At 42.8% G+C, this 123,442-nt stretch overlaps 1 protein-coding gene across 1 annotated transcript; it reads right to left on the bottom strand.

Moving 5' to 3' along the window:
* Positions 1–5,516: 5,516 nt before the first annotated feature.
* Positions 5,517–115,233, bottom strand: spata6 (spermatogenesis associated 6). The gene is made up of 13 exons (XM_067990250.1): positions 115,069–115,233; positions 108,079–108,216; positions 95,552–95,600; positions 95,401–95,442; positions 89,617–89,741; positions 51,126–51,206; positions 45,102–45,386; positions 41,869–41,977; positions 37,192–37,238; positions 34,066–34,247; positions 10,202–10,301; positions 6,546–6,631; positions 5,517–5,772 (listed from the first exon to the last, which is right to left on the bottom strand). The coding sequence occupies exons 1-13, from the start codon at positions 115,114–115,116 to the stop codon at positions 5,613–5,615; spliced, it is 1,452 nt and encodes a 483-aa protein (XP_067846351.1). The 5' UTR covers positions 115,117–115,233; the 3' UTR covers positions 5,517–5,612.
* Between the last annotated feature and the right edge of the window lie 8,209 nt (positions 115,234–123,442).

Genomic DNA, 123,442 nt, shown 5'->3' with positions numbered 1-123,442 from the left:
TAGTAAAGAATGAAATCAGAGCAATAGTGAGAAAGGATATTGGCTCAGAAAATCAAGATGTAGAATCAGTCTGGGTGGTGTTAAGAAGCACCAAGGGGCAGAAAACACTGGTGGGAGTTGTCTATAGGCCTCCAAACAGTAGTGGTAATGTAGGGGATGGCATCAAACAGGAAATTAGAGATGCATGTAACAAGGGTACTACAGTAATCACGGATGACTTTAATCTATATATAGACTGGCCAAATCAAATTAGCAATAATACTGTGGAGGATGAATTCCTGGAGTGTGTATGAGATGGTTTTTCAGACCAGTACGTTGAGGAGCCAACTAGGGAACTAGGAATCCTAGATTGGGTATTGCGTAATGAGAAGGGGTTAATTAATAATCTTGTTGTGTGGGGTCCTTTAGGGAAGAGTGACCATAACATAATAGAATTCTTCATTAAGATGGAAAGTGAAGTAGTCCAATCCGAAACTAGGGTCCTATATCTAAACAAAGGGAAACTACTAAGGTATGAGGAGTGAGTTGGCTATGATAGATTGGGGAGCTTCATTAAAATGCATGACGGTGAATAGGCAATGGCTAACATTTAAGGAACGAATGCATGAATTGCAACAGTTATACATTCCTTTCTGGCGCAAAAACACAAAAGGAAAAGCGGCCCAACCATGGCTAACAAAAGAAATTAAGGATAGTATTAGATCCAAAGAGGAGTCATATAAAGTTGCCAGAAAAAGTTGCAAGCCTGAGGATTGGGAGCAGTTTAGAATTCAAAATAAAAGGACCAAGAGATTGATTAAGAGGGGAAAATTAGAGTATGAAAGTAAACTTGCAAGGAACATAAAAGTGGACTATAAAAGTATGTAAAAAGAAAAAGATTAGTGAAGACAAATGTCCCTTAGAGTCAGAAACGGGAGAATTTATCATGGGGAACAAGGAAATGGCAGAGTAATTGAACAAATACTTTGGTTCCATCTTCACGGAAGAGGACACAAATAACTTCCCAGAAATGCTAGGGAACCAAGGGTCTAGTGAGAAGGAAGAATTAAAGGAATTAGTATTAGTAAAAAAAAATAGTGCTGGAGAAATTAATGGGACTGAAAGACGATAAATCCCCAGGGCCTGATAATATGCATCCCAGAGTACTAAAAGAGGTAGCCATGGAAATAGTGAATGCATTGGTTGTCATCTTCCAAAATTCGATAGATTATGGAACAATTCCTACAGATTGGAGGGTGGCAAATGTAACCCCACTATTTAAAAAAGGAGGGAGAGAAAACAGGGGACTACAGACCGGTTAGCCTAACATCAGTAGTAGGGAAAATGCTGGAGTTTATTATAAAGGATGTGATAACAGGACACTTAGAAAATATCAACGGGATTAGACAAAGTCAACATGGATTTCTGAAAGGGAAATGGTGTTTGAAACCTACTGGAGTTTTTTGAGGATGTAACTTGTAGAATAGATAAGGGAGAACCAGTGGATGTGGTATATTTGGATTTTCAGAAGGCCTTTGATAAAGTCCCACATAAGAGGTTAGTGTGCAAAATTGAAGCATATGGGATTGGTGGTAATATGCTGGCATGGATTGAAAATTGGTTAACAGACAGGAAACAGAGCGTAGGAATAAATGGGTCTTTTTCGGGGTGGCAGGCGGTGACTAGTGGGTTACTGCAGGGATCAGTGCTTGGGCCCCAGCTATTCACAATATATATGAATAATTTGGATGAGGGAACCAAATGTTATATTTCCAAGTTTGCTGACGACACAAAACTAGGTAGGATTGTGAGTTGTGAGGAGGATGCAAAGAGGTTTCAAGGTGATTTAGACAAGTTGAGTGAGTGGGCAAATACATGGCAGATGCAGTATAATGTGAATAAATGTGAAGTTATCCACTTCGGAAGGAAAAACAGAAAGGCAGAGTATTATTTTAACGATGATAGATTGGGAAATGTTGATGTACAAAGGCACCTGGGTATCCTTGTATACTAGTCACTGAAAGCAAACATGCAGGTGCAGCAAGCAGTTAGGAAGGCAAATGGTATGTTGGTCTTCATTGCAAGAGGATTTGAGTACAGGAGCAAGGATGTCTTACTGCAGTTATACAAGGCCTTGGTGAGACCACAGCTGGGGTATTGTGTGCAGTTTTGGTCTCCTTACCTAAGAAAGGATATACTTGCCATAGAGGGAGTGCAGCGGAGGTTCACCAGACTGATTCCTGGGATGGCAGGACTGTCGTATGAGGAGAGATTGGGTCAACTAGGCCTGTATTCATTCCAGTTTAGAAGAATGAGAGGGGATCTCATTGAAATGTATAAAATTCTGACAGGGCTAGACAGACTGGATGCAGGGAGGATGTTTCCCCTGTCTGGGGGGTCCAGAACGAGCGGTCACAGTCTCAGGATACAGGGTAGGACATTTAGGACTGAGATGGGTAGAAATTTCTTCACTCAGAGGGTGGTGAACCTGTGGAATTCCCTACCACAGAAGGCTGTGGAGGCCAAGTCATTGAATATATTTAGGAAGGAGATAGATTGATTTCTAGACACAAAAGGCATCAAGGGGTATGGGGAGAGAGCAGGAATATGGTATTGAGATAGAGGATCATCCATGATCATATTGAATGGCAGAGCAGGCTCAAAGGGCCAAATGGCCTACTCCTGCTCCTATTTTCTATGTTTCTATGAACATAAAAATGGGCATGATTCAGCGTAAACAAGTGGGATCCAAGGAAGACACCAAACTCACACCATATTTTCCTTCTTTAAGTATGAAAATTGAAGTTTTTAATGTTACACATGCTATAAAAATGCATTAAAAGAAATGGAAAATACAGTGCTGGTTTCAGTGTGAATACATTTTTAAAAAAATGCTCAAAAAATTGCAATAAAACACCAGGAAAATGACTTTGTTTCTTGATGCACCTGAAAATCTGGTCGTAATTTTAAGAAAGCTTCTGAGCAATAGCAATTGCCGGAAACTCGTATATAAGGCTCTGTTAACATGGGGGCGGTGCCAGTTTTATGGGCAGAAATGCCTTCAGGTGGAGGGATCGATAGACGGCTGTAAAAGATCAAGGAGATTTAGGCTTATTGTCCAAACGTCCACATTCTTTTAGGCTGCATAATTGATTTGCAGCCCAGTTACGTGTGTCTCTGGGCGCAAATATGGAGGAAATTCAAGTAAAATTGCCCTCTTATTAAACAAAGCGTAATCATCCTCTGTTATTAAACATAATGCAATCATCCTGTTATTAAACATAACACAACCATATTATAAACATAGCACAATCACCCTTCTGATATTAAAATAATCACTACCTTGTTTTTACAGGTCTTTCTAGTATTTTACTGACTGGCCCCAAAACTGTTGCAGAGAAGTCTCTGCTGATAGTAGCGTGCTGTAGGGGTTGACCTGTGTCTCAGTGTCTTGTGAGGGTACCCTTCAATCAGACCTGAGAATCAGCCAATCGGAATTAGATTGCTATATTTTCAAACAATGACTGAATTTATTTTTCACTACACTAATCTGGAAAATGGATTTGATCTCATCAGAATTAATCTGCAGTAGTGTTGTACTGTCATCATTGCTGATTTTTAATGGATTCCCTATATCATGTAGTTTTGGAGAAGTATTTACTTTTTCTGCCAAAAGTAAACTGACAGCCTAACAGGGCAGTTATACTGCACACATCAGTTTAACCATTCTGGTGTGGAAGTACGGAATCAGGCAAAGCATAGCTTTCAACAGCTGGTGACATTTTTAAAGTTAGAAAAAAGCTATTAGCTCTTTTTTAACAATAAAAACCAACGGTAAATTTTAAGGCAGTTCTTTGGACAACCTGAAAAGTTTCAAAATTCTATTCTGTCTCTATGAAGCCAAAGTGAAGTGAGACCACCTCTGTAGGTTTCATCATTATAGAAAATTCAAATCACTTCTGTTTTTTTGCTGAGAAACTTCTTGCATAGTGCAATGAGAAAACTAATTCCCACCAATGCAGGACACGCTGTATAAAATCCCTAATGGACTAATTCCTTTAACCAGATGAGATCTCTCATACAAATAGATTAATAAAAATGTAAATTAGTTAAATTAACAAAATTAATTATTCTGCTGATTTGCATAAAAATAAATTACAGTTGCATATAGGTGTTCTGACATTTAGAGCTTACAAAAACATTAAAAGAAAAAGTGAAATGTACAGAGGGTCTGCCAATGTAATTCAACAGCTCCTCTAAAGTTGAACTATCTGCATCTAAATGTATATTTTCTTAATCAGATTCCAGTGTTCAACACTTCTCAGTAAAAGCTGGTCCTCACTGTGGCATTGTTTCATAAATCAGTCACATTTTGGCACAATAATGATAATTTTATCTTGGTTTAAAATAAATCGGGGTAGAATTTTCATGGGGGTTCCCCGATCTGCTGCCATAACTTCGGCAGAAGATTGGTGGAATCTCCAGCGAAATAGCAAAAATGGTTGTTTCCGCTGTTTCTCCAGGGTTTCTGCAAAAGTTACAATGGACAATTGAGACAATCCACGTGGAAGTTACTGGCAAAGATGTATTTCTACAAACACAACAAAAAAAATTTAGCAGTTTAATAATATTTGTTGCGTTTGGGAATCATTCGTCTGACTCCAAATTATTTTCACACAAAGTTGTGTTTTTCATGAAAAAGGTGTGAGGACTTAAGGAACAAAACTAGTAGTTAGAGACAGCCACTATCTAAATTTGAACAACTACAAGGGGTTATAATATATTGTGCAACAAACTGCCTAAACTGTAACTGTTAATAAGATTATATACTTTTTTTTGGAATTCTAAAATGATTTAAATATGGATACAAAATGCTTAGTATACTACAACAGACTGGGAATCTTTGATGAGAGTTGAAATTTTCTGTGAACCAGGACTGCATAAAAGCATACTGCTGTCCTTCACCTACACTGCATGTGACATTTAGCATAGCTAACCAATATGAAGCGCTATATTTTTCAATGGATATCATTTTGACTTCAATCAGAGATTAGTGGCACAATGTTCATTTTTCAGATACAGCCTTTCATCCTAACATTGACTTAGTATTGGTCTAACCGAACGTGCATAGCTCAAGCAAGTTTAGTTATCCAACAACAGTTTCTTAAACTCTCCAAGTCTTAACCCATCATACTTTTTTTACTACAAAAATACTTTAGTACAAAATCTGAGCATGTCAATGTTTTTCTTGCTATTTCTAAAGCTAATTTGGTGGGGTCCCTTTATATTGGCTGCAAAATTTAAAATATTTTAACAAGAACTTTAATTATCCTGGTAATGTCTGGTTAAATGTCCCACTTCTAACACAAGTTAAGTTGTAAAGTAGAATATATTTGCAAAATCAATAGGGAAACTGCTGACAGTCTCATTTTTTCTTGATTATATCAGAAACCATAGCTAATCATGATTATTATGGACATTAATTCTTGTTACAGGTGGAAAACATATTAAAAATACAATTAATTATTGACCATCATATATGAATCGTAATACAACATAAACAGGTTGGAAAAAAAAGCCCTAAACCTGTAGGAACACAGTAATAGGCTTAAATATACTGGTCTATGTAATCTTTATGTACTATCTGCAGCTTTCTTGTACATATTTCTGTAGATCTTTTCTAGACTTTCTTCAAAGATTGCCCTGTGAGGCTTCCCTCTATAAACAGCAGCACGATTTGACCAATAATCACCATCACCCAGATGTACAGAAGCATTGTGCTGGAGTGTTGAACTGTATGGACAGAAAGAAGACCAGATTGTACATCTGTGCTACTAATTTAATTAAGCTTACAACTTATCTATTTTTAAAACAGTTAATGAACTCACTTCAGAAATTGATAACTTGTTACAAAGTAAGCAAAATATTTTAAAAGGAAAATTTATAAAACCTGCATATACTATTTTCATAGGTGACAATGCTTTCAATTTCAAAAGCTAGAATATCATAATGTGTTAGGTTGGATACTAAATAAGTTAGGGTGTATCCCTCAGGGGAAAAAAGAGAATCAATGCAAGACCTAGGCCACAGAGGCAAAATGAGGAGGTGAAAACTAATCCAAAAGCCAAGCAGAAAAAGAACTAAATGCCAGAAATTTCCTCGTGGGGTTTTCCAATCGGCCGCTGTAATTTGGGCTTCCACCATAGTTATGGTGGCCGATTAGGAGAACCCCGGAGGACTTTATGGGCGAAAAAGTAGAAACAAAATTTGATAGAGGGATATGAGTATCATGAGATATAGTATTTCACTGACACTGGAACTGGCCAAATGGACCGCAATGATCTTTTCTGAACCGTTGCATTTGTATACCACGAGGAATTGGAGTTATATGAAACTCAGTTGAGGATAACTAAAATTAATATCAGCAGATATAAAGCAACAATAATAAGGCAGACTGTAGATAGCAGGATGAGGGAAACAAACTTAGAAACTGTCAGAAGTGCCTCCACACCCAAGAGTTTCAAAATAGGCCTCAAAGTGTTTTGAATATGAAAATCCTTCTGTACCTGATACGCTCTGTAGTATCACACAATGAATCAATAGATGAGGCAGATCTTCTGCCTGAATGATAATCCACTTCAGCAGAAGAATCCTAGAACACGAAGCAACCGTGAAGAAAACTGATAATGGTCAACAATTCTAGTTCACTATTTTAGCCAACAAAGAAAGACATGTCAACAGTACTCCTAGAAGTCCAAAGCTTCATGCTAGAGTTATAAGTAATTAGCTGACTTCATGTTCCCAGTGAGAAACCACAACTACCAAGAGCACATATCAGAAATGCCAGCGCATGCTATGCACAATTTTATGTTACACTGGAATTTCCAATATTGCCGAGAGTGCAAAGTCAGAAAATTACACCTATCGACATTGTAGAATCATAGTTCAAATACCAGCCTTAACTATCAAGATGATAACATTTTGAAATTTCTCTCCTTCCCATTTGGGGGCCCAGTAACTGCATCACTTATAGTTAGACACAGAGTAAAAGTTCCCTCTATTCTGTCTCAACAATCTAGCTTAGCTCAAGTATCAGCTTGGCTTTGTGGAAGTACTTTCACCTCTGAGTCAGAAGATTGTGGGTTCAAGCCTCACTTCAGGGTTTAAGGACATAATCTAGATTGATAATTCAGTTCAGTATTAAGGGTGTGCTGCATTGTGAGAGGTGGCAACCTTTGATGAGATGTTAAACCCAGGCCCTGTCTGCTTGTTCAGGTGGATATAAAAGATCTTATGACACTATTCAAAGGAGCCCAGGGACTTCTCCAAGTGTCCTGGCCAATATTTATCCCTCCAATGCTTACCGTTTGTGGGGCCATGCTGTGCATAAATTGGCTACCCCATTTGCCTACAAAACAACATTGATGACACTTCAAAAGTAATTAATTCACTGTAATGCTTTAAAGTTATTTATTCAGCTGTTTTTTTAAAAGGATTTAATTCACACAGATTTTTCTGAAGGGGCGATTTTAACCCTACCCGGTGGAAACCGGGGCGGGCGGGCAGTTAAAATCAATCGGGTGACTTACCAATTGACGTCTGAAGCCGGCAGGTCCTTCTTTAAATATGCAGATCGGGGTTTGATGATGTCATCGGGCCCCGACTGCAATTTTAACTGTGATCTGAGCAAGGAAACGGTTGTGACTTTACCACCAGGTGAAGACAGCGGAAGGAGGATCCAGGACCAGAAGAGGCCCAAACAGGTACGTTTTTTTTACTTTCCTTGTGGTGCCAGGAGGAACAAGAGTGCACTAAGTAGTGTAAAACGGTCCTTGGCACCAGTAAATGCTAATGTGTTCAGCAACAACCAACTGGCCATGGCTGGATTTCTTAGCTTACTGTGCTTGTCTAATGTGCTCTGACTTAAGCAGGAAACACAATGTAGCCATTTCTTTTGAATACATTTCTTAAACCAGAAGCAAAATGGGCAAGTTGCAGTATTATGTCTAGGCAACAAACATTTTATGGAACAACTGGGCTCATCAGTGATTGCGATGGGCATATCGCATTTTGGACAGTATTTATAGCCTTAGGCAATTGTTGGAGCAAACTTGCCTACACAACTATAGGTAGGTAGACTTAGTTATTGTCGACGAGCACACGGTATTGCCGCAGCTCAGCTGGGGAACACTCTCTGAGCCAAGTATAAAATTACAATTTGTGTCTCTGCCCTTATATGCTAATATTCTGGTTTGTTTTTGCATGCTTTATTTGCCCTCTATATGGCTGCCGGTTTTGGGCAGAAAACTGGCCAGGGGCATGCAGATGAGGCCTGGGAGTTAAAATCACCCAGGCCTCACGATGCCAAGATCAGGACGGTTTGCTGCCCACCACCGTCCCTGCCCACCCGATTCCCATCCTGAGTTAAAATTGGGGCTTATGGTCCTAACCATTTCAACAACAGTAATTTGCATTTATATGGTGACTTTAACAGTAAAGCGTCCGTCCCAAGGCACTTCACAGATCCGTAATCAGACAAAAATGGACACTGAGCCAAAAGAGATATTAAAAGTCGTCACCAAAAGCTGGCCACCAATCATTTATAAGTAGAGTCGTTGTCCATCAAGTTTTGTATTAGAATCTTGAGCGGCTATCTGGAAATTTCAGAGGTAAACTGGATGCTGACAATCTGGATCTTAAAATTAAAGTCCATTTTTCTACATATGGACTGTGTCTTATGACTTGGAGGCATTAATTATTGAGGTTTGGAATAGCAAAGAGATTTCAGCAAAGCAAATGTCAGAACTCAGGCTATGATATTACCTTCTGCCCTATCCTCATTCCACCCAGTATCCAGCCTTGGATGACATAAGGTGAGCTTATCTGTGGGAAATGGAGAGGCGGAGGGGTTTAAGGACGGAATTTCAGAACGTGGGGCCTACGCGGCTGAAGGTATGGCCGTCAATGCAGGAGCGAAGGAGTGCATAAGAGCCCAGAGTCAGAGGAACGGAGAGTTTTGGGGGAGTTAGAATCATACAGCACAGGAGGTTATTCGGCCCATCGTGCTTATGCCAGTTCTTTGAAAGAGCTATCCAATTAGTCTCACTCCCCTGCTTTGTCCCCAAAGCCCTGCAAATTTTTCTTTTTCAATCATATAGAGTTGTAGGGCCCTCTGGCCTCCCTCCACCACATCCTCTATCATCACTTTTGACAATAAATGTGAAGAACTGTCTGTGCCTGCTCCATCTCTATCCCTCCACGCCTCTCCCTGGCCTCACCGGATTCTCCCCAACCTCCCCCAAGCCCTCTTTAAATTTTGTCCATGATACCTACCACCTGCTCCCTTGGTTGCCTCCTATTCTTGCTCCTAATCACCCAATTTCACCTCCTCAGCTCAATGCTCACCAATATCATTAACCTGACTCACTCCTTCAGTACTTTCTTTATTTCCTTCAAAACTCCTGTCACCAACCTCATCCTCAAAAACTCACCCGCAAATCCCTTCCTTCTCTCTAACTGCCATCCTATCTCCAACCTTCCTTTTCTTTCCAAAGTCCTGGAAAGTTTGTTGTCTTGTAACAGTGGTCCTACAACCCCCATTTGGGATCCTCCAATTTGGCTGCTGGCTCACTCAAAACACTGAGATTGCAGAGTCAAAGTCACAAATGACATCCTATGCAACTGTATCCATGGTTTGTTGGGGGAGAAATTCGGGAGTGCCCATAATTACCCAGCGCACAAATGGTGAAGTCTGAGGAAACCCAGATGTTGGGCCTTGGACCTCATTAGGCTGAAGACGGCGCTGCAGGGGGAGATCACGCAGGTAAGTACTGCAAGTTCGGGACCCACATGTAAGTGATCGGGCCTTGGGAGATTTAGGGAGGTGACAGTCAAGCCAAGGTGCTCTCAGACATATCTTTGTAGCCAATTACAGAAATGAATTGACAAAGGTCTGAAAGCAGACCTGCTTGTCTTCGTAGCCAGTGTATGGGCATTGGGAAGGGGGAATATGGAAGCAACAACAATGAAATGTGAAGAACTAATATATAAAAATTGTTTTTTTTAAATGAGAACTATTACTGAACATACAAAGTGGATCTCAGACATTCATGACTATACTCAATATAAGCATTCTGGAATTCAAGATATTAGGTTCAGTTTACTGGTAGGTTTTCAGTCTAAGTTTTTAATACTATATAAATCAAATTATTGCAGTACTTACAAATTTTAGCCTTTGTCTTGCACTGTTTGTCTTCAAAACTTTTATTACTCGCTGATGGATCTCCTCCCATTTTGTTGGTGTAGAGGGATCTGGATGAAATCTAAATTACACAAAGAAATATGGATGATTTATATATCACTAGTGACAAGAGCAAATCTCATAAAAATGCCTTCATGTTGATAGAGATGGCTGTCAAAATCATTCAAAAAAGTCAAAATGGATGAGGAAGAACTAAACACAGGTGTGTAAAATGCAACCGTAAAGGAAAAAGCCCCAGTTTTTTTTAAAAGATAGCATTATGTTTGCACTGATCTATATGTGATCTTGTATAGAAAAGAAAAGGATTTAAGCTGGTGCTGTAGAAAAAAAAAATAACCCCGTTTTCTGAAAAGAAAAAGAAAAATATGCTTGTATCTCAATGTAAGAGTGGATTATGCACTAATACTATACACTTGGCTCTGATATTCTGATAATGGCAAAAATGGGCTTGAGTTGGTCCATGGCACAGCTGGACCTGCACTGGCAGCTCAGGGGAGAGGCCGGACTGAGTTTTCCAACGGGAATACCTCCTCCTAATTTGAATAGGGTACTGGCACATGAAAGACTAGTTCAGAGCATTTGGTCTGTAGCAAACATGACTGAGCAATGGAAAATACAATCAGGCAGCAGCTCCTAAAGGGCTGCAGCTTGCCATTAAAGGGCAAGTTGTGGTTGTGACAGAAAAGTTCCTTAATTATTCACAATGGTACAGCAGAGGCATGTTGGTAGCACTGTTATTTTTGATGCTGAAGGGTAGGAGGTTTGTTGCAGGAGGTGCACCGAAGAAGGATGCCCCTAATTGGAGCTGAAGGTCACCCTCCAGTAAAAGCTTAGGTAGAAGCTGCTTGGAAGAAAGCTTCTGATTGAGTGAATGGTATTAGCCAGCTCTCTTATACCTGGCTCAAATGAGGATGAAGATTGATGATATCAGGGGGAAGGTGAAGGTAACTGTACTCAATTTTGCTTGCATTTCTTGCACAGTCCAACAACCAGGCATAAATTTAAGTTGGAAATTGCCACACCTTTTATGGAGGTAGCATTTGAAGCATCAATGCCCTTTTAAAAACACTCTTTCATTGTCCCTAAACAGCATGGCACATCTTTTTTGAACATGGTGATGGCAGCAAACAGGTGCTCCTCAGCTGTAATGGGGTTTCTCAGTGGGGTCAACAGCCATTAATGCACAAAATACCCCTATTCTTCTAAGGGGTATCCACCAAGTGTTTCCTTTCTTTATTTTGGACATTGTGGGCTGCTGCACGATGAAGGTCTTATGGCTGCTTCCCATCGTCTCTGGTATGTTCAGGCAAGTTCTTAAAATGCAGATCGTGGAGTTGCGACAGGTGAAGAAAAAATTCCTCTCATGAGGCATTCCTGAAGTCTTCCTTTTCTGAAACACTGGCACCACAAAGGAAAATTCTTATCCTCACCACTTTGTATGGTATCATTGAAATGTCAGCAGCAACCAAGAATTATGAAGGAAAGCACTGGCAGGAAAAAAGAACAAAAAATGCAAAAATGGCGCACTATCCAGAAAAAACAACTAATGCATGGAGTAAAGCGCAACAACATTTAAACAAAAATACTAAAAAAACTCTTGGCATAACAACTGTGCAACATTATAGTACCTCTAGGATGGCTACTTGAGTAGGCCAGACACCAGGGGCCCGAATTTAGCAGGCCTGCGGGTTCCCAGCGGGTGGTCCTCCGGGAGCGTGGTCAACACGCTCGGCGAAATTAGTGGGTTGCCCACGCGATCGTAGCAGGCAACCCACTAATAGGAATCAATTACCTGCTCCTCCGGGGTCCACGGCGCTGGCCTGCGCGTCGGTCGGGCTGCGCATGCGCAGTACGATCTGTCAGCTGGAGGCTCTCTAGTTAAAGGGGCAGTCCTCCACTGACAGATGCTGCAACCAATGGAACAAATTGCAGCATGGAGCAGCCCAGGGGGAAGGCTGCTCCCAGTTTAATGATGCCTCACCCCAGGTATCATCAGATGGGGTGAGGAGGAGGGGGAGGACACAGATCTTCCCCCCGGCGGGCGGGAGGAAGCGGCCTGCCTCTGCCACCAAGAAGGACTGGCTCGAGGTGGCAGAGGGGGTCACCTGCGCCACCAACATATCGCCCACCTGCATACAGTGCAGGAGGCGCTGCAATGACCGCAGTAGGTCAGCCGCAGTGAGAACACGAAGTCTTTCCCCTACACTCCGTCTGCCACAACACTGCCCCCACCCCACATCTCCTTCGGCACCGCCAACACTATTCTGTCACATCACCCTTCATACCCATTCACACCCCATCCTCATCTTACCTCCACCTACTCACCTCGCCAGTACTCACCCTGCCACTAACACGCAACCCACTCCTCATACAATCTCATTGCTCCATCCCATACTCACCCTCTCGTGCATCTCCCTCACGGCCAGCCTCACTCAACCTGCCACCACCTGTGCTGCAGCCACAGGGCATGCATCACATATGTGCAGTAGACAGCGTAAGGCAAACGTCTCGTCAGCATGAAGGGGGTGCACAAGGGTGTCTGAGGGTTTGTCATGGGTGTTACCCATATTGAATTTCAGAGCAACAAACAGCACACATTATATTGACACCACCACTGCCATGTCTCCGCGAATCCTGTCCGTTGTGTCCAATAATGCCCGCTCCTGAGTATCACTATGAGGACCCACCACTGATGCCACCCATCGTGTTACTGCAGAGTAGGTGCAGGTGTATTTGCAGGGCTCGTCCGTGCAGACGACTGAGAGACATCGGCGGTGTAGCCGGCTGCACCCTGGAAGGATGCGGAGGAGAAGGTGTGGAGGGCAGTGGTGACTTTGCCAGCGACAGGTAAGCAGTTGGTGCTGGGGCCAGCCAGGAGCAGCTCGGCATGAAAGAGGCTGCAGATCTCCACGACTACATGTCGAGCGAATCTGCGCCTCCCTGTGCACTGCTGCTCGGAGAGGTCCGGGGAGCTGCGCCTCGGTCTGTGGACCCTGTGGCGAGGGTAATGCCCTCTGCGACGCGTCTCTCTCTGGGGTAGCCCTCCCTCCTGCTGTGCAGGTGGGCGTGCAACAACACCGTGTTGGGGGGATCCACGTCTCTGCGGCGGACGGCGTGGACTGCGAGGCTGCTGGTGCTGGTCATGCTCTTCGTCCTCCGAGGGTCTCCACACACCACCCAACTGGCAGGTGTTGGTCTGAGGGGTTGTGCAGGGTAGGTGTGTGGTTCCTCGGACTGGGGCTGCGGTTTCGTGTCGGTCTGTCCTCTGGCTTGGCGGGGGGTGGTGGAGGGCAGGGGTTGCCCTATGTGACGCGGTGGCCTCCTGCGTGGGTGAGGGCTCTCCCCCGTGGAGCGCACCTTGGCACCTGCCACAGGCTGCTGGCTGCAACACGCCTGGTTGGAGGGAGACTGTTTCCCCCAGTGTGGGAAACTCACTGCCTTGAACCTAAAATCCCACACTTCCTCTTTTGACAGCTGCTTCAGCTCATTAACTGACCACAACGAGCAAGGTAAGTACTCTCAAGTGGAACCCCGCTGGCTTTAATTGCCTGCGGGATTCCCACCAGCGGGGCTTGCGCGCGCAGCCCCGCACGTCAGCGCGGTACCCGGAAGTGGCCGGGATTTCGTCGCGATCCGGTCACGTGACCGGAGATCGGGATTTTCGGGGCCACCCCGCTGGGAACCCGCCGGAAACACGCTCCTAAAATCGAGCCCCAGGATTCCCGATGTGCCCAGTTTATACAGGTGAGCTGCGTGCTGTGGGTGAAGCCTTGTCCAAAGTTGGAAAAATTGGCATGGGATAGGATTTAAATAATTATTCAATTTAAATATACGCTGGTAGCACAGACTTATTTTTGGCTCCAAATTGCATATTGGAAAATTTGGTGAGCTGTGAATTGGTAACGAGAGGTCAGGTGCCCGATTTCCCGATGTGTGCCATCTGCCAGCGAGGCACCTAGACCACCAACCGATTTTGAAAAATCATTGAGCTTTAGAGCCAATTAAATTACAAGATGAACAAAAACTTCTCCTTTGAACTGTCAAACAGCGTGACTTTGTATTTGTAAAAAAATGTTCTTTTTTCATTAATTTGTTCTCTCCATTTAGTACACATGACAATGAGTGGGTTATTCCTTGGTGGGGAATGGTGTCGTAGGTATTGAATGTTGCAACGTGGGGGGGAAGCCAGTCTGGTCTAAGTTGCAAAACTTTTAAATTTTATTTGAAATTGCTCCCCTGCTGGTCTGCTGCACTCCTAACAGCATTCAATCTCTTGGATCAATTGGTGTTTGGATACAGCACTGCGTGGCCCACTTACAGTCCTTGTATGGCAAGTACGTCTGCTTCACTCGGAAACGGCTCCTGCCCCTTTGCTCCTGTTGCACTGAAATTACACTTGTCCTGTCCAGGTGCCAAATCTTCATGTGAGAGCTTAGAAAATAAGTGTCGGCAGGCTATTCACCTCAGGAATGCATCACAAACAAGCCCTCAATGCTCTATTCTCCCAATATCCACACATACACAAATAAACACAAACACATCCAGCAGGCATCAGTAGAAACCCTGGAAGATTTCCTCTCCATCAGCTCTCTCTCCAGACAGCTATCGACTGAGAATGTGTGTGTGAATGTTGAGTGAAGACAGAATCAGGCTCAATCCACCAGTATGAATTGCCTGCTAAAACACTGTCCAGGTTCCTTGGCAACTACATCTGCTTCATGCATTCTGCCACTCCGCTCCCTTTGCCCTGAAACCACATCCCACAAAATCCAGGAATTTTGGGGATGCGCGTTTCAAACTTGCTGCAAGAAAAACTTAAGTAAGTCTAGAAAGATAATGGAATCTTCACTCAAAGATGTAATAGAAAAATATCTAGAAAACAAAAATATAACTAAGAATAGTCAACGCGGTTTTCAGAAGGGAAAGTCATGCCTGACCAATCTTAATGAATTCTTTGAAGAGGTAACAGAAATAGTAGACAAGGGTAATGCAGTAGATGTAATATATGTAACATGGACAAAAGAGCTGAATTCCAGAGGTGAGGTGAGAGTGACTGCCCTTGATATCAAGGCAGCATTTGACCGAATGTGGCTCCAAGGAGCCCTAGTAAAATTGAAGTCAATGGGAATCAGGGGGAAAACTCTCCAGTGGCTGGAGTCATACCTGGCACAAAGGAAGATGGTAGTGGTTGTTGGAGGCCAATCATCTCAGCCCCAGGACATTGCTGCAGGAGTTCCTCAGGGCAGTGTCCTAGGTCCAACCATCTTCAGCTGCTTCATCAATGACCTTCCCTCCATCATAAGGTCAGAAATGGGGATGTTCGCTGATGATTGCACAGTGTTCGGTTCCATTCGCAACCCCTCAGATAATGAAACAGTCCAAGCCCGCATGCAGCAAGACCTGGACAACATCCAGGCTTGGGCTGATAATTGGCAAGTAACATTCGCGCCAGACAAGTGCCAGGCAATGACCATCTCCAACAAGAGAGAGTCTAACCACCTCCCCTTGACATTCAACGGCATTACCATCGCCGAATCCCCCATCATCAACATCCTGGGCGTCACCATTGACCAGAAACTTGACTGGAGCAGCCACATAAATACTGTGGCTACAAGAGCAGGTCAGAGGCTGGGTATTCTGCAGCGAGTGACTCACCTCCTGATTCCCCAAAGCCTTTTCACCATCTACAAGGCACAAGTCAGGAGTGTGATGGAATACTCTCCACTTGCCTGGATGAGTACAGCTCCAACAACACTCAAGAAGCTCAACACCATCCAGGACAAAGCAGCCTGCTTGATTGGTACCCCATCCACCACCCTAAACATTCTCTCCCTTCACCACCGGCGCACCGTGGCTGCAGTGTGTACCATCTACAGGATGCACTGCAGAAACTCACCAAGGCTTCTTCGACAGCACCTCCCAAACCCGCCACCTCTACCACCTAGAAGTACAAGGGCAGCAGGCACATGGGAACACCACCACCTGCACATTCCCCTCCAAGTCACACACTATCCCGACTTGGAAATATATCGCCGTTCCTTCATCGTCGCTGGGTCAAAATCCTGGAACTCCCTACTTAACAGCACTGTGGGAGAACCTTCACCACATGGACTGCAGCGGTTCAAGAAGGCGGCTCACCACCACCTTCTCAAGGGCAATTAGGGATGGGCAATAAATGCTGGCCTCGCCAGTGAGGCCCACATCCCATGAATGAATTTTAAAAAATTGGAATTTTAAAAGGCCTTCGATGAGGTACCGCATTGTAGACTCATGATTAAGGTCAGAGCAGGTGGAGTCAGGGGACATGTAGCAGAATGGATAGCAAGTTGGCTACAAAACAGAAAAGAGAGTAGGGATTAAGGGTAGCTACTCAGACTGGCAAAAGGTGGGAAGTGGTGTTCCACAGAGATCGGTGCTGGGACCACTGTTGTTCAAAATTTACATTAATGATTTAGATTTGGGAATTGCAAGTACAATTTCAAAATTTGGGGATGACACCAAATTGGGGGGTGTAGTTAATATAAAGAAGGAATGCGTCAAAATGCAAGAGGACATTGATAAACGTGCAGAATGAGCGTGTAATTGGCAAATGAGTTTCAATATGGATAAGTGTGATGTGGTGCATTTTGGTAGGAACAATAAGGAGGCCACATACTGCTTGTGTACTGAGAGTCTGAATGGGATAGAGGAGCAAAGAGATCTAGGGGTACAGATAAACAAATCACTAAAAGTGGCGACGCAGGTTAATAAGGCCATAAAAATGGTAAATCAAGCACTGGGGTTCATTTCTCGAGGGATAGAATTAAAAAGCAGAGAAGTTATGTTAAACTTGTATAGAACCTTGGTTAGACCACACTTGGAGTACTGTGCACAGTTCTGGTCTCCATACTATAGAAAGGATATAGAGGCATTTGAGAGGGTGCAAAAAATATTCATAAGGATGATACCAGAACTGAAAGGATATACTTATCAGGAAAGGTTGGGCAGGCTGAGCTCTTTTCTCTAGAAAATATAAGGCTGGGGGTGACTTGACAGAGTTCTTTAAGATAATGAAAGAGTTTGATAGGGTAGATGTAGAGAAAATGTTTCCGCTTGTGGGGGAGTCCAAAATTAGAGGTCATGAATATAAAATAGTTGCTAATAAATCCAATAGGGAATCCAGGAGAAAGTTCTTTACCCAAAGAGAGGTAAGAATGTGGAAAGCACTACCACAAGAAGTAGCTGAGGCAAATAGCATAGATACATTTAAGGGGAAGCTAGATAAGCACGCACATGAGAAAGAAAGGAATAGAAGGATATGCTGAAAGGGTTAGATGAAGTAGGGATGGAGGAGGCTTGTTTGGAGCAAAAATGCTGGCATAGACCAGTTGGGCTGAATGGCCTGTTTCTGTGCTGTTGTTTCTATGTAACTCGATGTAGACACCAGTGTCAGTTTTCATTTCTAAGACTGTGTTTTGATTTTCTTGAGAGAAAAAATTCTTGAAGTAAGATATCATTAAGCAAGTTATTTTGGCAGCACATTGCGTTCAACTTCAGAAATGTTGCCGATGAAAGGGTTCCAATACATCTTGACATGTCTATGAAACAATTTTCCTCTCATTTTTAAATTAAAATGATAATTTCCCAATAAATCAGGAGGTTTACTCAATGTATTGACAGGAAGTAATTTGTATGTTCCTGCCAATGTCAATAATGACCAATAGGCAGTGGTTGTGTCTTTAGCAGACCGGGAAAGAGGAGAAAAAATATTTTTTTAGGAAGCACACCCAGTGAAAGTCTTGACTGTTAACACTTAAGGTTGATTACACAGCCTCAGTTCTGACTGGTACACCAGTGATGGCATTTGTTAAAGAATATTCTCAACAATAATGTTAGTCTTTAACACTTGGCTGCGAGGCAGATTCAAAACTGCTTTTGTTTAGCTGCACACTGCAAGAAACCCCCTATTCAATTCAATTCCTAAAAATCATACTGATTACATGCAATATATAATAAAATTAAATATATTTTAATAGCACACCTAATTTACTGCATTAATGATAGTGTAACACTTTGGACAATCAAATTATTCTTTTTAGGTAAACTTTACTCTTTAGTCAGGCATAATATGAAAAAATTATATTTTCCTATCCTCAGCTTTGTGAAAGGCATAGCTGCTTACTTTGATAATAATAAAAAGGGATTTTTTTTTTCGCCCTGACCTGAATGCACTTGGTTGGTTGTAAACATCTCTCACGGAGTACCCCATAGGATGCATTGTCAGTGTATTGCAATGAAATCTCAACTACTGCTAACAAAAAGCTCCAGCTAGAAATTAAACATTAATGATTAGATGTCAGAAATGTTTCCTGTATCCAAGAGTTGTTAGACCAACAAGCACGGAACCAATATTTTACTGGAAGTAAATGTTAATGGTATTTGTTGAAAGCAAAAGTATCTGAAAAACTAGTCAAGCCCTTTGTATGAACTTCTGATGTGTGCAAATCCCTGTTGTATTAAGGGTCCTCCATGTCCAATAACATATAGTCAACCCTCAAGTCTCCACAGGAAACTATGGACTTCCCTTCTTTTATTTGACAAATAGAGAATGATGGTTCGGCCATTTGCCATTTCTGTCCACTAGTCTGCGCTATTGTATAAAGCAAACACACTGCAACTTTGTTTCTTGCAAGTTAAGATTTTCAAAGTCAACACGACATTTAGGATAGATCTAGGATTGCCAACCCTCCCAGATTGTCCAGGAGTCTTCCGGAATCAACAATTAATCTCCAGGGCACTGCTGCTGGAAACCTGGGAGAAAATGCGGAAGGAGAGTTTGCGGTTTGTGCATGCAGGACTTCTTGTGCAACAGCTTCAAGTTCTACTGCCAAACCCTTCCTGCACATAGTGTCGTGAAGGAGAACTCATGAAAGGCTGCAGTCAGCTGAGCGTAGCGGTCAACAATGGGGAAATGCTTTGTGCGGCACGAGTTTGGAACAAGCCCAAAACCGGACAAGAGGTGAGATGGATTCAAAAAATATATTAAGCCAAAAATAAAGGACTGGTTTAAACATATTTTAAGACCAGAATTAACTTCAAACTATATTTCTTAACATAGATGTGTTGTATTACATAGAATTACATAGAATGTACAGCACAGAAACAGGCCATTCGGCCCAACAGGTCCATGCAGGTGTTTATGCTCCAACAAACTTCCCTCCTCCTTCCTTCACCTAACCCTATCTGCATATCCTTCTATTCCTTTCTCCCTCATGTGTTCATCTAGCTTCCCCTTAAATGCATCTATGCTAGTCGCCTCAACTACTCCATGTGGTAGTGAGTTCCACATTCTAACCACTCTCTGGGTAAAGAAGTTTCTCCTGAATTCCCTATTGAATTTATTAGTGACTATCTTATAGTTATGGCCCCTGGTTCTGGTCTCTCCCGCAAGTGGAAACATCTTCTGTATGTCTACCCTATCAAATCCTTTCATAATTTTAAAGACGTCTATCAGGTCACCCCTCAGTATTCTCTTTTCTAGAGAAAAGAGCCCCAGCCGGCTCAATCTTTCCTGATAGGTATAACTTCTCAGTTCTGGTATCATCCTAATAAATCTTTTTTTGCACCTTCTCCTGTGCCTCCATATCCTTTTTATAATATAGTGACCAGAGCTGTTCACAGTACTCCAAGTATGATCTAACCAAGGTTCTATACAAGTTTAACTTAGCTTCTCTGCTTTTCAATTCTATCCCCCTAGAAATGAACCCCAGTGGTTGGTTTGCTTTTTTTAAGGCCTTATTAATCTACATCGCTACTTTTAGTGATTTGTGTATCTGTACCCCCACATCCCTCTGCTCCTCTGCCCCTTAGACTCTTATTATCCAATTGAAATCAATTTGCCAATTACACACCCATTCTGCAAGTTTATTAATGTCTTCCTGTACTTTGTAGCAGTCCTCCTCAGTATTAACGATACTGCCCAATTTGGTGTTGGCCACAAATTTTGAAATTGTACTTCCGATTCCCAAATCTAAATTGTTTATGTAAATACATAAATAGAATAAATTGTACAAATAGAATACAAAAAATACATGCATAACCACTGAACTGCACTATTCTATAATTTATTTTCCATTAAAAACACTTGATAAAACTAGGAATCTTCAACAAGTATTTGTTTAGCTTAAACAAGCTTCATTTGAAATAAAATTCACTCGACATGACACCTTTGTATTTCAATAATTGTGCAAATATCAACATGTACAAAAATGAATCAAAGTGCATAGGAGATAAAACTGGACAAATTATGATTTGTTTTTTGCTAAATAAACTGCTATAAAATCTATTATATAACTCACAACTTCTAAATTTAGAAAAATACTTGGACTGATGCAACTCCTAGATTTTCCAAAAGAACAAGCCTAAGAATGTGGGTGCACCATACAAACCTTGCCTTTGCAATAGATAAGGTGGTTACAAAAAAAAACAGAATACATGACAGTCTACTTTTACACAAAATGGCTATCCTTTAACTATTGTATTTATTTCTAAAAATATTGTTATGCGCAAACAAAGACACTCAACTACAGGGGACCCAACCTTTACAAGGTAAATGCAAAAACATTTGCAAACTGTGGGCAAATGTCTAGTGATAAAATGTCACCTGATTTATGTCACATGATCAAACCTCCAGGAATACATTCAACCAGAGTTGGCAACCAGGGTTAGATCATCCTACAGACTTGTATAAAAGGTGTTCAAATATCTGAAGCTGTATTTCCTCTTGAAGCTTTCAAATCTTTTCATTCAATGTGTACTAGTTGCTCAGTATAATAATTTGAATTTAAAACATATCCATAATCCAATATAAATATTCTTTTTTAAACATGTTAAGCTGCAAGAATATTTAAACATGCTTTCGACATTTAGTCAGTAGAGATCATAAATCACTATTCTTTTTCAGGGCTTTTTTTAGAATTTATATTTCACTCTTATTTATCTAATTTTCTACCGTGAGATGGACCTAGGGATATAGAGATCCACTGCCATCAATAGCAACATTCGGCTCCCTGCTGACATAAGTATCTATACAGTATTGAGCTAAGAGTATGTGTGCTTTCCTCCTGCTCATCTGAGTGACGGGAGGGATAAGGAAAGATACCCTGGATTTTGTGTGATGTCTCATAAAATGGCCAAGCCAAGCGCGAACATTACTCCTGTATGTAGCTGCCAGATTGAAATATCAGCAGATGATAAAATAAAATACAAACTCATAGGGATTTAAAACAAACACCTTCAGTGCAATGTCACCAGACCACTTTGTCAGATATACTGACAGCTGTAAAAATATATGGCAACATCTAACCTGAACTTTTGGCACAATGGATTAGAACATGTTGCTTTCATTTTTAGGCCAGGCCTAGATAACAGAATCTCAGCAGACTCTGTTCAAATTTTAGTGGATTATATTAGTATAATCAATCAAAAGCAGAAATTGTTCAAAGCTCTGCACTAAATTATAATTTTCACTCATAGTGGTTATAAGGATGGCTGGTATGGAAATTCAAACAGACACTCTGGCATAGGAGGAGAGCTTTTCAGTGTTTCTTGAAAATGGAGTTAAAATAGATAGTTAGGGGAGTGCAGAAGGAGCCAATCTACACTATACCTGACCTAGGAATATCTGACAATGACACTCAGTATAATACTAATCTCAAAGCCATCATAGATAAGCTTGTGAAGAACACACCCTGGGCTACATTTTCTTCTTCACCACATAGGCGGTATCTGGCTAAGCAGATTGCATTCCCATTATAGAACCTACCTAATGGAATGAAAATCGGGCGGGCTCTAACAAGTGGATGATCCAATCTGCTAGATTACAGTCCATGCAGTGTCACTGAAAATTTAAACCCCCAATGTTTGTAATGAGTGTCAGACAATGGATCGAATTTCCAATGCCTCTTTCATAAATCTCAACACATGTGCATACTCTCCTATAATCTTCCCATTAACAGGGGATGAAGAAACTCTAGAGGCTTGAGGCAAACAGTGGAGGTAAAGCAGCATTGTGGGGCATCACATTATGTCTCTAAACTGATTCCTCAGGCACCATAGACCAAACATTTTCCTAATAGCACTATATACCTTCAATGTGGAGGATTTTCAAGATGCTAACAATTTACAACTAAGAAACCTTCACTTATTCTTTTATAACCCGAACCACAGTTGCTGCAATGCACTGGTTCTGACTATTCACGCAGAGGAGTGGATCTGGCCTCTGACCAACACCAAGAGCTCAACTAAAACTCAGTTCTAGAAGATCCAAGAACCAAGCTTTCTTCAACAATTATGGGGGTTATTGGAGGTACTGCTGTCACATCTGTAGAGTTTGAGACTCAAAGCATGGAGGAAGGAATACATAAAGGGACAAAGCCCTTTCTTGAGGAATCAGAAACTGCCATGGATTGCATTTCAATGGCATTGAGTAACTGTAGTTATTTTGTAGTTATGAAGCAAAAATATGTATAGGAATTGCATCCAAGAAATATCACATACACATTTACACTATCATTTACTCCCTATAAAAATTCATACTTTTACATTGTTCTTTTCCAAAGAAATAACATCCTTTTCCTTGATGGGCCCCTGCCAAAAATAATAAACAAACAAATAAATAAGGCTCAAGTTAAAACTGTATACCATGCCCTCAATACTGTCAAAGTCCACATTTGTAAATCAATGCAGAACTGTTGATTTTATGAAACACGAGGGTGAAAATCACATAGCTTTAATTGTGTATTTGTAAACTGTCCTAGGAAATGGATGATTCTCTCTAAACTATAGTTTGCTGTGGTTGCAATGTTGATCAAATCATATAAGAGGCAAAGAATTTTGAAACAGAAAAAAAATCTGGTGGTTACGCATTGTGGCCTTAGCAATAATTTTCATTTATCTTCGAGTGACAAATACTGGTATTTTTAATTGGTTTTTGATAAATATCATCTCATGTACAGTGGAAACACTGTGCACCAAGCAAGAAAAGCAGGTCAGTCAAATGATTCCCTGGATTCATCTGAGCAACATCTGGCCAAAACCGAAACATACTGACCCACACAAGAACTGAATCAATAACAATTTCTTGCAAAAGAAATGTAATTTCAAAATGTATGATCATGTAATCAATATGGGAGCTGCAAAACAGGTCACCGATCAATTTAAAAAAGAATAACATTTTTGACCCATGGAATCAGAATCTTATATTGTGTTACTTTTTACTGAAAACATATGGCTTGAATACCTCACTTTTTATTTCAGAGCCATTAATATTAGAGCAGGATGCTGCTCAAATTCTTATTTTTAATTGCAGACATATAAGCCCTGAAATTGAGTGAATGCCAGTTAGCACTTATGTGCTGTCCATTTTGCGGATGCTCCAATATTGTCAGTCGGGTTTTGAGCACTACAGTGCTCCAGACATGCGTTACAATGATTCAGTTTCTTATCGCTCGCCGGATACCTGAACAACTGAGCAGACCTTATCACAAAGCCAATACATCAAACACGCATTAACTCATATAAAATCAGCATTGCTACAGTGGCTGCAGTTTGTGATGTCAAATTTTTGAAACACTGTAGGGATTATATTCAGTGCTCCAGTAGCACTGCATATTGCAGAGAAGTATCAGCAAGATTAGGAAAAGGTTGTCCATGGTGTCAAGTGGCACAAAAGGCATACCAACAGATCCCACTGCTACGCAACACAGTGGGTCTACCGTACTAGGCAGAGCTATATGACAGAGATGCTGAGATTTAACAGGGAGACTGTGGCATTGCTGTTCCATCTCCTTCAGGAAGACGACCAGGCCATATCTAATATGTGCACAGCAAAGCATTGCCAGTGGCTGTCAAAGTAATCTCGATCTTCAAATTTTATGGATCTGGTTTCTTCTAGGCTAGCACTGGGGACATTGTTTCATTATCCAGTTTGCCATCCACAGGTATCAAAGAGGTCACTGATGCATTAGTCAGCAGGGCCAATAACTTAATGACTTTCATCACTGACCAACAACACCAATATGAGAAGTTAATACAATTCTACAGAACTGCTGGCTTTCCCAGAGCACAGGGGTCATTGATTATACCCATTCAGGCGAATCTGTACAATGCTGTGCCCTATAAGAACCAAAAGGAATTATATTCTCTCAATGTCTAGCGATGTAGAACATACAAATAGTACAAGGGTTACAGACGTTGATTTCTATTACTTTCTATTAATGCTGAGTATAATGATATTAAGTGACATTCAAATGTTCATTATATTAAATACTACTGCCATATTTTTTATAATTGTAAATTATTTTCTATATTTTTCCTCTTTTCTTCACCTTTCCCTTTCTGTGCCAGTCACATTCTATGATAAGTTCCTACATAATGATTTTCCAATTTCAGCTATTTTGTCAAGGGCAGTGAAGACCCGGGGAATTCCAATGCATCTCTGAAAACTCATGCATTACCACTTGCTAATATAGTTTGCTGGTATCTGGCCCATTTTGTTTTCCCTTTTAGTTTTTTCTTTTCTCTTCCCAGTTCGACAAATGCTAGCAGCCCAAGTGGCTAATCTTCACGCGTGAGCCTATTCCCAAGAATGTTCAAGATTTCAACGCTGCTTCCATATCTGAAAGGCTCAACTAGCACCTCTCTCACAATCCTGAATCAGGTACAAGAAAAGCCTGCCACTGGACTCTTTCTCTCCTCTAGCCTCCAACCTCTCTCTCGGTCACAAATGTTCTTGCATTTCTCTATTTCATCAATACTAGTATGGTCAGTAGCCCTCTGAACTTTCCTATCTTGTTCTTTCCAAGTTCAAAATAAATCATCCTCTTCCTGCATCCTCACAGTGTTGAAATCAATACTCAAGAGTACTGTCTTCTACTCTAATTTATTCTTTATCCTGACCTCAAAATTGTTCAACTACTTACCTCCCTCCGTCTTCCCTTCCTTCGACAACCTTCTTGCTTTTAAAATCAATAGTGTTTCCTGATTTTCTTCATCTCTTAGTCCTTTCAACCATGGTAGAATTAAGCACTATTGGCTTTGGTCCGCAATTAGAACAGACAGTGAATATCAGCAGGCTATTTGACTGCAGGGGCAGTCTTCACCCAACATCCATACATGCACCCCTTCCAGCAAGATTCATTGGATAGCGATCAAGAGCAAAAACCCTGGATGATGATCTTTTCTCTTCATTGGCAATGGAAAGCTGAAACCAATGATAGTGCCCCCATTACTGTCCATGCTGAGATCGCCTACCCAAGCACAGAGTAGGGTACGGTAATGTAGTAATGTTACGTTACTAGACTAGTAATCCAGAGGCCTGGAATAATAATCTAGAGAACGTGAGTACAAATCTCACCAGGGCAGTTTGAGAATTTGAATTCAATTTTTTTTAAAATCTGGAAATAAAGAGCTGATATCAGTAAAAGTGACCATAAAGCTATTGGATTGTTATAAAAACTCGACTGGTTCACTAATGTTTTCCTTTAGGGAAGGAAACCTGCCATTCTTACCCAGTCTGGCCTATATGTGATTCTGGACCCACACCAATGTGTTTTACTCTTAACTGCCCTCTGAAGTGTTCTAGCAAGCCACACAGTTGTATCAAACGAGGGACAAGCTAGGCAATAATTGCTGGCATTGCCAGCAACAGCCACATCCTGAGAATGAAAGAAGATGAAGGATCAAAGCTGAGACCAACAGGTGTGCATGGCTTTGTACCAATCTGTGTTGTGAATTGAGCCATGGGGAAATTATATATATATATATCATATATCTATATTAAAAATCTTGAGTATGTATGCACTTCACTTCCTGTTGTCATTATTTTTGTTACACTATTATCATAGAATAATAGAGTGGCTACAGCACAGAAGGAGGCCATTCGGCCCTTCAAGACCATGTCGGCTCTTTGTAAGAGCAATCCAGTTAGTTCCGTTCCCCTGCTCTTTCCCCGTAGCCCTACAATTTTTTTCCCTTCAAGTATTTATCCAATTCCTTTTTGAAAGCCATGATTGAATCTGCTTCCACCACCCTTTCAGGCAGCACATTCCAGATCATAACTACTCGCTGAGTAAAAATGTTTTTCCTCATGTCGCCTTTGGTTCTTTTGCCAATCACCTTAAATCTGTCTCCTCTGGTTCTTGATCCTTCCACCAATGGGCACAGTTTCTCTTTATTTACTTTATCTAAACCCTTCATGATTTTGAACACTTCAATCAAATCTCCTCTTAACCTTCTCTGCTCTGCTCTAAGGAGAACAACCCCAGCTTCTCCAGTTTATCCACGTAACTGATTCCTGGAATTATCCTAGTAAATCTTTTCTGCACCCTCTCAAAGGCCTTTACATCCTTCCTAAAGTGCAGTGCCCAGAATTACATAAGAACATAAGAAATAGGAGCAGGAGTAGGCCATATGGTCCCTTGAGCCTGCTCTGTCATTCAATAAGATCATGGCTGATCTCCAACCTCAACTCCACTTTCCTGCCTGATCCCCATATCCCTCGATTCCCTTAGAGTCCAAAAATCTATCAATTTCAGTCTTGAATATAATCAATGACTGAGCATCCACAGCCTTCTGGGGTAGAGAATTCCAAATACTCACGACCTTCTGAGTGAAGAAATTCCTCCTCATCTCAGTCCTAAATGTCAGGCCCCTTATCCTGAGACTATGTCCCCTAATTCTAGACTCTCCAGCTAGGGAAAACATCCTTTCAGCATCTACTATGTCAAGCCCGCTTAGAATCTTATATGTCTCAATGAGATCATCCCTTATTCTTCTAAACTCCAGAGATTATAGGCCCATTCGACTCAACCTCTCATAGGACAATCATCTCATCCCAAGAATCAATCTAGTGAACCTTTGTTGCACCCCCTCTAAGGCAAGTACTTCCCTCCTTAGGTAAGGAGACCAAAACTGCACACAGTACTCCAAGTGTGGTCTCACCAAAGCCCTGTAAAATTACAGCAAGACTTCTTTACTCTTGTACCCCAACCCCCTTGCAATAAAGGCCAACATACCATATGCCTTCCTAATTGCTTGCTGTACCTGTATGTTAACTTCCTATGTTTCGTGTGCAAGGGCACCCAAGTCCCTCTGAACAACAACATTTAATAGTTTCTCACCATTTAAAAAATATTCCGTTTTTCTATTTTTCCGACCTCACATTTCCCCACATTATACTCCATTTGCCACCTTCTTGCCCATTCGCTTAATCTGTCTATATCCCTTTGCAGACTCTTTGCGTCCTCCTCACAGCTTACTTTCTCACCTAGCTTTGATCATCAGCAAACTTGGATACATTACACTCAGTCCCTTCATCTAAGTAATTAATATAGATTGTAAATAGCTGAGGCCCAAGTACCGATCCCTGCGGCACCCCACTAGTTACAACCTGCTAACCCGAAAATGACCCGTTTATTCCTACTCTTTGTTTTCTGTCCGTTAACCAATCTTCAATCCATGCTAATATATTACCCCAATCTCATCTTGTGTAACAACCTCTTATGTGGCACCTTATCGAATGCCTTTTGAAAATCCAAATATACTACATCCACTGGTTCCCCCTTATCTACCCTGCTAGTTACACCCTCAAAAAACTCTAATAGATTTGTTAAACACGATTTCCCTTTCCTAAAACCACGTTGACTCTGCCTGATCATATCATGATTTTTAAAGTGCCCTGTTACTACATCCTTAATAACAGATTCTAGCAGTTTCCCTACTACCGATATCAGGTTAACTGGCCTATAGTTCCCTGTTTTTTCTCTCTCCCTCCTTTCTTGAATACATTTGCTACCTTCCAATCCAGGGGGACCATTCTAGAATCTAGGGAATTCTGAAAGATCAAAACCAATGCATCCACTATCTCTGCAGCCACCTCTTTTAAAAACCTAGGATGTAGGCCTTCAGGTCCAGGGAATTTGTCAGCTTTTTGTCCCATTAATTTCTCCAGCACTTTTTCTTTACTACTCTTAATTAATTCAAGTTCCTCCCTTTCATTAGGCCCTTGGTTCCCCACTATTTCCAGTATTTTTTGTGCCTTCTACTGTGAAGACAGGTGTAAAATATTTGTTTAATGTCTCTGCCATTTCCTTATTCCCCATTATAATTTCTCCTGTCTCTGCCTCTAAGGGACCCACCTTTACTTTTGTTAATCTCTTCCTTTTTACATACTTGTAGAAGCTATTACAATCTATGTTTATATTTCTTGCTAGTTTACTCTCATATTCAATTTTATCCCTCTTCATCAATTTCTTGGGTTATCCTTTGCTGATTTCTAAAACCCTCCCAATCCTCAGGCTTACTACTCTTTTTGGCAACATTATATGCCTCTTCTTTTGATCTAATACTATCCTTAACTTCTCTAGTTAGCCACGGTTGGATCACTTTTCCTGTGGAGTTTTTATTCTTTAATGGAATGTATATTCGTTGGGAATTATGAAACATTTCTTTAAATGTTCGCCATTGCTTATCTACCATCATATCTTTTATTCTAATTTCCCAATCTACCTTAGCCAACTTGCCCCTCATACCTACATAATTGGCCTTGTTTAAATTTAAGACCTTAGTTTTGGACTTAATTAGATCAATCTCAAAATCAATATGAAATTCTATAATATTATCGCTCTTCTCCAGAGGATCCTTTATTATAAGATTACTAATTAATTCTGTCAAATTACACAATACTAGATCTAAAATAGCCTGTTGCTTAGTTGGTTCCTCGACATATTGTCCTAGAAAACCGTCTCGGATGCATTCCATGAACTCGTCCTCCAAACAACTTTTGCCAATTTGATTTGCCCAGTCTAAATGAAGATTAAAGTCCCCCATTATTATTGCATTACCCTTGTTACATGTTCCTTTAATTTCCTGATTTATGGTCTGTCCAACACTATAACTATTGTTAGGGGGCCTGTAAACTACTCCCACCAGTGTTTTCTGTCCTTTGTTATTTCTTAGCTCCACCCATACTGATTCTACCGCATGATTTTCTGAGCTAAGATCGTTTCTCACTCCTGTCTTTATCTCATTCTTTATTATCAGGGCTACCCCCACTCCTCTTCCATTTTACCTATCTTTTCTAAAAGTCAAGTACCCTGGAATATTTAATTCCCAACCTTGGTCACCCTGCAACTACGTCTCAGTAATGGCTACTGGGTCAAACCCATTTATCTCTATTTGTGCCATTAATTCATCTATCTTGTTACGAATGCTTCATGCATTCAGATACAGCACCTTTAATTTTAACTTTTTACTTTTTTTCCCTGATGTGACCTTAGTCACTAAAGCCCTATTACCTTAGTTAAACTCTCTGTCCCTTCCTGACAGACTCTGCTTGTTTTTACCCAAATCGCTACTCCTTGACTTTTCTTTTCAGACTGATAAAATTATCATTACCTGAACCCTCCCTCCCCCCTTATTAGCTTAAAGCCCTATCTATTGCCCTAGTTATTCGTTTTGCCAGGACACTGGTCCCAGCAAATGGAGCCCATCCCAACGGAACAGCTCCCTCCTTCCCCAGTAGTGGTGCCAGTGACCCATTAATTGAAACCCCTGCTTCCCACACCACTCTTTCAGCCACGCATTAACCATCTAATCTGTTCATCCCTATGCCAATTTGTGTGTGGCTCAGGTAGTAATCCAGAGATTATTACCTTTCAGGTTCTGCTTTTTAATTTGGTCCCTAGCTCCTCAAACTCCCTCAGTAGAACCTCATTCTCAGTTCTACCTATGTCGTTGGTTCCTACGTGGACCACGACAACTGGATCCTTCCCCTCATACTCCAAGTTCTTTTCCAGCCGCGAGGAGATGTCCTTCACCCTGGCACTGGGCAGACAACACAGCCTTCGGGACTCCCGATTGCGGCTGGAGAGAACAGTTTTTTTTATACATTCATGGGATGTGGGCGTCGCTGGCAAAGCCAGCATTATTGCCTATCCCTAATTGCCTTTGAAAATGTGTTGGTGAGCCGCCTTATTGAACCATGTGGTGAAGGTACTCCCACAGTGCTGTTAGGTAGGGGGTTCCAGGATTTTGACCCAACGACGATGAAGGAACAGCGATATATTTCCAAGTCAGGATGGTGTGTGATTTGGAGGGGAACGTGCAGGTGGTGGTGTTCCCATGCGCCTGCTGCCCTTGTCCTTCTAGGTGGTAGAGGTGGCGGGTTTGGGAGGTGCTGTCAAAGAAGCCTTAGCGAGTTGCTGCAGTGCATCTTGTAGATGGTACACACCGAAGCCATAGTGCGCCGCTTGGTGGGGGGAGTGGATGTTTAAGGTTGTGGATGGGATGCCAATCAAGCGGGCTGCTTTGTCCTGGACGGTGTCCAGCTTCTTGAGTGTTGTTGAAGTTGCACTCGTCGAGGCAAGTGGAGAGTATTCCATCATACTCCTGACTTGTGCCTTGTAGACGGTGGAAAGGCTTTAGGGAGCCAGGAGGTGAGTCACTTGCCTCGCAGAATACCCAGCCTCTGACCTGCTCTTGTGACCACAGTATTTATGTGGCTGATCCTGTTAAGTTTCTGGTCAATGGTGATCCCCAGGATGTTGATGTTGATCTATCCCCCTAACTAAACTGTCCCCTACCACATTCCTTTTGACTCCCCCCACTTGAATGGCCTCCTGTACCATGGTGCCGTGGTCAGTTTGCCCATCCTCCCTGCGGTCTTTGATCTCATCCATAAAGGTAGCAAGTACCTCGTACCTGTTGAACAAGGTCAAAGGCTGAGACTCCTCCATCACTGCATCCTGGGTCCCCATACCTGCCTGACTCACAGTCACATCCTCTTGTCCCTGACCACTGACCAAATCTAAACCACTACCTAACCTAAGGGGTGTGACTGCCTCCTGGATCAAAGTGTCCAGATAACTCTGCCCCTCCCTGATGCATTGCAATGTCTGCAGTTCGGACTCCAGATATGGGCCAAAGGCGGGTATATGGAGTTAGATCACAGATCAGCCATGATCTTATCAAATGGCGGAGCAGGCACGAGGGGCTGAATGGCCTACTCCTTTTCCTATGTTCCTAACCCTGAACCGAAGTTCCTCGAGCTGCAGACACTTACTGCAGATGTGGTTGCTCTGGATCGCACTGGTCTCCACAAACTCCCACATGCTGCAGTTATGACACACCACCTGCTCTGCCATCTCTATCTAACCTTGTTTTATTTATTTACTCGATATTTTTAGTTTTATTAACTACTTAGTTTATCTAGTTTAAGTTATTAATTTAATAAAGTAATAGCAAGTTATAGTTTCCTAGCTCTTAGTTTAATCCACTGCCCTAACTTAGAGAGCAAAACAAACAGTAATACTCACCACCAGTCACCTACCTGCTGTCCTGTGATGTCACTCTTACAAATTGGACACAATACTCCAGTTGTGGCCGAACCAGTGTTTTATAAAGGTTCAACATAACTTCCTTGCTTTTGTACTCTATGCTTCTATTTATAAAGTCCAGGAACCCATATGCTTTTTTAACCACTTTCTCAACCTCTCCTGCCATCTTCAAAGATTTATGAACATATACCCCCAGGTCCCTCTGTTCCTGCTCCCCCTTTAGAATTGTACTGTTTCATTTGTATTGCCCTCCTCATTCTTCCTGCCAAAATGTATCACTTCGCACTTCTCTGCGTTAAATTTCATCTGCTATGTGTCTGCCCATTCCACCAGCCTGTCTATGTCCTCTTGAAATCTATCACGATCCTCCTCACTGTTTACTACACTTCCAAGTTTTGTGTCATCTGTAAATTTTGAAATTGTGCCCTGTACAGCCAAGTCTAAGTCATTAATATATATCAAAAAAAGCAGTGGTCCTAGTACCGACCCCTGGAGAACACCACTGGATACCTTCCTCCAGTCCAAAAAACATCCATTCACCACTACTTTCTGTTTCCTGTCATTTAACCAATTTCGTATCCATGCTGCCACCGCCCCTTTTATTCCATGGGCTTCAATTTTGCTGACAAGCCTATTATGTGGCACTTTATCAAACTATTATGTCAATATTTAACACACAAATTCTCTATTTAAGCATTTATCATTCAATCTCCATATGTAAACAGTTGCCTGTCACTGTTTGTTGATGATCCAATTGAATCACTCAAAAAGCTTTTTCAAAAACAATCTCAATATCTGAAATGAATAATATCCAAAGGGTTGAAACAAAATAAGAAATTATAAAAATTACATATTTTACCATAACATAATTGAATTTACCTACTAAATTGTCTTTCATGTCTTTTAATACCTTCATTAAAATTTTTAATTTAAGACTTCAGCCTCTTTCAAAAATTTGCGATCCAATTGCATATTTTTTCCTCACAACGATTGTGCAGTAATTTGAGTTACATCTGCAAATTCTGAGCATGTGTAGTTAGCTACATTTTTCAGCATGCAATCTGTGTATCAACAGGAGTTGAAAGGTAGAAGGGTGTGTCTGCTCTGTCTGTGAGGATTTGAGATTGTTTATAGAGAATGGATTGCTATTGAAAATTCAATTTTAAAAAAATCTCCATTTTTGAGGCTAAATTTTTTTTGTATATAAAACCTTGGAAACTGCATAAATGGTGAACTTCTGAGCATTTTATGAGGTAGTTTTTATTTGTTTATAGAAATGTATTTTTATTAAAGACTATATAAGTTGGTAAACTCATATAGTTTATGAGTTTACCAACTATAAACTGTTGGTATAGTTGGTAAACTCATAAGTGCAATAAATTTTCCACTTCTGTAGTCTTGGTGCATACCAGGCATCCATATGATGGACATTTGGGGCTTGATTGTTCAACAGGGGCCAATGACAGTTTGGGTCTCATTCTCCTGAGCTGTTAGACTGTGTTACCAACAATACTGCCAGATTCTAATTACTACTAGTACTGCCAGACACTGCTTCATCCCCATGCTCCAAAACACTCTTCAAAATCCTGCCAGAAACAAGGATGCTCCTCCCTAGACTTCCCCTCCATGCCTAGATCCCAGCCCACTCCCAATCAGTGCTTACAAACCCCTCGACCATATTCATAGAACATCATCACCCAGAATTACCCCAATGCTTGCAGAATCTGAGATCTCCCTTCTCAATGCTCCCAGCTAACAGGATCCTTGACCCAGTAATCCCAGGACCTGCCCCAGTGTTCCTTGAGCTTCCTTCTCCAATGTTTCTCGAATCCTGGGAACCCAACCCCTTGGTGCTCCCAGATCATGGGACTCCCCCTCAAAATACTCTTAGGTCCTGAGACCCCATACCAGTACTGTCAGATCCCAGGCCCCCTTCTCAGTGCTCCCAGGACCCAGGTTCACCCCCAGCGCTGGTAAATCAGTGTCCCTAGTAATACAGTTTGGCATAACACCCCTATTCTTAAAAAACAAACCTCTGTGAGCAATACCTTATGACATCTGCTAATTTTATATATATATTAAATACAAAAGGTCTTCCTTTACTTTGAATTACACCATCAGGAAATGTTTCAAAGAATTACTGATGGTAATGGTGCAATGTTCAACCTACACAATCAAAATGGCAAGATTGCTGAAGCACCTTGGATTAATGACTATCTATTGTTACTAAATCAGCTTCTTCACATTAATGGTCTCAGTAAATGCTCCCGGTCACTTCCACTGATTAGGCTAGGATTTTCATTATATCTTATTACAATATATGGATTTTATCCAACAACCTTAAAAAAGAATTGAATTTACATTCACATATACACATGCTCGCGCACACAAACTAAACATCACTGGTCTTAAAGTATATATGGATTTGAAAAAAAAAGAATTAATAAATACCTTTCTCGAAGAGATAACCGCTTTAACACAGGGCTTTGTTTCTGGAAAGATGAGGGTGTTGAATAGACCATTAGAGTCGTGGCGGGAGAGAATTGTCTGCCAGCTGGTCCTGACATAATATGCTCATCTGTGTCTTCAAAAGAATCATCTAGAAGATCTTTCTCATGAGGTTTCTTGCTGATCTAGAAGATAATAAAACATCTGTAATTATTATCACTAGAAATACACAAAGGAAGCTTTGTCCTTGGCAAATAACAGTCTTTAGGAATTCAACTGTATCTAACTGTATCTTGGTCTGAAGGATGCTCCATGCTTTTCAAAAGGCAGAAACTGCAGTAAAACAGCTCTATTCTGCTAATTAACAAATTACCAATGGTCTGATTTGTGTTACTAAGTTATCAAATGTAGCTTTTGTATTTCTAATTCTTAACATGTTTTAGTAAACAACAATGTCTAAATAGTGGTACAATGAAGTTTGGTTCAGTATTTTTTGATTATACTGTATAATGCTCCTGTCATAAATCAACATATTCTCCCACCTACCATTAGCAGTGCCCTGGGAGATGTACTAGTATATAAATAAAAGTCTTGCACCTAATGTGTGTTTTTTAAATCCAATTCAGGCATTATGCATGCACATATGCAAATTTCAGTGTCACACTTGCACCCGATTAGCTTAGATTACATTTGTTGAACAAATTATAACTAGAGAGATAAGGAACACGCAAATCAAACACAAGGAAAGCAGATGGAAAAACTACCATCAAAGAACTACTAAGGAAATATGAAATAACAAATCAAGCACATGCAGTCAGAAAAATCTACCAATTTAAAACAAAAACAATCAGATCACTTCAAATACTTTTTGAAAATTTTTTCAACCACCATCTTGCTTTGTCCACTGCAGCTGAGAAAATACTACTAGAAATAAAGTTTTTTTTTAACATAAGTACATTAAAATTTACAAGAAAGTAATTATTGAATATCATTTTTGTTTTCAGTCAGAGGCCAGTGCTCCTCTGAGAAACTTGAGACTGGAGTTCATGGGGCTTCCCAGTTGTCAACTGAAAACTCTAATATACAGACTACAGCTCCCAACATGCACCTAGAGCTCCCAGAATTTTTTGATGACTAATTGTAGGAATAGCCATTCACAGAGTGCGAGGGCTAGCTGTATCTAAGCCCCATCCATCACCTGTATTCCAGTGCATCATGGAAAAACTACTGAAAACAAAAAACTCCAGGCAATCCATTTTAATAGCAGTGAAAGTAGCCAGGATTTGTTTTTTTTTAAATGTAAAAAATGAGAACTAAAGCAAAACATGATCTTTTCAATTTTCCTGAGCTAATTCTGCTTACAAAGGCAATGTAGGTTATTGTATTAAAGGGCTTGTGTATTTAACAAATGTAGCATGTTGCATGTGTGACAAACCAACATTAGCAAAAAAAAGAGATTAATATAAAGATCTGAATAAAAATCCTAAATTTATTCATGTTTATTGAAGCAAAATGTTTTTTTAACATTAAGTACTGTTGCAGATAGTTGATAAAGAAGATACAAATTAATTTAATCTATTTTTTAAGTTTCATTTATTTCTTGACCTTCAATACAAAAACTAACACACAGGAGCAGATGTACCGCAAAAGCTGCTCCCCCATATTACATGCAGAGATTGATTGATTTATGTAATTTTGATGTGTAAGGACAACGAACATATTATTCACCTGCAGTGAAAAAGAAAAATAATATTTTCCAGGAACCAAACACTTACTTCACTGGTGATTTCTTATAAACTTCTTTTCAAATCATTTTAGTGGAGACATGCACCCCTTCATCATTTCCACACCCAGTGTCCCTCCGCTCTCCCCCCAATTTCAAGAGTATTAGCTCTGACTCAGCATTAGCAACGCCATATGAGTTGCTAGTTTCCAAAAAAGTCCTCATTTACATTATTTTATTATGGGAATAAATTTTAAAAGGGGAGCTAAACTGCAGTGATGAAATCAGTCCCATCATTCTTTGATTTAAACTTTGTGACCAATTTTCATCTTCAGGCCTATGCCAGTTCTAATTTGATTTGCACTGCTTTAAGACCCACCTGAATCTGAAATACAAATAACACTCAATTCTCTGGTCTAAGCTTATTTGCATAATTATTCACAAACTTAGGTGGGTCTAGCAATGACACCAGTGGTAGAAGAAAACAGTGTGTAACTTATATTTAAAGGGTTGGGGACAATTAAAGGGGAGTTGCATAACGAGGGGCATAAAAATTCAGGAACCTTCTAAAGAGCCTTAAAGAGCATCTCAGCCTGTCAGCAGCATTTCCCAGGGATGAAAGACAGCAAACTAAAAAGTGGCAGACCGAGATGAAGGAAAAGGAAGCTATAGGTGCAGGCATGAGTCTGCAGACAAGTGATGGCACAGCCCAAGACCTGTCCTCCTCTTTGATGTTGAAGTAGTGCTGCATGAGATGATGGCGAGGAGGGCTGCCTCTGTATGCACCATCTCACAGGTCAGAATTGCAGCATACTGACATGATGGTGCTGCCAAATTTCAGGCCACAGCTGACTGTTACTGTCCCTGCAGATGTGCAAGCTCAGTGTTGCACAGCAGCTGCAGGTGTCCTTGCAGCAGCCTCTCTGCCGATCCAGGCGCTGGGAAGGCAGATTACCACATCATTCCCAGGTGGGTTTGCCAGGGCCCGCTGATATGTTTGGTGACTTCTTGTTTGCAAAATTATGCAGGAACCTCAAGGGTCTACAGAACATAAGCCAAGTGGCACAGGGTTCTAACAAAAGCTTAGTGTGTTGATGTCTGTTCAATGACTGATCCTTCTGACAATATTATCTTGATGACAGCAATGTCAACAGAGCGGCCTTTACACAGCAAGAAGCCATGAATAGAGTTGCCCTGTATCCTGTTTTTTGGCAGGAAAGGGGCAAATCAGGATATATACAGAATAATCAGACTCTAGGAATTGGAGAAAAGGAAACTGTGTAATGAAAGGTCCACTTTTACTATTTGGGTTTGCTTCCCCTTTAAATCAATATCATGTAACACCTACTACTAATTAAGTCCACAATTTTCAAGAGAAACTTTATATAACATTTTAATCAAAATACTTTTAATGAAGTCTTGCTGGGTCTGTAGCTGCCACGAAGTGAAGGATCTGAAAAGAATAAAACACACAAGACATAATGACTGACCCATCACACAAAAACCTAGCAACATAGCTCTTCCCAATAACTGTTAATTAAGCGTTATCTGAAAAAAAGTTCATTTCTAATGTTAAAAAATACCAGTAAAATTGCAAACTGCAAAACAAATAAAAATGATTATTAATGTGCACCTCAATACAATAGCACTTGAAAGCTGATTCCCTATTGGTGGTGGCCAGAAAATTCAGTGTCCGACCCTCCCAACTGATTTGGCGGATGCCCAATTTTCCACTGGGTGATTTGGGTACCAAAAATTGGCCATCACAGCTATGTGGAGGCTCTGAGGTCAATCTCTGAGGATGGGCGGTAACTGATAGATGTGACCGTTGAGTTTACAACTCTCCTTTGCGGGAACCTTATAGAAGCTTTCTCTTCATTGCAGCAACTAATGGAGTGAGTGGCAGCTTCATTGGATTTGCAGCAGAACTCCAGCTCCGAATCCACGGAAACACAGACTGCAACTCTGAAGGCATTAGGGGACTGGAAAGGGTGCAGCACACATAGCAGCTTCCAGTCACTGGCCATCGCTGTGTCTCAGGGCTTTCAGGATTTGATAACCAGCCCTCTAAACAATGGGGTTACAGATCCAGAGTCCAGTAGAATGGCAACAGCTGCAATCCACCTGCCTGATATTGCTGTCTCTCAGGACAGCAGCACGGGCCAGGCCTTCAGCCTTCCCCCTCAGAACATCACACCAGTGGAATGTGGGAGGCAAGCTTCAGAGATGCAGCAAGTGGTGGCTATACGCTAGGAGCAAGCTGCCATGAGATGAGGGCCATGAGCCTTTTGTAGACCATAAGAAGCCAACCACCTCTCGCAATCTTGGTCCTCGGGTACAAAAAAAAGACGTGTTGGCACCCAAGGGAAGCATGGTGTTAAGCAACAGTAGGTTGTTTGTGTCCACTTTGACAATCACTGCAATAAAATAGGGCCTGAATTTGCTGTAAAATTTGCGCCATAGTAATGACATATTAACGGTGTGCGCCATTGTTAGTACGTAAAAGTTCTAGGAAATAATGGAGTAAATGAGTTACACCATGAGTTGTGTTACGCCAGTTTGCTGGCACATTGGCACCGCTCCGCCATTAGCCTCACCAAATCCGATAAAAGTCTGTTCTCGCTGCTCAGTTCTCCATTGTATTCAATGGCGATTGCCAATTTGCTGCATTTATGCCATTATTCACGCCATAGCCAGTTACACTGGAATGTAACGGCATGGGTGACCTGGTGATGACGTGATTCATGGCCAACACATGACTCTCAGCCTGGTAGGCCAACAAAGGGACCATTAAAGCTGTGGCGCCTCACCCCAGCAGTCTGGAAATTGTTCTGAGTATCTTTTTTTCTAAATCTCTCATTTTTGTTAGTTTATTTTAGCCAGCTTTGTCATCCAGAGTGCTTTTAGTGTCTGACAGCAATTATTTTCAGGGCCCCCACCTATTTCTATGCATTAGGAAGGTGAAAGCATTGTGATTGCCTATCCACTGGTCATTCCCCTGTTCCTAATTATTATGGACGACCTGGTGGAAGAGCAGAGAGAGAAAGCATGACACTCAAGACAGCATGGCCAGAGACTGAACCAATCTCACTACTACCCCCCATACAGTGTGTCCAGGGAACGGATGTCATTTGAGGCACTGTAAGAGGAACTCTGCCTGCACAGACTGCGCTTCAGCAAGGAAGCAATTGGCCACCCAAGTGAGACCTAAAGGCCCGGTCCACCGCCCACAGGGCCTTGTCAACCCTCAATTTCTACAGCACCAATTCCTTCCGGTCAGACACTGGAGGCCTCTGTAATATCAGCCAAAGAGCTGTGAGAACCTGCATTTAACAGGTGACAGATGCTATTTTCCGCAGGACATCTGACTTAATTGAATATGACATGACCCCTGTGCAGCAGACAGAGGTCCATCAACTTCTACAGGATTGCTGGCTACACTAGGGTGCAGGGGGCTATTGATGGGACCCACATGTCACTGGAGGAACCTTCACTTTTATCAACAAAAAGAGTTATCACTCGCTAAACATGCTAATTGTCTGCGATGCCCAACTGAGGATTCTGCATGTAAACTCAGAGCATGGGGGAAGGAATCACAACGGGAATATGCAGACACTAGAGATTATTTTTCACAGCCTTTTAAGACATTTTTTAAAACTGTAATTAACTTTTTAAAAGTTGATTTAGGTTGATTTCAGAATTTGCAGCTCACTTACCTCCCAGTGCCACACCTCAATCTGACCTATGGCATCTGTTCTCAGCTATTTATAGTGTGATGTGGTTGGGCTGCACCATACACGTGGTTCCTGATGCGCCATAGGAACAGGAGTAGGCCATTCAGCTCCTCGAGTCTGTTCCTCCATTCAATGAGATCATGGCTGATCTGTATCCTAACTCCATCCACCTGCCATGGCTCCATGTCCCTTAATACCCTTGGGATCTCAGATTTAAAATTATTAACTGAGCTAGCATCTACTGCTTTTTGTGGGAGAGAGTTCCATACTTCTACCACCCATTGCGTGAAGATGTGTTTCTTAACTTCTCTCCTGAATGGCCTGGCACTGGTTTTAAGGTTATGTCCCCTTGACCTAGACTCCCCCACCCACTTACCTTACCTACGCTAGTATCAGCTGATCCTGGCAACTGCTGCAATTTATAAATCTCACCCAGAACGCATTAGGAGTGTAAAACCAGGAAAATGGGAACTCCTGCGTCATGGAACGACGTTTCAGAAAATTACGGCTCAAATATAGATTGATGTGAACGGAGAGCTGAAAAGTCCAAATAACGATACCGCTGCCAAACATGCCGTTCCAGCAAATTCAGGCCCATAATATAGTGCTTTGCTATTTATGGAGGTTAGAGTCATACAGGAAGAGTGCACTTATTTGGTGCTGATATCTTCATGTGGGGGCAAAGAGGGCTGATGTGTTGTCATGTTATAGTTTGAGTAGTAGATTGAAGGAATGGCCCTTTACTTGAAAGTGGGGGAGAAGAAGGTATGGCTGTGATGTCAAAGATAGACTGTATTCCACAGAAGAGAAGACTTCAGTGATGAGATGTGCTGTGATGACCCTAGCAATAAATGCTGACTGAGGCTCCTTTGCTCCATCCAATGCTGTTCCTCCTCCTCCTCCTCCACAATAATGCCATGCAAGAGTATGTCCATAGGGAATGCGACAGCCTCTACCTTGCAGTGAGAGTGTGAGGGAGGTTCTGAAAATCTGCCTGTGATCTCGTGCTGGTATCTCAGGTGTGGTTATGCAGAATGGGGAGAAAAATTGCTATTCAAAGTCTCCAGACTCTTCTGTATCAGAAACTGCTTCACCTACTCTAGTATCAGCTGATTCTGGCAACTGCTGTGCCTTATAAATCTCAGTCTAACTTATCCAGAGTGCATTAGGAATGTAAAACCAGGAAACTAGGAACTGCGCCACAGGCCCTTATTTTTACGTAAGCAAATGAATTCAGTCAGGACTCAGCGTCGGATCGCAGGAGGTTCACAAAGCACGAGGGAACTCGAGGGATGGATTTTAATGGCGGAAATTGGGCGGAAGCAGCTTCCTGCCTGAAAAAAATTTCCTGTGCCATTTGTACCACTAATACACCGAAAACAGCCAGGAAATTTACTCCCTGAGACTGACCTCAAGTAATTCGGCCACTTGAAGAAAAAGAACATATGCATTGTTTTACTCCCAGCTTCGATATCTAAACTATGCTTTACCAGAGCTAATATTTCTGTGTTGGTACAGTTTGTTATTCATATATTTTGGATACGCTTGTATCATTTTTTTTCAGAACACAAAATTCTGCATTACTGTTATATTGACTAGCAAAAATTAACCATACTGTGTGTTGCAACATCTTCTAGAATTGATCTATATTTTTGAGCCTCTAACATCTTCTATTCATTACTCTTCATTCTGAACTGTCAGTGTACCTGATAATGTACTCATTGTGACAAACCATTAACCATTTTTATTAGCTTCTAGTTTCCTGGGCTGTTGATGAGTTATCTCATCAGGCATTTGAGCTGCCACATGGTGATCTGATTTTCATGTCTAGTTCAACTTGATCACTCCAATGACACAATCAGGACAAACTGCACTGTTCGGCCAATAAGGTAAAATTTTAGCCAATCATGGTCTAATCAAAGCTACATGGGTACTAGATTGATGTGCATTGAATGATAGAGGTACAGCAAAATATGCAAGAATATTTAAAGTTAAAATAAATGATAACATAATGTATTTTTAAAATAACTATCCTAATAGGGAATTCAGGAGAAACTTCATTATGCAAGGAGTGGTAAGAACATGGAGCGCGATACCACAAGGAGTAGTTGAGGCAAATAGCATAGATGCATTTAAGGGGATGCTAGATAAGCACATGGGGGAGAAAGGAATAGAAGGGTATCCTGATAGGGTTAGGTGAAATAGGGAGGGAGTGTGAAGCATAAACACCGGCATAGACCAGTAGGGCCGAATGGCCTGTTTCTGTGCTATAGTTTCGATGTAATTCAATGTAAAGTAAAAGTTACGAAAAAAATCACCATGCAGAAAGTAGTAAACATTTGGCCCTACCATCATAAATTGGTGAACTCGGAGACCAACTCTTTTGAGAAATGGGTTTAGAAGAAAGGGAAGATGAGGCAATATACAAATCATCAGTCGGCAACAACTTCTGATCAACCTGAAAAATACAAAAAAACAGCTTACTTACATAAAAATACAGTAACTTTTTACTTCTAAACATTTACTCATGTATATTTTAATAAAAACGAACTACAGATATCATGTCTAATCTCACTGTTTTATCATACCCTCAGGACATCTCAAAGTGCCTTATAACCAATTAATTATTTTTGAAGTGCAGTCATAGTTTTATGTAGGAAAACACAGCACAAGATCCCACAAACTACAAATGAGTTGAATGACCAGTTAAGCTGTTTTGGTGGTATTGGCTGAGGGAGGAATGTTGGCCAGGACACTATAAAAACTCATCTTCAAATAGCTTCATGAGATCTTTTAAATCAAACTAGACGGGTAGATGGGTTCCCAGTTTCACATCTCATCTGAAAGATAGCATTTCCTACAATGCAGCACTTCCTCAGTAATTCACTGAAGTATCATCCTAGATTGTGTACTCAGTCCTGGAGTGGGGATTGAATCCACCATCTTCTGACTCAGAAGCGAGACTGCTGTATATTGTTTCCCAAGTGTTAGGCTTAATATACAGGCACATATTTCATTTCAGAATTCCAACATAAAGAGAAGCAAAATTATTTACAGCTGATGGGATTCCACTGAAATAGAGTCTGGCTACTGAATGTGCTACTGAATCTAGACTATGCAGTGTAGATGGTGATTTTTTTCATCTTAAATATCTTAAGCTACAGTTAAAATATTAAAGATAAAAAGAGCATCTTTACTTTTTTTTTCATCCCTTCTGCTGTATTTTTTTGTTTTTAAGGCTAAAATCTCTCAGTTTTTCTTCAGGGGACCTCTGCATGTCTTGTACCAACTGTGGTCAAAAAGAAGGGCAACTGCTCCTGGGGATCCACCCATTACATTATGAACTGTAGCTAGGAGGGCTGCGAGACCAGCTTGGGGACAATTTCTCTTCAAATGTTCTTTTTCACTTCCCTAAAGTTATATGGCTGAAATCAGGAACTCCATGGCATAGCAAAATCAAATCTACATCCCATCACTGTACATTGGTGCTCCTTCACCCTTTTCTCTGCACTTCTCCACCATCTCTATCTTAATGATGATTTCTACTACTGCCATTTTTCTTCCTACATCTTCCAAGAATGAAACTGAAAATGGCCAGAAGTATTTAGCCAGTCTTGAAAAATCAACAGCTCTTAATATTTAAGTCTTCTGCGGGGCCATTTCAAGCAACACTCCATTGAGAGAGTAGAAAAACACAATTTAAAGTTTGCTAAAGTTCCAGGCTTGTCCCAATCTAATTTATAACTGAAGAGCTCCCAATAAATGTTGCAGAGTTGAGAAAGGAGGTAAAGATTCAGAAAGGTACAGAATGGTCTCTTTCATCTGTTCCGTTCCTGTAAAAAAGAATCTTTCCTCCTATGTTTGAACACAATGCTACAGAGTGCAAAGTTTGAAATATAATGTACATTCCCTGGGATTGAAACAGCATGGTAGTTTCATTTATTAATACAAAGCATTAATGAATTTCTACCAATTTATATATTGACTCACACTAAATAATCAAGTTATGAGAACCAGCTTAGGGTAATTAGTTAGTTCCCTTTTGATTAAAGTGTTTGTGAAGTGAAGTTACAAAGAGAATATTGGGAAGAAATCACAAGCTAAGTTACGGTTAAAATTGAATTACTTTATCGTTGAGACCTGTGAATTAGTGGAATTGATTGCCACCAAGGGCAGTAAATGGAGAATTAGTTTGATCATTCAAACCAAAGTCGGTAGGTTCCCAGTTATGGGATAGGGTGAGATGGTAACAGAAGTGCTGGTCTAGAGTATAAATCCAAAATACAGATACACAGCTGAAATAAGATAAAGAAAAGAAAAGGTCAATTGCCGTTCCTCTGCTAGTTTTTAAAAGTGAAACTATCCAATCCCTTATATACACTCAAGTTCCATTGGTCTCGCTACATGGTTGAGATGGTGGGCAAGGTTTTCTGAGCCTGTTACTAGGTGTGTGACAGCAGCTGAAAAATGCTTCCTTTAATCTTTCACTTACCCCTGTGGGCAGACATTTGGCCTCTGTTCAACACCATTGCTGGCATAGAAATTTAACAGATCAGCAGGGGAGGAAATCAGATAGCTTATTATGTTCTAACATGGGTGAAACATTATAATGCAGTACTGCACATCATTAAATACAATTTTGTTCAAAAAAGAAACAAAACTAAGAAACAATGGTTCAGGAAGGAGGCAATACATTTAAAACTTTATTATTGTGGGCTTGAGTCACATTTAGGTTGAAAGTTAAATGGGAGGATATGAAATGACATACACCAAGTCCCAGCATCCATTATGCATAACTGCGGATACACAGTACATCTACAGAGTGCAAAATTATGTGTTTTAAAAAGCCACCTACTTCACCCCAAAACAAATAAAGTAGAACACCATTAAGTTAAATGTCTAGCAGTTTCAATTGCTCCTTACAATTCTTTACCAAAGAAATCAATCTGCAGTTTACAGACTCAAATAAATCAAATTATTTTTAAATGATCAAAAACAGAAAATGCTGGAAACACTCAGCAAGCCAGTCAGTATTTCCAGCATTTTCTGGTTTTGTTTCAGATTTTTACTTTTTTCTTTATAGAGACCATTTAAAAAATTTTTTTCAACAATCACGTTTTAACAAAAAATTGGTTTGCATATTTTCAAACTTTTTTTTAGCACTCAATTCACACCAATTATTTTGCATTGTTAACACAATTCATTAAACTACACTGCTGGAAAATAAAAGCAGTATTCTAGGGATTTTGATATTAATATGAAGAAACAGTTTAATCACTGTCCTAGCATATATTACTCCCCAAAAAGCTTAGCATAATAGTTGAAAAAGAAATATGAAAACAATTATAAATGCTAGACTGTGGACCCATGTATTAATCTTACAAGGAACTGAGTTTCACTTAAATTAACAAGCAAAATACTGCAGATGTTGGAAATCTGAAATAAAAACAGAAAATGCTGGTAACACTCAGCAGGTCAGGGAGCATCTATGGAAAGAGAAACATAGGGTTAACTTTTCAGGTTGATGACCTTTCATCAGAACCTTTTGTTCACTTAAATAAAGATTTTCTCTGGACACGTACATGTCTTACGACAAATGGAGGTTTGTTATCTGTTTCCTTTTTAAATTGATATGGTCCTAGGTTCAGGTGTGCGAGTCTCTGATTGGCATCCTCTGAGAGTGCTGCCATCCGTCTTTTGGTATACGGTGATGGTGACCGTGTCTGGGATGCTACAGTGGGCTGCTTGTAGCTTTTATCTTTGCTGAACTTTCTGGGGCATTCTGCAAGGCAAGTTTTTCTCTTTGATGATTTTGTCATGGATTTCCTGACTGGGGAGGATTGTAGTTCCAACTTCACATTATCCTCCTAAACAAAGAAGTTACAAAGAATTTTTTTCACAATGACATTAATAAATCATAGAAAGGTTACAGCGAGGAAGGAGGCCATTCAGCCCATCGAGTCCGTGCCGGCTCTAAGCAAGAGTAATCCAGCTAGTCCCACTCCCACGCCCTATCCCCATCAAAAATCAATCAGAAAGAACTTCACAAGCCATTATGGAGTATTATAAATCATAACACAGTCTTTACCATGAACAATGATCTTGGAAAAGAGAGGGAAATTTTAGAGCACACCCATTTTAGACTTCCACATAAAAATCAAGGCACATCACAGAAGCAAGGAAAATGCAATTTTAAACAGCAATAATTTTCTTCCGCCAGGCTAAACAAAACATGGAAAACTGTTAATTGCATTTGAAAAGAATCACTGCATAATTTGATAATAGCATTACATTGGTAGAAAAATAAAAATAAATAACCAAAAATGCTTTCACATTTCACTTCAAAGAATACAAATGAAACTTGATGGAAGTCCATTTCATCAAAAATAAAACCCCATTCAACAGGATATATTACAAATAGGTTATTGCACAATCAGTGCTTGTACACTTCACTCATATTTTCTTGGGCTCCCCTCCCTAGTGATTCGTGTTTAATATACAGCAACACAAGCACAGCGTCTGCAAGAAATTTTGTTTAATTTTTTTTAAAAACAGCGATAATTCCCCACCTCCTCTTGCAGTATGTTCCCTGGTCTCCCTCTCTTCTGCACGTCATTTCTCCAGGAAAAGAGAATAAAGAATTGCAGGTGGCATGAAGAGAGAACAGGAAAAAAGAATCAGGAATTAAAAAGGACAAGTTAGAGAGAAATGACTAATTTCCCACCTCTTCCTGTGGTTTGTTCACTAGGCTTCTTCAAACATGCATACCTTCCCCTGTACATGAGAATGCTGGCTACACAAGGTAAAGAAAGGCAAAACAAGAGAAGTAAAAACTAAAAGAAGGAGGAAGAAGAAGCATCATGTAAAGAATGAGGGAAAAGAGTCAAAGGACCCATTGGGGGAGAAAAAAGGAAGAAAAAAAAGAGGTACACAACTACCGTGATGTCACAATTAGGAGAGGTTGCCCAATTGTAGAGTGCTTCCCAAACTAATGGAAATTTCGTCGGAACTGTGCCATAACTTCACCGTATGTGTGGCAGAAACCCTGTACTGACTGTATTGCATGAGCGGAATTCTGTTACTTTATACTGGCCTAGAAATCCGACCGCGTAGTGGGTGTTTTTCTGGCACTATGTGGCCTTCTATGCCACCAACATGGCGAAAAGGAAGTGAATGCTCATTATGAGCCGGAAGAACCACTTGACAGTACTATTAACAATGCCTTCCATCACCTTTCTGATGATTAGGAGAAGGGTGATTTGTCTTGCTTATTGTGGACAAGACATGCCTCGACAAGATGCTAGTACTGTAGCTGTACTGGAACAGCTCAACTAGAGGTGCAGCTAATGCTCAAGCAAAGGTCATCAGCACCACAGCTGGGATGTCGGGACCCATAGCCTTTGCTGTGACAATGCAATCAACTGTTTCCTGAGGTCATGTGGAGTGAATTGAATTGGCTGAAGACTGGCATCTGTGATGTTGGGGACAGGAAAAGGCAGAGAAGGATCATCCACTTGCCAGTTCTGGCTGAAGATGGTTGCAAATGCTTCAGCCTTGTCTTTTGCACTCGCGTGCTGGGCTCCACCATTCTTGAGGATAGCGATGTTCATGGAGCCTAGCTCCTCCCATTAGTTGTTTAATTGTCCACCACCATTCACCACTGGATATGGCAGAGTTGCAGAGCTTTGACATGATCCGTTGGTTGTGGGATCGCTTATAGCATGCTGCTTTCACTGTTTAGCATGAGTCCTGTGTTGTAGCTCCACCCTTCTACACTCTTCATTGATCCAGGGTTGGTCACCTGGCTTGATGGTGATGGGGGAGTGAGGGATATGCCATCCATGAGGTTACAGATTGTGGTGGTATACAATTCTGCTGCTGCTATTGGCTCAGAGCACCTCATGGAAGCTCAGTTTTGAGCTGCTAGATCTGTTCTTAATCTATCCAACTTAGCACAGTGCCACATGACACAATGAAGGGTTCCCCTCAGTGTGAAGACAAGACTTGGTCTCCCTGAGGACTGTGCAGTGGTCACTCCTAACAATGCTGTCATGGCCAGACATATCAGACAGGTAGATTGGTGAGGACTGGGTCAAGTAGGTTATTCCCTCATGTTGGTTCTCTCACCAACTGCCGCAAGCCCAGTCTGACAGTTATGTCCTTCAGGACTTGGCCGATTCAGTCAGTGGTGGTACTACCGAGCTACTCTTGGTGAAGTCCCCCACCTAGAGTACATTCTCTGCCCTTGCTAGCCTCAGAGCTTCCTCCAAGTGGTGGTCAACATGGAGGAATACTAGGGCGGAAGGTTTCCTTGCCCATGTTTAACCTGAAGCCATTAGACTTTATGGGATCCAGAATCAATGTTGAGGACTCCCAGGGTCTTTTTACCACTGTGTCCCCACCAGTGGAACAGGACATACCCAGGGATGGTGATGGAGTCTGGTATGTTGGCTGATAGGTATGATTCTGTGAGTATGACTATATCAGACTATTGCTTTACTAGTCTATGGGACAGCTCTCCCAACTTTTGCACCAGTCCCCAGATATTAATGAGGAGGGTTTTGCAGAGTTGACTAAACTGGGTGTGTCTTTGTCGTGTTCTGATTCGATGCCGAGGTCGCAGCCAAGTGTTCTGTCCAGTTTGATTCTTCTTTTTCTTTCTAGCGGTTTGATACAATTCGGTGACTAGGCCACTTCTGAGGGCACTTGAGAGTCAACACACTGGTGTGGGACTAGAGTCACATACACGCCAGATTGGTTAAGTACATCAGGTTTCCTTCCCTAAAGGACATTTATGAATCAGTTGGGGTTTTATGACAAAAAACTGATACTTGCTTTTTTCTAGTTTTCAGACTTCCAGATTTATTTTTAATTGAATTCAAATTCTCATACCAATATGGTGAGATTTGAACTCACGATCTCTGGATTATTAGTCCAGTAACATAACCACTACGGTACCGTACCCGTAAAAAAATACAACTGCTTTGTTAGAGACGAAAACATTTGTTTTGAACTTAGTGTTTAATTATGATTCTGTCTAACATCCAAAATGTTTGAAACATATGTAGCCCATTTAATGGTTCTGCCCATGTATATCTGCCTCCCTGTTCCAAAAGGTTGGACACTTCTGCTCTAGGGTATCATGGGATCTCTTATTATCTCCCTGAATGTTCAAGGACTCAATTCCCCAATCAAACGATGGCAAAGTACTGATCTTTCTCTGCAGAGAGGGAACAGACATTGCTTTTCTCCAGGAATCACATTTGTCTCCATCACAGCATGAAAAGCTTAGTCAGAGACAGGTAAGCACTTCTTTACACATCCTTCATTCCTCTCCCAAACAACATGGGGAGTTGGGCAAAGTTGCCATCTGATTCACTCCCATTATGTTAGAGCAATCTCAGTGAATAAACAGGGCTGTTAATTTTTGACTTCTGCCTATTTGGCTATTGTGCCTATTTATTAAACATTTGTACTGTAAACATTGACTTATATTTTTATATCTTTTTTAAAACTCTAATCTTTCTATTCTTCTGGCCCTGAGTGGTGTCCTACTATAATTATAGATGGGGATGTCACTTATATTCTTAACCCTTGAGTGGATAAACTGCAACCTACCTTTCACCACTGATATAGCTTTCTTTTCGTGCTGCAGATGATAGAACCTGGCATTGGGTGATGTATGGCCCAACTTCATTACACCTTTTATCCTAATCTCCATATCATTTGCAATCGTCTCTCCTTTTAAATGATTGCACAAAAGGAGGGAGTGAATTGTGCCAGCCCCAGTATTTTCAGTTGACCCTTTCTCTGCTCCAGCCTGGACCTTGATGGTGCTCATGTTCAAGGAAGCTGTTCTTCCCCTCCTGTATTACTGCTTGCCCATTTTGTTTTTATTTCCTCACAAGCATGATGTCCTATTGATTCCCCCCTATTGATTCCCTAAAAATCATCTAAAGATTTTCTGGGAGGTAATAGGAGACCCCATGATATCCTAGAGCAGAGGTGTCATGGCTCAACTACCTCTTTCAATATCCGACTCCTTGTGGTTGCCCTAGCCTTTGTCCTTCTCAAGACGGTTTGGTTCATATAAATTTTTTACATTGTTCATTTGCTTAGTTTTGCATCAAGCTGCAAATTTGTACACAGGTTTGATAATGAAAGTAGCAGAAAGGATGGACTTGTCACGTGATTGAACATTCTGAGAACAAGCTGTCGTTCCCGGAGGGAGCTGCATTGCATGTGCTACCATTTAGAGAGCCTTCTGTTGAACTCTCCAGAGAGCTTAGCAGCATAAGACATGGATTCCCCTGGTGCACCAACAATTTAAAGCGCACCTAGATTGGCTCTCAGAGGTCAGACATGTAGTGTGTGGTGGAAAACCAGATAAGAATTCAGGAGATAATTGTCCTAAAGAGAAGAATATAAATAGATCCCAGATGCAGCTGAAATCTTTTAGGCAGGAAGCAACATAGATTACTTAACCAAGATTTCAGCTATGGCACAGCTTATGTGACCCGTATAAAACTGATTATACTTTTCCATCCTAAAACTATTTTGCTATTTATAGTAAAACCATTTGGGCAATTCAGAGTAAAATACAGATACTAACAGCTTGTATTGTTATAGTTGAGATTTGATGGGCCGGAAATTGCTCGTAAAGTAACGGTGAGCCTAACACCGTAATTAATGGGCAAATCGAAGAGCAAGTTCTATGCACATGCGTAGTCAAACGCAGAAATCCAGAACTTGCTCTTTCTGATTCCCTGCTGATCTGACAGCTTTGTACTAAAGAGATATCGCAAGATGGAATCAATGGACCAGCGTGAACGTGCTCTCCTGCCCAGCTGGAAACTAACTAATCACGCCAGAAAAAAGGTACACTGAGTTATATCAGGTCTGAACTAACTTTTAATGATGTGGTAAGTATTAAAGACTGCCAAACAACCTCTCTGACACTGAAAATTAACTTTTAAAAACATGGAGTCTCATTACTCCGTATTTTAATAGTTTTTGGATATTTAATTTCTTTTAAATTTTAAAGTTTTCATTTTTTTACTTTTTCTTTCTGTCTCTTTTATCTCAGTCTTTTAATCTTACCCTCTCTTTGGTTTGTTTTCTCTATCTGATTTTATAGTGCATTTACTAATCTTGTCTGACACTTCCTGGTTCTTACTCTGCACGGTTTATGAATGAGATTCACTGCCTGGTTCTCAAAGCCTGGCTTGCTTCAAGCTGATTGGTGGAGGGGACACAGAGGTCCTTTCCTCCTCTCACCACTCAGAAAAGTCCCGGAAACGACCGCTGCATTTCTTGCAGATCTCGATTAAAGCAAATCAGCGCCCAGAAGCCCACAAAAAGTTTGTGGGTAAGTTAGTTACTTACGAGCGGCGGGCGACATGTGTTCGCCGTTCAGTGCAATTTCCAGCCCATTGTACATTTTATAAGAAATACTGAATCAAAATGTTCTTAAAAGTACTCAATTTTCAGCAAAAAATGTACAAACCTCAGTCAAATTTCTTTTCCAAATTGAACCTGTAATGCACGTGGTGATATTGAATCTAAGAGGCCTATTTTTCCTGCTATACAATCAATGCAATGCTCACCTCATATTCTATTTGTGTAAGGTGGAGCTGACATTCTTTGATTATTGAAGTTGTAGAGAATTCCAGCCTGGGGGCTATGCCCTGAAGGAAAAAAGATCAAATGATATCAGAGACCAGAATTTCTCTCTCTCACACACTCGCACAAAAAAATAAAAACATAGGAATATCATAACATCTCTTATTACTCTCACTGCACTGATCTACTTTTTTCATAGTTCCCAAATGCAGACAATCATACAGTCACCTTAACTCAGTTTGTAACATCCTGAGCCTGAGTCAGACGGTCAAGGTTTCAAGCCCCATTCTAGTACTTGAGTAAATACATTAGACCGACACTGCAGTGCAATGCTGAGGGAGGGACTGTTGCATTGTCAGAGGTGTCGTCTTTTGAATGAGACATTAAACCAAGGTTCCGTCTGCTAATTAAGGTAAACTAAAAGATCCCACGGCAGTATTTAAAGAGCAGAGTGTTCTCCCAATATCCCAGCCAACATTCCTCCCTCTAACCAACACCACCAAATACAGATTAAACGGCTATTTTATCTCATTTGCTGTTTTGGCGCCTTGCTGTGCGAAACTTGGCTGCCACATCTGCCGATATGATACAGTAACTACACTTCTTAAAGTAATAAGAACGAATTAGCGAAGGCTGAGCATCATTTTCCAATCCTCACTGGATACAGGCATGGTGCCAGAGGATTGGAGGACTGCTAACATTGTACTACCATTGTTTAAAAAGGGAGCGAGGGATAGACCAAGTAATTACAGGTTAGTCAGTCTAACATTGGTGGTGGGCAAATTATTGGAATCAATTCTGAGGGACAGGATAAACCATCACTTAGAAAGGCACAGAGTAATCAAGGACAATCAGCATGGATTTTTTAAGGGAAGGTCGTGTCTAACTAACTTGTTTGAATTTTTTAAGGTAGCAAGGAGGGTAGATGAGGGTAGTGCATTTGATGTAATCAACATGGATTTTAGCAAGGCTTTTGACAAGGTCCCACATGGCAGAGTGGCCAAAAAAGTACAAGCCCATGGGATCCAAAATTGGCTCAGTGGCAGGAAGCAAAGGGTAATGGTCAACAGGTGTTTTGTGACTGGAAGGATGTTTCCAGTGGGGTTCCACAGGGCTCAGTACTAGGTCTCTTGCTTTTTGTGATATATATTAATGATTTGGACTTAAATGTAGGGGCCATGATTAAGAAGTTTGCCGATGACACAAAATTTGGCCATGTGGTCGATAATGATGAGGAATGCTGTGAGGTAATATCAATGGACTGGTCAGGTGGGCAGAAAAGTGGCAAATGGAATTCAATCCTGAGAAATGTGGGGTAATGCACTTGGGGAGGACAAACAAGGCAAGGGAATACACAATAAATGGGAGCATACTGAGAGGTGTAGAGGAAGTAAGGGACCTTGGAGTGCATGTTCACAGATCCCTGAAGGTAGCGGGACAGGTAGATAAGGTGGTTAAGAGGGTATATGGAATACTTTCCTTTTTTAGCCAAGGCATGGAAAATAAAAGCAGGGAGGTTTTGCTGGAACTGTATAAAACACTAGTTGGGCCACAGCTAGAGGACTGCATACAGTTCTGGTCACCACATTACAGGAAATATGTGATTGCACTAGAGAGTGTACAGAGGAGATTTACGAGGATGTTGCCAGGACTGCAGAATTTTAGCTATGAGGAAAGATTGGATAGGCTGGGGTTGTTTTCCTTGGCAGAGGAGGCTGAGAGATGATTTAATTGAGGTGTACAAAATTATGAGGGGCCTAGATAGAGTGGATAGGAAGGACCTATTTCCCTTAGCAGAGAGGTCAATAACCAGGAAGCACAGATTTAAAGTGATTGGTAGAAGCATTAGAGGGGATCTGAGGGAAAAAAATTCAACTAGAGGGTGGTGGGGTCTGGAACTCACTGCCTGAAAGGGTGGTAGAGGCAGAAACCCTCAATTCATTTAAAAAGTACCTGGAAGTGCATCTGAAGTGCTGTAACCTACATGGCTACTGGAAAGTGGGATTAGGCGAACACGATGAGCCAAATGGCCTCCTTCTGTGCCGTAAATTTTCTATGATTCTATGATTTAAATTCATTGGACGTCAAACAGGTCGATATATCCTAGGAATATGATACGGTGCCATGTAAATGCAAGTTCTTTCTTTTCTATAGGAACAAGACTCGATGAGGGGTGAGGAATAAATATTTACAAACACAAAAACTATGGGGTTGAATTTCTGCAAGAGCTCTCCCAATCTTCTGCAATAACTTTGGCGGAAGATCTGTGGAAACCGTCTTTACGCTGTTTCTCCAAGGTTTCCGCAGATCTTCTGCTGAAGGTACAGCGGATGATCGGAAAGCCCACTGCAGAAATTCAACCCCTATGTCTCTAGGGTGATGACACCTTCCCCCTTACTGTAGTCTCCCCGCCTGGTTATACCTTCCATCACACGCTCCATCCAAACCACAGCGGTGGCAGTGTGGCCCTTATTACCAAATCTCACTTTGGTCTGTCTCCTACTCCTCTGACAACTTATCCTCCTTTGAGCATCTCACCTACTTCTATCCCTCTCAACTTTCCCTTAAAAACCTTGTTCTCTACTGCTCACCCAAACTTAAAGCCAAGTTTCTCATCGAGATATCCTGACTGCTTTTCCCATACCCATATTCACAGCCAACCCCTCGACATGCCTTCTCATATGACCTCTCAATTCCCATTGTCTCAATCACAGACAAGGCCATCTCAGATCCTTGTATGTCTCTCAACTTACAACCCCCTCCCCGCCCTACTTCCTCTGAGTTCGCCCCTGGAAAAAACTTTCCCCCAAGTCACTTACAACGGCACTTTCAAACTCCCAAATGTCTAGTCTTTGGCACTCCATTTGCCATGATACTTCTACAGCTACCGATCTGCTCAATTACACCCTTACCTCCATTCTTGATTCTCTCGTCCCCAGTAAAACCCTTAGTCTCTCCCAACCTGTTCGTTCCCTTTGGTACCACTGTCTTCGGCCCTCGCCATAAATTCCGTTCCTTACCCACTGATTCCTTCCCCCTTCCTGGCTACTGTCTCAGGTTGAACCAGACTGTTTGCAATGTTGGCATCCTATTTGACCCTGAGCTGAGCTTCTGACCCCTACTTCATCAAAACCGCCTACTTCTAGCTCCGTAATATCGGCCGTCCTCATCTCTGCCTCAGTCCATCTGCTGCTGAAACCCTCATCCAAGCTTTTGTTACCTCCAGACTCGACTATTCCAATGCTCTCCCATCTTCCACCCCCATAAACTTAAGGTCAGCAAAAACTCTGCTGCCCGAATCCTAACTGCACCAAATCCCTATCACCCATCTCCACTGTGCTCGTTGACCTACATTGGCTCTCGGTCCACCAACGCCTCGATTCTAAAATTCTCATTCTCATGTTCAAATCCCTCGCCCCTCCCCATCTCTGTAACCTCCTCCAGCCCTACAAACCTCCAAGAACTCTGCGTTCCTCCAATTCCAATCTCTATGCACTTCCTTCACCCCACCATTGGCGGTCGTGTCTTCAACTGTCTAGGCCTTAAGCTCTGGAATTCCATCCCTAAACCTTTCCACTTCTCTCTCCTCCTTTAAGACCCTCCTTAAAACCTACCTCTTTGACCAAGCTTTTGGTCACCTGTCCTAACGTCATCTTCTTTGGCCCAGTGTCAATTTTTGTCTGATTACACTCCTGTGAAGCATCTTGGGCCTTTTTACTATGTTAAAGGCACTATATAAATGCAAGTTGTTGTTGTATTGTGGCTACTAAATTATACCAGCATGAACAGTTGTCAATGATCATCTGGAAGTCAGAGGGCTCTAATATACTTTAATTTTATACTTTTCTCATAATCAGAATTTTTGCACCTTCAGGCCAGCCAATGCGCCAACCAAATCAGAGCCACAGTCTGTATTTTATGGAATCAGACAGTGGGAGGCCAGAGAGGAAGAAAACACAGAACTGCCTTGTGGATCCAAAGCAGTGGCCTTAAATTGTTGCATGGCGTGTGGGCTAGAGATGCTAAAAATTAACACGGGTTAACAAGGCAAGGTGAGAGAGTTACTGTGGAGTTACTATCCCTGAAATTCATGGTGGGCCGCTGGACCACTGGAAGTGGGGCAGGGAAAGGCATTTGCTTACCAATTGGCCCAGATCCTGACTCTGTCCAAAATCTCAGTGTCAGCATATTAACATTTTGTTTTCACTCAATTGCAGTGCCCATCCCAGCATGCCTGCAGTGTATCAGCTGAGCCAGCTGAAGTGTACAGAAGAAGGGCTGAAAGATCCCAAACTTAAACTTTCAGCTTCAAAAAGCGACAATTAATTGTCATACGGAAACAAATATACAAAAAAGTGATGGGTTTCGCTTTTGTCAGGATTTAATGCAGGTATACAGAGCAGAGGAGGCAACTGAGGTGGAACTGGTGGAATTTAGGACACCTAAATAATTAAAATGGTTAATGGAATGTTGGCCTTTATCTCCAGGGGGCTGGAATACAAAGGAGTGGAAGTTACGTTACAGTTATATAAAGCTCTAGTTAGTCCCCATTTAGAGTACTGCATTCAGTTCTGGGCACCATACCTTAGGATGCCTTGGAGGAGGTGCAATGCAGATTCACCAGAATGATATCTAGGCTAAAAAGGTTAAATTATGAGGACAGGTTGCACTGACCAGACTTGTATTCCCTTGGGTATAGAAGACTAAAGGGTGATCTAATTGAGGTGTTTATGATGATTAATGGATTTGTTAGGGTAAATAGAGAGAAACTATTTCCTCTGGTGGGGGAGTCCAGAACAAGGGTCATAGCCTTAAAATTAGAGCTAGGCTGTTCAGGATAGATGTCAGGAACCACGTCTTCACGCAAAGGGTAGTGGAAATCTGGAACTCCATCAAAAAGCTGCTGAGGCTAGGTCAATTGAAAATTTCAAAACTAACATTGATAGATTTTTGTTAGGCAAGGGTATCAAGGGTTACAGGTAAATGGAGTTAAGATACAGATCAGCCATGATCTAACTGAATGGAGGAATAGGTTCAAGGGGCTGATTGGCCTACTCCTGTTACTATGTTCCTAAAGTTATCCTGCCAATCCCACAACCTCCTCTAGTATCAGTCTGCAGCCAGTCACAATTCCTCATCATTTTCACTCCAAATTCCTCAACCAAACAGATTCTGTGACTTTCACGCTATAATGGCACAGGAATTGTTCACACCCTGTGCACAGGCAAGGCCATATGAGATCTACCAGAAGAACCAAGTGGAACAGCAGTTAGTCTGATAAAGACTATTAAATTCAGCCGCTAAGTTGCATACTTCAAATCTCCTTCCGTGGATGCGCAGGTTTAGCAGTGTTAAAAGGACAGAATCAGAAAATCATAGCTGAAATCCTCCAGAGAAAATGGAAGTTGAAATCCCCAATAAAGTTTGAAATTTGGTCAATTCAGCTGGTTCTGTTGTTGATTGCAATAGAGATGTTCCATCTATCCCTTTGCCCCCTCCAACCTAAATGCTGGGTTCATAAGCAGGTAACTTGCAGAGGGAAAAAAAAACAGCTGCATGCAAGATAGTTAGAAACATTCTGAAAGTGGCTTTATGGCTTCATATAAATATAAGCTTGTCCCGGTCCTTTAATTTGTTTCATGTAGCAGCTTAGACCCACTTTAACTAAACATTGCCTCTCACTAACACCACAGCACATCTGCATCCAAAAGATGAGCTCATGAGAGCACACTGCTACCCACTCTTAACGCAATGGTACAGCAAGACAGTCCACATTAGGGCAGCCTCTGTGCTCCTCTACTCAGTTATCTACATGGTGCTCCCTCAGCCATCGCTATCAAAGCACCTCGATTCTGAAGCATGAGACATTACTCTCCCAGTATGTTTAATTATACCAACAGACTAGTTGTATTATTGCATTCTTGCAAATGAAATATAAGGAAATATACAACAGCACCAATATATAAACCAATGCAAAATTTTGATTTTATTTTATTTGAAAAAAAATTGCACTTTCGTTTAAAGTTACAAGTAGATTCCCCTTTTTAGATAATACATTGAATTCCCCTTCTTTATTACAAAGAAATGAATCTCATCGCTGTAACTTAATTTTGTGACTTAAAACATAAAAAGGGCTAACAAACAAGGACATGTCAAAATGTTCAACTGCCTAAACAGCTGTCGGTCGTCAAGTTAAAAAATACATTTCCTTTCTACCTCAAGCAATTAATGAAGATAACCAGAAATGGCAGAACTAATGTGGATTGTGAGGTGGATGAACCATTCACATTTGCAATAATTGAATTATATTATATTCTTTTGCTGACAGTAAGATGTAATTTATTGAAAACTTCTGTAGCAAGTCTAATTATGCACACAGTCTCTGTTGTTTCCTTTGAATGGTATTAACCATATATTTGCTATGTAACTAATTTAATCACACTCTGAACATGTCATGTATACTTGGTTATTGGGATAAATGATGAACTGTCCACATGCTTTGTTAATGTAAATAATATTTTGCTGAAAGTCCCATCATCAACAAATAAATGTTTTTTTAAGTCCAAAGTAGATGCTCCAAAGAAATATACAAAAAAGCCTATAAAAGTAGACAAAACAGCTGTGTGAATTTAAAATAAATTAAAAGCAGCGTAACTAAACATTAAGCATATAATTTGATTTTTTACAAATCCGTTGTAGTCTACAACACAACTCAAAGGTAAATATAACAACTCAAGACAGTTATAGTCACCAATCACTATCTCTTATTTGTTTTTGACACTTTTATGTTGGTCGAGGTGAGGAATAATAGTTCTGGGATGACATAATTTTCCTCTGTTCGCTCTGCACTAGGAACACAGCTTGGAGTCACCAACATGTCTGCAGCTCTGAGCTGAAGCCTAAAAATTCTCATTCAATTGCCAGGGGATCCTTGAATCACACCAATGTATTAATCTATATATCATATTTTTAAAAATCTTACGTCTGTGCACACTTCCTGCCTGTAAAATCTTACTTCACATTGCCATTTTTGTTACACTTTAGTGTCAAACATTATAAATTCTTATTGGGTTTTGCCTCTGTCAAGTCATATATAGAATATGACTTTACACTAATTTTTAAGCTTGTTTTCACTTGGTTTGCAAAATTTTATTTATTACAGCAAGTATGTCTAGGCAAAATTAAGATTTTAAAAAAAATTAAAAGCAGTCTCATTGAACATGATATTACATATAAACAATTTGATTTTTCACAAATCTGTTGTAGTCTACAACATAACTGAGGGCTGAAGCACAGAGCAGGCATCGCAAACAGAGTGGATCGTGAACCGAGAGGGAACTTGAGAATTTGGTGAAAGTGGGAATTAGGTGTAGAGTGGGAAGGAAGTGCTAATTTTTTTTTAAAAAGCGAAAAAAAAACAGACCAAAAAGTAATTATCTATAAATAGATCGATAATTTAGTCGAGAGAAGTGGCGCAGGGCACCAGGGGAGGATCCCCATTCACTAAGAACAGAGAGAGTGACATCGCAGTGAACAGAGAGGAGGAGCTCTGAGAGACCTGAAATAACAGAGTAGGTTAATCGGGGTAAGTAAACAGTAAGTAAATTAATAATAATCGAGTATCTAAAGGAAGTTTAGAAAAAAAAGGTTTCTAAATATAACGGATGGGCAGCTGAGATCCATTGCCTACAATTCCTGCGCCATGTGGGAACTTCAGGATGCTTCATGTGTCTTGGAGGGTCACATGTGCAAGTAATGCCTCCAGTTGCTCAAGCTCAAGCTGAGGATTTCTGAGCTTGAGGGGCAGCTGGAGTCACAGCAAAGCATAAGGGAGGCTGAAGGTTTCCTGGATCGGACATTCCAGGAGGTGGTCACCCCGCAGCCACAGAGTGTTAAGTATAATAAGTGGGTGGCCATCCGAAAAGGTAGGAAGAGGCAGGCAGTGCAGGAATCTTCTGGGTGTGTGGCACTCTCAAATCAGCACTGAATATCATTGAGGGTGACGATAACTCGAAGGAGTACAGTCCTGAGCATGGCACCACGGGGCAAAGGACTGCACAGGGGGGCACAGTGAAGTGTAGAAATGCAGTAGTCATAGGGGATTCGATAGTCAGGTGGAAAGACAGGCATTTCTGTGACCGCCGACATGAGTCCCGCATGGTGTGTTGCCTCCCTGGTCTCAGGGTAAAGGATATGACGGAGAGGGTGCAGAACATTCTGCAGGGGGAAGGGGAGCAGCCAGAAGTTGTGGTCCTTGTGGGTACCAACGACATAGGAAAGAAAAGGGTTGAGGTCCTGTGGCCAAAGTTTCAGGAGCTAGGGAGAAAGTTAAAAAGCAGAACCTCAAGGGTAGTAATCTCTGGATTACTCCTAGTGCCAAGCACAAGTGAGTACAAAAATAGGAAGATAAGGCAGATTAATGTGTGGCTAGAGACATGTGCTTTGGAGGAGAGTTTAAACTAATTTGGCAGGGAGATGGGCACCAGGATGTAGCTTGAGAAAGGAGAAACAAGGTGCTCAAAGGATAGGAAGAGACTGATAGCACTAGAGTAAGAAATAGTACAATATTAGGTGGGATCAGACAAAGAGAGAATATGAGAAGGGTCTAAGATAGGTTTAGAGTGCATGTGTGTAAATGCACGAAGCCATCCAAAACGGTCCACCAACTAGTGGGAAGGAAATAGAGGAGCAAATTTGCAGGGAAATTACAGAGAGGTGCAAAAGCTATAGAGTAGCCCCATCCCCATAGCCTTGCAAATTTTTTCCTTTCAAGTACTTATCCAGTTCCCTTTTGAAGGCCATGATTGAATCTGCCTCCACCACTCCCGTGGGCATTGCATTCCATTCCAGATTCTAACCACTCGCTGTGAAAAAAAGTTTTTCCTCATATCACCTTTGGTTCTTTTGCCAATCATCTTAAACCTATGTCCTCTGGTTCTTGACCCTTCCACCAATGGGAACAGTTTCACTCAATCTATTCTGTCTAGACCCTTCATGATTTTGAATACCTCTATCAAATCTCAAAACTTAATTGGAGGAGGGACAATTTCAGTGGGTTGAGAATGGATCTGGCCTGGATAAATTGGAACCAAAGGTTGGCAGGTAAAACCGTAATCGAACAATGAGCTGCCTTTAAAGAGGAAATGGTTTGGGTACAGTCTAAGTACATTCCCACGAGGTGGAAGGGTAGGGCAACCAAAGCCAGAGCTCCCTGGATGATGAAAGAGATAGGGAGTAAGATGAATCAGAAAAAGGGGACATAAGACAGTTGTCAGGTTGTTAATACAAGTGAGAACCAGGCTGAATATAGAAAGTACAGAAGAGAAGTGAAAAAGGAAATAAGAGGAGCAAAGAGAGAGTTTGAGAATAGACTGGCGGCTAACATAAAAGGGAATCCAAAAGTCTTCTATAGGTATATAAAAAATAAATGGGTAGTAAGAGGAGGGGTGGGGCCAATTAGGGACCAAAAAGGAGATCTACGCATGGAGGCAGAGGGCATGGCTGAGGTACTAAAACGAGTCCTTTGCATCTGTCTTTACCAAGGAAGATGATGCTGCCAAAGTCACAGTAAAAGGAGGTAGTTGAGATACTGGATGGGCTAAAAATTGATAAAGAGGAGATACTCGAAAGGCTGGCTGTACTTAAAGTAGATAAGTCACCTGGTCCGGATGGGATGCATCCTAGGTTGTTGAGGAAAGTAAGGGTGGAAATTGCAGAGGTGCTGGCCATAATCTTGCAATCCTCCTTAGATATGGGGGTGGTGCCAGAGGAGTAGAGAATTGCAAATGTTACATTCTTGTTCAAGAAAGGGTGTAAGGATAAACCCGGCAACTACGGGCCAGTCAGTTTAACCTCGGCGGCAGGGAAGCTTTTGGAAACGATAATCCGGGACAAAATTAATAGTCACTTGGACAAGTGTGGATTAATAAAGGAAAACCAGCATGGATTTGTTAAAGGCAAATTGTGTTTAACTTGATTGAGTTTTTTGATGAGGGCAATGCGGTTGATGTTGTGGATATAGACTTTCAAAAGGCGTTTGATAGAGTACCGCAAAATGGCCAAATTGACAGCCTGGCCTGCAGCTGAGAGGGCAAACCAGCAACAGGAGGTCACAGCCGGGGACCCTTGGGAACAGTCCCCGGCAATCGGGAGGGTAGAAGGTCAGCAATTGGGGCTTGGGGGGGGCGGGGGAAGGTCGGCCATTGGAGCTTTTGTGGGGTGGGAGGGGTGCGGGAAGGGAGAGGCCGCAATTGGCAGTGGGGAGGCCTAAACCTTCCTTGAGGGGCCGGTGGGCGCACACCTGCTCCTCCTGGCCCACAAGGAGTGCTGAGAAAGGCACTTACCTTGTGGAGCCAGCAGCTCTCGCCTCCCTTTCACTGCCGGGTTTCCCAAACCCTGGGAAACCTGCGCATCAGCAGTGAATTTTAAATCGGGCTCCCAATTGCACTGTGGGAGCCTAATTTAAATATGTTAATGAAGTGTCCCGTCTCTCCACAGCGAGACACTCGGACGCCATGATACCCACTGCCGTAAAATAGGCGGTGGGCGCATGCGCGGCGTGTTGGGGACACGTTCGCCGTATTTAAGTTTTTAATCCCTACTCTCATCTGCCTGTTGTTGGGTTGGGGAGGGGGGTGGGTTTAGTATCGAGGCCCAGGTGTCTGAAATGGAAAATATTCCAATCTCCAGAATTAACATCCCTCACCTTGATGAGCACAAAAACGTATATGGAGAGAGTATGTTCAAATGAAATGGGGAACTTTTTTTCCTTTCTTTTATTTTGCTGGTCTCCTTTCCTGTAGGCATCAAATTCTTGGTGGTGCATGGTATCACAGCTGACTTCTGGTACCTCATCCACATAATCATTCTTAATATGTGAGCCGAAACAAACATTTTGCCAAGGGTATTCAGTGACTGAATGACGTTGTTTTCTTTGGAAGAGGAGGAGGCTGAGGGGAGATTTAATTGACGTGTATAAAATTATGAGGGGCCTAGATAGAGTGGATTGGAAGGACCTATTTCCCTTAGCAGAGGGGTCATTAACCAGAGGGCACAGATTTAAAGTAATTGGTAGAAGGATTAGAGGGGAGGTGAGGAGAAGTTTTTTCACCTCAATGGTGGTAGGGGTCTAGAACTCACTGCCTGGAAGGGTGGTAAGGCAGAAACCCTCATTGCATTTAAAAGGCACTTGGATGTGCAAATGAGGTGCCATAACCTACAAGGCTATGGACCAAGAGCTGGAAAGTGGGATTAGGCTGGATGGCTCTTTTTCAGCCGGCACAGACACAATGAGCCGAATGGCCTAAATTAGAAAGCAGAACCACAAAGGTGATAATCTCCGGATTATTACCTGAGCCACGAGCAAATTGGCACAGGGTCAATCAGATCAGAGAGATGAATGCATGGCTCAAAGATTGGTGTGGGAGAAGTGGGTTTTGATTCATGGGGCACTGGCACCAGTACTGGGGAAAGAGGGAGCTGTTCCGTTGGGATGGGCTGAACCATGCTGGGACCAGTGTTCTGGCAAACCGAATAACTAGGGCGGTAGAGAAGGCTTTAAACCAAACAGAGTGGGGGGGGGGGGCTTGGGTGGGCCGAAGTTTAGATTAATAAAAAGACAAGGAAGTAGTACAGGAAAGTGATGGGGGTAATGATAAACAGAGTGTATCAGGAAGGGACAGAGCGTACAAACATAAGAGTGCACTTTGGGGTAGGAAAGAATGGTAAAAAGACAAAATTAAAGGTTCTTTATCTGAATGCACGCAGCATTCGTAATAACATAGATGAATTGATGGCACAAATAGAAACAAATTGGTATGATCTCGTGGCCATTACAGAGATGTGGCTGCAAAGTGAACAAGGTTGGGAGCTAAATATTCGGGGTTATTTAACATTTCGGAAGGATAGGAAAAAAGGTAAAGGTGGTGGGGTAGCTCTGTTAATAAGCGATGAAATTGGTATGATAGTGAGAAATGATCTTGGCTCAGAAGATCAAGTTGTCGAATCAATTTAGGTGGAGGTAAGAAATAGCAAGGGAAAGAAATCACTGGTGGGAGTAGTATATAGGCCCCCTAACAGTAGCTACACTGTAGGGCAAAATATAAATCAGGAAATAAGGGGGGCTTGTAAAAATGGTAATGCAATAATCATGGGCGATTTTAACTTTCACATAGATTGGACAAATCAACTTGGCAAAAATAGTCCCGAGGAGGAATTCATAGAGTGTATTCGGGACTGTTTCTTAGGCCAATAAATCGGGGAACCAACCAGGGAACAGGCCATTTTGGATCTGGTAATGGGTAACGAAACAGGATTAATTAATGATCTCAAAGTAAAGGATCCCTTGGGAAGCAGTGATCCATAACATGATAGAATTTCACATCCAGTTTGAGAGCGAGGATCTTGGGTCTGAAACTACCATATTAAACTTAAATAAGGGCAATTATAAAGGAATGAGGGCGGAATTGGCTAAAGTGGACTGGGTAAACAGATTAGATGGTATGATGGTGGATAAGTAGTGGCAAATATTTAAAAATATATTTTATGACTCGCAACAAAAATATATCCCTGTGAGGAGGAAAACCAGCAAAGGATGACTAAAAGAATAATAGAGGGAGAAAATAAATTATGAGAGTAAACTAGGAAGAAATATAAAAACTGACAGTAAAAGCTTCTACAAGTATATAAAAAGGAAGAGGGTAGCTAAAGTAAACATTGGTCCCTTAGAGGATGAGACAGGGGAAATAATAATGGAAAACAAGGAAGTGGCAGAGGAATTGAACAGGTATTTTGTATCTGTCTTCACAGTAGACGACGCTAATAACATACCAATAATACAGAAAATCAAGGGGCAAAGGGGAGGAACTAAAAACAATCACTATCACTAGAGAAAACGTACTAGGTAAACTAATGGGTCTAAAGGCTGGCAAGTCCCCTGGACCTGATGGCTTGCATCCGAGAGTCTTAAAGGAAGTGGCTACAGAGATAGTGGATGCATTGGTTGTAATCTTCCAGAATTCACTAGATTCTGGAAAGGTCCCAGCGGATTGGAAAACCGCAAACGTAACACCCCTATTCAAGAAGGGAGTGAGACAGAAAGCAGGTAACTATAGACCAGTTAGCCTAACATCCGTCATTGGGAAAATGCAAGAATCCATTATTAAGGAAGTAGTAGCAAGACATTTGGAGACTCATAATACAATCAAGGAGAGTCAACATGGTTTTATGAAGGGGAAATCATGTTTGACAAATTTATTAGAGTTCTTTGAGGAAGTAATGGGCAGGGTGGATAAAGGGGAACCAATGGATGCAGTACATTTGGATTTCCAAAAGGCATTCGATAAGGTGCCACATAAAAGATTACTGCACAAGATAAGAGCTCATGGTGTTGGGGGTAATATACTGGCATGGATAGAGGATTGGCTAACTCACAGAAAACAAAGAGTCGGGATAAAAGGGTCATTTTCAAAATGGCAATCTGTAACTAGTGGGGTGCTGCAGGGCTCAGTGCTGGGGCCTCAACTATTTACAATATCTATCAATGACTTGGATGAAGGAACAGAGTGTCTTGTGGCCAAATTTGCTGATGATACAAAGATAGGTGGAAAAGCAAGTTGCGATGAGGACACAAAGTGTCTGCAAAGGTATATTGACAGGTTAAGCAAATGGGCAAAAATTTGGCAGATGGAATATAATGTGGGAAAATGTGAAGTCATCCACTTTGGGAGGAAAAATAAAGAAGCAAAATATTATTTGAATGGAGAAATACTACAAAATGCTGCGGTACAGAGGGATCTGGGTGTCCTCGTACATGAAACACAAAAAGTCAATATACAGGTGCAGCAGGTAATCCGGAAGGCAATCGGAATATTGGCCTTTATTCCGAGGGGGTTGGAGTATAAAAGCAGGGATGTCATGCTACAACTGTACAGGGTGCTGGTGAGACCACACCTGGAGTACTGCGTACAGTTCTGGTGCCCTTATTTAAGGAAGGACATACTTGCATTGGAGGCAGTTCAGAGAAGGTTCACCAGGTTGATTCCGGGTATGGGAGGGTTGTCTTATGAGGAAAAATTGAACAGGTTGGGTCTATACGGTTGTTTTTCGGACTGAAGGAAGGTATACAGTGGTGTTCCCCAGGGGTCTGTTCTAGGACCACTGCTTTTTTTGATATATATTAATGACTTGGACTTGGCTGTACAGGGCACAATTTCAAAATTTGCAGATGACACAAAACTTGGAAGTGCAGTAAACAGTGAGGAGGATAGTAATAGACTTCAAGAGGACATAGACAGACTGGTGGATTGGGCGGACACATAGCAGATGAAATTTAACGCACAGAAATGCGAAGTGATACATTTTGGCAGGAAGAAAAAGACAATATAAACTAAATGGTACAATTATAAAGAGGGTGCAGGAACAGAGAGACCTGGGGGTATATGTTCACAAATCTTTGAAGGTGGCAGGAGAGGTTGAGAAAGAGGTTAAAAAAGCATGGGCTTTATAAATAGAAGCATAGAGTACAAAAGCAAGGAAGTTATGTTGAACCTTTATAAAACACTGGTTCGGCCACAACTGGAGTATTGTGTCCAATTCTGGGCACCGAACTTTAGGAAGGATGTGAACGCCTTAGAGAGGGGGCAGAAAAGATTTACTAGAATGGTTCCAGGGATGAGGGACTTCAGTTACGTGGATAGATTGGAGAAGCTGAGGTTGTTCTCCTTAGAGCAGAGAAGGTTAAGAGATTTGATAGAAGTGGGTTCAAAATCATGAAGAGTTTAGACAAATAAAGAGAAACTGTTCCCATTGGCGGAAGAGTCGAGAACCAGATGACACAGATTTAAAGTGATAGGCAAAAGAACCAAAGGCGACATGAGGAAAATCTTTTTTATGCAGCGATTAGTTATGATCTGGAATGCGCTTCCTGAAAGGGTGGTGGAAGCAGATTTAATCGTGGCTATCAAAAAGGAATTTGCAAGGCTACAGGGAAAGAGCGGGGGAATGAGACTAACTGGATTGCTCTTACAAAGAGCCGGCTCAGGCTCAAAGGGTTGAATGGCCTCCTTCTGTGCTGTAACTATTCCACGATTCTAACTCAAACAACAACAACTTGCATTTATATGGTGCCTTTAACGTATTAAAACATCCCAAAGCGCTTCACAGGAGCGTTATTAAACAAAATTTGACACCGAGCCACATAGGCAATATTAGGACAGGTAAAGAGATAGGTTTTAAGGAGCGTCTTAAAGGAGGTGAGAGAGGTAAAGAGGAGGAGATTTAGGGAGAGAATGCCAGAGCTTAGGGACTATTGGTAGAGTGATGAAAATCGGGGGTTGCACAAGAGGCCAGAATTGGAGGAGCACAGAGATCTCGAAGGGTTGTAGGGCTGGAGGAGGTTACAGAGATAAGGATTGGCGAGGCTTTGAAGGGATTTGAAAACAAGGATAAGAATTTTTAAATCGAGGCGTTGCCAAACCGGGAGCCAATGTAGGTCAGTGAGCACAGGGATGATGGGTGAACGGGACTTGGTGCGAGTTAGGATACGGGCAGCAGAGTTTTGGGTGAGCTCAAGTTTATGAAGGGTGGAAGATGGGGGGGTGGGCCAGGAGAGCATTCGAATAGTCAAGTCTAGAGGTAATGAACGCATGGATGAGGGTTTTAGCAGCAGATGAGGTGTAACTAGCAACTCATGACAATTACATTAAATGTGCTCGCCAATTGCTGGCCTTTATTTGTTCTTTTTACAACTTTCTGTTGTTCGAGGTGAGGTATAAAAGTCCTGGGATGCAGTTTCCTCCTTCCGTTCTGCACAAACATCAGCATAGCATGGAAAGCATCGTTTAGTCATCACTTTGAGTCACAAACATACCTAGAATTCTGAGCTGAAGCCTGAAAAAACCACAACTTATTAATCTATACATCTTAACAAAAATCTTATGTCTGTTCCATTTCATGTCTACAACACCTTACTGCATGTCACGTTTTTAGAATCCTGCTAAATTTAGTGTGGCTTTGATACAGCTTAGAGCTCCTTCTCTACATTGCCCCTATAATGTACCTTGACTTCAAGTTCAGAAATTCACTCCTTATTGCACCCAGCACAATAATACTGTCCATGGACAGATTGAGTGGCAGATGGACACAACATAATTGTATCTCTTTTCTCACAAGGGTGGAGGACATCAACAGGAATGATCGACCCTTCATTAAAACAGATTTTGTATGTGATAAGAATTAGTATTTCTGTATAAGAAATGTGTTTCTTGTGTATTTTTGAATACCTGAAATTAATAAAGCAAAAGCATAATATAATATGGACTAAATCCAGTTATTCTTGCCATTTTCTTAGAAAGTGTATGTTCTTGTCAACAATCTGAATCCCATCGCATATTGAGATTTGACGAGTAATTTTATTCTTAAAATACAAACTGAAGTCTCTTTTTGTGTTCCTTTCCTCTAACGTCCATCATGAACAACATGCATCAGTTAAGCAGAGTAGAGATAACTATACAATTCTTCACAATTCCAAGTCAACCAGGAAATAGCAGGGAAGCACTAAAGTACTAAACCAGCTATTTCACTCAGCTTATGATAAATGTCAGGTTCATAACAAGCAGAATACAGAAACTGCTGAGGAGAACTGAAATAGGAAATAATAGGGACAAAAAGGGTGTATGAGAAAACATTAGCAGGTAACATAAAGAGGAAAATTAAAGTATTTTATAAACATATGAAGAATAATAGGATAGTTAAAGGAAGGGTGAGATGATTAGGGACCAAAAAGAAAATCTATTTGTGGTGGCAGAGGGCACAGCTGATGTACTAAATGAGTACTTTGCATCTGTCTTCACAAAAGAAGAGGATGCTGCCAATGCGGATAGGATAGGATAAAAATAGGATAGGATAAAAATAGATAAAGATATGGTTGTTAAAAGGCTGGCAGTGCTCAATGTAGAAAAGTCACCTAGTCCGGATGGAATGCGGATAAGGGTGCGAATAATGGAGGCGCTGGACACAATCTTTCAATCCTCCTTATATATGGGAGTGGTGCCAGAGGACAGGAAGGATGCAAATGTCGCACTCTTGTTCAAAAAAAGAGGATAAACCTGGTAACTACAGGCCAGTCAGCCTAATGTCGGTGGTGGGAAAACTTCTAGAGGCCATAAACCGGGACAAAATTAATTTTCACTTCGTTAATTAATGAAAACAGAAAATGTTGGAAATACTCAGCAAGACAGGCAGCATATGTAGAGAAAGAAACATAGTTAACGTTTCAGGTCAATGATCCTTCATCAGAACTGGAAGAAGTTGAAGATTAAAGAGTTTTTAAGCAAGTAAACAAGTACAGAGCCAGGGAAAGTGGGGGGGGGGGCGGTGGAGGAAGGGGAGGGGAGAAATGAACAAAGGGGAAGGTTTCTGATAGGGTGGAGGGCAGGAGTGATTAAATGACAAAAGGGATGATGCTGAAAGGCAAAGAGTGTGGTAATGGGACAAGTAAAGAAACAAAAAGATGGGTCTACAGAAGCTGTAAATGGCAACATCAAAACAAGATGTGTTTGGTTGTGGCGTTGCGCTGGAGGTGACGGAAATAGCAGAGGGTGATACATTGAATGTGGAGGCTGGTAGGTGGAAGGTGAGGACAAGGGGGACCCTATCATGGTTCTGGGAGGGAGGGGAAGGGGTGAAGGCAGAAGTGCGGGAAATAGGATGGACACGGTCGAGGGCCCTATCAACTTCAGTGGAGGGGAATCCTCGGTTGAGGAAAAAAGGTTGATGAAATTTTCCAGTTCGGGGCGAGAGCAGGAAATGGCACCGATACAGTCATCGGTGTACTGGAAAAAGAGGTGAGGGAGGGGACCTGAGTAGGACTGGAACAAAGAATGTTCCACGTACCCCACAAACAGGCAGGCATAGCTAGGACCCACACGGGTTCCCATAGCACCACCTTTTATTTGGAGGAAGTGAGTGGAGTCATAGAGAACTTGTTCAATGTAAGAACAAGTTCAGCCAGGCGGAGGATGGTGGTGGTGAATGGGCCTCCGTTCAAGGCGGAGGGCTCGCAGGCCATCCTAGTGGGGGATGGAGGTGTAGAGGGACTGGATGATCATGGTCAAAAGGAGATGGTTAGGGCCAGGCAATGGAAACTGTTAAAGTGGCGATGGGCGTCGGAAGAGTCGCAGATGTAGGTTGGAAGAGACTGGTCAAGGAGAGAGAAAATAGAACCAAGATAGGAACAAATAAGTTCACTAATGTCCTTTAGGGGAGGAAGCCTGCCATCCTTACCCGGTCTGGCCTGTATGTGACTCCAGACCCACAGCAATGTGGTTGATTCTTAATTGCCCTCTGAAATGGCCTCCGCAAGGTAGCGGTCTGTTTGCCACACAACAGCACCGCCCTTGTCAGCAAGTTTAATGACAAAGTCAGGGTTGGACCTGAAAGAACGGAGTGCTGCAGGCTCAGAAGGAGGTAGGTTAGAGTGAGTGAGGGGAGTAGAGAAATTGAGACAGCCGATGTCACTCTGGCAGTTCCGAATGAAAAGATCAAGAGAGGCTGAGAGGCCAGCGGGAGGGGTTCAGGTGGAACGAGAATTCTGAAGGCGAGTGAAAGGGTCCGCTGTGCGGGGGTGGGGGGGGATGACTCCTGGCCAAAGAAGTGGGCGCGGAGGTGAAGGAAGAACAGCTCAGCATCGTGTCGAGCTCGAAATTCATTGAGGTGGGGCCATAAGGGGATGAAGCTGAGGCCTTTGCTGAGGACTGATCGTTCGGGGTCAGAGAGGGGAAGGTCAGAGGGGAGAGTGAAAACACGACAAAGGGTGAGATTGGAGGGAGGGATGGGGTCAGAGGAAAGTGAAGGTGTCTAAGATTTGTTGAAGCTTGCGGTCCTTGACACCTGAGAGGAAGAAAAAAAGTTTTTTGTTAAAGCGCCGGATGAGGCGAAGGATGAAATGGAACTGCGGAACAGGACAACTCTGAAGTAGAGTGAGTCCGTGCTGCTGAAAAGAGATGTCGAGAGTGTGCGTGTGGTGGCGCATGGCGTTGAGCGTGGATCTCAGGAAGCGGTGAGAGCAGTGGTTCGAGAAACGCTGAATATCATGGAGACATCTGTAATCATGGGTGGATTCAAAACATGAAGGGTGAAATTTAAGTTGGAATCCACATGGAATAAGTCGGAGCCAGAGACAGTTGCTGAGGAAAGAGATGTGGCTGTGAAAGAAAGTTTTCGTAGAAACCTGATCAAACACAAGAAGGGAAACAGAAAGCAATGAAGGTGAACAAGGTAAAAGAGACAAACAGAAATCCTGTCAGAGAGAATTCAATTTAGTATACTGTATTCGCTGCTCACAGTGCAGTCTCCTCTACATTGGGGTGACCAAACACAGATTGGGCGATCGCTTTGGTGAACACCTCCGCTCAGTCTGCAAGTGTGACCCTGACCTGCCGGTTGCTTGCCATTTTAATTCCCCGTCCCACTCCCATTCTGACCTCTGTCCTCTTACGCTGTTCCAAAGAAGCTCAAGGAACAGCACCTCATCGTTCGATGAGGCACTTTACAACCTTCTGGACTCAACATTGATTTCAATAACTTCAGATCATAACCTCTGCACCCATTTTTTCAGACAACAGGTGCTGGTATTGGTTTTGATGTTGTCATTTACAGCTCCTCCAGACCCATCTTTTGTTTCTTTACTTGTCCCATTACCACCCTCCTTGCCTTTCAGCATCATCCCTTTTATCATTTAATCACTCCTGCCCTCCACCCTATCAGAGACCTTCCCTTTTATTCTTTCCTCCTGTCCCCTTCCTCCCCCCCACCCACTCCTTTCCCTCGCTCTGTACTTGCTTAAAAACTGTTTAATTTTCAACTTTTTCCAGTTCTGACGAAGGGTCATCGACCTAAAACGTTAACTCTGTTTTTTTCTCCACAGATGCTGCCTGACTTGCTGAGTATTTCCAGCATTTTCTGTTTTTATTTCAGATTTCCAGTATCTGCAGTATTTTGCTTTTGATCGGTTAACCAATGACAAACAACATGGATTTGTTAAAGGCAAGTCGTGCCTGACAAACTTGATTTGAGTTCATCGATGAAATAACGGAGAGGGTTGATGAAGGTTGTGCAGTTGATGTCATGCAACTGGACTTTGATAAAGTGCCACATAATAGACTTGTTAGCAAAATTAAAGCCCAGGGGATTAAAGGGGCAGGGACAGCATGGATACAATATTGGCTAAGAGGCAGAAAGCAGAGAATAGTGGTACACGGTTGATTATCAGACTGGAGGGCAGTATACAGTGATCTCCTCCAGAGGTCGGTATTGGGACCACTGCTCTTTTTGATATATATTAATGACCTAAACTTGGGTATAGGGGCACAATTTCAAAGTTTGCAGATGACAAACAACTTGGAAATATAGTAAACAGTGAAGAGGGTAGTAGCAAACTTCAGGAAGACATAACTGGTGAAATGGGCAGACACATGGCAGATGAAGTGTGAAGTGAGGCATTTTGGGAAGAAGAATGAGGAGAAGGAATATAAACTAAATGGTACAATTTTAAAGGGGATGCAGGAACATAGATACCTGGGGGTTCACATACACAAATCTTTGAAGGTGGCAGGATAAGTTGATAAGGCCATTAAAAATACATATGGGATCCTTGGCTTTATATATAGAGGCATAAGAGTATAAAAGCAAGGGAGTTATGCCAAATCACTATAAATAACTGGTTAGGCCTCAAGCTAGAGTATTGTGTCCAATTCTGGGCACCACACTTTAGGAAGGATGTCAAGGCCTTGGAGAGGGTATAGAGAATTATATCAAGGATGAGGGACTTCAGTTATTTGGAGAGACTAGAGAAGCTGGGATTGTGTTCCTTAGAGCAGAGAAGGTTAAGGGAAGATTTAAGAGGTGTTCAAAATTCTGAGGAGTTTTGATAAAATAAGGAGAAACAGTTTCCACAGGCAAGTGGTCACTAACCAGAGGACACAGATTTAACAAAAGTGGTATTAAAAAGTACAGAGGAGAGATAAAGAGAATTTTTTTACGCAGCAAGTTGTTATGATCTAGAATGCACTGCTGGAAAGGGTGGAGGAAGCTGATTCAACTGTAACTTTCAAAAGGGAATAGGATGTATACTTGAAAAGGAAAAATTTGCAGGGCTGTGGGGGGAAAAGCGGGGGAGTGGGAGTAATTGGATAGTTCTTTCAAAGAGCCAGCACAGGCTAACGTTGTACCATTGTTTAAAAAGGGAGAAAGGGATAGACCGAGTAATTACAGTCAGCCTACCCTTGGTGGTGGGCAAATTATTGGAAAGAATTCTGAGGGACAGTATTAATCGTCATTTAGGAAGGCATGGATTAATCAAGGAAAGTCAGCATGGATTTGTTAAGGGAAGATCGCATCTGACTAACTAGATTGAATTTTTTGAGGAGGTAGCCAGGAGGGTCAATGAGGGTAGTGCGTTTGATGTAGTCTACATGGATTTTAGCAAGGCTTTTGACAAGGTCCCACATGGCAGGCTGGTCAGAAAATTAAAAGCCCATGGGATCCTAGGGAAAGTGGCAAGTTGGATCCAAAATTGGCTCAGTGACAGGAAGCAAAGGGTAATGGTCGACGGGTGTTTTTGTGACTGGAAGGCTGTTTCCAGTGGGGTTCCGCAGGGCTCAGTTCTCGGTCCCTTGCTTTTTGTGCTATATATCAATGATTTAGACTTAAATGTAATGGGCATGATTAAGAAGTTTGCAGATGATACAAAAATTGGCCGTGTGGTTGATAGTGAGGAGGAAAGCTGTAGACTGCAGGAAGATATCAATGGACTGGTCAGGTAGGCAGAAAAATGGCAAATGGAATTTAATCCAGGGAAGTGTGAGGTAATCCATTTGGGGAGGGCAAACAAGGCAAGGGAACACAATAAATGGGAGGATACTGAGAGGTGTAGAGGAAGTGAGGGACCTTGGAGTGCATGTTCACAGATTCCTGAAAGTAGCAGGACAGGTAGATAAGGTGGTTAAGAACGCATACGGGATACTTTCCTTCATTAGTCGAGGCATAGAATATAAGAGCAGGAAGATTATGCTGAACTGAATAAAACACTAGTTAAGCCACAGCTAGAGGACTGCATACAGTTCTGGTCACGGCATTACAGGAAAGATGTGATCGCACTAGAGAGGGTACAGAGGAGATTTACGAGGATGTTGCCAGGACTGAAGAATTTTAGCCATGAGGAAAGATTGGATATGCTGAGGTTGTTTTCTTTGGAACAGAGGAGGCTGAGGGGAGATTTAATTGAGGTGTATAAAATTATGAGGGGCCCAGATAGAGTGAATAGGAAGGACCTATTTCCCTTAGCAGAGAGGTTAATAACCAGGGGGCATAGATTTGAAGTAATTGGTAGAAGAATTAGAGGGGAGTTGAGGAGAATTTTTTTCACCCAGAGGCTGGTGGGGATCTGGAACTCACTGCCTGAAAGGGTGGTAGAGGCAGAAACCCTCATCGTATTTAAAAAGTACTGGATAAGCACTTGAAGTCTGTAACCTGCAAGGTTACGGACCAAGAGCTGGAAAGTGGGATTAGGCTGGATAGCTCTTTCTCGGCCGGCACAGACACGATGGGCTGAATGGCCTCCTTCTGTGCCATAAATTTCTTTGATTCTACAATGGGCCAAATGGTCTCCTTCTGTGCTGTAATGTTCTATGATTTTACCAAGTGTAGACTAGAATATGGGGGATGAAATTGCTCTTCGCAATTTAGAGACCATTGGTGAAATTGCTGTTCGACATTAGTGCAAAATGGGTGCTAACGAATCTGCAGCCTGTATTATATCCCACCCAATTTTTTTTTCAGTGAAGTCATTTGAAAAAAAAATTGGGCAGGGTGTAAAATTGGCGCCAATTTGTTATGGCCTGTTTTGCATTACTGATGAACATCAATTTCACCCCCCAAAGTCTCTAAATACTGCGCTGACATCCATCGGGGTACTCACTTCTTGTAGTTTTCCCACGTCTGGGGCAGAATGGTTGAGTTCAGGCCCTAATCCAGACAGTCTCTGCGAGCAAAGTCTGGAGTGGCGTCTAGTGGGGGTACTTGCATCTGATGGGTTCGGGTGGCCCCCTCATTGTAAAGGGTAGGTGTGAGGCTCTTTAGCCTTGGTTGCGGCCCACCTAGGATAAGGTACTCTGAAGATAAAAACCATGAGGAAAGCAACAGGAAACCACCTTAGCCACTCTCCCCTCGTAAGTCAAGAATCAGACTTAAGTTAGCACCTGCCCTAGGGCAGAACACAACGGTTGGATGGACTATCAATTTCCTAAATGTAGGAAGTGAGTTGAAATATTGGTCTCTGCCAACATTTCAAACTGTACCCCAGCTACTGGCAAGATAAACTCAGAATTTCAGCACATATGGGAAGCATTTTAAATGGTAATATTAAACAGATCCTTATTAAATTCTTTGATAAAAACACTGCATGCATTAGGTACTAATTACTAGTACTTTTTTGAAAAAAATACCCACTGGCATCATCCCATTAGGAACAGGAGTAGGCCAATCAGCCCCTCGAGCCTGTTCTGCCGTTCAATCAGATCGTGGCGGATCTGTATCTCAACTCCATTTACCCATCTTTGCTCTATATCCCCTGATACCCTTGCCTAACAAAAATCTATCGATCTCAGTCTTGAAAATCTAATTGCCCTGGCATCCACAGCATTTTGGGAGAGTTTCAGATTTCTACTCCCTTGTTTGTGAAGAAGTTCTTCCTGATTTCACTCCTCAATGGCCTGGCTCTAATTTTCAAATTAAATCCCCTTGTTTAGGATTCCCCCACCAGAGGAAATAGTTTCTCTACCTACCCTATCGAATCCTTTTATCATTTTAAAAACCTCAATTAGATCACCCCTCAATCTTCTACACTCAAGGGAATACAAGCCTTGGTTATGCAACTTGTCCTCATGATTAAACCCTTTCAGCTCCAGTATCGTTCTTGTGAATCTGCGGTGTACCTCCTCCAAAGCCAATATGTCCCTCCTGATAGTGCCCAAAACTGAATGTAGTACTCCAGAAAGGTTCTGACCAAGGCTCTATACAACTGCATAACTTCCTCCCTTTTGTATTGAAATAAAGGCCAACATTCAATTCACCATTTTAATTGCTTTTTGTACCTGTCCACTAGCTTTTACTTATTTGTGTACACAGACACCCAAATCTTCTTGCATCTCCACAGTTCCTAGTTTCTCACCATTTAGAAAATAATCTGGTTTTACTTCTTGGATCCAAAGTGAATAACCTCACACTTCCCCACATTGATCTCCATTTGCCACAGTTTTGCCTACTCACTTAATCTGTCTATGTCCCTTTATAACTTCTTGCTCCCATCTGCACTACTTACCGTGCCTCTGACAGCTTCCATGCTGCGATGGAAGCACAGACAGCTGCCAACTTGGCCCTGGGAGCCAGCGTTGACAGGGGCTTCCAGAGCGTCACATCACTCCTGCACTCTGTTCTCAAGCAGAGCTGTAGGAGAATTAAAGCTCAGCCGCAATACAGTGGCACCTGCTGCCCTCTCTCGGAACAACAGCATTCCTATGCCCCGACCACCCACTCCACCAGTGCCCTTACCAGTGCTACACAGCCAGCTGGGCTAAACTGCCCTGGTACACGCTGAGATGCTGCAGTCTGTAGCTGGGCTCTCAAGGCCCAGAGCTGCTAGAGGTCACCCACCATGGCTATCTGAAGCGTCCTAAATGGAAGCTCAGCAGCATTCCACCTCCCAAGCTGTAGCCACTGGGGATACACTTCGTAGGAGCACTAGAATAGGTAAACGAGCACAGTAGACAGGCATTAACGGCTTGCACAAGGGTGATTCCTAATTCAGCAAGTTAACTGTTATACAAATATGAATTAAGTAAAGCTTTTTGTTCTGAATTTGGTATTGGTGTTAATATTTGTGGTCAAGTGAGGGCAAGACCCACATGACTGGACTGCAGGAAGGCAATCAGAATGTTATTGTGCGCACGCGCTGCCTACCATGTTGAATTGTTAGGCGCCTATTTTACACCTGTAAAACGGGTGATCTAATTTCTAAGCCACTGATGCATCCTGGGAAACTGTGCCCACTGTATATAATTAGACCTGCCTTCAGTTAACTGAGTCACACCTTTGGGCAAAAATATCAAGTCCAAACACATGCTATTGGGCTACGGCCTTCAAATATTAACTTTAATGAAAGTATTAAAAGACATAATAAACAATTCAATCAATAACATTTAATCATATTATTGTGCAATATGCAATATTTAGATTTTTTAAATTTTGCTTAAAACCTTATTTTGGACATTATAAACTTCAGTTACTGAAACAAATGGTGAGCATAGTTTTTTCAAAAAACATTTTAAATGACTCCATTGGTTCATTAGCAAACCATGCCAATGAAGTGTTGACATGTTCCTTTAGGGTTCTTTCATTAATAAATGTTGATATTAAAAAGTGTTATAGGAAGTAACGTTTGTGGACAGGAAGTGTCCACCATCCACAATATTTTCAATATATAGATAGATATATAATGTAGCACATAATATAACACTCCTGTCATAAAACAACATTTTTTCTGACCCTCTGTTTGCAATACCAGAAGAGATCCGCTAGTTTTTACATTTTTATGTTAACATAGAGCAAATTAGCCCATCAGCTCCCTGCGAACATTAAAATTCAACTAGAAATTGAATGCCAGAGGGCAGCACGAAGCTGGCAGTGTAATGCAGATCTGCCAACTCTGCTCAAGTCTCAAACCACTGCCTGTGGTATAACAACAACTGTACTATAGTTAACATGTTTATGCAGAAACACTACTATAGAGGATTGCATCAGTCATGCGGCACTGAATGAGTCATATTAATGCCCATCAATGCCTACCAAAGGCAAAAAAAGACATAGCGTTCAACATTTCAAAATATCATCAACTTCTCAAATTACTGAGCTAATCTTAGGTCACAGACATCAATAATATTGCCCTGGAACTGTGCTGGTGTTGATACAAGCACAATCATCTTAATGGCACAATTTGCAAAAACGTCAAAAACAATTTTCTAACACTTTTAAGCTGGCAGCCTACACTTAACCTACACTCACTTCAACAATATGTTTTCAATGTGCACTGAATAATCTCTCAAAATAACTGTTAGTAATTTGATGTTCAGATGAGATTGTTAAAAACACTTTGTTAAAAAAAACTCAGGGGCAGAAATTGGTTTTGCACCACAAACCAACGCGAAATGGGCAGCGCATCTGGAATATGTGCCCAAGGTCGGAGGCCCAAGTCTCACTCCAAATTGCCTGCAGATGCCAAATGATGCAGTTTCCCAAAATGAGGCCAAGCCAGGCCACTGCTAAGCCCTCTTAAGGGGAGGGGGGTGGCGCAGCTGGTGAATAGGAGAGGGCAAGCACAGACCAGCAGCAGCCTACAGCATTGCTATGGAACCAGGAGAACAGCTGCTCCTCCTGGCTCCACATTAAGGGAAGTAAAAACTAAAAAACTCACCTTTTCTTCAGTTTTTCCAGGTCTACCATGGCCTAAGGGGACTGCCGGAGGCTACTGAACAGCGCAGCGCATGCTCCGCCCAGTTTCTGCTGAATTTGGCAGCGGGGTGCTAAAACAGGTGCTAGGCTCCAGATTACCATTTTCAAGGGGCCTTGGCCTGTTTTAGGTGGGCGCCCCTGTCTCTCGAAAGTCGCCAATTTGGCAGTGAGTACACCTCTGGGAGAACGTGCCCAGAAATTGATTCCAATGTGAATTTTGCACCCAAAAAATGCAAAAAATAGGCACAATGGGGAACAAATTTTCCCCCTCAGTTTGTTTTCTGGAAAAAATTCCAATGCGATACAGTAACAAATATCAAACCAAATAACAAAACCATATTTTTAAAAAAGCAGCACAATACCTATCTTCTACTTTATTTATAAAGTACAGCATGACATGTTTGTTTCACAGAGTGTACTTTAGGATTCAGCTTTTAATGGTAGCTAAGAAGCTGTATGTTACTGGTTATTCATTTTGCTATTGAATAACAACTGTTGAAACTAAATTTGACAAATGCAAAATTTTGTTAAATTTGTGCACATTTTCCAGGTGTTGTATTCTACTAATTGATCTTGATAATTTTGCAGAGCCAATCAAACCAGAATTGAACTCTGTTGTATCATTAGTCACGGCATACAATCTGCACAGGAGTTTCTCCTAAGATTTTCTTGTCATTGAATCCATAATTGAGATGAAAGCTCTCTACACTCAGCCACTGTTCTGGGACCAAAGAAAGCATTGACACTGAGGCCTAGGAATTTTATAGCACCGCGCCCAAGGAATTTGATCGCACCGCGCCCAAGGAATTTGATCGCACCGTGCCCATTTTTCAGGCACTAAACGGGTGCATAAGCGTCCAATATGGCGGACAGGAAGTGCACACTGATTATGAGCGGGAAGTGCGCCACCTGCCATATTGGATCGGGCTGCTCCTTAGGCGTCCATGATGCATGCCAGAACTATTTGGAGCGACCCAATCCAATATAGCAGGATGAGAGGGCAGGGTGAGAGAGCACTAGGCTTTGCCCGCATGGCAGGCGGGAACAGAGTGCAGGAGTGGTGTGATGCTCTGGAAGCCCGTCAATAGTAGTCCCCAAGGCCATGATGGCAGCCCTTTGAACTTCCATGGCAGCAATGAGGTGTCAAGAGAGGCTCCATGACAGCGGGTGCCACTGTCGTGTTGATGGAGCTGACCGCTCGGTCCATGTTGGACCGAATGGTCTCCATGCTCTGCGCGAAGCCTTGACACAAGTTAGAGCTGGACTCCTGCATGCTCTGCGACATTGTGCGCAAGCTCGTTAGCAGGCTACCCAGTGCACCTAGCATTTGCCAGTATATGCCGATCAGCCCTCTTTAGTAGTGTGGGCTCTCAAAGTCAGCATCTGAGTCCTCTGCAGCATAGCTAGTATGCGATCGTCTCTCCCTCTGGCGAGCTGACACTTGTGGTGTCCTGTCCCCTTACCCTAATTCCTGTGCACTTGTGCCCAGTGATTCACCATGTGAAGATCCATTCTCTAAGGTTATACGTGGTGCCAGTATCTGAGCTGGTGCTTGCAAGGGTGAGATCGACCCTGCATCATCAGAAGGCCCGGCCTCCTTTTCCTGAAGTACAGAGGTATCTCCATATCTTCAGTGCCTGAAATGAAAGAGAGTGATGAGGGTTAGCATTTAGTGTGAAGGAAGAAGAGAGAGAGAAAGCATTTCCCTGGCTAGTAAAAGCATCTGCAGTTTGTCAAGGGGAAAAAGAGGATAAGATGTGAAGAAACCCTGTGCAACGTCTCCTCCAGCATTGCCAGTCCACATAGCTATGACTCTGCCCTTGCCCATGATGACCAGCATGCTTTTTTCGAGGGGGGAAGAGGGCGTGCTGGCAGATTTGGCCTTCTCCGCCGACAGGTACGTCAGGAGTTGTGGGCGACCTTCTCCTGTAAGAAAGAAGGGAGTGTGTTAGTGACAGTCTTGTGAGGTGTTTAGAGAATGTGCCTGTCATGATGGAATAGCTGTTATGTAGTGTCTCAGATGTGAGGTGTGGGGAAGAGAGGGTTGTAAAAGTGGTGAGTGTGTGAGTATGGGGAGAAGGAGGTAGAGTGAAGTGTGGTTCAGTAATTGTAGGAGAGTGAAGGGAAGCAGGGGAGGGCAGTATTGTGAGTAGGGAGGCTGGAGGTGGTGGAGGTGTGAGCAGAAAGTAAGAGAGCAGTACTGTTACCTTGACAACTCTGATGAGGTAATTGAACATATCGGCATTGCAGCCATGTCCTGGGACATAAGCTCCTGGCATTGACTTCCTCTGTGATGTCGTCCCACTGGTGGCGGGGTTGTTACCGGGAAGGCTTTCTGCTCCCTGGGAGGAAACAGGATCGCCCTCCTCCTTCCACCACCTGGACCAGGGCCTCCAAAGTAGCATCCAAGAACCTGGGGGCACAAGCTGCAGGTCTAGCAGCCATTTCTCTCTTTACAAGTGTTTCCCGGTGTCTGTAGCCAGACTGCACCTCCCCTTTAAGCGATGTTGGCTGCCTTTAAGTGGTGTTAGAGGTACCCAATTTCCTGTCCCCCCAAACAGGCATGCAACCAATGAATAGCTTGGGTACCACTGGCTGCACTCCTAACTCATTATAATAAGCTTGCAGCATGAATATTACGTGCTGTCTGGGACAACACAAACAGTGCATTGCCCAACCTGCCCCCTGCATGCCCGTTTTCCAGCGCAATCGAATTACTAGGCATGAGATTCAAATCCAAGATCAATACATGGAAGGTCATATTATTTTGTTGTGCACTTTAGGAGGATTAGCATACTTTGTTCTCATGGTGGACTATATCTGCAGTCTTCCAAAATCTAGGGTTTTAACGATTAACACATTCCAGTTGGCTGCTGATTATTCTTTACGATTGTACAATATTAAACATCAGAAATTGGAGCAAAGTTATTTTTCCAATGTTGTATGATGTTAAAAAACTCACACTTTCAAAGCGATGTTTAATATTCAGTTAATAGAACTGGTGAAGCTTTAAAGAAGGAAAGACTAAAGAGAGAACTTTCAGTCCTATTCCTTGAAGATGGAAGTTCCTAGGTACGAGGAGACACATTTAGTTTAAGACGCTATTTCCCTTCCTATGCAGACCGGCCACTTTGGACCTTTGCTCCCATCATGCTGTTTGGAGAACTGTTGGGTATTCAGCTGGTACTAAAATTTTGCAGCTTCAGCTTTTCAAACAGCCAACTCGAATACAAAGCAACAAGTCTCCATGGAAGGGAAATACTTTATTGAATCAAAGGTATCTCCTAACAACCAGAAGTGCTTCAATTTAAAAAAAAATTATCATGGTTATCTTTTCTTCTTTTTTATAAAGGAATATAGGAACATGAGTAGGCTATCTGGACCACCGAGCCTCTTCTGCCATTTTGTTTGCCATGGCAACTCAATTTTTAAAATCCAATTAACTATCCTTTCTCCATGTTCCTTAATAACCTTACTTCCCAGGTAAGCATGTAACTCCCTTTTAAACACCTCCATTTTTTGTTGTATTCCACTCAGCAAAGCAAAGTCAATTACTATTAAAAAGGATCACCAGATATAGAAACATAGATATAGAAACATAGAAAATAGGAGCAGGAGTAGGCCATTTGGCACGTCGAGCCTGCTCCGCCATTCAATATGATCATGGTGGATCCTCTATCTCAATACCATATTCCTGCTCTCTCCCCATACCCCTTGATGCCTTTTGTGTCTAGCAATCTATCTAGCTCCTTCTTAAATATATTCAGTGACTTGGTCTCCAACAGGCTTCTGCGGCAGAGAATTCCACAGGTTCACCACCCTCTGAGTGAAGAAATTTCTACCCATCTCAGTCCTAAATGTCCTATCTCGTATCCTGAGACTGTGAACCCTCGTTCTGGGCCCCCCAGCCAGGGGAAACATCTTCCCTGCATCCAGTCTGTCTAACCCTGTCAGAATTTTATACGTTTCAGTGAGATCCCCTCTTATTCTTCTAAACCCAAGTGAACACAGGCCGAGTCGACCCAATCTCTCCTCATACGACAGTCCTGCCATCCCAGGAATAAGTCTGGTGAACCTTCGCTGCACTCCCTCTATGGCAAGTATATCCTTTCTTAGGTAAGGAGACCAAAACTGCACACAATACTCCAGCTGTGGTCTCACCAAGGCCTTGTATAACTGCAGCAAGACTTCCTTGCTCCTGTGCTCAAATCCTCTTGCAATGAAGGCCAACATACCATTTGCCTCCCTAACTGCTTGCTGCACCTGCATGTTTGCTTTCAGTGACTGGTGTACAAGGACACCTAGGTCCCTTTGTACATCTACATTTCCCAATCTATCATTGTTTAAATAATACTCTGCCTTTCTGTTTTTCCTTCTGAAGTGGATAACTTCACATTTATCTATGTTATACTGCATCTGCCATGTATTTGCCCACTCACTCAACTTGTCTAAATCGCCTTGAAGCCTCTTTGCATCCTCCTCACAGCTCACAATCCCACCAAGTTTTGTGTCGTCAGCAAACTTGGAAATATAACATTTGGTTCCCTCATCCAAATATTTGATATATATTGTGAATAGCTGGGGCCCAAGCACTGATCCCTGCGGTATCCCACTATTCACTCACTGCCTGCCACCTCGAAAAAGACCCATTTATTCCTACTCTCTGTTTCCTGTCTGTTAACCAATTTTCAATCCATGCCAGTATATTACCCCCAATCCTGTGTGCTTTAATTTTGCACACGAACCTCTTATGTGGGACTTTATCAAAGGCCTTCTGAAAATCCAAATACATCACATCCATTGGTTCTCCCTTATCTATGCTACGAGTTACATCCTCAAAAAACTCCAGAAGGTTTGTCAAACACCATTTCCCTTTCAGAAATCCATGATGACTTTGTCTAATCCCGTTGATATTTTCTAAGTGTCCTGTTATCACATCCTTTATAATAAACTCCAGCATTTTCCCTACTATTGATGTTAGGTTAACCAGTCTGTAGTTCCCTGTTTTTTCTCTGCCTCCTTTTTTAAATAGTGGGGTTACATTTGCCACCCTCCAATCTGCAGGAACTGTTCCATAATCTATAGAATTTTGGAAGATGACAACTAATGCATCCACATGGCTACCTCTTTTAGTACTCTGGAATGCAGATTATCAGGCCCTGGGGATTTATCATCTTTCAATCCCATGAATTTCTCCAGCAATATTTTTTTACAAATACTAATTTCCTTTAATTCCTCCTTCTCACTAGGCCGTTGGTTCTCTAACATTTCTGGGAAGTTATTTGTGTCCTCTTCCGTGGAGACAGAACCAAAGTGTTTGTTTAATTGCTCTGCCATTTCCTTGTTCCCCATTATAAATTCTCCCGTTTCTGACTGTAAGGGACCTACATTTGTCTTCACTAATCTTTTTCTTTTTACATACTTGTAGATGCTTTTACAGTCTGCTTTTATGTTCCTCACAAGTTTACTCTAATGCTCTATTTTTCCCCTCTTAATCAATCTCTTGGTCCTTTTTTGATGAATTCCAAACTGCTCCCAATCCTCAGGCTTGCTACTTTTTAAGTTCATAAGAGATAGGAGCAGGAGTGGGCCATTCAGCCCCTCGAGCCTGCTCCCATTTAATGAGATCATGGCTGATCTGATTTTTATCTCAACTCCACTTTCCCGCCCTTTCCACATATCCTTTGACACCCTTGCTGATCAAATATTTGTCGAACTCAGTCTTGAATGTATTCAATGATTCAGCCTCCACAGCTTTTTGGGGTAAAGAATTCCAAACATTCATGACCCTCCGGGAGAAGAAATTCCTCTTCTTTTCTGTCTTAAACAGGTTACCCCTTATTCTGAGACTATGCCCCTTAGTTTTAGATTCCTCATGAAGCATAACATCCTCTCAGCATCTACCCTATCAAGTCCCCTTAGAATCTTGTATATTTCAATAAGATCTCCTCTCATTCTTCTAAACTCCAATGTGTATAGATCCAACCTGTTCAATCTTTCCTCAAAAGACAACCCCTCCATAACCTGAATCAACCAAGTGAACCTTCTCTGAACTGCCTCCAATGCAAGTATGTTCTTCCTTAATTAAGGGCACCAGAACAGTACGCAGTACTCCAGGTGTGGTCTCACCAGCACCCTGTACAGTTGTAGCATGACATCCCTGCTTTTATACTCCATCCCCCTAGAAATAAAGGCCAATATCCCGTTTGCCTTCCGGATTACCTGCTGCACCTGTATGTTGAATTTTTGTGTGTCATGTACGAGGACACCCAGATCACGCTGTGCCGCAGCATTTTGTAGTATTTCTCCATTCAAATAATATTTTGCTTCTTTATTTTTCCTCCCAAAGTGGATGACTTCACATTTTCCCACATTATATTCCATCTGCCAAATTTTTGCCCATTTGCTTAACCTGTCAATATACCTTTGCAGTCACTTTGTGCCCTCCTCACAACTAGCTTTTCCACCTATCATTGTATCATCAGCAAATTTGGCCACAAGACAATAGTTGAGGCCCCAGCACTGAGCCCTGCAGCACTCCACTAGTTACAGATTGCCATTTTGAAAATGACCCTTTTATCCCGACTCTGTTTTCTGTTAGTTAGCCAATCCTCTATCCATGCCAGTATATTACCCCCAACACCATGAACTCTTATCTTGTGCAGTAATCTTTTATGTGGCACCTTATCGAATGCCTTTTGGAAATCCAAATATACTGCATCCATTGGTTCCCCTTTATTCATCCTGCCCATTACTTCTTCAAAGAACTCTCAGGAATTTGTCAGACATGATTTCCCCTTCACACAATCAAGGAGAGTCAACATGGTTTTATTATGAGTCTCCAAATGTCCTGCTACTACTTCCTTAATAATGGTTTTCCAATCTGCTGGAACCTTTCCAGAATCTTGTGAATTCTGGAAGATTACAACCAATGCATCCACTATCTCTGTAGCCACTTCCTTTAAGACCCTCGGATGTAAGCCATCAGGTCCAGGGCACTTGTCAGCCTTTAGACCCATTAGTTTACCTAGTACGTTTTCTCTAGTGATAGTGATTGATTTTAGTTCCTCCCTCCCCTTTGCCCCTTGATTTTCTACTATTATTGGTATGTTATTAGTGTCTTCTACTGTGAAGACAAATACAAAATATCTGTTCAATTCCTCTGCCATTTCCTTGTTTTCCATTATTATTTCCCAGTCTCATCCTCTAAGGGACCAATGTTTACTTTAGCTACCCTCTTCTTTTTATATACTTGTAGAAGCTTTTACTGTCAGTATTTATATTTCTTGCTCGTTTACTCTCATAATTTATTTTCTCCCTCTTTATTATTCTTTTAGTCATCCTTTGTATTTTTAAAGTTTTCCCAATCTGCAGGCTTACCAGTAATCTTTGCCATGTTGTATGCTTTTTCTTTTAACCTGATACCATCCTTGACTTCCTTAGCTAGCCATGGTTGGTTCACCCTTTTTGTGGAGCCTTTCCTCCTCACAGGGATATATTTTTGTTACGAGTCATAAAATATCTTTTTAAATGTTTGCCACTGTTTATCCACCATCATACCATCTAATCTGTTTACCCAGTCCACTTTAGCCAATTCCGCCCTCATCCCTTTATAACTGCCCTTATTTAAGTTTAATACAGTAGTTTCAGACCCAAGATCCTCGCTCTCAAACTGGATGTGAAATTCTATCATGTTATGATCACTGCTTCCCAAGGGATCCTTTACTTTGAGATCATTAATTAATCATGTTTCGTTACCCTTTACCAGATCCAAAATGGCCTGTTCCCTGGTTGGTTCTCCGACGTATCGGTCTAAGAAACAATCCCTAATACAGTCTATGAACTCCTCCTCGGGGCTATTTTTGCCAAGTTGATTTGTCCAATCTATGCGAAAGTTAAAATCGCCCATGATTATTGCATTACCTTTTTTACAAGCCCCCCTTATTTCCTGATTTATATTTTGCCCTACAGTGTCGCTACTCCCACCAGTGATTTCTTTCCCTTGCTATTTCTTACCTCCACCCAAATTGATTCAACATCTTGATCGTTTTTTCCTATCCTTCCGAAATGTTAAATAACCTTGAATATTTAGCTCCCAACCTTGGTCACCTTGCAACCACGTCTCTGTAATGGCCACAAGATCATACCCATTTGTTTCTATTTGTGCCGTCAATTCATCTATCTTATTACGAATGCTGCGCGCATTCCGATAAAGAACCTTTAATTTTGTCTTTTTACCATTCTTTCCTACTCCGACCCCATTTGCTAGTGCACTCTTATATTTGTACCCTCTGTCCCTTCCTGACACACTCTGTTGGGAGCTAAATATTCAGGGTTATTTAACATTTCAGAAGGATAGGAAAAAAGGTAAAGATGGTGGGGCAGCTCTGTTAATAAAGGATGAAATTGGTATAATAGTGAGAAATGATCTTGGCTCAGAAGATCAAGATGTGGAATCAATTTGGGTGGAGGTAAGAAATGATTACCCCCATCACTTTCCTGTACTACTGCCTTGTCTTTTCTCTTTATCAATCTAAACTTCGCCCCACCTGAGCCCTCCCTCACTTTATTTAGTTCAAAGCCTTCTCTACCGCCCTAGCTATTCGGTTTGCCAGAACACTGGTCCCAGCATGATTCACGTGAAGCCCGTCCCAACGGAACAGCTCCCACTTTCCCCAGTACTGGTGCTAGTGCCCCATATGAATATGAATATGAAATCGAAACCCACTTCTCCCACACCAATCTTTGAGCCACGCTTTCATCTCTCTGATCCGATTTACCCTGTGTCAATTTGCTCATGGCTCAGGTAATAAACCGGAGATTATCATCTTTGTGGTTCTGCTTTTTAATTTAGTCCCTAGCTGCTCAAACTCCCTCAGCAGAATCTCTTTCTTAGTCCTACCTATGTCGTTGGTACCTACATGGACCACGACAACTGGATCCTCCCCCTCCCACTCCCAATCCAAGTTTCTCTCCAGCCCTGTGGAGATGTCCTTAACCCTGGCACCAGGTAGGCAACACAGCCTTCGGGACTCCCACTCTTGGCTGCAGAGAACAGTGTCTATCCCTCGAACTATACTGTCGCCTACTACAACCACATTCCTTTTTACTCCCCCCACTTGAATGGCCCCCTGAACCAGGGACTGCAATGGCCAGTTTGCTCATCCTCCCTGTAGTCCCTGCACTCGTCCACAAGGGCTGCAAGAACCTCGTATCTATTGGTCAAGTGCAGAGGCTGAGGCTCCTGCAACGCTACCTCCTGGATCCCCGTACCTGCCTCACTCGCAGTCACACTCTCCTGTCCCTCACCACGTGCCAATTCTACAGTATTTAGTCTAAGGGGCGTGACTGCCTCCTGGATCAAAATGTCCAGGTAACTTTCTCCTCCCTGATGTATCGCAATGTCTGCAGCTCGGACTCCAGGTCCTCAACTCAGAGCCGAAGTTCCTCGAGCTGCATACACTTACCACAGAAGTAGTCGCCCTGGACAAAACTGTCCAGTAGCTCCCACATATTGCAGCTGCAACACATCTCCTGCCCTGTCATAACTATTTTATTTATATAATTGATTACTACACTGCCAATCAAATTAGTTTTAGGTTGAACCAAGTACTGGCCTTGTTTAATTTATTAAATTAAGTTTAGCTTTTTTTCAAAAAAATTAGTTTTATGCTATAAGTTACTTAGCCCACAGTCATAAGAAAGAAGAAAACAGAAGAGATACTCACCACCAACCACCTACCTGCCTTACCTGTGACATCACACTGCAGTTTTGTTTTGTTGTTGCTGTGACCCGCTCTCGGTACGCTCCTCTCCGCTGACTAACTAAATGCACCTCGCCCCTTACTGCACCGAATCCCCTCTTTCACCAAATTCCCAATTATAGACTCTGTCGAAACCAGACTCCGTCGATAGCTGCTACTCCGTGCTCCCTCATTCCGTGCGTTAGCAAAACCCTACTGAATTTATGCCAGTTAGAATGCCAATCACCTGAGTCAGCCTCAGCTGACAGTAGATTACCAGTTCTAACCAGTCACCTAATTAACTAGGTGACCAATTGCCACTTCAGGCTGCTTGTTTACCACTAACTGAAAGCTGCAAGTTACGATTAAATTTAAGTTAAATGCTTGATGCCAAACTTAGTCAAATTTTAGATAAAGATCAACCCTTAAAAATCCCCTCACTCACCAAATTCCCAATTATAGACTCTGTCGAAACTAGACTCCGTCGATAGCTGCTACTCCGTGCTCCCTCACTCCGGCAACTTTATATGATTCCTCTTTGGATCTAATACTATCCTTAATTTCTTTTGTTAACCATGGTTGGGCCGCTTTTCCTTTTGTGTTTTTGCGCCAGAAAGGAATGTATAACAGTTGCAATTCATGCATTCGTTCCTTAAATGTTAGCCATTGCCCATCCACCTTCATGCCTTTTAATGAAGCTCCCCAATCTATCATAGCCAACTCACTCCTCATACCTTCGTAGTTTCCTTTGTTTAGATTTAGGACCCTAGTTTCGGATTGGACTACTTCACTTTCCATCTTAATGAAGAATTCAATCATGTTATGGTCACTCTTCCCTCAAGGACCTCGCACAACAAGGTTATTAATTTACCCCTTCTCATTGCACAATACCCAATCTAGGATAGCGTGTTCCCTAGTTGGCTAAAAACAAAATCTCGTACACATTCCAGGAATTCATCCTCCACAGTATTATTGCTAATTTGGTTTGGCCAGTCCATATGTAGATTAAAGTCACCCACGATTACTGTAGTACCCTTGTTACATGCATCTCTAATTTCCTGTTTGATCCCATCCCCTACATTACCACTACTGTTTGGAGGCCTATAGACAACTCCCACCAGTGTTTTCTGCCCCTTGGTGCTTCTTAACTCCACCTAGACTAATTCTACATCTTGATTTTCTGAGCCAATATCCTTTCTCACTATTGCTCTGATTTCATCCTTTACTAACAACGCCACCCCACCTCCTTTTCCTTTTTGCCTGTCCTTCCTAAATATTGAATACCTTGGATATTCAGCTCCCAGCCTTGGTCACCCTGCAGCCATGTCTCCGTAATCGCAATTATATTGTATCCATTTACATCTATTTGCGCTGTTAATTTGTTTACCTTATTACGAATGCTTCGTGCATTCAGATACAGTGCATTTAGATTTGCCTTTTTAACATTTTTAGACATCTTAACATTTTTTTGTACTATGGTCCTATTTACTACCATTTTTTCTTACCCGGACCCTATTTGTTAGTGTACTCTTTTGTTTACATGCTCTGTCCCTTTCTGATACAATCTGGTTATCCTTACCCCAATCACTTTCCTGCACTGCTTCCTTGTCTTTTCTCTTTATCATTCTAGATTTCACTCCACGGGGACCCTTCCCCCCCTCCTTATTTAGTTTAAAGCCCTATCTACCACCCTCGTTATTCGATTCGCTAGAACTCTGGTCCCAGCATGGTTCAGGTGTAGTCCGTCCAATGGAACAACTCTCTCGGTTCCGTAGAGAGTAGTGTAATAAGGTTAGCATACCATCCTTTTACCTCTGGAACCTAGGTTTGAATCCAGGCCACTAGTCAAATGAAATCTTTCTCTCCTTGTATAAAATGCAAGTCATACTGGTGCAGTGGGGTGATAAGTAAAATAAGCTTTGCTCTTTCTCCAATATGATACAATTGACTTGAGTTCTTGATGCTGACACTGTTTGCAAAAAGTGCGAAATGTTCCTTTCTGCAGCAGTGCCATCTCTCACCTTGATAAACTTGATATTCACCCTCAAATCCTTAAAATTGGATTTATAAGAGAAGATTTTTATTTGGTGCAATGAAACTTTGTAACCTATGTTGTTATGTAACATGAGGTGGTATATTTCATATTAACTGCATATCAATACTCACTTACAGGGAAATCAATTGATCTCTTCATCAACAGCTCTCTATCCGTCCCAGGATAGCTTGGTGTTAGCCTGCGACCAGGATAAAGAAATTCCCTGGTGTTCTGCTCGTAGATAGATAGTGTTTCACCCACTGCAAAGAAATATTTTGAAGACATCAAGCCATAAAACTTGTAATCCTATTCCAGCATCGTAACAATGGCAGAGCAGGACTATTACTACGCTGCAGAATAATGTGCCTGACTCTGTCAGAATTCCAAGGATCAGACACCCACACCGGTATTGGTACAGTTAGAGTGCCCACTAGGTGAGGAAGCAGGAATATTCGGCGGTGGACACTTGCATGGGGACAGGGCCGGCTGGTGCAGTTTAAGGTTTTGGATAAGAATAGAAATAAACCTATTTCTAGGAGGGCTGATAATATTGGCAAAATCTTTAGTATCGCAATTCATAAAACCAACCTGAAACACTCCTGTGGGTCCCAGTTCAAAAGCGGAGAAGTATTGTATGCCTGTAAGAGGCAGGAGTACAGTACTTTGGAGCCACCAGAGGCAGAACTTGTGGGATTTCCAGCAGGTGACATCATCCTGTCAGTCTCATCTCCAGTCCTGACATGAAGCTGCAAGGAAGTAGATGCAAGAACTGCCCAACCTTGCAGGAAACCCTGATGCATCATAGAACGAGGCCATCACGTTTAATCATGGTAGGATGTTTTTAATATTTACATTGGTGGGTAAAGTGAACTCAATGCAGTTACACAACTAATACTAGGAAAGAAGAAGGAACTTGCATTCATATAGTACCTTAACATGTCTTCAGGATGTTCCGAAGAGCTTTGCAGCCAGTGGCATACCTATGAAGTGCTGCCACTATTTTTATGTAGGCAAGAGTGGCAGTTAATTTACACATAGCAAGATCCCACAAGCAATTTAATGAATGACCAAATAATCTGTTTTTTGTGATGGCTGTAGTAAAAATGTTGACCAGAGCACTGGAAGAAGCCTCTTCAAATATTGCCATGGAATTCTTAACATCCAACTTGAGCTGATAGATTGGGCCTTGGTTTAATCTTTTATTTGAAGGACTGTAGCTCCGACAATGCAGCACTCTCCCAACACTGCACTTAAGAGTCAGCCTAGATTTTGGGCTCAAGTCCATAGTGGGGCTTAAGCCAATAGCCCTCTGACTCAAAGGCAAGAACATTACTAACTGAGCCAAGCTAGACACTTAACTGTGATAAGTTCTTTTAAGGAATAAATTATACATTGTTGAAGCGCAGTATATGATTGTACAAAACGTACCACCTAGATTTTTCCTTTCTTAGGTGCTAATGCAAAATGTTAGCTTAAGTTAGGCACTACAATAGCATAAAGTTAGGCTCAAATTGCATTTGTACTACTGAAAGCTATTTTCTAGGATTAAAGGGGTGGGAAGCACAACACACCACAACGTCAATCAATCTAAAGCAAAATACTGCTGATTCTGGAAATCCGAAGTAAAAACAGAAAATGTTGGAAAAGCTCTGCAAGTGAGGCAGCATCTGTGGAGAAAGAAACAGAGTTAACGTTTCAGGTTGAAGACCTTTCAGTAGAACTGGAAGATGTTACAGAGTTAAAGTTTTTAAGCAAGTACAGAGCCGGGGAGGGGAGGGGAGGAAAGAACAAAGGGGAAGGTCTGTGATAGGGTAGAGGGCAAGAGTGATTAAATGCCAAAAGGGATTAGGATGCAAGGCAAGGAGGGTGGTAATGGGACAAGTTAAGAAATAAAAGATCGGTCTAGAGTGGCTGTAAATGGCAACAGCAGAACCATTACCAGCACTTGCTGTCCAAAAAAATGGGAGCGTGACCCTGACCTGCCGGTCGCTTGCCATTTTAATTCCCCGTCCCACTCTCACTCTGAATTCTCTGTCCTTGGCCCCTTACACTGTTCCAATGAAGCTCAACGGAAGCTCGAGGAACAGCACCTCATATTTCATTTAGGCACTTTGCAACCTTCCGGACTCAACATTGATTTCGATAGCTTCAGATCATAACCACTGCTCCCATTTTTTCGGACAGCAAGTGCTGGTAATGGTTCTGCTGTTGCCATTTACAGCCAGTCTAGACCAATCTTTTGTTTCTTAACTTGTTCCAGTACCAACCGCCTTGCCTTGCACCATCATCCCTTTTGTCATTTAATCACTCTTGCCCTCTACCCTATCACAGACCTTCCCTTTTGTTCTTTCCTTCCCTCCCCGCCCTCCCTCCCCCTTTCCCTGGTTCTGTACTTGCTTAAAAACTTTAACTCTTTAACATCTTCCAGTTCTGACGAAAGGTCTTCGACCTGAAATGTTAACTCTATTTCTTTCTGCACAGATGCTGCCTCACTTCATGAGCTTTTTGAGTATTTTCTGTTTTTATTTCCTCAATCAATCTGTTGTGTATCTTGAGTGGTAGAACTAGGTGATCCACCACAATAAGAAGGTTAAGTAGACAAACGTCACCAGTGAGTCAATCTTTTACACCTTCTAGCAATCTGCTTAACAGCATTATAGGTTGGAAGTCAGTCAACACCATTAAGAATATTTCAGTAAAAGTAGTGGCACATTCTCCCACACTCTCACCCCTCTGGGTCCCTTGTGCTCAGTGAATCAACCGGTACCAATTCTTCTGTCACAATGGATCCGCAGGGTGGTCATAGCACCACTACAATTGGCCTCATTGCACTGAACCAGAAAAAAATTACCTAGGATTGCTCTTCATAACACCTTTGATTCCATGACCATCTCTGTTCTATCAGATTTTATATTAAATCATGAATGATCTAAAACCTTCACCAAATTAATAACGCAAAAACAGAATCCAAACTTTTCAGCTCCCACCAAAATCTCTGTACCCATCGTGCTGATTCTATCCTTTTCCCAGTTTCTTAATCAGGTTTGTAACCTCTGTATTCTGATCAACTCGGAGCTGAGTTTCAAACTTAATATTCTCCTCATCACCAAGAACAATTACTCACACTTTTCACCTACCTTACCTTTGCTCAAACCCTTATCCATGCTTTGTTTACTTCAAGGTTTGATTTCACCAGTGTCCTCCCAAGCAAACGAGCAACAGGAGGCTGCAGCCGGGTGAAGGCTGGAAGCTCTACTGAGCCAAGATATCGGGGCCATGATCGGGACTGGGGGAGGGGAGCCAGGACATCAGGGCCGGAGTGCCAAATGCTTCCTTGTGAGGTCTGGGGGGAGAACTCCTGCTCCTCCTCACCCACAGGAGTTCTAAGAGGAGGAGACCTTTAGCACTTACCTTGGCCAGTCGGCACCTCCCACCTCGGATCTGCTGTCGGGAATCCCACAGTGCGGACCTGACTTACTGTTACATTTAAGTCGTGGTGCAATGATTTCAAAATTGAGGTTAAAATCGAGGCCTAAATTCCACTCACCCATCATCTTTATCACTTCCATAACTCCCTGACCTCCAATACACTGAAATCAAAATCCTTATCCTTGTTTACAAATCCTTTCATAGCCTAGCCCAAGACTAACTCTGCAACCTTCTTCAGCCTTTCGTGTCAGCCACTGCCCTTTGGTCCAAAGACTCCGATCTCTGTTATATCAACAACAACAATTTGCATTTGTATCGCGTCTTTAACATAGTAAAACGTCCCATGGCGCTTACAGAAGCGTTATCAATTTGACACCGAGCCACTTAAGGAGATATTAGGGCAGGTGACCAAAAGCTTGGTCAAAGAGATAGGTTTTAAGGAGCATCTTAAAGAAGGGGAGAGAGAGCATAAGAACATAAGAACGTAAGAAATAGGGTCAGGAGTAGGCCACACAGCCCCTTGAACCTGCTCCATCATTCAGTAAGATCATGGCTGATCTTCTACCTCAATTCCACTTTCCCGCCTTATCCCCATATCCTTTGATTCCCTTAGTGTCCAGGGAGGTAGAGTCTGAGAGGTTTAGGGAGGAAATTCTGGAGCTTAGGGCCTAGGCAGCTGAAGGCACAGCCGCCAATGGTGGACCGATGAAAATAGGGGATGCGCAAGAGGCAAGAATTGGAGGAGCGCAGAGATATCGGAGGGTTGTAGGGCCGGACGAGGTTACAGAGATAGAGAAAGGTGAGGCTATGGAGGGATTTGAAAACTGAGATGAGAATTTTAAAATTCTGGCATTGCCGAACTGGGAGCCAATGTAGGTCAGCGAGCACAGGGGTGATGGGTGAACGGGTCTTGGTGCAAGTTAGAATACGGACAGTTGGATGAGCTCAAGTTCAACCTCTCAAGCTGCTCCTCCATTAGCGACAAAACCTTCAGCCACTTCAGCCCTTCTCTCTGGAACTCCCCTTTGCTAATTCTCTCCTTGCATTTACCTTAAAACCAATGTTTTTAACTGTGCCTTCAGTAATGCTTCTATTACTACTCGGCATTTGTACTGTCCTATGAAGTGCCTTGGGACGTTATTACATTAAAGCAATAAAACTGCACGTTGTTGTCATAGTTGCTGTCCCATGATCCATGTTGGAAAACACCACTTATGGATGTTTGGTGAGGCCAGGATTCAGCCCTCTACGCTTGAAAACCTGATGACATTCACACATGGCTCACACATGAAGAATTGCCAATTGGGCAAGGTACAGGAGGTGAATTCTTAACACCCTTGAAATAGTACCACTGTATATATCAGCAACAATTGGAAAAAGGTGGGGGTGAACAATTCCAGTTTTTTGAGTCTCTCTTCACAACTTGGGGTTATGTCTCAGAGTCATCCTAGTTGTTTTCCCTCCAACACAGCAATTTCCATTTGAAGTTAAGGCACCTAAACAGCATATAATAATGGAAGCATGGATTCACCAATGCATACAGAAATTTTCCTTTAAATTACAATATTCAATGGACATTTTTTTTGGAAGAATTTTACCTGACCTCATATTCACAGACATTCACTTTTGAAAGTTATCTAGATTCAATATAGGGAAGGTTGTGACATTCACTTTGCAGGAATGCACACCTAAAAGTAGTCAGTGAATAAATAGAGTTAATCAGATTTCGTTTTTTTCCTTTTGTCTCTATTTTAATTTTGTTCCTCCAATTCCCCTCCTTAATTACTTGCTGGGATATGGTTCCACAGGCATCAATTGCACTTCAATAACTCCCCCAATAGTCAATGATCAAGTGTGCGCCTTGATAGTGTGTGGATCACCGAACGCAACAGAGTGGAACCCAATCCTGTATTCATCAAACATTCACACATATGCCAAGCATGTCATTTTACAGCAATCAGGAATGAGAACCAGGCTGATTTTTGTCTTTCTATCCCAGGGACTCTGAGGCCAATTATAACATTCTTATTACCATTTGAGATCTTAGCACAGACTGGGAAATTACTAGAGACCGTCCCGGTCTGTATAGCTCACCTATTCACTTGATAAACTCACTGAGACATTAGGGTAGTTTCATTTTCAATTTTCCATTTCAGGATTTTGTACGTGCTTTCCATCTTCCTTTCAATTCTAAGTATGAAGGAACTCAATGCATTTTAATAAAATAACATGACGTAAGCAATATGTGCTTGTGTTTCTACTCACATAATGCGTTCCCTTACAATAGAACTTTTTCCATTATTTTGTTCTCGGCTTATATACGAGGGAGAAATGTGTTTGTAGATCTCAAAATGAGCATCACATCACTATATATGTTAAATGGTAGTGGTACTTTACTAGACGATAGCAATCTTCAGAAAATGTATTCCCCTTGAGCAAATAGTAACTGACAAGTAAACATATTGATATTTTTGCAAATTTTGATAGTACCTGGCGGAGTCAGCTGTATCAATTCAAATTTTGTTGTATCCACTGTGAAGAAAGGAATCGTAAGATAACATCAGTACTAATTAAATGATAAATGAGTATTAGAGCTGTGCATTCATAAAATACAAAAAAATCACGAATGAGTTGTTCTTACTTTCCAGAATGTCTGCAACATGCCCTGGATTCATGGCTTCCGGAAAGATCTGTGTTTGTACAAAACAGAAAAAAGAAAATTAACTACAAAGAATCACAATTACTCATCACTTGGAAATAATCTTCCAGTATCAGGAAACATATAATTCAAGGCGAACTGTTTTTCTTGAAATAGATGATGGTTGAAGAGAAGAATTATGAATCTGGACTAATGTAAGTTTTAAACTGAAATGGAGTTTGTTGAAATGGTCAATAGGAACAGCTTGCTGCTTTAGTGGAGCAAACTGCTGCATTTGTACAATGCATTTTGGAATTAATTTAACTCAGGCAATCCACTAAATTATTAGAAATTTCAGGTTAGGGCTCCTTTGCTTAACCCTTTTTCTCAGCTGCTTTGATAGTACAGGTGATCTCACAATGAAAGTGACTTCGTTTGTTGTGAAGGTTTCTCTGAATGTTGCTTTTGTCTGTTAATTACAAATAGTGTAGATTTGTTTCATTTTCAAAAATTCTTATTGAATCACATCCATTAAATTTGTAAACGTGCTACACTATTGTGAAATGTTATCTGTTAAAATGAAAAGCAAACAGAAATGTAGGTTAATGTCACCTATATTCAAACAACTTGCCCTTATGTAGCACCTTTAACATGTGTCTCAAGCCAATCATTTGGGGGGCGGGGGGAAGGTTGGACAACAAACATAAATTCAACATTAGGGATGGTGACAAAAGACATGGTTGAAAAAGTAGGTTTTGAGAAAGTGGGAAGAGATATATCAAGGCATTTTGGTTTGGGTTTGGGAAGGGAATTTCAGAATGCAGAGACATCAGCCTGAATTTTAACAATGAGGCGGGGTCTCAGCCAGCAGTGGGGGTGGGGGGGGAATGGTTAATAAATGGGTGGGAAACCCAGAAAATTTTTTTGTGCGTGTTCCCGAACGATCGCAACTCAATTGATGCCACTTAATTCAACTTCCGGGTTTCAAGTCCTCAAGCTGCGCAGCGGGCGTATTGCACACCTGCATGAAAAGATTTAGAGCCCACTATTTAAAGGGTAAATGCAACAATGCATTTTGAAGGAGAAAGGCGCAAAAAGCAGAACGAAACGTCAGAACAAAGGCAGCACCCAGGTTCTTGGACGCCACCCTGGAGATGCTGGCTGTTGTGAGAAGCAGAAAGGAGGTGTTATACCCACCTGACAGGAGGAAGAAACCTGGTTCTGCTAGCAAGCAGGTGTGGCTGGAGGTGGCAGAACAGATCAGCAGCAGGAGCACGGTGCCCCGGTCTTGGCTGCAGTGCAGGAAGCGATTTAATGATCTAACCAGGTCAGGAAAAGTGAGTACAGTTACTGATTCACCTATATTCTGTGGTGAACATTACCTCCCTCACACTGCCCTGCGAAGCGTACTTCATCACATCACTCCTCACACCCACTTGAGGCTCAGTGTCAAGTTACCTTCACTTTCTGTGCACTTCTTCACCCCGCCCCCCACCATTTGTGCACCCACCTCGCCCACTCATCCCAATCCTGATGCAATGTGATCAATCTGTCTGATAGTCACCCTCTGATGCATCTCATTCATTGTCAGCATGACCAAGAGCAATGCATCCATCGGGTGACCCCGTTACCCTCACTCACACACATCTGTACTTTCTCCCCTTGTAGGAGAAGAGAGCGCAAAATGCAAGGGAGAGGAGTCAGACTGGAAGGGGGCCTTCATAGTTCGTGGCCCTTACAGAGGCGGAGGAGGAGGCTTTGGAAATTAGCTGAACGGGGAGTGCCTGGTCATCAGTAAAGCCGAGACTGGCACCACGCAAACATCTGGTGATAAAACTTTAACATCCCTCACACACATGGATTGATGTTATCAATGATTGGCCTGATGCACTCCTCAGTATGCTCATCGCAACATTACTTCTGCGATGAATCTAAACATTACTGTATGTTCTCTTCCAGGGCCGTCAAGGGGTGAAGACATGGTCGAGGGCGATTCCTCAATGTTCCCTGCCTATGAGGGTGCACCATCACATCTCAGTGAGCCATGCACCGGCGCAGATACTCACACCTTGGTGGGTCCTATTAGAGAGGTAGTTGGTTTGTCACCTGGTGAGTCACCACACACGAGTGAGCGAGAGCAGACACTGGTAAGTCCGCGTCGGTGGGCGCACTCCTCTCCAAGCTCTGCTCAGCTTGGCACAGATGCTGAACCCCGGGGGCCATCCATGAAAAGGAGAATGATAGAGGTACAGACGCACCTTTGCAACGTACTGGAAGACTTGCCACACTCAGTCTCCACATTGACGCAGAGGATGGAGGAGTCCACCTCCAGCATTAGTGGACTGCTGGCGCAGGTAAGAGCAGGAATGTCTGCAATGGAGGAAATAGTAGCCTCCATTGCGCTTCATGCACGGCTCACAAGAGTCCATTCAGGCTCTGGCAACGGCCGTGCGGACTCAGGGTGAACAACATTCTGCCGCCTTAAACAGGCAGACAAAAATATTAGCACTGACCTAACAAGGCACCACACATGTTCTCCAAACTGTTGTCCAGCAGAGTGGCAGGAGTGTGATGTGCCCCTGGCCCAGGAGAGGGGGACATGGAAGTGGGGACTCCACTCAAAGTGCCCCCACATCTCACCTGTTGCTCCCCCCTCAACCATTACCCGCAATGCTGCCTCCTCTCCAGACGGCCGAGTCTGCCCCTGCACGTGCGCAGGTGGATCAATCTTTGGTGGGGCCCTCACGGACTCCAAAACCCAGATGTCGTAGGCTGAAAGCATCTAAGCAGTCCGGGCATGATTCTGAGCAACCTGCCACCACCTCTGCTGCAGCCACAGGGGTTGCACCATGTTGAAACGGTAGGAAGAGGAAGTCTAAAGTTTTGTAATCACCAAGGGTATGCACAAGGGTGTCTGACAGAATATCATGTTTTTCATTTTTATTTGGTTTTGGTTAAATGTACATTAAATGTTATGATTCTCACCACCACCACTGCCACGTCTTGTCCATTCTTGAGTCCCTTTTGTGAAAGTGCCCTATCATGTGCCTCATCATGAACGGCGAGACTTGATGCCACCCATTGGATGCGTTTACAATGGGTGTATGTGTGGTTGTAGCACTGTTTTGTGCAACCTAGGGGTGGGGGTGGTGGGGGTTGCTGGTGTTGATGTTTGTTCCAGGTGGTCTGAGTTCTTGACTATCGTCACTTTGCAGATCTCCCTATGAAAATCTATCAAATATGAGTGACTCCCTGGCATCACGAGCAGCCAAGTCTGACGCTGTTCTGCCGAAGGTTCGCCCATCACTTCCCTCCTCCTCCTCTTCTTCAATCTTGATAGCAGGTGCGGCTGCTTCATGAGCACATGGGACCTCATCCAACGGTAACCCTTTCTGTTGAGTAATGTGCAGGACTCAACACACAACTATTATTCTACACACCCTCGGTGATGAGTACTGAAGGGCTCTCCCAGATAGATCCAGGCACCTGAAGTGCATCTTCAGCATTTCTATGGCTTGTTCAATGACAGTCCTGGTGATAATGCGACAGTCATTGTACCGCTGCTATGCCTCACTGTTGCGGTTCCTCACAGGTGTCACGAGCTATGTTTGCAAGGGATATCCCTTGTCTCCAAGGAACCAGCCCTTAAGTCTGTCTTGTGTGTAGAAGAGGGCCGGGATGTTGGATTCGCGCCAAATGAAGGATTCATGGCAGCTGCCAGGGAATTTGGCACACAACTGCAGAAACTTCTTCCGGTGGTTGCAAACCAGCTGCGCACTGATGGGGTGATATCCCTTTCGGTTGATGAACAGTCCTGGCTCATGTCCACGTGCTAGGATTGCTACATGTGTGCAATCAATTGCGCCCTGTACCCGTGGGAAGCCAGCCAGAGAGTGGAAACCCACTGCCTTCTCAGTCCGGCTGATGTTGTCGATGGGGAAGTTGACGTAGTCGGATGCCCTGGCAAACAAGTCATCTGTGACCTGTCGTGTACACTTATGTGCTGACAATTTAGAGATCCTGGTGATGTCACCGGTAGCACCCTGGAAGGATCTGGAGGCGAAGACGTTGAGGACAGTGGTGACCGGCAATGCATTGATGGAGTGCGACGGGCAATGCGTACCCACCAGGTCCATCCTGGAGCAGATCTGCATGAAGGAGCCTGCAATTGTCTGGGATCATCCGGCAACTCAATCCAAGCCTTCTTTGGCACTGCTCCTCAGAGAGGTCCAGGAAACTCAACCTCTGCCTATAGACCCTCTCACGAGGGTAGTGCCTCCTGCAACCTTGGCCCCTGCATTGGTCCCCTCTCTGCTCTTCTGCAGGTCCTGATGGCGCACCTCTGTCTCATGGAGTTACAACTCCCAGAACTGCACGCCATGCCTGCCACGGATGCTGGTGTGCCTCCTCCTCAGATGTACTACTGAATACATCCATTGTGCCCCCCATCCTGATGGTCTCGGTTTGAGGGGATCCAAAATATAAGTAAATATGTGCGAACACAAGAATTCGGAGTGTGAACAAAGAAATCTCAGTCTAAACACAAAGAACTCCCAGCCAAAGGTTTGTCTAAGAGTACTGATTGCCCAGCTGCAAAAACTCACCTTTTCTTCACATGTGTCAATCACTGGTTTCACGGACCAAATGGCTGCCGGCTACAACTCACCTCTGTTTCCATGGCGTGTTTCAGAGGCCACAGGAGTCACATTCAGGTAGAGTTAAAATCGTTTGTCTGCCTCAATATACTATAATTTAATTCCCTTAACTACTTCAAATTTTTTTTTTATTATTCGTTCATGGGATGTGGGCGTCGCTGGTGAGGCCAGCATTTATCGCCCATCCCTAATTGCCCTTGAGAAATACCTTAGTTGCCCCTTTAAATATCATCCCACCAGCTTTAAGTGCCAGCAGGACTTAAGGGTTTCTGAAGCGCTGGCACCCAGATGCATCTGGATGAAATGCAGAAGTCGGCAGGTTGGAACTGGGATTCATTCCTGCTCCAAACTGTTGACCGGAGGTCACCGGTTATGGTTATTGGCTTAGTACAAAGAGGAGAAGAGTCAATTCTCTCTTAACACTCAATTCACTTTATTCACGCCGTTAGATCATATACATATAGCTTATACATCTGGTGAGATATAGACATGCAGTTTACAACAGGTTATACAGTTTTATACCCAAACTAAGATCTAAATGCACACCCATTAGGTTTCTCTGACACTCCCTGAGTGGTCACAGAATATAAAGGATAATACCAGAAAAGGAGAGCTGAAGCTGGCCAGGCGTTCCGTTCTCTTTCTCTCTCGACGTCGTCTCTACGTCCCTGACGTAGGGTCTTCCACTTCCACGATGGTTGATAAGAACATAAGAAATAGGAGCAGGAGTAGGCCAATCGGCCCCTCGAGCCTGCTCCGCCATTCAATAAGATCATGGCTGATCTGATCCTAATCTCAAATCTAAATTCATGTCCAATTTCCTGCCCGCTCCCCGTAACCCCTAATTCCCTTTACTTCTAGGAAACTGTCTATTTTTGTTTTAAATTTATTTAATGATGTAGCTTCCACAGCTTCCTGGGGCAGCAAATTCCACAGACCTACTACCCTCTGAGTGAAGAAGTTTCTCCTCATCTCAGTTTTGAAAGAGCAGCCCCTTATTCTAAGATTATGCCCCCTAGTTCTAGTTTCACCCATCCTTGGGAACATCCTTACCGCATCCACCCGATCAAGCCCCTTCACAATCTTATATGTTTCAATAAGATCGCCTCTCATTCTTCTGAACTCCAATGAGTAGAGTCCCAATCTACTCAACCTCTCCTCATATGTCCGCCCCCTCATCCCCGGGATTAACCGAGTGAACCTTCTTTGTACTGCCTCGAGAGCAAGTATGTCTTTTCTTAAGTATGGACACCAAAACTGTATGCAGTATTCCAGGTGCGGTCTCACCAATACCTTATATAACTGCAGCAATACCTCCCTGTTTTTATATTCTATCCCCCTAACAATAAAAGCCAACATTCCGTTGGCCTTCTTGATCACCTGCTGCACCTGCATACTAACTTTTTGATTTTCTTGCACTAGGACCCCCAGATCCCTTTGTATTGCAGTACTTTCCAGTTTCTCACCATTAAGATAATAAAATGATCTCCGGAGTCTTCGCTCTTTCTCTTTCGAGGTTTCTCTGACACTCCCTGAGTGGTCACAGAATATACGTCGTCTCTACGTCCCTGATGTAGGTTCTTCCACTTCCGCGATGGTTGGTCTCCGGAGGCTTCGCTCTGGCTCCACGCCCCAGATCCTTCATTCTTATTCCAAATCTTATCTCTTCAAGCTGTGCTGTCTCTGTCCCTTTCGTTTAGGCTTGCTCGCTTTTGCCTGGGTCTTCTCCTCATTGGCTCTGTCCCAAGGACTTAGGTAGCATTACCTCATTACTCCTTTTCTAAATAAGGACTTGTGTTTTATCACATCTCCTTTGTCTTTCACAAAACTTAGCTAATTCAAACCGGTTCCAGCCAGCTCAGGCCAGCGACTGAACTCAGGTTACTTCAGTTCAAAAATTGTTCTTGCCTGTGTATCAGCAGCTGGGGAATCTCAGGTTACTTTCTGCAGCCCCTAGCCAACAAAACTTTGAAAAATTTTACTGCCCTCCCCCCCCCCACAAGCCACACGTTCTTCAGAGTTAAAATTTACCCCATGATGACCAATGGTTGAGCAGAGGGAGGGTGCACAGTGGACTCAAGTCAGGAGAGAGAAGGGTGTAAGCTGGAACATGCAACAAAGAAGGTTGTCGAGGTCAGCTGGAACAAGGCTCTAGAGGGATTTGTAGACTAGGACTAGGATTTTGAAATCTATACGCTGGAGGACAAGACAGTGGAGATCAGCAAAGGCAGGGATGACAGTTGAGTGGGACTTAATACAGGCACTGAAGCTCTAGATGAATTGGAATTTGTGTGGAGGGCAGCAAGAAGGTGTTGGAGAGGTCAAACATGGAGGTGACAAAGATGTGAGTAAGGCCTTCTTCAGCAATGGTAAGGGTGAGGAGGGATAGAAGGAAAAGATGTTATGGAATGGAAAGTCGAATCTTGATGGATTGGATATACGGTATGAAGCATCAATCAGGAGGAAACAAGATACTGAGATTGTACACTGGCAGCTTCAGTTGCAGTGAGCACCCGGGAATTGTGTTTCAAATTGAAAGGCAAGGTTTTTTAAAAATGTTTTAATTCATTCTCGGGATGTGGGTGTCGATGGCAAGGCCAGCATTTATTGCCCATCCGTAGTTGCCCTTGAGATGGTGGATGTGGGCCTTCTTCTTGAACCGCTGCATTCCATGTGATGAAGGTACTCCCACAGTGCTGTTAGGTAGAGAGTTCCAGGATTTTGACCCAGTGCTGATTAAGGAACGGCGATATGTGTCCAAGTCGGGATGGTGTGCGACTTGGGAGGGGAATGTGCAGATGGTGGTGTTCCCAAGCACCTGCTGCCCCTGTCCTTCTCAGTGGTGGAGGTCGCGAGTTTGGGAGGTGCTGTCGAGGAAGCCTTGGCGAGTTGCTGCAGTGCATCCTGTGGATAGTACACACTGCAGCCATTGGGTGGAGGGAGTGGATGCTTAAGGTGGTGAATGGGCTGTCGCTCAAGCGGATTGCTTTGACCTGGATGGTGTCGAGCTTCTTGTTGTTGCAGCTGCACCCATCCAGGCAAGTGGAGAGTAGGTGTAGACTTTCTAACAGGAATTGAACAGGATGACTGAAATTGTTTTCAGAAAAAGCTGCAGGCAATATTTGTTGAAAAGCACTTCTTGCTACTATATAGGACCCTTTCTGTTCATTTTTTTCAAATCCAGTTAAATATAGAGGATGTGGAAGGGGAAGGAAGGATGCACAACTTTGATGCAACTAGATTAGGAATCAAACAGCCAGTAAGATAAATGATGCCTTAGCACAGAGGAGTTCAATAACTTTTTTTGTAAAACCACCTTAGAGATAAGTAAAATTGCCTCCATTAAGAAATGTTATAGTCTAAGCAGCATATTACTACTCATAGTAGGAAAGATATGGCTACATGAACCAATCTCAGCAATAGTTTAATCAAATGAAACAGCACTTCACTAACAATAATTCACATTGAAAGCCAGACTGCTCCGGGTGAAAGTAAGTAGTTTCAAATATTTTGCCCATTAATTTCAAGTAATTTATGAAATGTCAGCAGATTTCTTTACTGTTTGTGTACTTAACAATTAGTCACCACACTCTTAAAAGTATTTCATTGTGTGAAGTACTTTAAGATGCTTCAACATGATTAAAGAATTAGTCAATGTCCCAACATGAAGTGGGGTTAGACAGCAGGGGATAATTGCTCCAGGGCACATAGATGTAATTCAGTCCCCATTTTAAAATCATACATATCATACATTGTGTTCTCAGTTTTATATTTCCATTATAAATTCTTTATGTCCACATTTATAATGTAAGGTGCCTATGTAAACTTGTCACCCTCCTACAGTGGTGTTGTTGCATCACTCCACCAGGGGTGGGGGTCGGGTGCTTTTCCAACAACAAGTTTACTACACACAGACACTCATGGACCTCCCATCGCGTTGCTCACTGTTGGCACATTTTTCTTATCTCGGTCGCCTTTGTGTTGCTGGTTTTCGCTCTCTCTTTTTCTGCTTCCTATCTTTTTCTTCTTTCCTTTCATATGAGAACGAATGGGTGACATGGTGTAGCGAGGTCTGACAGGGGTGGTGGCCACCAATTTTCTGACACAAGTGGGAGGTGTTAGTCGGAGTCTGCCAGAAACGAGCATCCAGCTAAGGCCACAGGCCATGATTTATGGCAGGGGTCCAGCCAATGCCTGCTTCGTGGTCTTGAGCCACAGGGCAAACTTTGGGTTGTAAGTGGCAAATAGCAGGTTTGTGGAGGAATTTGGCTAGATTTTGGGTTGAGGGAGCGGAAAGGATTTGAACAGAGCTGCAGGCAGGTTTGGGACATAAGAGCGAGTAGGGATTTGGCCACGGGTGCACCGCAGCAGGAGAGCAATGTATAGGTAGTGCTGTAGTGCTGAAGACCTGTGCTCCAGAACTAGCCGCGCTTCTAGCCAAGCTGTTCGAGTACAGCTACAACACTGGCAGCTACCCAACAGTGTGGAAAATTGCCGAGGTATGTCCTGTCCACAAAAAGCAGGACAAATCCATCTGGCCAATTACCACCCCATCAGTCTACTCTCAATCATCAGCAAAGTGATGGAAGGTGTCATCCACAGTGCTATCAAGTGGCACTTACTCACCAATATCCTGCTCACCAATGCTCAGTTTAGGTTCTGCTAGGACCACTCGGCTCCAGACCTCATTACAGCCTTGGTCCAAACATGAACAAAAGAGCTGAATTTCAAAGGTGAAGTGAGAGCGATTGGTTGACTGACAGGAAACAGAGAGTAGGAATAAACAGGTCTTTTTCCGGGTGGCAGGCAGTGACTAGTGGGGTACTGCAGGGATCAGTGCTTGGGCCCCAGCTATTCACAATTTATATCAATGATTTGGATGAGGGAACTAAATGTAACATTTCCAAGTTTGCAGATGACACAAAGCTGGGGTGGAATGTGAGCTGTGAGGAAGATGCAAAGAGGCTCCAATGTGATTTAGACAAGTTGGGTGAGTGGGCAAGAACATGGCAGATGCAGTATAACGTGGATAAATGTGAGGTTATCCACTTTGGCTGTAAAAACAGAAAGACAGATTATCTGAATGGTGATAGATTGGGAAAAGAGGAGGTGCAACGAGACCTGGGTGTTCTTGTACACCAGTCGCTGAAAGCGAGCATTCAGGTTCAGCAAGCAGTTAGGAAGGCGAATGGTATGTTGGCGTTCATTGCAAGATGATTTGAGTACAGGAACAGGGATGTCTTACTGCAGTTGTACAGGGCCTTGGTAAGACCACATCTGGAGTATTGTGTGCAGTATTGGTCTCCTTATCTGAGGAAGGATGTCCTTGCCATGGAGGGAGTGCAACGAAGGTTTACCAGACCGATTCCTGGGATGGCAGGATTGATGGATGAGGAGAGATTGGGTCGACTGGGCCTATATCCACTAGAGTTTAGAAGAATGAAAGGTGATCTCATCGAAACATATAAAATTCTAACAGGACTAGACAGACTAGATGCAGGGAGGATGTTCCCGATGGCTGGGGAGTCCTGAACCAGGGGTCACAGTCTCAGGATACGGGGTATGCCATTTAGAACCGAGATGAGGAGAAATTTCTTCACTCAGAGGGTGGTGAACCTGTGGAATTCTCTATCACAGAAGGCTGTGGAGGCCAAGTCATTAGATGTATTCAAGAAGGAGATAGATCTGTTTCTTAATGCTAAAGGGATCAAGGGATATGGGGAAAAAGCAGGAACAGGGTACTGAGTTAGACACTGAGCCATGATCATTTTGAATGGCGGAGCAGGCCCGAAGGGCCGAATGGCCTACTCTTGCTCCTATTTTCTATGTTTCTATGTGCTTTAATTTTGCACACTAACCTCTTGTGTGGGACCTTATCAAAAGCCTTCTGAAAATCCAAATACACCACATCCACTGGTTCTCCCCTATCTATTCTACTAGTTACATACTCAAAAAACTCCAGTAGATTTGTTAAGCATGATTTCCCTTTCATAAACCCATGCTGACTTTGTCCAATCCCGATAATGCCTTCCAAGTGTTCTGTTATCACATCCTTTATAATAGACTCTAGCATTTTCCCCACTACTGATGTTAGACTAACAGGTCTGTAATTCCCTGTTTTTTCTCTCCCTCCTTTTTTAAATAATGGGGTTACATTTGCCATCCTCCAATCTGTAGGAAGTGTTCCAGAGTATATAGAATTTTGGAAGATGACCACCAATGCATCCACTATTTCCAGGGCCACTTCCTTTAGTACTCTGGGATGTAGATTATCAGGCGCTGGGGATTTGTCAGCCTTTAGTCCCATTAAATTTCCCTAGCACTATTTTTTTTACTAATACTGATTTCCTTCAGTTCCTCCCTCTCACTAGGTTGGTTCCCTAACATTTCTGGGAGGTTATTTGTATCCTCCTTTGTGAAGACAGAACCAAAGTATGTGTTTAATTGTTCTGCCATTTCTTTGTTCCCCATTATAATTTGCCCCATTTCTGACTGTAAGGGACCTACATTTGTCTTCACTAATCTTTTTCTCTTGACATATTTATAGATGCTTTTACAGTCAGTTTTTATGTTCCCTGCTAGTTTACTCTCATACTCTATTTTTCCCCTCTTAATCAATCTCTTTGTTCTTCTTTGCTGAATTCTAAACTGCTCCCAATCCTCAGGCTTGCCGTTTTCTCTGGCAATTTTATACGTCTCCGATTACTGAGCTAACAGAGCAAGGCAAAACATTATTATATATTTATTTTAATTTCAATAAAATTGGAGCCTTGCTAATGCAGTTAAACAACAGAGAAGAAGCCAAATTGTAGAGAGATTTATATTAGTATATAAATACAAAAAAACTTAAATTTCAAAGCTGAAAATTAAATTTAAAATTACTTACTTGAGAAAAAATCAGTTCGAGAAAAATCAAGACAGTAGCGAGACAGAGAGTTCAATTTGGGAAATACATTTTTTCAGAAAAACATAAACAGAGAAGACGGCCCAAAACATTAAAAGCGTTTAATTGAATACTTTACAAGACTTTTTTTTAAGAAAAGGCAGGCCATACATCTGCACAATAGTACCAGCACTGTTTGGCATGAGACATGGCCGAATCTGTGACAAGCAAGATGGGACACCCTTAACATTGAAAACTTCTTACACGATGCTTCCTACAGGTGTAACAGGTACTATAGGTACTACAATGAAATGTACAACTCACCATATTTAATATATAATAGATTATATGTATGTAATTACAGCATAACATTGGCAGTATCCATTATAAATGTGGACATTGAAGTTTATAATGGAAATATAAAAACAACAGAATGTAGGACTTGTGGGGACTGAATTCTATCTGCATACGATGGCCCAAATATCCTTCGCCTCTATTCTTGCTTAACCTGGAGACTACACTTGGTTCTGATTCCATTTCTGGAATGTCATAGGAACTTGAGGCACTAACACGGCACGAGAATGACATGAAAGTAGCATATATCATGCCTTCTCAGATCTTTCTGAAATGTCTCAAAGCTGTTCACATACACTGAATTACTTTCAAGTGTTGTGACTGTTACGTAAATGAAAATGTTAAAGCTAAATCTTTTAAAGCTGAACTGCTAAAAAGTTAAATCTTATAGATTTAGAAAATACTAAAATAAAAACAGAACATGCTGAAAATACAGAGTGAGTCCATTAGCACGGAAAGAGAAAAAACAGGTTAACAGTTCAGGTGGAGGTCCTTTATCAGAAATGATTACTTCTGAGCCTGTCTTTTCTCTTTCAAATGCTAACTGATCATCTGTGTATTTCCAGCATTCATATTTCCAGTATTTGGAATTTTTCTTCTCTCTTTAGAAAATGCTTGAACAAGAAGACATCTTGTACCTTTTCAAACTTCATTTTGTCATTGAAGGTCAATGGAAAGACAGAAGGGAGAAACTTGGTTTTCTGGAATTTTCCTAACATGCATACACTGACGTAGACATCATCCTTTTCAGGTAGGAACACCCCAGGGCATGTAACCTATAATAAATTATTTCAAATAAAGAGAATCACAATACTGATATAGAAAAATAAAATGTTATACTATTACCAATATTAATTGAGACCGCTCATTTTTGGCAATAATGCAATTTTAAGCCTTCATGCCCTCTCGTCGGTCAGGATCTGTTACATCCCATCCACAACCTATTTTGTGTCATCCACCAATTTCCACCAGCCCTCCCCCCACATTGCTTTCCCCATTGTCAGGCAGTTTTTGTCTTTTTGTTCCTGCCTAAAGCATTCAGTGACCATTTGTAAGTTTGCTTAATAAACATAAATTTCCATAAACAAACAAAAATTAACTCATAAAATGTTCAAAAGTTCACACTTTGCAGTTTCCAAATATTTATGGAAAGAAAATTATCCGTAAGCCCCAAAAATGGTTCAGAAGAGAATTATTTTATCAGCCGGATTTTCCCCTGAAATAAAGAGAATTGGTTGCCGTGATTGACGATAGACAACAGCCAATACAATAATTCAAATGAGTCCTTCAAATGGGTTTCAATCACTTGGAGAAACAAGGTCAGACCTTCCTAACCTTACCACTGCGAAAAGATATGTATTTTTGTTGAACAGTTTTTGTTGGATTTCTGTCAACAAAGAAACCACAAGTACCACTAATCACAAATGTGGCAATCACAAGTGTTAATATTTTAAGCGCAAGATTTGCCTGAAATAAAACTTTAAGAATTCAATCTCCAATGTTTCAGTGCTTTGGAAAAAACAAAGAAACTCACAATTCCTCATAGAGTGAGGGGACACAGCTTCTACATCATCTCAGAAACCTACTTCTGCAAATGACACACGCTTAGAATGCAGAGATTCGACACTGGGAAATTATGCAAAATGCACATGGTTTAGAATATATAGATGTGGTTGGAAACTCTCCAACTATTCTGGAGGAAAATATCCAGTCAAAGCATAAACTTCTGAGACTAGCTGAGGCTCTGAAGTAAACACTTGAAGGTATTATAAAACACAAAAGACAACTCAGTGGGAAAATTTAATCATGTTATTGTGAAATGTGATTTTTTTTTTTGAATTCTTACTTTATTTAAAACCTTATTTTGGATATCAGAAATTTAATTTACTGAGGATAAAATGGCAATGAAAGTTTTTTCAAAAAACATTGAGTAATTTGACGTAATTAACGTAGTGGTTATGTTACTGGGCTAGTAATCCAGAGGCCTGGACTAAAATCCAGAGTCACGAGTTCAAATCCCGCCACGGCGGCTGGCGAATTTAAATTCAATTAATTAAATAAAAATCTGGAATTAAAATACTAGTATCAGTAATGATAGCCATGAAACTACCGGATTGTCGTAAAAACCCATCTGGTTCACTAATGTCCTTTAGGGAAGGAAACCTGCCGTCCTTACCCGGTCTGGCCTGTATGTGACTCCAGACCCACAGCAATGTGGTTGATTCTTAATTGCCCTCTTAGGGATGGGCAATAAATGCCGGCCTTGCCAGCGACGCCCACATCCCGTGAACGAATAAAAAAAAAATTCACTTTGATTTTTTTTCCCCCTTTTTTTAAATTGGTAGGTTCTCCTAATTGGTCATTCAGCATTGGTTGTTTTCATAAATGCTTAGTAGTTTCTCATTGGCAATCTAGTTGCTTACCTTGCTTTTGATTTGTACATTCTCTACCTTTTCAGACTGATTTGATGCTGCTTTACTTTAGATCGATCAATCACCTGTGGAATGAAGCTATGGTCTTGCATATAGTGCGCACATTCTGCTATTATACTATTTGAGGCAGGTCTGGTTGTCTCTCCAAAAACTTGCTATTTCTAACCTTATTGCTTATACTTACCTCTGATTAGTTCATTCTTTACACAGAATTACACAGAATATACAGCACAGAAGCAGGCCATTCAGCCAAACAGGTCCGTGCCGGTGTTTACATTCCACACGATCCTCCTCCCTCCCTACTTCATCTGACTCATTCCAGGGCTGTATTCCTAGCTCATGATCTGTGACAGGTGGTGCTATTGTTAATAACTCCAATTCGAATGATGAGAAGCTCCACAAAATATAATTTTATATTGTACCATAATTTGCTGTAGCATTGCATCCAATGCTGTCTGCCGTTGGTTAGACTTGCCCTTGCATGTTTGCTTTTTTAAAATTTTTTGCGCGGCAAGTTGCTCAAAGTACGAGCTGATAACGGCGCTGTGAGGGAAACAGGGCATCTGGGACCTGAGCGAACAGGACAAGCAACTATGGATCTCCTTAACCAATCAGATTGAAGGATTGTGATATAAACAGCACAGGGACTGAGAAGGAAGTGTAAATTAGAGTGGGTGAATTCAATATCAAATCAAGTACAGAAAGAGAAATAGAGAGGGAAAGAAAGATTGGATTGAGAGAAAAAAAGAAAGGACATTTTTTGAAAATTAAATTTAACATTTTTAAAATCTCCAACAACAATTAACACCTGAAGGAATGAGACTCCACACTTGCAATTGTTAGTTTTCAGTGCCAGAGAGGTTGATTGGCAGTAAATAACACTTATCACATCGTTAAAAGGATACTTAGACTTACAATGACAAGACTTAACTTTCTGTGGCAAGTTTAATTCATTTCTACCACGCAAATACAGCAACTTCACGCTATTCAATGGTGAGGCAGACAGCGAGATGCTGTTTTCGCAGAGCGGTGCAACTCGGACAGCAACTTTTGAATATTTGCGTTTATCCTCGCACCTGTCCCTCGCCTGAAGTTACTATGCCATTTGGGCATAAATAACAGCGAGCGCCATTAGCCGCAACGTTATTTTGACAACAAATTATGGCCCATTGAATTTAAATTAAGCTCCCCACCATTAAAATTCTTGACTCACAGGCATCATTCACCACCATTAAGGTGCCAGTCACCTCTCTGCCCCGCCTACTTGACTCCTGGGCCTTGCTTCTCACTGTTAATGCACCTGTTGTCTCTGCACCACACTGGCATTAAATCTGTTAGTATCCACAGCCACACTGCCCCATTCCGAGCACATTATTTCTTTTTGCATAGTATGCCTCATAATTATTTATTTATTTTTACCAAACCACCTTCTTCTGCCACATGCACTCCTCCCAACATGTTTTTTTTAACATTTCAGATGCATCACCCACCACCGCCTCTCACACAAGCAAATCCAACTCCCATCCCTCCCCCAACATTACAGTGCATTTTTCAGCCGCCTCTTTTGAATATGCTTGTTAAATTTCTAAAGCAGCCACTACTGCTATTGTTCCAATCTCTTTCTCCAATTCATAAATGGCCACAATCACTATACGCCACCACCACATTGTTTATTTCAAACAACTACTTTTGCCCATCACCATCACACTACAGATAACACCCCAATCAGTTCAACTCTATCACCACACCACATTACATACTCTGTTTAAAAATATTCCTCTGCACCTTTTCCATCAACCCTCTTTCCTTCATGCTCACAGTTTATTCCATTAACCTCTTCCCTGCAACAGCCTTTCCAAGGTCCTATGCTTTCCTCCTTCTTCATTCCCAATGTTTTCTCGCCACCCAAACCAATCTCCACAGAGAGAAAAAAGACGTGCATTTATATAGCACCTTTCATGACCTCAGGATGTCCCATAGCAGTGCTTTTTGAAATGTAGCCACTGTTGTAATGTTGGAAATGCGAAGCCAATTTGCGCACAGCAAGGTCCCAGCAATGTGATAACAACCAGATAAGTTGTTTCACAGCCAGAGAGAGCGAGCAGCAGATAATGTCTTTCCTCATCCTAATTTTAGGTCACTTTTTGAAAAAAATTGATTTTTTTTTAAGCCCTCAGAAAGCCTCTGATTATCTCCTCTGTTTCGTCAACGGTTAGAGAATGTAACATTCTATTTGCTGTCACCTGTGAAACAGGGACAGAGATTGAGTGCGATTTTGGGAAACAGAGAGAGTGAGACAGCCACAGAGGCCGATAAAAGAGAGGAGGGCAGCCAATGAATCTTTCTCAATAAATTGGATTTCTGTTTAAAAAAAATTAAAATTTGAAATTTGGCTGGCTACAAAATATGTTGGGCGAATTGAATGACATTTAAATCAGCAAGATATTCTAAAGTACTTCTGAGGAACAATTTGAGATGCAGCCATGGACAACGAAAGAGGTAAGGGACAGTATAAGACATAAGGAAAGGGATTACAAAAAGGCAGAAAATGGCACAGATCCTGGCGAATGGGAAAGATACAAAGATCAACAAAGGGTCACAAAACAGATAGTAAGAACTACAAAAAGAGACTATGAAAAGAAACTTGCAAGGGATATCAAAACCAATACAAAGAACTTTTATAGTTACATTAGGAAAAAGAGGGTGATCAGGAGCAGTGTTGGCCCCTTAAAAACTGAAAGTGGGGATACTGTCATTGACAATGGGGAAATGGCGGACATGTTGAACAATTACTTTACGTCAGTATTTACAGTAGAAAAAGAAGATAGTATGCCGGAAATCCCAAGAAAACTAATATTGAATCTGGGACAGGGACTTGACAAATATAAGTAAAGCAACAGTAATGAAGAAAATAATAGCACTAAAGAGTGACAAATCCCCAGGACCAGATGGTTTCCATCCCAGGGTTTTAAAGGAAGTAGGTGAGCACATTGCAGATGCCCTAACTATAATCTTTCAAAGTTCTCTAGATTCAGAAACTGTCCCTCTAGATTGGAAAATTGCACGTCACTCCGCTTTTTAAGAAAGGAGAGAGAAACCAGGGAATTATAGATCAGTTAACCTAACATCTGTTGTGGGGAAAATGCTGGAGTCTATAATTAAGGATAGGGTGACTGAACACCTCGAGAATTTTCAGTTAATCAGAGAGAGCCAGCATGGATTTGTGAAAGGTAGGTCGTGCTTGACAAACCTGATTGAATTTTTTGAAGAGGTGACTAAAGTAGTGGACAGGGGAATGTCAATGGATGTTGTTTATATGGACTTCTGGAACACATTTGATAAGGTCCCACATAAGAGACTGTTAGCTAAGATAGAAACCCATGGAATCGAGGGAAAAGTACGGACTTGGTTAGGAAGTTGGCTGAGCGAAAGGCGACAGAGAGTAGGGATAATGGGAAGGTACTCACATTGGCAGGATGTGACTAGTGGAGTCCTGCGGGGATCTGTCTTGGGGCCTCAATTATTCACAATATTTATTAACGACTTAGATGAAGGCATAGAAAGTCTCGTATCTAAGTTTGCCGATGACACAAAGATGGGTGGCATTGTAAGCAGTGTAGATGAAAACATAAAATTACAAAGCGATATTGATAGATTAGGTGAATGGGCAAAACTGTGGCAAATGGAATTCAATGTCGACAAATGTGAGGTCATCCACTTTGGATCAAAAAAGGATAGAACAGGTACTTTCTAAATGGTAAAAAGTTAAAAATAATGGATGTCCAAAGGGACCTAGGATTCAGGTACATAGATTGTTGAAGTGTCATGAACAGGTGCAGAAAATAATCAATAAAGCTAATGGAATGCTGGCCTTTATATCTAGAGGACTGGAGTACAAGGGGGCAGAAGTTATGCTGCAGCTATACAAAACCCTGGTTAGACTGCACCTGGAGTACTGTGAGCAGTTCTGGGCACCGCACCTTTGGAAGGACATATTGGCCTTGGAGGGTGTGCAGCGTAGGTTTACTAGAATGATACCCAGACTTCAAGCGTTAAGTTACGAGGAGAGATTACACAAATTGGGGTTGTATTCTCTAGAGTTCAGAAGGTTAAGGGGTGATCTGATCGAAGTTTATAAGATATTAAGGAGAACAGATAGGGTGGATAGAGAGAAACTATTTCCGCTGGTTGGGGATTTTAGGAGTAGGGGGCACAGTCTAAAAATTAGAGCCAGACCTTTCAGGAGCGAGATTACAAAACATTTCTACACACAAACGGTGGTAGAAGTTTGGAACTCTCTTCCGCAAACGGCAATTGATACTAGCTCAATTGCTAAATTTAAATCGGAGATAGATAGCTTTTTGTCAAGCAAAGGTATTAAGGGATATGGGCCAAAGGCGGGTATATGGCGCTAGATCACAGATCAGCCATGATCTTATCAAATGGCGGAGCAGGCACGAGGGGCTGAATGGCCTACTCCTGTTCCGATGCAGCTTTTAATGTCGTGAACCTGAACCCCAAAAGCTCTCTGCTCCTCCACATCATCCAGCTTTTCCCCAAAGTATATTGTTTTTAACCAAAATGTATCACATTTGCTGACTTTGAATTGCATCTGCTACTTTTCTGCCCATTCCGTTAGTTTATCAGCATCGCCTTGCAGCTTCCATTTTTTTTTATTCGTTCACGGGATGTGGGCGTCGCTGGCAAGGCCGGCATTTATTGCCCATCCCTAATTGCCCTTGAGAAGGTGGTGGTGAGCCGCCTTCTTGAACCGCTGCAGTCCGTCTGCTAAGAATTAATATGCCTCCTCCTAAACAAACTCCATAGAATTCTTTGAAAGGAAATGAGTTACAGTAATTGGAAAAGCTGAATATAATAAACATATAATGGGCGAGTAAAGCGTGTAATGTCAGACTAGCTGATTCAAGTGGGAAAAAAAAATACACCAGCGCAGACTTGCTGGGGTAAAGCGGCCTGTTGTTTTTTGTTAACAGTCAGTGTTTGGATTGTACCCCTTCCCGCCCCTCCCTCTCTCTCATTGGATCAAATAGAAAAGAATGGCCGTTTCCTCGTGTCCTATTGGTCCACCGCACGTCAATCATCACCCCCTAACCCACCGCCTTCTGGTGCAGGCCCAACCGCCGCTCATTTCCTCCACCCCCAGAAATAAAACACATCGCCAGCTGGTCTACCCACCGCTTGGATTTTCAGGTGTACAGTTAATCTCAGAACTTTCTTCGGCATTTCTCTCCGTTAAAGAACTTGATTAACTTTATTTTTTTTTAAAAATCGCTTAAAGTCTCTGGAAGGTACGGCTTGAGCCAACGATTCAAAACTGTGGAAGCTGCAACCAATCGAATCCTGGTGTTACCGCGTTGCCATGGTGCCGGACGACAGCGTGACGCCTCATAAAGGAAGTGATGTAATCATCAGCGCTGTGGGCACGATGGCTCTTGACAATTGTACGTAGCAACCGACAGTGGCGCCTGTTTTGAAGAGTAGAATTTCTAAAGTCATTATCTTGATACAGACAAAGGTTGCAGAGGCAGGACGGGGTGAGACCATGGAAGAATCTTTAAACAAGGACGAGCACTTTGATTTCAAAACCTCACGCTTTTGGTCATCTCTTCCTCATGGCAAATAAGGATTGGAGTCCTGTGGGTACCCAAAACCAGATACCAAGACCCCTACATTCTCGTTGTGGGAGAAAGAGAACTTTTTGATCAAAACAGTCTGCAAATTTTCTGTTATATCATATATTTTGGCCCTAAATTTCCATTGGATCTGCAATGCACTCCCAGCATAAGTCAGCTAGGAGTGGTACTTGGATACTCTGTCACAGCCGAGGCTGTAAGTTTCTGTCGGTGTCTGGTTGTGATCGAATCTCTGACTAGATGGCAACCAAAGGTATTAAGGGATATGGGCCAAAGGCAGGTATAGATCACAGATCAGCCATGATCTTATCAAATGGCGGAGCAGGCATGAGGGGCTGAATGGCCTACTCCTGTTCCTATGTTCCAATAGACCCCAAACTTGGCCCATGACGTGGAGTCGATGGGGCCGGGGAAGGGAATTCCCACCGCTGGATCTTACTTGGCCCTGGCCTTTTTAACGCAGATGACCTGGATACTAGAAGAAACCTGACTTACAGGTCGTTTCAGCAGCAGTGATGTGGCTCACCTGGAGGTCCAGGCCTGGATCCCCACAACAATGTCTGTCTCTTTACTAATATTGGCCCCTTAGAAACTGGGCCAATTGGGCAGTGAATAAAACTTTTCACCAAGTTGCCCAGTGAGCTACTTTCCAGCATCATTCTTCCTGTTTCCCTAACCCACCTTTGGCAAGTGTCAAAGATGTGCCTGTAGTGGCATAGTTACCCTCAACAATGCAAGAAAGGTGATCACATCCTGATCATAGATACTCCCACAGGAATAGGAGTTCCTATTCTGTTACACTTCTGACAGCAGAATAAACCCAAGGAATTTTGGCCCCTCCCTCTCTCCTTTGCTGTCTCTAAGGGCTCGATTTTAGGGTCGGGTTACCTGCGGGTTTCCAGCGGGGGGGCCCCGAAAATCCCGATCTCCGGTCACGTGACCGGATCGCGACGAAATCCCGGCCACTTCCGGGTACCGCGCTGACGTGCGGGGCTGCGCGCGCAAGCCCCGCTGGTGGGAATCCCGCAGGCAATTAAAGCCAGCGGGGTTCCACTTGAGAGTACTTAACTTGCTCGTTGTGGTCAGTTAATGAGCTGAAGCAGCTGTCAAAAGAGGAAGTGTGGGATTTTAGGTTCAAGGCAGTGAGTTTCCCACACTGGGGGAAACAGTCTCCATCCAACCAGGCGTGTTGCAGCCAGCAGCCTGTGGCAGGTGCCAAGGTGCGCTCCACGGGGGAGAGCCCTCACCCACGCAGGAGGCCACCGCGTCACATAGGGCAACCCCTGCCCTCCACCACCCCCCGCCAAGCCAGAGGACAGACCGACACGAGACCGCAGCCCCAGTCCGAGGAACCACACACCTACCCTGCACAACCCCTCAGACCAACACCTGCCAGTTGGGTGGTGTGTGGACACCCTCGGAGGACGAAGAGCATGACCAGCACCAGCAGCCTCGCAGTCCACGCCGTCCGCCGCAGAGACGTGGATCCCCCCAACACGGTGTTGTTGCACGCCCACCTGCACAGCAGGAGGGAGGGCTACCGCAGAGAGAGACGCATCGCAGAGGGCACTACCCTCGCCACAGGGTCCACAGACCGAGGCGCAGCTCCCCGGACCTCTCCGAGCAGCAGTGCACAGGGAGGCGCAGATTCGCTCGACATGTAGTCGTGGAGATCTGCAGCCTCTTTCATGCCGAGCTGCTCCTGGCTGGCCCCAGCACCAACTGCTTACCTGTCGCTGGCAAAGTCACCACTGCCCTCCACACCTTCTCCTCCGCATCCTTCCAGGGTGCAGCCGGCTACACCGCCGATGTCTCTCGGTCGTCTGCGCGGACGAGCCCTGCAAATACACCTGCACCTACTCTGCAGTAACACGATGGGTGGCATCAGTGGTGGGTCCTCATAGTGATACCCAGGAGCGGGCATTATTGGACACAACGGACAGGATTCGCGGAGACATGGCAGTGGTGGTGTCAATATAATGTGTGCTGTTTGTTGCTCTGAAATTCAATATGGGTAACACCCATGACAAACCCTCAGACACCCTTGTGCACCCCCTTCATGCTGACGAGACGTTTGCCTTACGCTGCCTACTGCACATATGTGATGCATGCCCTGTGGCTGCAGCACAGGTGGTGGCAGGTTGAGTGAGGCTGGCCGTGAGGGAGATGCACGAGAGGGTGAGTATGGGATGGAGCAATGAGATTGTATGAGGAGTGGGTCGCGTGTTAGTGGCAGGATGAGTACTGGCGAGGTGAGTAGGTGGAGGTAAGATGAGGACGGGGTGTGAGTGGGTATGAAGGGTGATGTGACAGAATAGTGTTGGCGGTGCCGAAGGAGATTTGGGGTGGGGGCAGTGTTGTGGCAGACGGAGTGTAGGGGAAAGACTTCGTGTTCTCACTGTGGCGGACCTACTGCGGTCATTGCAGCGCCTCCTGCACTGTATGCAGGTGGGCCATATGTTGGTGGCGCAGGTGACCCCCTCTGCCACCTCGAGCCAGGCCTTCTTGGTGGCAGAGGCAGGCCGCTTCCTCCCGCCCGCCGGGGGGAAGATCTGTGTCCTCCCCCTCCTCCTCACCCCATCTGATGATACCTGGGGTGAGGCATCATTAAACTGGGAGCAGCCTTCCCCCTGGGCTGCTCCATGCTGCAATTTGTCCCATTGGTTGCAGCATCTGTCAGTGGAGGACTGCCCCTTTAACTAGAGAGCCTCCAGCTGACAGATCGTACTGCGCATGCGCAGCCCGACCGACGCGCAGGCCAGCGCCGTGGACCCCGGAGGAGCAGGTAATTGATTCCGATTAGTGTGTTGCCTGCTACGATCGCGTGGGCAACCCACTAATTTCGCCGTCCGCGTTTTCGACGCTCCCGGAGGACCACCCGCTGGGAACCCGCAGGCCTGCTAAATTCGAGCCCTAATTGTCTCTTTCTTTCTCACTCTCCTCACTGCAACCTTTTTTATTTTCTATTTGTTCTCCTGACTTAATTGTTTTTGCTCTTTTATCTATGGAGTTATTCTTTCATCTAATTTTTCTCTTTTTTTAAACTTTTTAAAAGAACGATGGAAAATGTGAAAAAAATCTTGGAAATAACACAGCTGGAAAATGGCCAAAATAAGCACTGAAAATCATAAAAAATAAACAACAAAAACCAGATATAATGACTTAATTCATGAGAATGACCTGAACCTCTCTGCTGTCATTTGTAGATTATTTCAACTTTTCTTTTGAAAATGTTTATCATATTTCATTGATACACATGGCATCTCCTGTATGCCTGCTTACTGTGTATGTATTCATATTTGCTTACTAAAGGTCAGTCAAGAATAACTATGCAATAAAAATTGAACATTAATGGAGCCTCATAATATATATGCATAGGCTATGGATGGGAAACAAGCAGCTTTTAAAATCAAAGCATATGTGTGAAATAATGACAATAAGATGCAAAAAAATGGATCATTAATAATTTGTAAAGCAAAGATTGAAGTAACCTAAGATAATTTAAATCAAAACATACATATAATTAGAGTGGAATATCAATGGACGCAGGGCTTATTTAACGTTCTTATTATGTTCAATAATTGTATATATTTTTAAAGATAACCAGGTCAGTTATTATTCTTCTTGCTGTCTCTAAAATATTTCAGTTAATTTCCTATCTGTCTCCTATTCTCGAAACTAGGTTACTTAGAGCAAGAATTGGGAGTGGAACTGAGAAGAATCAAGGAAAATAGATACTGGACTCAGAATAATGAAATCACTGAAGGAGTGGTATACATATGATCCATGTGGAATACATATGATCTATGTGAGGCTACCTTGATATCGTTATCCTTTAGATAAGTGCAGTAGCCTTTTTCCACCAAAGTAAAACATGATTATTTGGAACATTCTAGGCTACTTCCACATCCTTCTGGTTCCGTAGAATTCCCATTCTGAAGGAGATCTTGGGCTCGATTTTCGCACCCACGATCGGGTGCGTTCGTGGCGGGGAGGCTGCGAAAATCCAGGATTCCCAGGGCGGGTCTGGAGCCCGGCTCCAACCCGCCCACTTCCGGGTTCCCCAGTGACGCGCTCACATGCGCGCGCAGCCCCCGCATGTGGGACTCCCGCCGGCAATTAAAGCCGGCGGGGTGCCACTTAAACTGACCTGAAGTCTGTAAACGACCTGAAGTACCTGTTTAAACTACTTAAACAGGTACTTCAGGTCGTTTACAGACCTGATAGACCTGATATTTTCGGAGGGATGGGATTTTGAAATTAACTGAGGCTGTTTCCCGTACTGGGGGAAACACTCCCAGTTCAAATGGACGTGTTGCAGCCATCAGCCTGTGGCAGCTGCAAAGGTCCATTTGACAGGTGGGGGGAGGGAGACCCTCACTCATGGCAGGAGGCCACTCTGTCACTTTGGACAAAGTTTGGCCTCCACCACCATCCTCCTAACAATCAAATGCACTAACTTGCACACTTACCTCGGTGTCCAGACACATTTACCTACCTTGCGGACCCCCTCAAACTTCCGGATGGGGGCCACCATAGCTGCAGTCATGACCTCCTTGAAGGGCGAACAGCATCGCCGGCCACGCTGTCCACCTCTTACACGTGGAGCTCCACAACACAGTGCTGTGACACATCCACCTGCACAGCAGGAGGGAGGGCAACCGCAGAGAGAGATGCATCGCAGAGGGCACTAACCTCACCACACGGTCTACAGACCGAGGCTCAGCTTCCTGGACCTCTCTGAGCAGCAGTGCACGTGGAGGCTCAGGGTCACTCGACGTGTAGTCGTGGACATCTGCAGCCTCCTTCATGCCGAGCTGCTCCCGGCTGGCCCGAGCATCATCTTCTTACCTGTCGCTGTCAAAGTAACCGCTGCCCTCAACAACTTCTCCTCCACATCCTTCCAGGGTGCCACCGGGGACATCGCTGACATCTCTCAGTCGTCTGCACAAAAGAGCCCTGCAAATTCACCTACACTCACTCTGCAGTGACACAATGGGTGGCATGAAGTGTGCGTGTTCATGGTGAACCCCATGAAATGGACCTATTCCACAAGCCAGTCAAGAATGGGCAAGACATGGCAGTCATGGTGATAATAATAAGATTTATTGTGCATGTGAAATAAAACAAATATCAATAACAAACATGATAAATCGTCAGACACCCTTGTGCATTCCCTTTGTGCTCACAAAACCTTCGCCTTGCATTTCCGGGAACCCCTATGTGGTGCTACTCCTGTGGCTTCAGCAAAGGTAGTGGCAGGTTGCTCTTGTCCATGCTCTGACCGATGAGATGCTTTGGGCCAACGCCCTCTGGGTTTGGGTGCCCGTGAGGGCCCCTCCAAAGACTGCTCCACCTGCACCTGTGCAGGGGCAGACTCGGCCACCTGGAGAGGGGGCAGCATTGCGGGTACTGGTTGAGAGGGGGGCAACGGGTGAGACGTGGGAACGCTTTGAGTGGCGTCCCCACTTCCATGTCCCCTTTCACCATCATCCCTCTCCTGGCCCACGCCCACATAACTCCTTCCACCTTGCTGGACGGCAGTTTGGAGGACTCGTGTGAGGCCTTGGAAGGCCGCTTGTAAAGTATCTGTCAGCCTGTTCAAGGCGGCAGAATGTTGCTCACCCTGAATCCAAACGGCCGTTGTCAGGGCCTGAATGGACTCATTGTTGAACCGCGCTTGACGCTCGAGGGAGGCTAGCCTTTCCTCCATCGCAGATATTCCCTCACCTACCCACGACACTATCTCAGAGATGCCTTCACGTCCCTGCGACACTATCTCGTAGATATCGTCCTGTACCTGTGCCACCATTCCCCTCATGCAGGAGTTGGACTCCTCCATCCTCTGCGCGATTGTGGAGAGTGCGCCTGGCACCTGTTGCAGCGCCTCGGTAATGTGCTGCTGCCCCTCAACGACTCTCCTTTTCACAGCTGGCCCCCAGGGTTCAGCATCTGTGTCCAGCTGAGCAGAGCCTGGAGAAGAGTGCGACCACCAACGCGGACTCTCCACGGCTACCTCTGCCACCAGGGTCTGCTCGTGCTCACGTATGCGTGGTGACTCACCATGTGCAAGCCCAACTAAGTGAGGACGGGGACCCACCAAGGTGTATGTATCTACGCTGGTGGATGCATGGCTCAGATGTGACGATGGGCCCTCAGAGGCCGGCAGGTCCTCTGAGGAATCGCCCTCCACGGTCACGGCGCTCGCAGACGGCCCTGCAAGAGAACAGAAAGCAATATTAGGCATGTGGACAGATGTTGAGGTGCTGCAGGTGCCAAGTGATGCTAAGATCATTCGCTATCATGAGAGCTGAGTGTTAGCTTTCTGTCACCGGCCGCTTGTGCAATCCCAGCCTCGGCATCCGCCACGGACAGGCACTCCAGCGTGCGGCTGATGTCGAATGCCTGCTGCTCCGCGTCCGTTAGGACCACCTGGTGTGGCAGGCCCCCTCCGGTCCATGCCCTCTCCCGGGCGTTCTGGCACCTCTTCTCCTATCAAGGCAAAACACAGAGGCGTGATTGAGGGATGGTTGCATGGTGAGCCGCTGCATGCATTGGTGTGGGTGGGGTTGAGCGTGAGGGAGATGCATGGGAGGGTGCCTGTGCAACATAGCCATGGTATTGTATGAGGATTGGGTTGCGTGGTAGTGTTCGAATGGGGACAGGTGCGGTGAGTACGTGCAGGCAAGGTGAGGATGATAGTTGAGTGGATGTGAGGAGTGATGCGAGAGCGTTGTGGTGGCAGTGCAGAAGGGGTTGTGTGGTGGTGGAGGTGATGTGGAAGACGGAGTGTGGGAGAATGCGTAAGTATACTCACTTTGCCTGACCTGGTTAGGTCATTAAATCTCTTCCTGCACTGGACCCAGGTTCGTGGCACATTGCTGCAGCTGGTGACCTCCTCGGCCACCTCCAGCCAGGCCGCCTTCGTGATGGAGGGAGGGCACTTCCTCCCATCAGATGGGAAAAAGATTTCCCTCCTCCTCCTCACCCCATCCAGCAGCAGCTGGAGTGAAGAGTTCAAAAATCTTGGGGCAGCCTTCCCTCTGGCCTGCTCCATGGTTCAGCATTGGTTGGTTGCTGCAGGAGGAGCATTGGTGGACTGCCCCTTTAAATAGGGCTCCTCCAGCTGACAGACTTTGCTGCGCATGCGCAGTCCGCCCGCCGCGCAGCTTACCAGCGGGAAACCCGGAAGCAAAGGTGAGTGGCTCAATTAGCCTGTAATTGCGTGCGGAGCACTCTGATTTCACCGGGCGCGTTACCCATGCACCCAGTCGACTCCCCGCTGAGAACCCGCCGCCCTGCTAATATCGAGCCCCTTGTGTCAATGTACCTCAGTCACCTGTGTATGTTGCCTTTGAATTCTAATAATGCACCTACATCTATTTCACCTTCTGGAACAACCACATCCTCAGACACAGGATAGTGTTCACATTTTGCAGAAGGTTGTGGTGATGGATGTCACTTATCTGGTAATTTTAGTCAGATCATGGTAATAATTGTTCCACAGGATGCATTAAGTAATTTATAGCTCTTGTTTTGGGATGGAAAACCATCAGAAATGACTTTTACGCCATTTTGCTGCCCAAAACAAAAAGATATCATGATTTTGCACAGAACCAACGGCATGGAAATTCAGGGCAATATTTCCACTTGTCAGTGTTACTTCTTTCATGTTTTTAAAGAGGCACTGTACACTCATTACCACATTGAATCAGCACATTCCAATACAACAGAATCAGGCTTAGGTATCCATCTAGAATGTCCTTATCGCATGAGAGCATTTAAATTATCTATCAGCATAAAGCAAAGGGATGGATAACTTACCTACAAACATTCTCAACAAGGTTGGGACTCCTGTCTAACACCAAATAAATGATATTAATAACAAAACTGCAGATATTAAAATGTACTTGTTC

The sequence above is a fragment of the Heptranchias perlo genome, chromosome 9 (genome assembly GCF_035084215.1).
Source record: "Heptranchias perlo isolate sHepPer1 chromosome 9, sHepPer1.hap1, whole genome shotgun sequence".
NCBI lineage: Eukaryota > Metazoa > Chordata > Chondrichthyes > Hexanchiformes > Hexanchidae > Heptranchias > Heptranchias perlo.
The sequence above is the reverse complement of the archived record's forward strand: the minus strand, read 5'-3'. Positions and strand labels throughout refer to the sequence as shown.

Excerpts from the sequence above, each read along its gene's own strand:
- spata6 (XM_067990250.1), bottom strand. The coding sequence starts at position 115,116 with ATGCCGAAGAAAGTTCTGAGATTAACTGTACACCTGAAAATCCAAGCG. Across the intron at positions 51,207-89,616 it reads AGAGATCAATTGATTTCCCT|GGCATAGCCCCCAGGCTGGA; the intron begins GTAAGTGAGTAT and ends TTTTTCCTTCAG. Across the intron at positions 45,387-51,125 it reads TTACACAAATAGAATATGAG|GAGGATAATGTGAAGTTGGA; the intron begins GTGAGCATTGCA and ends TTCTTTGTTTAG.